Source organism: Calonectris borealis, chromosome 1, assembly GCF_964195595.1.
Source record: "Calonectris borealis chromosome 1, bCalBor7.hap1.2, whole genome shotgun sequence".
In the NCBI taxonomy this organism is placed as follows: Eukaryota; Metazoa; Chordata; class Aves; order Procellariiformes; family Procellariidae; genus Calonectris; species Calonectris borealis.
The window spans coordinates 147,411,596-147,533,043 of record NC_134312.1 but is presented as its reverse complement, the minus strand read 5'-3'; the positions used below and the strand labels follow the sequence as shown (position 1 = coordinate 147,533,043).

The following is a 121,448-nucleotide window of genomic DNA, read 5'->3' as shown; positions in this document are numbered from 1 at the left end:
GTATAGCACCTCTATACTTTACTACCTGTGTATAAAATTCTCATGCTCATCGGCCTGAGTCTCCTGCACCAGTTTGGGACTCCTGCTCATGAAGTCTCCTAGGCTCTTCATCTTCACCTGTTTAACGAGACTGACAAGAGAAATCATTGCTGCTGATGGACCAAAATCACTCTGAATATATTGTAAGACCTCCCCGTGAGTTAAAGAAGCTGACAACAAACCCCATTAGCTAATTTCTTTGAAACTAAATGCCCCACTTCTAAAACAAACATTTCACTTTCTGTACATATGTATGTGCGAAGTACTACCTCAGCACTGCGCTCCCTAGGTTTATTTATGTATATATTTGTGATTTTGTTTCTCTTGTCACATTAACAGTCTTTTTGGAAAAATGTAGGGAGACTTTAGGAAACCAAGGATTTCCTAACACCTGCATTTGCAGTTTCGAAATCGTGTCTTCTCTAAGGAGATAGGGAGGAAACTCCCTCGGTAATGACAATGGCATTTTTTAATGAATAAAGAGACGGGGCATTGGAACATGTGGAAATCCAAGACACTGTAGCGGTTTTCAGACAGGTCGTCTTTCATCGTCAAAAATAGGAGGAGGAAAAACAAGTTTTATATTATTTATCAAAGCCTTTGGTTAAAGCCAGTCAGCCTGCATCGCTGCTGAAATCAGCCTGCATGGCTGCTGACGGCCTGATGCAGCCGCTGGACGGACACGCTCCAGCCCATCACAGTAGCTGTCAGTGGCCCCGACTCAAACTGGTTTCTGCCAGCTATCCCAGGGTTTTCTCCTTTATGCAGATCACAAAAGGCAGTGTGGGCATGCCCACTGAAATCAGAAGTGGCAAACAGCTCTCTGTTAAACAGATCCACAACAGAAATAGTAACTTAATTACAGGATGTGCAACCTTGGGCTCAATTGCCCGAAGGTTGGTTGTGCAAACAACTTTCACGTTGCTTCCCCGTGAGCAAGCATGAACGGTCCTTAATCTCAAGTGATATTTTTTGGTATTCAAATCATACTCTAGGACCTGCAGTAGAAATAGGTACATTTTTCAGATACAATAAAAACCATCTTAACTCCCTCTCTCTCCAAAACACCCTTTCTGTAATAAATAACTGATTAGCATAAAGTGTAATTTTAAGATTTGCTATTACCTTTTGAAGCAATCTTGAAAAAAAAAACAGTTTCTGTATTAAAGGAATATAATATATAAAAAAAGACCAAATTTGTATTCTCTAATTATTGCCACTCCATGGTGGCACAGTGTTTTCAGGAAATGTCTTTGAAGGTACGGTCTCTCTCCTTACAATTCTCTCCCTGTTTAAAATGATTAAAACCGTGTTGAATCATGACTGAATTCCTGGACCGTGACCTGTGCAGCTGTACGGGGAAGAGTACAAATCTCTTGGACTATCTCCTGTTTTCATAGACGGGTGCTCAGGAATAACGGAGACGAAAGGCGGAGGTGTCGTGGCAAGATCCGCGCAACCTCAAGGAGGACAAGGCCCGTGTCCCCCTGCCTGCGGGGGGGACATGTCGAGGAGAGGAGGTGAGGGGGGGGACCAGCTCTTCACGGAGCGCAGCCCTACTCCTCCTGCGGCATTTGGGATTTGAATTTGGGAGCACGCTGAGGCGGGAAGCACGGGGCAGACATCAGCCTGCACTTGCCATTGACTGCGACGTGGTCCAGGCGTTGCTGCATTGGGGTTTCCGCTGGCTCAACTCGCTTTCGGTTTTTAGCCGGACTGGGTGTGAATGACTGCTGTGGGCGGTGGCAGCCGGCTTCGTGGATCCCTGTGAGCCCGTGGGCAACCTTCACCCAAGCTCCAAGGGAATGGGGCTGCGGCCCCGCAGGCTGCTCAGGCCTACGTGAAACAAACTCAGGATCTCAACCAATTCTGCCACAGTTATGGAGGAATTTAAGTATCACGAAATATGCTTCAGAGAACCAGTAACATCATGTTCTTCTTCTCACGCAACGCATAATTACACTGGAACTGATTGCCACAGGAGGCTGTAGACACCAAAGGTTTAGATGACTTCAAAAAGCAGCTAGACAAATCAGCGGAACACAAAATCTGTCAGGTGCCACTCAACACGAAAGACAGGGCCTTGGCCTGGGAGATCGTGAAAGGCTTTGGGAGGCAGTGTGACTGGTGGACTTGTCATCTTCATATTCTCCTACCACTGCCAATGGCCCTGGCCTTTGTGCAAGAGAAGACACTTGGCTACCTGGACCTCTGATCTGATGGCTAGGGGAATTGTTATTTTCTCACGGCGTCAGTCTGTACCCAGATTTCTTCATTCTAAGTCATGCAAGTAGGTCTTGCTATAGCTGTCTTGCCAACAGGTAGGCAGAAAATAGTTTTAGAGCCCGTGTATTCTTCTTTGGTCAAATGGCTCATTTGTGGCAATGGAAAGATGCAAATACAAATATATTTTTCTTCCCTGTATAAACAGTGATTTATGTTTCATACTCGATGCCACCAGAAAAGCCTTTCAGGTCTGATCAGCTTTCCAAAGGACGTCATTGTACTTTTCCAGCTGAGAAGCAATATGACTGACTCAGGCTGATCCATTTTGCTCAGGCAGCTGCAATGTATATTGTTGGTGTATCACATCCAACAGGGAAATAAAATGTAAAAATTCACCCTTTGTTCGTGACTCATGCACATAAACTAACGTAGCTTGAATTACAGTCAAAGAACAACAACAAAATGAACTTGAAAAATAGAAGTTTCCTCTCCCAGAAGTGCTGCATGAGACATCTTTGGCTTTCCATTTAACGAGCAGGGTGACGGTCTGCAAGCAGTTGCCCTTCCCAGCGGGTGAAGGACCACACACAATGCGAATGAAATTGCATATCAGGCATCTTTCAGTGCAAAACCTCTAGATTTGATGACTTACACAGTTTACTAGTTGGATTATCCTAATTAGCTACTTCCTAATGTTTAGTAATTTTAAGTAAAAAATTACAACTAAATTATTTTTAATGTACAGCAAAGCGTAATAAATTTTTAAGGCCAAAATATCCCTCTGGCCTTTACTTTGATATGGTGTTTTGCACTGTGTTGCCTTTGACAGTAAAAATGTTTACTAAATCTGTTGCATTTTTTTTCAAGGTGAATATAAAATCCTGTTGCCAGTGAAAATATCCAGCAGCAGCGTAGCAAGCAGCTTGCTGTAATTTTGCAACGCCATTAATTCCCTCTTAGTCTCGAGGAGCATAATAAACTTGCCAAAATGTTTGCTTTGTATACACGATGAGCACTCTGCTGTGGGTAACACAGGTTTAATTACAGGATTTTGTGTTTGCGGTTAGAAGATAACTTTTGTACTGTTACAGAGTCCAAAAAAAAAAGCCATTTGTGAACACTGGGCAGTGCTGCATGTCTCATAAAATGCCAGGGGGGAAATGTAACCCTGTGTGATCGAGCACAGAGTGGCTGCGTGGGATTAGCTCTTGCAGGAGAAGGCATTTCAGTTCCAAGTCTCAGGCTCACATACTCCCAATGTTCGCCAAGGTGCTCAAAAAGTGACAGGAACCGTTGAGTTTTTATAGCATGGGATCTTTTATTGTCTGACTTCACAAAATAAATGCCATGTGAAGATTTTTATGGATTATTATTCCCAAATAATTCCCTGCATCATGTTACACGTTGAAGCTGAAGACTGATGGGACACGTATTCATAGTCCATTCAGATCTTCTTCCTTTGCAGTATCTTGCAGCACCTTTGCTGCAGATTCTAATTCTCTATGTACACTGGCTGTATTCCCAGAAGAAAACCTCTCTAGCTCACCTAAGGCAGCTTAAATGGAGGTCATTCAGGAAAATGTTGAACTATCTCCCTCTCCGGGATCCCAAATCGCTCTCTTAAGAACTATTAGGAATGCAGCTAAGAATGTGTAAGATAATACTGAAGCAAAGTGATAGAGGACAATTTTCCTTCCTTCCATCTCACACAGCTTCACATTGAGTACTTTCACTGTTGATTTTTTTTTCTTTGTTTATTTACTTATTTGCATATGAAATGGTATATGTTGCAGGTTCGTAATTCCACGGAAGCCTATTCAAGGATGCTGAGTCAGGTACTGTGGTATCTTAACTCACTCTAGCAAGTAGTCGCCATTTTTTCCCAAATATGGTTTGATTTCTGGAGTTTAGAATTGACGTGTAATTTATCACCCTGCCTTTGAAAGCCAGCTCCGCCTGAGAAACACTTTAATAAAAAAAGGAAAGAGAAAGAAATCTCCGTTCACTGCCTACTGGAAAATGGCACTTTGCACCAATGGGTCCTGCAACGATGACCAGCGCATGGCTTCCACGCTGTCACTTGTCACCCATGCCGGCAGCTCCAGGATGACAAGGCAACCTGTGCTGCTCTTGGGCCAGGCGGCATGGGTGGCACGGAAAAGCATGGCCCCATCAGAGGTGGAAAGGAGGCCGAGGAATCCGGCAAGACCCTCCTATTGCCAACCACCACCCCTGCTGCCCTCCCCAACCAGCAGTTGGTATCAGACCGCGCTGAGGTGAAGCAACAGTATTTACTTGTCTCTGGGCTCTAACTCCAGTCACAGGACTAGTTGTGCGAGTGACAGCCCAAGGTGCTGTAAAGATTTCAACACCATATCAGAAACTGGAAGTCTCTGAACTGGAGGGTCAAGTTTGCCCCACATCATGCTCTGGTGATCGTGTGTCCCAAGGAAATCCTATTCCCACGTTATTTTTATTCCTTCCCTCCCCAAAAGTAACGAGACTATCAGTAAACCCCTCCAAACCATTGCCTACATCAAAGAACCAAGGAGAACTGTCTGGAAAGAGCAGAGGAAAACACCCGGAGTTATGACAAGAGGAGAATTCAGTTAATAACCCTTCAGGAAAATAAAAGCCACCTTTCTCAGCAGAAATAACAGACTCCTTAATAAGCTGCTGGCTCATTCTCGCTGCACTCAGCACAGGAGATAATTTTGATGGGCAGGTTGCCTGCAGACAAGGCAGCAGAATAAGGCCCTGAGCCTGTCCAGGCAAAACAGACATCACCTTCCCCATCTGGCCACTCCTTTAAACAAGGGCTGACTGCTTTTAACTCCTTTGTCTCTTCCTGCAGCACTCGCCTCAAGTATGCAAAAGGGATTGCTTTTTGCTTAATGAAGCCTTTTGTTTGGTTCATGCCTTTATTTTGAACCCCCCAAAAAAAGACTCTCAAATAAAAGGAGCCGTGGCGCGAGTCACTGCCCGCACCCCGGCCTGGTGGCATTGCAAAGCTCGCCCGTTCGCTCTTTCAAATCCCCGGGCTACCTGACGGTTCAACGGTGCGGTAAATCCCGCTCCAGCGCTCACAGGACCCGCTCGGAAACACAAGGGCCAACCGAGGCAAGGCCCCGCCGGCACGCGGCAAACCGTACACCACGTGACGCCCCATGAACCCCGGCTGGCAGGCGTCAATGCCGGACCCCACGTTATCAGGCCTCCCACGGCCAGCTGGCAGGGAAGTACAAGGCGAACATAAATTCTCATGTAGTAACAGGTGAGCAACGTGCACGTGAGCGCGCGTTCCTCGCGGACTAGATGTGCTGCACGTGCTTTTGCGCGGCAGGGTAATTTGGCGGGCACAGTCTGCGTGCTGCGGTGTTACAATCTCGGAAGGAAGAAAAGCAATGCGAAGAAAAGAAGTTGGAGCGAGAGATAACAGAGGCAACCTTTCCTGCTCAGCAGGGAGTTCTTACTGCCCGGTTTCTTTCCTGCTTCCTCCTCCTCCTCCTCCTCTCTGATTTTTGGTTTGTTTTCCTGGTGCGCGGAAGCAGCCCACAGCGGCTGCCTGTCACTGAAGGGCGGCTGCATTTCTTCAACATCAGAGCCAGCTACGGAGCTCGGTCCGCCAGCGGAGAGCAGGGCACGAGCAGCCTGGGGCAGCGGGTTGCGGGGCACTTTTGATGGTGGATCGCGCTGTCAGCTGCTCTCCAGAGAGACACTGAGCTTCTGAATTGCCTCTTCACGCCACAATTTCCCCCATTAATGTGAGGATATAATTTATCTTACCTCGTGACCGTGGACAGGAGATCGGGGGAGGCAGATTTTACTGTGACCTACTTCCCTAAAGCAGGAGGGGAAGGAGGGTTTTGCTTTGGCTTAGGAAAAGAGCAGCATTCCCTGTCAGAGCCTGTTTATGCAGGCTTACATTTCATGCGGAGAAAGCAGAGGGTGGTTATTTGAACAGGTAGACTTGTGCTAGTTTTCCCATTTGTTTTACCCCACTGCACAAACAGCTCCTCAAATCTGCCTACCAAAGTAAGCCGTACCCTCACCAGCTCCTGTTTGACATGACCGCCGGCACAGCGCTGCAAAATAGCAATGCTCAGACTGAGTCTCAGAAGTTATGCCAAGGATATGGGAGGAGAAGAGGTGGTTTCCTTGGCTGCTTTTATGTAATTGATGGACGAAAAAGGAGCCTCTTAACTATATGCGTGTCTCAGAAATTGGCTCGAGTAATTTGGAATCCTTGTTAGCAAGTAACAGATGAGTTTCGGAGAGGGCAGAAGGACACAAGCTTAATTTCTTGAGTAACGTTATTGAAATACAACTGAAGTATAAAGTTGAATTTAAAAGGGAGAATAAAAATCTCCATCTTGCCTAAATAACATAACCTTTGAATTTTACGCTTCCCTTATGTAAGACAATAGGTTCAAATTATTAAAATATTTGATTTTAGGGGCAAATGCTTGTTCTCAGGACATAAGACATTCTTTCTCCTAATTTAGTGGGCTATTACTCCTTTAACAAGAAATAATTTCTGGTCCTGAATTCTGCCTTCCCTTCAAACATCTTAGTACAATTTGGAGCTTTTACACTCGGGCACAGAAACTATTTTGATCAAACTGGAGTCCGATATGTGACAGCCAGTGTCCGTCTCTTCCTCTGCAGCCTGTGAGTTTTACTTGCTCAAAAGAACCTCCAGGTCTTGCCTGGTGCTGGGGACATCCCCAACACATTTAGCAACTTCAGTCCAGATGCTGACCATTCATTTTAGGGGAGTTTTTCTATTTACACACGAAAATAACTGAGGTCGGAGCTAGCCCCTCTTTCCTACCAGCAAGCGATGGTGCAGAAACGCTGCAGGAGGAACCCCTTTCCTATGTCGTCAAGGCAGATGTTTTTATTACGTGGCTCTGGCTACTTTTCTAGATCCTGTTTTACCTTTTTTCAGCCTTGTTAGGAATTGTGTAGAGGAACCCCTCCTGCTCCCAGGTCCCACACAAGGGGTTCAAACGCGGGCCTGTCACCCGGTGCGTGGGTCTCGCCACCTTCCAACGGGCAGCGTGACGGAGCAGGAGCCTGCAGACGCCTTCCCCAGGCTGTGGCACCATGCGCGGACCTCCAGCTGACCCCAAATTTTACCTTTCACAGACACAGGGCTCACTTCAGCTGATTCAATATAATTGAACCAGTGTTCTCAAAATGATATATATTGATTAATGAGTGAATTAAGCCATTGAATTCCGGCTCCCTGACCCCTCCAAGGTACAGCTGCTGAACTGTTATGCTTTTAATCATATTTTGCTGGGTTGCACGTAGGATTTCACGCTGGTGTTTGCCATGGTTGGGGACCTACTTCGGAGTAGCGTATTTTGATTACTGTAGTGAGATGTAGTTACTTGCTTGTTTCTGACTAATACATTTTATGAATCTTCCCTGCTGTTAATAAACATAGTGGTGTTTAATTATTGAGATATTTCATAAAAATGTTTTTGAGAGGAAGACAAATTTTATGTTATGACTAAATAATTAAACATTATGCAAATGTTCACCACACCAGCATTCTGGTTATGCAAAACAGTACTTGGATGATGGTCTTGTTTGCACACTGAGTTGGTATTGTTGGGCTGTAATTAGCAGCAAATATGGTATTGTGATTTAAAAATATAAACAGGTTCTGATGAAACAGGACAAGCACGAGGGTAAGGCTAAGGGCTGCAGCCATGGGGAGGTAAAGGAGAAGGTGGGACGTTTTCCCCTAAGAACCACCTACCACCCCGGCTGTGCTCCCTGGGGAGCAAGACCAGCCCTGGGCTCACCCTCTTGCAGCTGGCAACCTCACCTAAATTCAGAGGGAAGAAGTAGGGCTGTGGCCTGTGACGCAGCCTGCAGTGTGGGAGAGTCGGGGAGGAAAGCCATTGCTTTCCACACAAACCCACTTCACCTATGCCCAACATGATGCGCTCCACCCAACGTGATGCTCTCCACCTTGTCCTTGCATTTTCCCCTTTGGGGGTCAGAGACAAAACCCAGCCCTTGACCATGTTAGGGTTTAGTTATCCATAAACACACTCGTCTTGAGATGTGTTGTCCTGAGGCCTGACTTTGAACACATTAGTACAGATGTGGCATAACTCTGTAACCCAGGGTTAAGGTGTATCACCTTAAAACCCAAAAAGGACTCTGTATGCGTCAGCCGTGTAATTTGTTACAGCTCTGTTCCTCTCAGGATAGGAATAACAGTAATAGTATGCATGCATACAATATGCTAGTGATACAGCTAGTGTAGTTATCAAACTCGTCATCACTGACATGTTACAAACTTCAGAAAGAGTTTATTAATTGCTCAGTGTGCTCTGGCTGCCAGCGGTACTTACGGTTTGATTGGTGTCTGCTCCTGACCCCTCTCCCATTCACTCTCATTACCTGCGCGTTTGGTGGGCGGAATTAGCATTTGCCCACGCCGTTGCACATCACGTGGGATCACACTGGGAGCTGTCATTCTGAAAAGTACTTTTTGGGAATAAAATACAGTATCAACATATTGCTCTTAAACTGCCGATTTCCCTTTGTGTGCCAGGAGAGTAATCTGCATGCAGCTGAGAGGAGGCTGAACACCTAGTTTGCAGGTGGAGATGGGAATCTAAAGCTACTTTTGAATCTGTGAAGAAAGGAACACACCGCTTCACTTAAAAATGTATGTCCTCGGTGTCCTTCCTGGGGGATGGGGCTGTGTGATAGTCCCAAAACTCTTATTACTGTCATTTTTGTTGCCTGTTGGAGCTGTAGCAGTGCCTAGCTTGTTGCTACTTACGTGTTATTCCAGATATACAGGTAGGGCTCCTGTCTGACTAATGTTCATTTCTCTTTTTCCTAAAACCTTGGTCTAAAAAGTCCTAAGACACGGGAAATTGCACTCATTATTTCTAAATGCCATGAAGTATGCTCCTGTCCTATCTATGTTTTCTTTGCCATCTACCATCCTCCCACTGCTGCTTGGATAACTATAGGTTTGCTTTGTGGGGAGGAGACAGGATTCTAAGTTGGCAGAAAGATAACGCTCAAATGAAAGAAACATCACTAAAGCCTTTAAGGCCAGTCAGAATGACTTAATACAGCCTGGATCCCTGCTGCGATAGGGCAAAGCATGAGATCTTTTCATTACAACAGAGCAACAGCTCTGCTAGTTTAAATGGAGAGTAGCTTTGATAATTATTTTCAGTGCTGCAGAGTTCACACGCTCACAGGGATTGTCTTGACACTTGCCGTATCTCAGAGGGATACAAGTTAAGGTTAATGATACATACTATAGGTAATTAGAGCAAGGGGGTCCTTCTCTCTCCCCCTCCACCCCAAATCAGCTGCTGACAGAATCACTTTGGCACATACCATAGGTTCAAATGACAGCTGTCATCCTCCACAGAGTGGATTTGTGCCTGCTTGTCCATGCCCTGATATGGTGTGGAATGACATGCACAGTGAATACTCTTCTCGGGGTGAAGTTTAGAAAGGGCAGGTTGATGGGGGGACCAAAACTCCCTTACCAATGATTAGGGATGCACCTAGGATTTGAACTTTTCACCCATATCTGACGTGATGTGGCTGGACATGATTAGAAGGACACAAGTTGCAAGGTCATACTTTGTGAAGGCACTCATGAATCTGTCTCTTCTTCCCTTCATCCCAATGTGAGTTGGTTTAACAATTTCTGGTTGTTCTTCACAGTTTTAATACAGTATTATGAAGGCAAAGCAGTTGGGGAAGACAGGAGAGTGGCACAGGATCACATCAGGAGGTTGGCGTAGGGAAGGTACAAGAGCGAGGGCTATGCCTCTTTGCCCGTTGAGGCGATGCCGACTCGAGTGTTGGTAGGCCACAGGGGATGACTGCAGTTAATGCCAATTCTCACCCAACCATTGTCTCGAGCATCAGGTTCCACACATACAGTTTTGACTGGGAATTAGGTTGCCAAGAATGAATGCCAAGGGCCATACAGCTACTGTTATTCATGGAGAGGCAGCCCGCTCCACCCTTGTAAACAACCCCATCTACTAACTTGTTGCTACCAACCCCCCTGTTCACCTTTTGCTGGTAGAAGGCGTTTTCATCCCCTGCCCCATGCTGTGTCTAATGGCAGAAAACATGCGCCAAGTTCATCCTTCACCTAGTGCTCCCCCTCTATGAAGAAAGAGGTCAGGTTTCCCCTGCTCCTCCATCTGCAAAGCTCTTGCCGTAGCATGGCTCTCTGTAGGCTATTGATCACCATCAGAAACTGAGCATAAAGTGAAGGGACGTGGCAGCAATCGCTTTATTCCAGTTTGGCCTGCACAAGGTGTCCAGATCTGCCTTTCAGTGGAGGAAAGAGATACCCACTGACCAGACGGTGACGGGGCAAGAGCAGGAGGGAGCTACTTGCCCCAGAGTTGGGTTTTAGCCAACGGTCTGGTGCCTGGTTTTGACTCGTAACGTCTGGTTCTAACAAAGTGGATTGAACCATGTCCTGCACAACCCTGCCTTCCTGTGGGAAAGGAGGATTGGTGACGAAGAGCTGGGCTGGGTTAGACAAGAAGAGAAGTGAGACAAAGAAAATAACACAGACTAACATGCGGCCAGCCCACCGTTTGGCAGGGAAGCCTGTGCCAGAATTCTGGAGTATAAAGTTTTAGTCTGTGTTTCTTGGCAGTCAGAAATTTAGATTTGCATTGTTTTTGCAGATTTTGGCTCAGGTTTTACAAATCTCCATGTCTTTGGAGAATATGCTGGAATCTTAACTGTGCATTACTCAAGTGGGTATTAGGGCATTTGTAGTGGGTGGAGCTAGAAAATCTCTATAGTTTGTAACAATTCTGCACAAAATAAATTAAGAGTTATACAGGAGTTACAGACTCTCTTGAAGCTTCATCTAGCAATGAGACAATAAGACAACTGAGAGACCTTTCCTTCTAAAATATCTTATTTTTTGCTATGTAAGTTGACTTGGATTTCTTTCCCCCGACCTATATTTATTTTTGTTAGGAAAGAGTACCTTCAGAAATCTGTTCTTGCTGGGGGCCTGATTCAGACTTCCCTTTAACTGCAGCTTCCCTGTTGTCGGTAGATCAACCACCAGGTTACCCCAAGGCAAGTGAAAGGAGACCTCTTCTCAGTGTGTTTTGCTTCCAATGAAGATGTCTAATGCACAAAGGCTAGTTCTCAAAATTTCCCTGAAAAATTTTCCATCTTTTAAAATTAGGAGACAGAGTACCATGAAGCAGGCATGTGGAAAATGAGCTGGCAATCAAAATCCTTAATTCTTAACAAGATTTCCTCTCACTTAGACTATCTTTTCAATAGTAAATGTATCTGACTGTTCTTAACCCAGGCATTGGACCTCAGCTATCACCAGCAATATTGGCACAATATGAATTTCATGGTTTCCAGGTTTATGTTTATGTAATAGTAGGAATGTATTTAAAAGCCTCTGCCTTCAGAAGGAGATGAATAAATGTAAATGTTCATCACCTCTGAGCATATGGCAGAGGCATTTGCAGCTCAGACAGAACCTCCACAGCGAGTGAAATGATGGTGATGTGGGGGTGAGGGTAGAGAAACATGAGTTTGGAGATCGAGCTCTGTTCCTACCTCCCTGAGAGACTTCTTGGACAGATTAATTGCTCTCTCCCACCTCAGTTGTTATCTTATTAAAGTGGACCAACAATTTACCTACCAGAAAGGATGGCACCAGCACACCTGGCTTCTGAGTAAGACACAGCTCTGTGCAGAGAAGCAGCATCACAACATATAACAGAAGATTATTTCATAATGTAGTCACAGAAAAGGCAGAATAAAGTTTACCTAAATGTGGCATGTTTTGGCTACTAAGCATTTGTATCTACAATCATATTTTAATGTAATTTTCTACATCTCTTTATTTTTTGAGTATTAGCACTACAATAGGTGCTACACAGCCACACATTAATACATGAATTGTACATCTAGCAACTTCGTGTATAAAGTAAGTTTACAGTACTACGAAACAAAACTGTCTTTTGCAAACTAGCTCAGCCACTGAAGCATTCATTCCTTTCGGTTTGTGCCTATAAAGCCGTAATGAGATCTGAATTTGTACGAGCATCAAACCTGTCTGAGAGATGCAAAAAACTTCAGTGTTGTTATGCACACACCATTTCACCTAGTCATAGGGAGGGGATGGGAGAGCTCCCCTCCCCTCCCCTGCCTTGCCTTGTCTTCCCTTCCCCGTTAGCCTGGTCCCCTACTGCCCTGCCATGGTGCCAGGTGAGGGCCTCAAGTCTTCCCTGTGCTTCACCAATACTTGAAGCCTGGCTCCTCAACACATCAGGTTTAAGAAGGTGGTTGAAGGGGAGTTTGCTTTTCCTTTCACCGGCCGTGTGCTGCAGGGATGGCAAGTGACTTCACGTAGGAGACAGCCTGGGGCACAGACAGTTTGCAGGGGCAGCAGGCAACCGTTGCCAATCCTTCCCTGATACACACCGGGTGTATTTGTGCCCCTCTTTATTTTTAATGTTGATGCAGAGTGCAGCAAAGGCCCAGCAGAAATACAGCTTGACTGGGCGAGGTGCTCAGCTAGCATACAGCAAAAAGGCTTCAGTCATGAAAGGCTTAGGGTTGAAAAAGGCAAAACTGGGGTCAAATGGAGGTAGAAGCACTGAGAGTCCCAGGGTGTTTGCTCTGTTAAAAAAGGTTAGTGGCAGGCTGGGAATAAATCCTGTCACTTGAGAGAGGATTCAACTCTCAGTCAGGAGACAGACAATTTTCAGACTGCCATTTTTCAGCCGAGCAACCGTTAAGACTTTTGCTGCCACTGCCAAGCACCTCTACCTTTCCTGCATATTTCCTAGAGCCTGGGAAAGCCAGAACACGAGCACAGTGAAACGCAAGGACAACACCACTGTCGTGCTTCTGAATGAGTCAGGAAAAGTGCCTGGATAAAACGAGCTCCAAATCTGATGAATGGCAACAACCGCGCAGCCCTATAGAAGTCAGCTGCCCAGGTGTGCCAGAAACAGTCACTGCAGCATACATGAAATTACGGCAGGCCTGGAGCGTGTTTTGCTACTTTGTCTTTACTCTGACATTTAGGGAATACCTTAGCAAAAATTTCCCAGCATGAAATCTCCTCTCTGTTGAAATATGATTATGCATTTCTCTCTTGTGGTTTTTTTCCTTCTGGTATAGAATAGCAAGCTCCTTGGTCTTTTTTTTAGCAACCAAAGCTGGAACACTAAGGATTTAAACTTCCCATATTTTTAAAACAATTTCTCCCCCCAAGTCTCCCCTATTATGGTTGTTACAGCATTTGTACCTTAACAAAGTGTTTCGAAGTGCTTAATCTTCTCCAGCTTCAAACCGATACTCCAGCTGAACAGCAGTGGCTGCAGCATGAAAGAATAACTCGGCAGGAAGAAAGAATTCGGAAATTTGCCGGCATTAAATCTTGTTCAGGCCTAAAAGGGAGCTGCCACCCTCACCAGAAGTAAGCAACATTTTAGTGTGACAGCCAAACAGCCCCAACTCCTTTCGCTGGCAGCTGCAGCGTTTTCCTTCACCGTGCACTTTTTCCATGCATCAAGCAGCGGAATATGCCAAGAGGCATTTGATTATTGCTGTAGTAGGTCAGATGAGGGCAATGCTGAATTCTTTTTTTCTGTCTTGAAGTTTGCCTTTCTTCTCAGGAAACTAACTTTAGGGGAAGATGTCAGATGAACTGAGAAACAACCACCTTATACTTACTCTATTGTTTGGGGAAGTTAATAGTTAATTGGATACTGCCAAGGTCCAGTCGGTAAACCTTCCTAATGCAAACGTTCAATCAGTGAAAGATCAAAAAGTAGGAATGCTCAGACGGTCCTTATAAAATAACTGTCATTAAACTCATCTTGTAACAGAGTCTTTTCTTCAGCAGGCTAAGCTCTCCTGACAAAAAGACTTCTATGTGAAAATGTCTCCACCAGGTTTTTTTTCCGAAATGCAAAAATTCATGTCCCTAAGCAACACTAATCTGTTACAGGCAAACAATAGTGGCTCTAATGTTTGTAGCTTTTTGGGATCTCTACAGAAAATTTTGCCACAGATGCACGTGTGTGTGTGTGTGTGCATGCAGATATACATGCACCGATTTTTGTTTGAAAGTTATTTTAGTGAATTTGTTTTTCAATAAAAAATCCACTTCGTTTTATTTCCTTATAAAAGGGAGGATTGAAGCACACATTTACGTAATAAATTCTCACCACTCAATGAATAAAATCACAGAACAGCCTGGGTGTCAAGACCTTGCAAACTTCTCCTGAGCTTCGTTTCACACTCTGCCTGAGTTGCCACCAGCCCTTCTTTGCAAGATTTGAGAAAGCTGGCAAAATCACTGAGGGCTACTGTGCAGGTAGTTGAATATGCAAAAATACTGTAATGTGTTTTACTGTTGGTAAGCTTTGGAGACTAAACGTCACTCTTCAGACAGAATAACTAGGAAGATTTTTGCATGGTTTATAAAGTTCCGTTGGGGAACTATCTCACTACATCCAGCATAAGAGTCTTAACTGAGAGTAAAAATGTCTGCTACAGACCTTGTCTAAATCAGGTGGAAAATGAGAAAAAAAGGGGAAGCAATCAAGTCAGTCAAAGGGATTGAACACTGCTAACCAGTTAGCACTACACAGTAAAAGCACGGCTCTTGCAAAGTAGATAGGATCATATCCTAACCTGAAGGTGCTATTTGATTTTAATGGGACCTTGCAGACCCAAAAATATGCATGCAATTCCTGGAACATATGAAACAAACCACTGAAGATAGGGGATTACTTACGGAACAGAAACACCACAAGCCTAATAATGAACCCATAGAGTAAAGCTGCCACTGGCTGCACAACACAGCAACGACCCTCTGGAGGAAAGCAAGTTCATTTTCACACCTCCAAAGCTGTACCTATTTAATAGCCTTTTGGGCAGCACACATGCCATTGCAACGTGAACACCCTCCCCAGAGCCACACTTGTGAACAGTACAAAGGACAGAGGGTTCATTTAACCGGTGTGAAGCAACAAGCTGCTCTTTAATTCAAACAGTTCTTGATACAAGTTCTGGGAGATGATTAGCACAGTATGAACCCAATGGTAAAATTCATGACTATGACTCCTTGTCACTGGTGAAGGAGCACATCACACAGGGCACCAATGCATGTGGTTTGCTTGGCGCTGACAGGCAATGCAGGAAATCTGCTGCTGAGCTCAACTTCCTCTCAGGAGTATAGATGCACCCTCACACAGGAGGCCAGGGGCTTGACCCTGAAGCAACCAGGGAGAGCCAGGTTCAGGATGGACTTCCTGCAGCTGAGCACGGGACAACGAGTAACCAAGTGCTGGGGCAGCTAAGCCTTTTTTAGAACTCTTCCAGAACAATAGACGCCCAAAAGCACAGCCTAAAAAGGGGACACAGTGCGGAAAGAGGAGGGCTGAGAAAAACACACCACCCGCTTCCCGACGCAGCTACTGGGGGAGGCCTCGCGAGACTGAGGTTTTTATAGCCGCGGCCGAAGAGAGCGACAGGCCGCCCAGCCAATGAGCGGCGCTCTCCGACGCGGCGCCCATTGGCTGCCGGCGAGGACGGCGCCTGGCAGGTGGGTGGGGTTTCCGCGCCGGTGGGCGGGGTGGAGCTCCGTGCGGTTCCATGGCGCTCGGGGCGGGGGGCGGTTGCGCGAGCCGGGCGCGTCGCTGACGAGCGAAGGGCGGGGGGCGGGCGAGGGGAGCGAGAGCCCCGGCGTGAGCCGACACAGTCGCTCGCCGCCGCCGCCGCGCCCGCCGCCCGCGCCCCGCGGCTCCCCCTGCCGGAGCGCTGCGCACAGGTGAGGATGGCAGCAGCGGTCAGCGGGTCCCGCTCCCCCTGCGCGCCCCGGGCCCCTGCTGCCGCCTTCGGACCCGGCTTGGAGCCTGCAGGCGGGTGGCGGCAGCTACAGCCGACTCGGCTTTTTGGGGGGCTAGGGCCGGACGTCCCTCCTCTCCGCACCCTCTGGAGCGGGTGTGCAGCGGAGACGCTTCCCCTGCCAGCGCTCACGGGTCTCTGCGGTGTCGCCGGAGGGAGGGCAGGCGGGGGAGGCTGGGGGCCGTCCTGCTCCCCTATCTGCATGCATGCATCCTTCTGCGCTCACATGCACCTGCGTGGTGGTGGTGTAGGGAGTGCTTGCGGCTCCTTCGCAGGACTTGCTGCCACCCCCTCCCTTCGCCCTGTGCTTGGGGGTGCCCGCGGGGTGTGTGGAGGGCGGTGCTGGGGTCTGGGACAGAGCAGCGCTGCTCCTTCTCCGGCTGGAGCGCCCGGCGGAGCGCTGCTGCTGCCGCTGCCCCTTCTATCTCTTTCCACCCTTCCTCCTTCTCCTCCCTGCGTGCCGGGAGCCCGAGGAGGTTCGGCAGAGTTTGCAGCTTCCTGTCCCTCTTCCTTCCCCCTACAACCTTGCCTGGGTGCACCGAGCGCCGCGCAGCTCCGCGGACCGGCGCTCTCGCTCCCCTCCGTCGCTGTCAGCTCTCGCCCTCTGCTGCCCGGCAGAGCTGGCGGCCACCGGTGCCTATCTCCCCGCTTGGTTTTTCGCTTCCCCGACTAAATAGCCACGACCGGCGCAGAGACACCGGGGAGGGTCCCAGCTAACTCGGGACGGTTTCCACGGAGGCAGCGGATCCCCCTCGCCCCGGGCTTGAGGGGACTCGGCTGCGAAATGGCAGGGCGCCGGCGAGCCTGAGGTAACGGCCGTTAACGGCGGCGGGTGGCGGCGCGCGGTTGGGCGCCGCGGGGTTTGCTGAAGCGTTTCAGTGGACATCAGGTGGAAAAGCCCCTGTCTAGCAGATCTCCTCCACCCTTTCCTTCCTGTTTTCTTTTAATCGTGGACCGTTCTCTCCTGCCTTAAAGAAGAACCTTTTAAATGCAGCACTGCTGCCGCGGTGGCTGCTTTTGCACCTCCCGGCAGGGTGGGATCTGGGCTCATCTTCTCAGAAGTCTGGCACTCTTCAGGCTTTCATCCTGCACCATCTAACCCTTCAGCAACTATGTAAAGAGCCTTTGCAGGGGCACTGAAGTGTATTAGTTTTCATGGTTTGCAGTTGGAAGTAAGCTTTATGCGTATTTTGAGAGTGTCTGGATATATACAGAAACTTCTTGGTTTATTTAAGACGTGATTCAGGCACCTGAGGCGTGCCAGGTACCCATGGCCTTCAGCATCTGGCAGGGTCATTCCTGTGTGTCTGCAGTGGGAAAGGTTCAGATCATAACGGTGCTGGGAAATTTCATAGGCTTCATCTATCTAGTTATACCCTGTCATAACATCGGCTCAAACTGGATTACCCCTCAGTTAAATTTGTTCAGTTTGTGTTGTAAATTATTGAACAAACCTAAAGTGACCACCTGGGGGTTAAATAATTTATATGCATCTACACATAGGTTTCTGCTGGCTTAACTATATGCATTTTTAAAAGCTGCCTTGATGTATGCAGTTTGATATAGGGAAATGCTTGAATAATTATCTAAGTACTGCTGAGCTGTAGCTGAGCTGCTGGTGCCTGTGCTAAGAAGAGTGGGTACAAGACCAGAAGAGAAGAATAAAAGCAGAACCAGCCAACTTAAGCCCATGATAATTATTAATTTGACACAATTTTGTGCATACTTACTGCTAATTGAATCCTGTTGCTCCTGGGGTTTTTTGTTTGTGTTTTTTTTTGTTTTCTGAATTCTTTCAGGCTGTATTTTTTGTGGATTCAGATAGCACAGTGAGAAGCCCTGATCACAACATCTTGATTTTATTGCAGCAAATGTAAAAATTATGCCTACGTTTTCTGGCAAGGCAGGCAGTTCACTTTCCTTGCGTTATCAGATGGTATTTTTACTTTCCTGGCTGCCCTCTCTTGTTTGCATGTTGGACCAGCTGTCTGTTGCCCCCACTGGGATAATCCGTCTAGCTTGCCGCCTGGTCCCTCATGCACACCTGAGCTGCTCCAGAGAGATCTGACTGCTGCTAAAATAATGGTAAAGGTAGATTACAGTTTAGGCATCCTTGCTTCAGAGCCACTTTAGCCCTGTTAAACTGTTAATTCATGTAGACAGGCCTTACAAAACCTTGGGGTTTTGAATCTTTGCCTCTCCTTGCTATTAAAGTTCACCCAGACTTTTATCTTCTCACCTAATTACTATTGCTTACCCTTCTGGCTTTTATTATGTCCATCTCCTAGTCAAAGTGCTGGTGCTGATGATATTTCCTGACACGCCATGCCCTCCGTGTTAGCTTTCTATAGGTGTCTCAGTTGTCTTTATCTTTCATTGTGTTGAATTCAGGTTTCTTGTATCGAAAAGCCTTTCACATTTCTTTCTATTCCTGTTCATTATTTTGTTTCTTACTGAATTTTACTATCCACTTTGCTTCCTGCATACTTGCATTTGTTCCCTTCCCCATAGGGAACATGTGATTTCTGAGTTAATGTTTAAAGCCACAAACCTATCTGTGCATAAAGTTCCTCAAAACAAAGCACGTTACTAGCTTTATGTGTGAGGTAATCACAGTCCGAAGGTAAACACTTTCTGTAACCTGGATGTTGTGACCAAGATTTGAACGCAAGAGCATGTAGTTCTGCAACTTCGTTGTTCTCTTCCGTTCATTTGTTAACCGTGCCTGTTGGTTATGTCTTGTTTTGCAAGCTCTTCGGTAAAGGTAGTGTGTGCTGCGATACAAGCTTGGGAAGAGTAGTTCAGATTTGACTGGTATCTTTTGGTACTGTAATAACTAAAAGTATTTTTTCCCTGTTGTCCTAAATGCACCCAGGCAAGAGAGTGACAGAGATTGGTTCCAAGGAAATTTCAAAGCAAGTTATTTGTTGCTGGGTAGCATACTTGTATCAGATGTATTTTATAGTGGGGAAAAACTGTCAGTGCCTTAAAAAAATGTCAAATGTTAATGTTTGAGCTTCTGTAAAGGATGATTTAGCGTTTTAAAAACAAATCTGACTCCCTCCCCATCTTTTAAAGTTGGTTAATTTATTTCCCCATTCTCTTTGTCTTGCTCAGTCAGGACAGCGTGGTTAGATGCTGACTGTGTTTGGCCAGTTGAGGATTTCTAATCCCAGGATATGGAACCTTCATCTGGGATAAAACTGAACTGTAGGTAATTTCTGTGTTTTGTCCTTGTGTGGCAGAGATGGAGGAGAGATGTGGTCATATCATGGCATTTTGTGGGGCTTTTGGCTTGTTGCCAGTTGGTATAGATTGAGCAGTCTCTGCCATGTGTGACTGTAGTCTGTGCTTTAGCTGCAGCTGAGCTAGGAAAAAAAATGGTTGTGGATGGATCAAATACTCTTGCACTGAGCAGAGAAAGATGTAGGTTTGTAAATGCTGTTTAAAGCTCTGGTCTCTCAATTCGCTGGGGTCGGTTCTGCTGCTGCAGTTACATTAGGCTTTACTTATTTCAGGGGGGTTTTGTCAAAGTGAGGACTTAGGAGTGGGACCTTGAGTTGCTGGTTTCCTGAAAACAACTCTCATATCAGTTCATCACCTGCCATGTGATCTTGCCTTGAGTTTATGATAAAATTGTAATGTTGGTATGTTTGTCCTTTAAGGATGAAATTCATGTGAAATACAGCTCCTCCAGATAGGAGCAGTCTTAACAGAAAACAGACAAATTAATCTAACAAGTTCTATTCCCCGAGCTGAGGCTGAGGTGGTGCGAGGGGGATGCATGTAAGCCACAGTAAAGAGTGTATAGTAGTATTTCTCTACTGTATTTTGGTACATGGGGGACTCTTGTAAATATTTTTGGCATAATCTCTTAAAATTTTGTTTCTTTTAAACAGGACTAGAAGAGTAAAGAGAAGTTTAATTTATGAGAACTATAAGAAAGCTTACAACAATTTGGAATGGATTGATTTATGATACCTCTGATATGTGAGAGCTACATTTTGTGTTGCTGTTGGCCAGCTGCCGCTGGTGGACTTCAGCTGACTTCATTGCAGCAAGCCCAACAGATAGGTCCTCATCGCTAACAGAACATAAACAAGTGTGATGCTGAAATGAGATGAGGCTCCGAAATGGAACTGTGGCCACCGTGTTAGTTTTCATCACTACTTTCCTCAGTTTGTCCTGGTACACTGCATGGCAAAATGGGAAAGGTGAGTAAAAGGCGCCAAAACCAAATTGACCTTCATGTGGCTGTATGGCAGAGGAATGAATAGTACAGGCATGTGCACTGCTGCTGTATGTTAGCAATCTGTAAATTGCTTGTTGACTAACTCTGCTCCAGAAGGTATTGCCTTGGTGAGGAATAAACACCTGCTAGTAGATTCAGGAAAATTAACTTAGAGTGATCCTGATTTAAAAAGGAAAAAAAAAATGTACTCGAAGAAAAACAAATGCTGCTCTTGCAGGAGGGGGTTGGTCCAGGCTGAATAGTTGTGTTTTGTTGTTTTTTTTTTCCCCCCTCTTCTATAGTTGTTGGGAAAACATATGATCTCTGGTTGGGCTTTTTTTTGTGTGGTTTTTTTTTGTTTTTTTGTTTTTTTTTTCCCCCATGTAACATATGGCCAATGGACCTGGCTGGAGAGTGTTATTTTTGGTGCTGCTTTTTGTCTTCCCTGATGATTCAGTGATGGCAGTGGCAAACTGCCAGTCAACATTGTTGAAAGACTTTTTCTTGCTGTCTTTGAATGAAATGTAAAATACGTCTTGTCAGAGTATGATATGTGAAATAAAGTAGTATGAGCAAATTGACCAGGTAATGGGAAACGCATCTATTATAATAACATGAGCAATCTCATGAAATAATCAAGTAACTATTGTGTGTAATAGACTTTTACCTTTTTATATATGTTTGTTGATCTTATTGCACTCCATGTGAACCTTGGAAAATTCAGTTTTTCTGAGGGTCAGGACTGTTTACTGCAGGTAAGATGTTTCGGTTTTGTCCTTCAGTAAAGCAAATAAACTCGTTCAGCAATGGTTTCTGGAAGAAGAAAGGTTTTGATTTGGTGTTTTTTTTTTTCTCTTTACAAACATCTGATGTCTTGAAACATAGTAGACTATGTCCTTCAAAGATCAAGTAATTTTAAAACACATTCTGTCTTAAGTGAGATTGCTACATGGTTTGTTCTGACTGTTTTTCTGAGAATATTACCTTCAGTTGTGCCTCAGGTCCAATAAGAGGAAGCTGGGGTTTTCCAGGAATACTGTCTGTTGTAGCACAGCCAACTTGTAATCCTTATTTAAGTATAAAAGAAGCAGATGAGTTCTGTGGCATATTGAATTTTTTTTTTTCCCCCCCGTTGAGCACTTGCTCGAGAAGCAGATGCTTTGTGGTGTGATCTCTGCTGTAGCAGTTGGTCGGTAGGCTAGCCTTCTGAATGTAAGCAGCAAGAAAAATGTCAGGTTCTTGAGGTTGTGGTAACATGTAGATCTTTTAATTGGACAACAAAAGTGTAGAAGTGCCAAAGACTGACAAGAAAAGGATATTTGAATATTGTAAGTAGTATTTTCTTCATTTTGGCTAATACCACATCCTCTAGTTTGATTTTGTGTTACTGATTGATTTCTCTTTTCTTCTTCTCACAAGAATTTTGCTTTCACTTCAGCAAAGATACATATCTATGAAATTCTTTCTCATGCTTTTTTTCTTTCTTACTTGATATATGATTTACAAGTCTTGTTCTCTTTTGTCAAAGCATAACAAAAAGAAAAGTCTCCTTTAAAAGAAATTAACAAAAATCTGCTATTTGGAGAGTACTAGTATATATAGCACTTGGTGATAATTTAAGCTTTTGTTGGTCAGACTGCTCTATTTTTTTTATACTTTTTTTTTCCCATTTGAATGCTTAGAATCAATACTTTCTTAATGTTGATATGAAAATTCTGCATTTATCTTCTTCCAGATCTTGCTGTTGAGCATTAAGGTGGTAATTTGTTAAATAAAAATCGGTGTAACAAGACATCAGTAATGTGTTAATTAATCATAAATCACAGTTATGAAACTACAGTTTAGGTAATTTGCTTTTAAGGTGTTGCTTCAAGAGAAATTTATACATATGATTTTTTTTTAATTTTATTTTACTTTTTAACTTATGTTTAGCATTTTGTTAATTTGCACAAGTTGTCTAAAACCAAAACAGATTTGAGTTCATTTAGTACCACGTTTTCAATCAGAGACATTTCTGCACCAGTGGAAAAGGTTCAAAAACTGATGATATGTATTTATTAAGATTTTTTTTTAAGTTTGATATAATTTTATGTTTATTTAGTAAGCATTGCGGGATGGTATCTTAATTCGTTGGTAACATTTTCATTACAAGTGATTGAGTGGCTCAATTAGAAGCAAATACCGTGTTCGTTGTTCCCATTCACTGAAGGGCTATGGGGTGTTACGTACTCTGATCGTCATCTTTTGTTATTTATTACATTTGTATGGCATGCACTAGATTCCTGTAGGTATTTGTCAGTTTTTGGACAGCAAAGTAAATCTACACTTGGGAAGAAAATACTATTTACATTTTTTAAAAGAAAAAGCAAAACCCCAAATTGCTAGCTTCTCAGTGATAAGTAAAACAAATTTTGCTTTTTAAAAGCGGAAGCATAGTGCCTTGTTTCTAACAACCCTAATCCAGTCTTCAAGTGATTAATTTTAATTGAGGAACTAAGATCTTGGATAATTGATACTTAAAATGCAGAACCATTTTAGAATAGCAATAAGACTGAGATGATGTAATATTTTTGTAGATCATGTCTTCCTCTAGTGAATATATCTAGTCCCAGTCTATGCAGGATAGGATTTAGACACTTAAAAGTGATACACTTTGGTACTAAAGTGCAAGAATTTGTCTCTGCAGAACAGTGCTTTACAAACTTTAAGGATATGCTGAAAAGTTGTCAGGAGTTGAAGGAAATACTCTGTCTGAAGTGCCATCACTGGAAACAGCATGGCTTTAGCTTACCCAGTGGTCTGATGATGTAAATAACCGTTCATGGGGCAGATATTGCTATTTGGATCAAATGGCCAATTATATGGTTTTGCTTTTAAAGTTAACTATGTTTGAAGAAGGTTGACTGAAATACCTCTGGTATTATCTTCAAAATTAAGCCAAGATCTTTGTCATTTTCTGGACCCCATGCAATGTCTAGAAGTCCTGGAGTTGTAAGGAAGTAGTACAAGCCCTGAATACACCTGGGAAAGACCTCTCCTGTGGGAGTCCTGAACAAGAGTTGTAACACTGCTTTCTAGGAGTTAAAAATGTACTATGGTTTGCCCAAATGAAGTAGATGTTGGAAATCAAATCTTACGAAAATGCAGATTACTTTGGTGCACAGAAGGAGCACTTTTAAAGGATCTGCAGTCACTTCACATTCACGGTTAGTCAGCTCAGTGTAAGATGAATTCCTTGAATTCCTCCTAAGATTGAGCTCTTATGCAAGTGATAACTTTATGCTTAACACCATCTCTTTTGACTGAATCATACTTTTTGGTACTAATGACCTGCTCAGGGTCACAGGTCTTTACCACCTCGTTTGTGAGCTACAGAAATGCAGTGGGTTTTTTTTATGCTAAAGGCACTGCTCTTAAGAAGATATAACCAGTACAAAACAGTGCTGCGTACCTATTACGCCAGTCACAAAAATTACATCAAAGCTGTTGTGTGCTATGTAGAGAGCGTAGTCTTGATGCTTTGATCTTTAATGTGACTAGTGGTTTGCTCTTCCAGGAAGAGCATTATGCTCCATAATGCTCAAGAACCTCCTCTTCTTGCGTCAGCAAACTTCCTGATCCCTGTCACCAGCATGGAAATTGGTAAGGAAGGTAAATAACTTTACTGAATTAGGGCAGGTGTGGTAGGATAAACTCCTCAGCAAAGCATTCATCAACCTCATCACTTTGATTCCCATGTTAAAGTCCTACTATGATCCTGCTGCCTTTGATTAAAAATAAAAAAGAGCAATTTTTTGTTTAAAGTATGCGTGCTTTGTTCTTGGTGATAGAAAGTAGTTGGCCGTGTCTTGCATCACATTTAGAAGGCATTTGGCTACATGGAGTGGTGAGGACCTGTATGGAATATGTGTCGTGAAAATCTGATGCAACTTAATCCTTCAGGAGTGTCTAAACTATGTAGTTTTCAGAGCAATCTGAAACTAGTACTGTATGTCATCTTTTTCCCATGTAAAACATATTCTTCTTTAACGATGAAGAATTAATTGGAAAAGCTTCTATTTTTCCATTCATCCAAGGGTGTTGTCGTAACTGTAGGATCTCATTCACTGTACGAGGATGGCTTATTTTGGTACACTGATTTAAATTCACATGGGAAGACCTCCAAGTGGACTTTTACTTCTGAAATATTTAGCTTCCTAGTTTGCTGAATATTCACTCATACTTAAGTAATCATGGTTGGAGCTACTGTTTTGTTTTAAGCATGATGTTTTCTCTCATTTGGAGAGAAAATGGCCTGGGCTGTATAATAAAACTGTAGTCGTCTTTCTCCTTTGGCTGTTTTCATAAAATTAGAATTACCGTACTGTTTTTCAATCACAATAATCATAAGTGCTGAAAAATATTTAAACTTAACAACAAGCATAAGAAAACCTAACTGAGACTAAAAAAAAAGGCCTCAGCCAATGGTGGAAAATTTTGGAGTAAGAACCAGGAATGTTAATTCCCGGGGGGAGAAGAGTTCTACAGAACCATGGAGGAAATGGGGCAAGGAGGACAGGATATATATGTGTATGTATTTTTTTTTTTTCCCTTGCCAGTGTTTATGCAAATATTCTCTTTAAAAATAGATCAGAAATCTGAGAGATACATGTTAGTATTTTGCAATCATAACCCACCTTAGTTGATGCTTTGATCCTAAGAGAAGCTGTTATTCGTGTAAATGCTGATTAACGTCTTCTGGCTGCACGTTCTGATTTTCAGAATTATGTGCTGATTTCACACTGATGTGGATTAAGACTGATCAAGCAAAAAAGTTAAATGGACTATGAGCTGGGAAGAGTGGAGGCAGAGGAAGGGATGGGACGGGATGCTAAAGTAGAAAGTGCATATAACCATTTATGCCAGTCAGCTTGTTTAGAGGAAAAGAGAGGTCTTTTTTTCTTTTCTGTTAAATAGAAGGGAAGCGTTGGTTTCCTTTGGAAATTCTGTTGCAGATCTTCCAGGAGCTGAAATTAAAGGAAATAGGAGTTTCCTTTTTCTTTTTAACACCAGCACATGAACATTACTCCAGTCTTTATCTAAAATACACTTCAAGCTTGGTTTCCAAAACTGACAAATTGGCGTATAGCTTATTGATACTAAAAATAGGAGTTGAATTTCATTAAGGAATGAATTCCTGATCAGGAATGTAGGTTTGAAATGGTTACCGAGAGGCCGGTGCAGGTAGTGAAGATGCTGTCCGAAATGAATCAAGCAGAAGAGGTATATATCCCAGCAGTTCAGGTGGGCAATGTTTAGGTCTGCAGTATCTTTGTGTTTGTCTTGTGCCTGATGCAGCAGAACTTCTGACACCCGTGATTTTGGTGAGCTGCAGTGGAAAGAATCACAACCAAAGGGGCTTCTGCAGCCCTTCCCTGTCCCCTTGCTTTTTTGTAACTTGCTAGCTAGGTTAGTTCGACAGTTTATGGGATTCTAAAACTTGGTTGCTACCAGAGCTGTTTAATGTAACCAGACTCAGCCAACATCTTGAGGTACTGCTCTTGATTGTGGCCCAGCCCTCAGAGTTGGGGAAAGGCAATGTTTTTGCTGTGTGTGGCTTCTCTTAATACTTCTTCAGCCTGTGTCTTCTATGCTTGCATGATTCCTCCAAAACGCTGGTTGCTGCTCCCATGCAGAGGCTATCATAAGAGTAATTTAGCCAACCCAGGAAAGAAAGTTGCATCTGACCCAGCTGCTCATACCCTAACAGCTCTACTGTGGGAGATGTATCTATGAATGTATCTACTAAGAAACCTTTGCAATGGATTGTAAGTCAGCATGTATTTATCTTCTTGCTAATAACTGTCTCCCTAGAGTAGCTACAATAGATACATGGTCCCATTTTTAACAGTGAGCAAGAGGGGCTTTGCAATGGTCTGTCCTGATTTTGGTGGTGGTGGTGAATCTGGGTGATGAGAGAGAGAGATTTCCTACTAAATTTCAAACAGCACCATGCTGGGAGGAGCAGGGAAGGTAGGCAGAGAGCTTGAAGTTTAAAATAACTTATGCAAATTAGAGACTTAGTCAGGAAGGGGGGTGAATGGAGGGTTGAAGGTAGGTGAAGGTGTCCCAGACAAAACATGGGGTGCAGTAAAGCAGAAGAAAATCAAATGTGTACATAAAGAATGGGGAAGAAATTTGATGTTAGGACTCTAGTTAGGAATGGCAGTTTACTGTAAATCGCACGCTAAGTGTGAGTCATCACGTTATTGCAGAAAACAAAAAGAAATTGAACAGAAAAGGGGTGTTAAGGAAGTAAAGAAGTATGAAGTCTACTACTCCAGCACGACACAGGAAGTCTTCTTTCTGCTCTGCTTGGCACTGTGTCCACTGTGGGATGGTGCACTGCAAAGAAAATAAATTCATTAGGTGGGGTTCAAAGGAGCAGCGAGTGATCAAAGATCTAGAAAATCTACACTGTAACGGAAGGGTCAGTGTACTGACATTGCTTAACTTAAGGGAAAGGTATGAGAAGAGAGATGGGAAGAGAATTTTCAAATATTTTAAAAGTTCTTGCAAAAAAAAAAAAAAGGGACATAATCTATTGTTTGTGGCCATGGTGAATAACAGGATATAAGGAACTGAAATTGTAAGGGAGAGCAAGGTTAGGTAGTGGAAAAAGTTTTTGTAATGGCAAGTACAGTTACATACTGGAGTAGATGGGAGGGGTGAAGAATTTCCATGTAGGCATTTTCAAGCACAAGTTAAACCAATGATGACAGGTAAAAGGCACCAATACCATGTTTGGTACTAATAGAGATTTGGGCTAGCACAAAAAGAGCGATTTACACTGGTTTTTAAAGTCAATATGACACTCCCAAAATAAATCTCAGGCAGGGAAGACCTACAGCTGGTAGGAATGATCTGACTTTGAACTAGCTAACTTGCTGAAATTAGTTTTGAGCAGGGGATTGGACTAGATGACCCCTAGAAGTCCCTTCTAACCTAAGTTATGCTAGGTATTCTTGACCTTTGCCAAGCTTCTCTCTTCTTGTGCCAAGAATGACATGCCAGTGCATTTCATTACTAAATAATATTGATGTTTGCATGAGATATATGAGAGTTGCCCTTCGTTATCATAAAATTTGATCCCTTAAAACACATAAAATGTTTGCTCGTATTTTAGCAGATTCACTTAACCTTTTTTTGTTAATGTCCACAGCCCTTTCTATAGCTAGGAACCATGAAAATATTGTGTTAGAAAAATCTCAGAAAGTGACTTGTTTTTTTTTTTTTTTTTCCCCTTTTTTTCCCTCACCCCCACGGTTTAGAGTAGTATCTTATTTAGTAACCTTATTCCTGCTATGTAATCATGACTTTATTTGCTGCCTGGATAACAAAAAAGCTTTTTCCATTATTGATACAATCTTCAGGATTAGTGTCCTGTAAGTTGTTTCTTTTTAGGATGAGAAACTGGTGTTTTGTTTATAATGCACTATGTTTTGTTTTCCTAAACATGGCAGAAAGTGAATAAAAAGTTGTTTCCTTGCTCACAGTGCAAGGCTTTATTCCAGCTAGTCTCTGCCTAAAAAGCAATTACTGTAGACAGTCTTTTAGAGCTGTGCTTCCAGCTGCTTTTCTGGTTGTCTCCTTGGCTCTCATGCAGCTTTCTGTCTATTCCTGCGGATGCTTTCCACAGATGTGCCACCCATCTATCTAACAGTAAACAACAGAAACCCTATTTTTGCTTGCGGCAGTATATAATTTTACTATCTTATGCTCAAAAATAATTTAAAAGTTTCCTATGCTTATCAAGCATCAATGTTGCTATTGTAGCCTTTATATAGGTCATGGTCTTACATATCAATGCCATGAACACGTAAGTTTCTTCAGACAGTTCAGAGATGGGCTGAACTAAATCTTTTTTCCATTACAAATTACTCTTAAAGTAATTATGCAAATAAACAGCCCTTAGTTGCACAGCCCCTAGAGACAAACTGTAGAGGTACTGTTGGAGAGAGATTTGAATAAAACAAATGTAATGGGATCATATTTGACTTACAAGGTGGTTGTTCATTTGCAACAATGTGGGAACATGGTGAAGCTTTGATCCCGAGTTGTTTGCAAGGAGGACAAGTTAGAAAGAATACATTCTCGGAAACAGAGCTTGTTCAACACAGTTGTCAAGGCGCAAAGAAACAAGGAGCATCAGCAACCTCAACCCACTAGCGCGTGTGGAAACAATAATCAAACTTCCGCAATGCTTGAATTTTGTGCCCAAGCTAATAAGCATTTTTAAAAGTTTCAGCTCTTAGAATAGCGTTGTTAATTGTGAGGTGGTAGCACTCTTCTGACCAATTATCTTTTGATAGATGAATTTTCTTCTAATGTATTAAAATGTTAAACGTTTGGCTGTGGATCTACCATTACTAATCTCATTTTAATTGAGTAAGCTAGTTTTTCTTGCTGTAGTTCCTGGCTTGTATGTGTATGTTTCGTTGGTTTCTGAGGGGAGGGAAAGGAATGGTTTAAAGTAGGAGTGTCTTGATTTACATGTACAGAAACTCACAGAGTTACTGACAATTCTGTGATAGAAGCAAATCACGTTGAAGTTTTCAGAAGCTTTCAAGTTGTCAGAACTGAATGGTTGCTTTTTCTTTCTGTGTCATGGTCCTACTTGCGTGTGTGCTTTGTTTCCTTGCTTACAGACATCGGTCTGTAGCTGAGTTAATCCATCTGAGAATATACAGCATCCTAACTCTCAAAACCTGAGCCCTGAATGTTCAACAGTGTGTGAGCATATAATATGATGATTCTTGGAGAAGGTTCGGGATACATACACCTGGGTTTTCCTGGACGTGACTTCTTTTTCTTAATGGAAATCTTGCCTGGGCAGAAATCCTTCAGAGGCAGAGCCTGTTAGCCCCGAATGGGTGGATGCTGCTGCGCAGGCATCATGTTGCTGACCAGGTTACTGCATGACCAGAAATCCCAATTGTGTACACAGAGATTGTTTAAGTGTGCACAGTAAGTGACACCTTTGGGAAGTTTTATGCAAGTGCATATTTGTGGTAAGTAGTTGCGGAACAATTGCACAAAAGTCCACATGCTTTTGGCGTGTCTGAGAGGGATCAACCACTCAGTTACTGCCTGATTGGTTGGCATATGTGCTGCGAGTCACATTCTGGAGGATGTATAGAGGTGCATGTGTTGTAGAGTTTGTTTGCGTGGAAGTGTCAGGGTTAAATATTTTTGCTTTGCACGAATGTATCTGTTGTTCAGGGAGGCTCTAGATAGAAATAGAGGAGACCTTTCTGAAACTCTCATGTGTAGACACGTGATAGTAGAATAACTGTTTTCTCTTCTGATATAAATGGGATACACACATGCATAGGTAGAGATGACCTTTTTAGGTCAGGGCTCATTTTCCCTTGTTCCCTTGTTCCACACTGCTTTATTGAGAAGGCGGTTGTATATAAATGTGCAATTTTATAGTATATGGAGACACTGAAAAAGAGACTAATGCTTGGCCCTGTATTTGTAATACGTTGCTTTAAAGCTAACTGTATTTAACTTAGTTTGATAAAGTTTTTAACTTGGAATGAGCTGAACGGAAGACTTTTCTTTCTCTTGTGTTTTGGGTATCCAGAGATGAGTTGCACCGGTTTTGTGGTATTTTAGCTATGCGTAGATTGCAGTGATCAAAGATTTGAATTGGGTGAGGTTGAGAGTTTGTTCTCATGCAGGAAAAAAAATCATGCTAGGACATTCACAGTGTGTTCGTATATTCATTACCAATGGCTTTAAGTTGGTCTCTGGTGCAGTCATACCGATAAACTAATGACTCAGATAACGAAAGTAGGATGGCTGTGGTTAACTTTTTTCAAAAGTTAAAATGTCACTCAGCTTCTTTTGCCTTAAGACATGCTGCTGTATCCTTTTTTTCCCTCTGTCACTCCTTGGTAATAGTTTTTTAGTCTGTCCTCCTCGCTTGGCCCTCCTTGCAGGGAAGGGCTGGAGCTCAGCCGCAGTGTTGGGCTTTGCTAGCTGGGCAGCCACTGCTCACGTTCCTGCTGACCTTGCAATGGGTGCAGAGCTCTGTCTGCTGCAGCACTGTTGTCTTTTACTAGTGGTTAAAGGCAGATGCTGTTAATGCATGGAAGAAGTATGTGTATGGGAAGACATATACGGCGGACAACATGAGGAGTTGTGTGCCAAGGGCCGAGTGCTGGTCCTGCTGGTTGGGGTTATAGTGGTGGAGGAATGGAGGGTCCTGGGGTGTGGATGGGAGTCTTGGGGAAGAACTGGGGCCACTGGGATAGTCCCTGTAAGTGGGAAGGGATGGAAACAGCTGCAGGAAAACGAATCTGTGAAACTTGTGTGGATGCAGTATCTATGTTCGGGTTTGGATGTTCCCTCCCTGCCCCACAGTCTTGGCTCTCACTAAGCACACAAAATTACTAGAGTGCCAGGTGAGAGAGCTGTTTATTTAAAACTCAAGCAGACATTTACACATAAATTTTACATATTTGGTTTTGATTGTTCATGACACTGCTGGTTTAATCCTACTTCAAAGTGTAGGACAAACTGCTTGTGATTGTGTTCACGGGTGTATTTTTGTACTTGGTCCTTTTTTGAATTAGTGGAGAATAGCCTTCTGGGTCTGGCAAGATTCGATGATTAAGCTGTTTGCTTTTATCTCTATTTGATCTTGAGGTGCCTCTTACTACTGTTTGTATATGTTTACTGTTGTCGTTAAATGTGCCATAGAAGAAAAAGGCATTTGTGGCTACTTTGCTATGTTGTTTATTGAGATGTTATAGACGCATTTTTCAAATGGAAATTAAATGTAGGAGGCTGATTGTTAAGCTAAAGGGGGTGTTGCCATTTATGGTATTTAAGTGAAACTGAAGAGTTGGTGGCTGATGCAGTTGACTCTACCCTTCATTCTCAAAAAAAGCTTTATAGCAGATTGATTTATATACTGTAATAATGGCATAAAAGTAACGGGACACTTAGTAGGAACTTCTATCCTATGGCTGTATTGATTTGCATCTTTCAAAATTAAAACTGGAATTTTAGATACAATTTTTGTAATGCAAAAAGTTTTTTGAACAAATCTTTAACAAACCCCAAAGTCTTTCTTGTAAGGGAAAATCAAATTATACTTTATTTCAATTCATCTTAATAAAGATGTGGTTTATAGCCACATGATGCTTCTTGGATCTCTTCTTCTGTGGGAATAATTCCTACACTGTGCTAGTTCTTCCACAAACTCTTTGCATCCTTGTTATGGAAGAGATCAATATGAAAGTTAAAATTCTACTCAGAAACCTTAACCCATTTGAAATACAAATGGAACCACATTTCCCTGTGGCGTTGTAGCATCACAGACTAACATTCAATAATATTGAAGAGTAGTGTAATGGGAAAATAATTAAAAATATGTAATTAAAAGTGATTTAGGGAAGTTAAACCAAAATATTAATTTTCTGCGCTGAGTATTTTGGAGACTCTGTACTTCTCACCAAAAAAAATCAAAAAATTTCAGCTTCTTATACCATGTGATGTATTCAAGGGCCTTAGTCAAATCTAACTAGAAGCCAAGTAGTGCCTTCTCTAACCATGTGAAAACATGTTTGTTGCTGCTTCTAGACCATTCTTTTCCTGTTTACGGCTTCATTTGCCCTGATTGAAATTCTGATCTGTTCAAGTATATTATTTGTCCTAGCATTTACATATGACATAAACAAACATGTTCATTCATCCCGTCCCCCCCTTGATTTTTTTAATCTTTTATCATTTTCTTTTTATTCATATGAAAGTTGTCTGTGAAACGATGACAAAACAAATATGATATATAGAGACCACGTTAGAGTTGAGATTAAATTAGTTTCAGGTGTCCAGCTAGGGTTGAATTTTGAATTGGTGTAATGCCATAATTACAGACTTGAGATACACCAGTGCTCACAATTGCATATTGATTAGCATGATGATCATCTCTAAACCATACCTGATTTTGTGTTTGGTTTTTTTTTTCAAATGCAGACCTATCTGTGTGTATTATAATGCTCCTCCTAACTAGAATTTAAGTCTGTCATCAATATTCTCTGAATTATGGTTATTATTTAAGACTTTGGGGTGCTTCCAGAATGAAAAGTACTAACTTGCACCTTATTCTCAATTTTTAACCAAGAATTTTTTATTTTATCCTTGAAATCAGGAGGTCCCTCAACACTAAGCACTATGGGAGGCACTGGCTGGCTTTGGTTCCAGCTGTATAGTTAACATAGCGTTATGTTAGCAACACAGTTTACTGGTGTAACAAGAGCTAGAGAAGGGAAAAAAGTAAGTTGATTTCAGATCAGTTAGGTTTTTGAATTTTCTTATGTGTAGCGCATCATGAATACAAGGAATAATGTGTGTAACCTTTGACTAAAACTTTATCTCTTTAATCTTAAAATATAGCTATAACTGTAGCTGTTAAAGCAGGAAGTTGATGTGGGGGCATCAGATATGTAAAAGATTTTTAAAAAGTGTAGAATACAGGTTCCATTGACTGGCTATTTGCAAGATGTGAGTGACAGTATTAGAGGAAGCTTGAATGATTACCAAATTGATTTGGAAAACTGGTTTATTGTTTGGATAATAAACATTTTCAACAAAAATGTTTTTATTGTGGGCTTTGGTGGAAACTTCTTTTCTCTTTCAAATTCCTTTTCCAGTTTTAACTTACCAAGTCAATAACAAGGAGAGTCAGAGACCCTACTTTCATGAATTCTGTTACAGCAGAGAACACTATTTTAGTAAATTGAATTAGAAATTCAGTAGCTTATAAAAAGGTGGTATGCAGAGAAATATTTTTCATTAACAAAAAAAAAATTAAAAAAAAAAACCCTCCAGGAATTTGAGAACACTAGATAGCATGAATATTTTTGTTTGATATGTTAATATAGGTATATATGCCTGTTTGTAGAAAGTAGCTGAAAATACTGTCTGATTGAGGTCTGAGGAAAAACATGAGATCTCACAGATAACTTGTAGTCAAACTGACTGTAAGGGGTTGAATTATCTAAAGGGTAATTACATTGGTTTACACTATCAGCAAATCTGTAAGTATTTCAGGTGAAAGTGTTGTCTCTTGTTCTTTTTTAGCAGATGTGAAAGAATTGTGTTTTACCAGGGTTAGATTTTGGTATTATTTTTAATGCTGAAATTACGATACCACACATGCTGATCATTACGTTATAAAGCCACACTCTGCTAGGATCAGCATAAGCGGTTACAGCTTCTTTCATATGTCTTGTTAGAAATGAGCATAATTAGCTATTATGTAGTTTTAAGAAGATATTCTTGTTTATTGGTAGCAATAAAGTGTATATATATACACACACATTAAATGATGGAAACAAATGTAATAAATGCATGCAAAATGTATGCTTAATGCAAGCATTTCTGCAGAAATGTAGAATAGATTGTTTTATTTTAATATGGTAAAAAAAATGCAACAGGAATGCTTTCTTTCAGCTAATGTGCTTTAATCCTTCAGTGTTGCCAAGAATGCAGGCTAGATATCGACCTATCCTGTATCTTAAAAGCAAAGTGTGTTTCAGTGCTATGATTGTAACGCTTGCCTAAACTGGAGCTTCATGCTTGCTTGAGCAGTAGATGTTCTGCATAAGATTTTAGTCAGAGTTGTAGCATGGCTTTTTAATTGGCAGTTAGTTTGAAAAAATAATCATGACATAATGATCTTTGTAAAAGCTGTCACTGGAAATTGTGTTCCTGTTTTTGAGGTAATACTGTGATGTTATTGTTGACCATTTCCTAGGTTTTTTTACACTATTGTACACTTTGTCTTGTGCAAGGCAAGTAAGAAATATCAAAGCAGAGGGTTTTGAAGGTTGTTTGAAGGTAATTTTTTCTGACACTAAAGAGTTAATGTCCAAATTACATGAATTCAATGGATTGCATACTGAGCTGAGCTCTTCTTTTATTAATTTCTTAAACTGAACTCTTTGTGCTATGTATGTCTACAACAGAAGTTGCAATAATTTTCCTTGTACAGCTCTGCATTTTGGGAATAGAATCTATGAAGCTTTTATTTATTCCTTAGTGTTTCTATTCAGGGCTAGAGATGTGTTAAATGCTGATTGCTTATTGTGGAACTGATTTAGCATATGATTTCAGTGACCTTTTTGTATCACTTTCCCTTTAAAGAAGAAATGCCAACGGAGTTCACAGTGCTTCTTAGCACTGGGAATAAAATAAAAACCAAATAGCTGGAACCTAAAAAGCCCTGAGGATTATATTAATCCATAGAATCCCGGGCAGTGTTGTTTACTAGGCAAAGAAGTGTGAATGTGGTTACGTTAACAGTCAGACCAGGACAAAGAAATCGCAAATGTGGGATTTCTTTATTTTTTTTCCGTCACTGTAGCTTGCTGTTCTTTGGTTTAAAAGAAGACCTACAGCTCAAGTGCTGCCAATAACTCTTCTCAAACAAATCATGTGTTTAATTATCCTTATTGTCTGAAGCCAGTGAACAAACAGAACACCATATGCTTCTGTTGACTTGACCTCCTTAGTCGTGGGTGTCTGGATATTCTGATATATTATTCTTTTTATTTCTTGTGTCCAAAGGAACATTCAGACCCTCTGTCAGCCCTCATCAGTGGAGATTTGAGAGTGGTGTCATAGTGGGTTTTATAAGCACATAGGAAATTTTCTAAATTGTGACATTTCTGTATTGAATGATTTGTATATAGAGGCAAAGGTGAGCAATTGCATCTGAAGACATTTAAAACTGTTCCTGGCTATTCTATCCAGCTATTAAAATACCCCCTAAGTAAATCATTAACCAGTTGTCACAATTCTAGTTTGGCTTCTTTGGCTTTCTGATTGCTTAGGATTGTTTTTCCTCTAGGAAAATGTTTTATTCTGTAGCTTTTTAGGAAAAAAACAACAATAACAACAAAACCAAACAAAAAACCCTCCCCCCCCAAAAAAAAAACCATCCCCCCCCCAAAATACCTGAAAAACAAAACCCCAAAACAACGAAAACCAATCCTGCCTGATGTACTACTTCATGCTTCCATTTTGATTGGTAAGCTGCAGCATTTTTAGTTTATTTATATTAAAGACATAAAAAATGGGAACGGAAAGCAGGTTCTCAGAGTCTGATCTGTTTTGTACTCCCATTTTTCTGCTTTGTTTGTATATGTGGAATCTCTGAGAAAGCAGGGTTTTTTACTTTTTCAAAAGAATGTTTACAAGTAAATTGATTCTGAAATTTACATTTCAAAATAGGAAGGTTTTACCAGTTGATATTACAAAGGATCATATTCGGATTGCTTTAAAAATTTTAGTGAAAACAACTTCAGCTCCTGCTGCAAAGGAATGTTTAAACAAAAGTATCTGGACTGACATGAGATTGGATCAGGCCCTGAAAGTTTCAAAGCAAATACTTCAGGCTTGTCCTAGTGCATTAGAATTGGAGAGAACAAAAAACATTATTTGTTTATACAGATCCTTGGAGTGCAAAATGTGAACAAGTTGCAATGAAAAATTAAATAATTATAAATCTTGGCTTATTTTTTAAAAATAAAGTTTGGAAAACCTGCAGAACCTTCACTCAAAAATAAGCTGTTCTTCACAGTGAAAGCTACTTGAATAAGCATTTTTTAAAATGCTTCTAGTCCTAATGAGTACATTTCTATGTGGAAAACAAGGGCAATAAACAGTAATTCTACCAGATTGTTTTGGTAGATTGGAATACCAGATTGCTGAAGTGACCTGTCAATTTGAGTAACAAGATTAGGGATAGAAGAATGACTTGCCCACTTGTTTTCCTAAATCTTGATACAAGACCTTTTTTGTTTGTTGCATGAAGCAGAAAATGTTTTGTCATGATTTGTAGGATATATTTTTCGTATGTAAATCATCTACCTTACTTTACTGTCTTTAATTCCACAGAGTAATATTATACTTATAAAACAATCACATATTCTCTAATCCCTTCAAAATAATAAAATAGCTTTATGAATAGGCATAGCTACAAACTCTGTAACTAAAAAGAGCCACATGATCAAGTGTTCAAAGAGGACTGATAAAATTTGACCTTGAGCAGTTTTCTTCAGAGCTTTTATTTATAGCATGTCTGTTAGCATTTACAGTATACTGCTTTGTTCTGTATTTGCATGGTTGATTACTTTTTCTGCTTCAGATTTTATAACTCATCATAACTTGCTTATAAAAGATTTTAATTTCACTTAAGAGCAAGGAAGCTAATTAGCTTATAAGGAGTAGTCATCCATGGTAATATATTGTAACATTTCAAGGACACCATATATCAGCTTTTAGGCAGTTTTGAGACAAAATCGGAATCTGATTTGTAAGCACACTTGAGATTTAATTTTTGGGGGCAAATTTTGTCAAGACCTTCTTTACTCTTCACTGTTTGACATTGCTGGTTATAAATATGATTTGTGCCTATGTACAGGTTTTGACACTTGATAATTACTTCAGCTTGTTACAATGTTTTGCTGTTTTTGTAAGGCCTAAATGTCACAGGTGGATTCTGGAACATCTTTAATATCTCTCTTGTGAGGACAGAGCTTTTTGGCCATGCCTGTGTGATTGGTTTGACAATGCCTCTGCTTGCCTATCCTCAGTCGGACATTTGAGAATGCAGTGCTTGATTTGTGCCTCATGAGTATCTTATGAGCTCTGGAGTCACTTCCAAAGGGCGATGGTGTCGTGGTTTAACCCCAGCCAGCAAAAATAAACCCCACGCAGCCGCTCGATCACACCCCCCCCGGTGGGATGGGGGAGAGAATCGGAGGGCACAAGTAGGAAAGCTCCCGGGTTGAGATAAAAACAGTTTAATAATTGAAATAAAACTAAGTAGAACAGTAATAATAACAATGAGAACAACAACAACAGAATACACAAAGCAGACGATGCACAACGCAACCGCTCAGCAACCGCTTACCGACCGCGTGTCACGAACGGGGCGCGAGCCCCCCCCCCACCTGGTTTTTATACTGAGCATGATGTCACGTGGTATAGAATACCCCATTGGCCAGCTGTGTCCACCACCCCGGCTGTGCTTCCCCCCTCCCGGTGCAAGCATCACCCAGCAACAGCCAAAGCATCAATGGGCCATCAACGCTCCTTTCACACTGAACCCAAAACACAGCACACCCCCCAAGCTACTGGGAAGAAAGTTAACCCTGTCCCAGCTGGAACCAGGACAATATCCACCCCTTATTCTATACCATCTACATCATGCCCAGGTCTCACATTTTCCCATACATTCCAATTAGTCACCGCTACTCTTCCCTGCCTTTTGATATATGCACACACACAGATATCATTCCCTTAGTCCATGGGCCATCCCTCTAAAATGTCCGTTGAGTTCATTTAGTCCATGACTTCGGGTTCCACCTGTCATAACAGTCTTGCAGGGCAGGAGAGATGGTGTGTGGTGTTGGGCTCTTGCATGTGGAGGCCAGTTCTGGGCACTCGTCCGGTTCTATCATTGTTGCACCTTGCTCAGTTTCATCGGAGTTCATCCTACATTATTCTGGGTGATTCTTACTGTAATACTGTTAATATGGCGTATGGTAACCATAGAAGTGATGACATACAGTACTATGTAATAACTAACATCATACAATCCAGTTCATTGGCTATTTTCACCCAAAATTAAATCCCCTTGAGGTACACACCGGACTTCCCCATCCTTTCTCATCACCCACCAAGTGCACCCAGGTCCCTGAGCGAAAGCAATCCCATGGATGGGTTTTCCCTTGCCAGAGGCAGGAGCAACCTAGACCGTCTTCCCCAGCATATTTCTTATGTGCACAACAGGGACTTTATCCCCCTCTACAGCACGTAAGGGTTTGGATTGGGCAGGGCCAGCTCGAGTGACAGATCCCCTAGTGTTGACTAACCAGGTGGCCTTTGCTAAATGTGTGTCCCAATGCTTGAATGTCCCACCACCCATTGCCCTCAGTGTTGTCTTTAACAGCCCGTTGTATCGTTCAATTTTTCCAGAGGCTGGTGCATGGTAGGGGATGTGATAGACCCATTCAATGCCATGCTCTTTGGCCTAGGTGTCTATGAGGGTGTTTCGGAAGTGAGTCCCGTTGTCTGACTCAATTCTTTCTGGGGTGCCATGTCGCCATAGGACTTGTTTTTCAAGGCCCAGGATGGTGTTCCGGGTGGTGGCATGGGACACAGGATATGTTTCCAGCCATCCTGTGGTTACTTCTACCATGGTGAGCACATAGCGCTTGCTCTGTCGGGTGTGTGGGAGCGTGATATAATCAATCTGCCAGGCCTCCCCATATTTATACTTCAACCATCGTCCTCCATACCAAAGAGGCCTTACTCGCTTGGCTTGTTTGATTGCAGCGCATGTTTCACATTCGTGGATAACTTGTGCAATAGTGTCCATGGTCAAGTCCACCCCTTGATCATGAGCCCATCTATATGTTGCATCTCTCCCTTGGTGGCCTGAAGTGTCATGGGCCCACCGAGCTATAAATAATTCACCCTTATGTTGCCAGTCCAGATCTACCTGAGCTACTTCAATCTTGGCAGCCTGATCCACCTGCTGGTTGTTTTGGTGCTCTTCACTGGCCCGACTCCTGGGTACGTGAGCATCTACGTGACGTACTTTTACAGTCAAGTTCTCTACCCGGGCAGCAATATCTTGCCACAACGCGGCAGTCCAGATGGGTTTACCTCTGCGCTTCCACTGCTGCAACCACCCCCACAGGGCATTTGCCACCATCCATGAGTCAGTATAGAGATAAAGTACTGGCCATTTTTCTCGTTCGGCAATGTCCAAGGCCAGCTGGATGGCTTTCACCTCTGCAAACTGGCTCGATTCACCTTCTCCTTCAGCAGTTTCTGCAACTTGGCGTATAGGACTCCATACCGCAGCCTTCCATCTCCGATGTTTTCCCACAAGGCGACAGGACCCATCAGTGAACAGGGCATATTGCTTCTCGTTTTCTGGCAGTTTCTGTTATATGGTGGGGCCTCTTCAGCACGTGTCACCTCCTCCTCTGTGGATATTCCAAAATCTTTGCCTTCTGACCAGTTCGTGATCACCTCCAAGATTCCTGGGCGACTGGGGTTTCCTATTCGGGCCCGTTGTGTGATCAGTGCGACCCACTTATTCCATGTAGCATCAGTTGCATGATGTGTAGAGGGGACGCTCCCTTTGAACATCCAGCCCAGCACCGGCAGTCGGGGTGCCAGGAGGAGCTGTGCTTCAGTACCAACCACTTCCGAAGCAGCTTGAACCCCTTCATATGCTGCCAATATCTCCTTCTCAGTTGGAGTGTAGCGGGCCTCGGATCCTCTGTATCCCCAACTCCAGAACCCTAAGGGTTGACCTCAAGTCTCCCCTGGTGCTTTCTGCCAGAGGCTCCAGGTAGGGCCATTCTCCCCGGCTGCGGTGTAGAGCACATTCTTCACATCTTGTCCTGCCCGGACTGGCCCAAGGGCTACTGCCTGAACTATCTCCTGTTTAATTTGTTCAAAGGCTTGTCGTTGCTCAGGGCCCCATTTGAAGTCGTTCTTCTTCCTGGTCATGTGATAGAGAGGGCTTATGATCTGACTGTAATTTGGAATATGCATTCTCCAAAAACCCACAACGCCTAAGAAAGCTTGTGTTTCCCTTTTGCTAGTTGGTGGAGACATGGCTGTTATTTTGTTGATCACATCCGTTGGGATCTGATGACGTCCATCTTGCCATTTTATTCCTAAAAACTGGATCTCCTGTGCAGGTCCCTTGACCTTACTTTGTTTTATTGCAAAGCTGGCCTTCAGAAGGATTTGGACTATTCTCTCCCCTTTCTCGAAAACTTCCTCTGCTGTGTTGCCCCACACGATGATGTCATCAATGTATTGCAGGTGTTCCGGAGCCTCACCCTGTTCCAGTGCGGTGTGGATCAGTCCATGGCAAATGGTAGGGCTGTGTTTCCACCCCTGGGGCAGTCGGTTCCAGGTGTACTGGACACCCCTCCAAGTGAAAGCAAACTGTGGCCTGCACTCTGCCGCCAAAGGGATGGAGAAGAAGGCATTAGCGATATCAATGGTGGCGTACCACTTGGCTGCCTTTGACTCCAGTTCGTATTGAAGTTCCAGCATGTCCGGCACGGCAGCACTCAGTGGCGGCGTGACTTCGCCTGTTAGTCTCCACTCTCCAGTAGACTTTCGCACTGGCCATATGGGACTGTTGAAGGGTGAGCGAGTCTTACTGATCACTCCTTGGCTCTCCAGTTGACGAATCAGCTCATGGATGGGGATCAGGGAATCTCGGTTGGTGCGGTATTGCCGCTGGTGCACTGTTGTGGTAGCAATTGGTACCTGTTGTTCTTGGACCTTCAACAACCCCACAACAGAAGGATCCTCCGAGAGACCGGACAAGGTGGACAGCTGTTTAATTTCCTCCGTCTCCAGGGCAGCTATACCAAAAGCCCACCGATACCCTTTTGGGTCCTTAAAATACTCTCTCCTGAGGTAGTCTATGCCAAGGATGCACGGAGCCTCTGGGCCAGTCACAATGGGGTGCTTCTGCCACTCATTCCCGGTTAGACTCACTTCGGCCTCCAACACAGTTAACTCTTGGGATCCCCCTGTCACTCCAGAAATACAGATGGGTTCCGCCCCTTTATAGCCTGATGGCATCAGGGTACACTGCGCACCGGTGTCTACGAGAGCCTTATATTCTTGTGGATCTGATGTGCCAGGCCATCGAATCCACACAGTCCAGTAAACCCGGTTGTCCCTTTCCTCCACCTGGCTGGAGGCAGGGCCCCTCTAGTCCTGGTCATCATATTCGCTATCCACTTCTTGTAAGTATGAGTCAGAAGTCCCTTTGTTAAGGTCGGAAGTGGAATCAGCCCTTCTACTCTGTCTGGGGAACTCACTGGAGACTGGAGCAGCAGTTTTCCTGGAAGAACCCCCTTTTGTGGTTGTTTTTCCTTGCAATTCATGTACCCGTGCCTGTAGGACTGAGGTAGGTTTTCCATCCCACTTCCTCATGTTCTCTCTGTGGTCACGCAGGTAAAACCACAGGGTGCCCCGGGGTGTGTACCCACGATGTCTCCTCTCTTGAGCAGAGGGACGCTTGCTCCTAATGGCTGAGACACTGGCCCGTGCAGGTGGGGAGCAGGACATATCCTCTTTGAGTTGCTGGACCTCCTGAGACAGTTTCTCCACAGCAGATTCACAGGCCCGTAGGGAGGAAGAGAGACTTTCTTCATATTGCCGGAGTTGGCCAGCCAGTTCATCCACTGTTTGTTCCTCTCCATCTCTCCAGGTCATTATTGCCAATGAGTTTGCATGTGACGCTGGTGCGCTCCGTACAAACTTCCGCCACGTGGGTCGGGTGCATTTGACTTAATCTGGGTCTTTGGATAACTGCTCGTTGTTCAGGTCATCATAAATCACCTCCAGCACAGCTAATTCCCTCAGGTACTGGATACCTCTCTCCATGGTGGTCCACTTGCCTGGGTGGCATATAACATCTTCCTTGAAGGGATACCTTTCCTTCACACCTGACAGGAGTCGCCTCCAGAGGTTGATTGTACAACACAGTGAGAGCGGCATTTTGTATCACGGTATTGGGTAATTGTATTTACAATTACATTTTGCAAAACCCACACAAAATCGGAAATCTAGCCTTTGTCAAAAAAAGTGTCAGTTTTAAGATGAAGCTGAAAATTACTTAGATGCTAGTGTAGTAAAAATTTGTTTTGATTTACTAGAGGAATTCAGTCTTTCTTTTTTTTTGACTGATTGGAAATAATTTAGTCTGCCACATATTAGCGTAGCAGGATTGTAACTTAAAAGGATAGCTGTTTGTGAGGGACAAAGATCAGGTGATACTACAAATGTGATAGCTTAGCTATTATGGATCAAGCATGGTCTAAAAAATACATGTTGCATACATCTCCGTGGGAGTGAAGTGCAGGTCAGTGCAGGTATTGTCATGACTTACTGGGTACTGATGTACTTGATACCACAATTTTATGGATCACATAAAGCATCTGAACTGATTTTAGGGGAAGTGCAGAACTGATTTTTTTCACCTTATGTAGCTGAAACAAAGAAACATTCCTGTAAAAGCTATGCCAGATTGAATTGGCTGACATGTTGACAAATCCCTAATTCATTGAAGAGTAACCTGCTCTTGCTACATCCACTGACTCTATATAAAACTCAGTGTGGAAGCTCTCTGTCCATTAAGACCTCTATTTTGTATCAATTTACAATCCTGTAAATTGATCAACTTTCTTGATGCAAGTGTAACGAATTAATACACGAAGCTTGTTACTGTCTCTGACCTGTGGCATGATGGTAACTATGTGGGGTTTTTATAATGGGAGTAAATGAGTTGTGGAATAACTAATCACAAAAGTATCTGAATTAGCACTTACTACAGTGTATTCTCACAGATTCAAACATTCATTTAATGGTATTTTAATAACTCTTCAACAGAATATACACAAAAATGTGAGACATTGTGCTACAAGTTAAAGGTTCCAAAGCAAAGTTGCTTCAACTGAAGCTTTTTTTTTTTTTGAGAAGCTGCAGGCTGTGTTGGTTTTGAGTGAGAGTCTCATGAGAGGGAACCCTGGGCTTGGAAGAAGAAAACTGAAAGGGTTGTCACTAGGGTGGGCCCGAAACTTAACTGTTACATTGGTGAATTTAGTACTGTTGCCAAGTGAGATGCTATTCATTTGAATAATGATTTGAATATCCCCCTCTTGGATAGAGGAGAGGTTCTGCCACATCAGGTATCTCTTCCTGCTCTTACCCGTTTTACTAACTGAATATTGGCGTGCAATGCTTTGTTGCCAACCAAAGCCTTTTGTCTGTGTGTCAGATGGCAATCAATTCTTCCTGTTCCTATTTAATGAACAAAGGGGGTGAGAGGTTTCAAGAGTTCAGTTGCGTAAGCGCGGGAAATATAAATCAGGCCTACAATGTGGTAAAGCTAAGCCCTCTGTACTTGTCTTGCTGTCTTTTATGAGTGCCAAGTCTGTGGCTGGTTACCTTTTTCTCTGTGGCAGATTGATCACTTTGGGTATTTAGTTGATTTGCAGTTTGAAGGAAGACTCAACTGCCTGCTGTTGATATATAGGAGGTCATAAAGCTTTTTCTGATCCTGTTGTCTGATACATCTGCCTTTGGAGACAACCAGCCATACCACTATAGAGCTCTTGAGTAAATTATAGCTTGCTTTTTTTTTGGTTTTTTTTTTTTTGTAAAATATGGTCACCTTGGTTAACGGTTGGACTTGATGGTCTTAAAGGTCTTTTCCACCCTAAATGATTCTATAATTCTAGTTCAGTATGTTCTATTTCCAGTTGTGGAAGTGACCTGTGATTTAACATATTTGTGAACCTGCTTGATTGATGAGATAAACAACAGCTTGCAAAGGTTTCATACTGCTTTTTAAGTTATAGATGGTGCTTCTTTTAGCAGACAGTAAAAGGCTTTCCTTGAGGGAGAATGGCAATACTAAGTGAGAATCACTGAAACATTCTTGGGGTTTATGAGGGTCTTCATGCAATCCCGTTTTCCTCTACCTGGCCCCCCCACTCCCCCACCCCCCAAAAATAAAGACAGGGGGGCATATTACACAGCAGCCATAGATCTTTTTTTTTCTTGGAGAGAGTGGCAGGGTTTTTACTGGCGTCACAGGCTATCATAGTATAGCTGTTGCAGGCTACATGGAGTCAGAAACTTTGCAGAGATTGCCAGAAATGCAAACTTCCCTTTTTAGATAGTTTCTGGCCCTTTTTCCTTTGTCCACTATCTAGCCCATTTCTTGAGAGGCTCATCTCTAGAGGGTCACAAACATCTCTTGATTCTGTAGTGCCTGTATCTCCTTTCCCTGGTGCAATGTTAACAAAGATGGATGTGTAATCTAAATTACACATTTCATCTAAATAAGTGTTCCTCTGTGTTCCTCTTCTGCTACTGCCTAAGATATGTAAATAAAATCTCCTGAATTCTCATATATCAATATATGTACAGCTTTGGTCAAGCCTGTCGTGTACTTATATGCTCTCAACAGTATTAAATTGCACTTGCAACCTCATTGGTGGATCTAAGTAGTTCTTCAGACTTATAAATAGTGAATTGAGTATTTTCTGGTGGTTGTTGCTGTAATACTAGTACCTTGACCAGGAATCCTGTTCAACTGTACTTTCTGTGTTTTAAGATTAATGGCAACACACACACATATACGGGTTTCAAAAGTGCATTGTGATTGAAAGTGATGTGCCTAGGTTCTTTGATACTGACCCATCTCTGTTTCCTTTGTGGGTGGTTTATGGTGAAACTTCAAATAGTCAGAGGCAGCAGAATTTTGCTGATTCTATAGATATCTGTACTCCACTCAATTTAAAAGTGCACCCAAAGTAGTTTCCTCACATAGTTTTCATATTAGAATAGAATAGACTATTTCACTTGGAAGGGACCTACAACGATCATCTAGTCCAACTGACGACTTCAGCGCTGACCAAAAGTTAAAGCATGTTATGAAGGGCATTGTCCAAATGCCTCTTAAATGCTGACAGGCTTGGGGCATTAAAAAAAATCATTTTGCTAAAAAAGTAACATGAACAAAAAATAAGATCTGTTGATGATTTTTAATGGCACTGAAACTGAATAGCCATAGAATTGCTTTGGTTGTGTTTCCAGGGTATTTTTGCCATATTCTTGTTCGGTATGTGTTATTATGATACAACAAGCATTCTGCCAGTGCAGGTAACTTACCTACAATTCAGACTTCTTTTGCTATTTTAGTTGAGCTGAGATAATCTGCAAAATGCTTGTGTAAATTCAAACTACAGCATATTTTCTTATTCCTTTACTTTGATGCGCTTTTTTATCCCAAGGGAAAGCTCTTTGCTTTTAAAAATCATGAGTTGAAGTACATAAACAGATTAGTCTAGTAGTACAAAACCCAAAGCTAAGAAACTAGATGTATGCTAAGATGTTCAGAAGGTCCATGTTGAGCTTAGGAAATTGGCACCTGGTTTAAAACTTTGCTTATGAGCTGTCTAAATTTGGAGCAAAAATCAAATGATGTAATCAGGACTGACAGTGGCTAAGAGGAGAATGGACTGAGTTTGTAACTTAGGCTAATGGTGTCTTTTTGGAATGACTTTTTTTTTTAACAGTTGTTTGGTAGGAGAACCATAAATAACCCAGAGAAGGAAGAGTAGGCTGAGAGCTGAGATTCCATCTCTGGTCAAAAACTTGCAAACCTTCACAGTTTGATTTGAATTTTTAATTTTCAGACTAGTGCATCAACTTTCAAGTGAGCTTGTCTAAATTCTAGGTTCTGCATATTTAGAAGAATGTCTTGCAACAAGGGAAAAAAAAGTTGAGAAAACAAACTACTGAGTGAGTTGACATAGTGTTAACTTTCCAAGGAGTGCACAGCATCAAGCCAGCTAAAATATTTAGATTTTAGCTTCTGGAGTTTTGCTGAAACTACTAGAGTTTAAGAGAAAATGATGAAGAATTAATGCTTTCAGTTCTCAAGTAATTTCTTAACAAGATATTTTAATTTGAAGTATGAGGGCTAGTTATTTTTATTTCATCTTTTGGCTTCCAGAACAAAGTATGGAAAAGCATCACTTTCTCATTTCAATGTAAAATAGTATGTTATTCTTAAATAAAAATATGACTGTATGCTGAAACTATTGGAGACCAAATGTGTTTGATATTGGCTACAGCTGCTGTTACAGGGATGTTTTATCTGCCAGAGAACAGATATGTTTGGGGTTCTTCCATCAGCTGTATAAGGCCAATAACTTACTGTCTGAATTCCTTCCTCTGTTTTCTTAAATTACTCTAGGTTTCAGCATAAGAAGAAAAATAATTTGTAGTATTGTGGAAACAAACTTTTTTTCATGATGTGACCACTGATCTCTGTGACTATTTCCTTTATGGTTTTAGGCTTAGTATTTTTCTTCTTACTGTAACAGCAATGAAAACAAGTGGTTTGATACTTTTTGACAAGAAATCAATTCAGTTTCTTTAGGTTTTAGAGAAACCTTTGAACAATAAAACACTAAATGGTCAAATGTGTTTTGAAAATATTGGCTGCACTGTTGACGTTTTTATATGTACAATGCTTACTAGTCAGCTTGTCATAGAATAGAATATCTCAGTTGAAAGGGACCTATAACAATCATCTAAGTCCAACTGCCTGACAACTTCAGGGCTGACCAAAAGTTAAAGCATGTTGTTAAGGGCATTGTCCAAATGCCTTTTAAACACTGACAGGCTTGGGGCATCGACCACTTCTCTAGGAAGCCTGTTCCAGTGTTTGACCACCCTCTCGGTAAGGAAATGCTTCCTAATGCCAGGTCTAAACCTCCCCTGATGCAGCTTTGAACTATTCCCACACGTCCTATCACTGGATCCCAGGCAGAAGAGATCAGCACCTCCCTCTCCACGTCCCCTCCTCAGGAAGCTGTAGAGAGTAATGAGGTCGCCCCTCGGCCTCCTTCTCTCTAAACTAAACAAGCCCTGAGTCCTTAGCTGCTCCTCACAGGACATGCCTTCCAGCCCTTTCACCAGCTTTGTTGCCCTCCTCTGGACGCATTTGAGGACCTTATCATCCTTTTTAAATTGTGGGACTCAGAACTGCACACAGTACTCAAAGGAAGGCCGCACTAACACTGAATACAGCGGGATAATCACCTCTCTTCACCGGCTGGTTATGCTGTTTGGTGCACTCCAGGATGCGGTTTGCCCTCTGGGCTGCCAGGGCACACTGCTGACTCCTCTTGAGCCTGTCGACCAGCACCCCCAGATCTCTTTCTGCAGGGCTGCTCTCCAGTCACTCCTCTCCCAATTTATACTTGTGTCTGGCGTTACTCTGTCCAGGTGCAAAATCCAGCATTTTGACTTAGAATCATAGAATCATTAAGGTTGGAAAAGACCTCTAAGATCATCGAGTCCAACCATCAGCTCAACACCACCATGCCCACTAAACCATGTCCCTAAGCGCCTCATCTACACGTCTTTTAAATACTTCCAGGGATGGTGACTCAACCACTTCCCTGGGCAACTTGTTCCAAGGCCTGACCACTCTTTCAGTAAAGAAATTTCTCCTAATGTCCAATCTAAACCTCCCTTGGTGCAACTTGAGGCCATTTCCTCTCGTCCTCTCACTTGTTACTTGGGAGAAGAGACCAACACCCACCTCAGTACAACCTCCTTTCAGGTAGTTGTAGAGCGCGATGAGGTCTCCCCTCAGCCTCCTCTTCTCCAGACTAAACAGTCCCAGTTCCCTCAGCCGCTCCTCATAAGACTTGTGCTCCAGGCCCTTCACCAGCTTCATTGCCCTTCTCTGGACACGCCCCAGCACCTCAGTGTCTTTCTTATAGTGAGGAGACTTGTTAAATTTCATCCCATCAATCATAGCCCAATGCTCCAGTCTATCTAGATCCCTCTGCAAAGCCTCTTGTCCCTTGAGAGAGTCAACAGCATCTCCCAGTTTGGTATCATCAGCAACCTTGCTAATGATGCATTCAACTCCTGCATCCAGATCATTGATAAAAATATTGATCAGAACTGGCCCTGGAATTGAACCTTGAGAAACGCCACTCATGACCGGTCGCCAGCCAGATGTAGCCCCATTCACTACAACCCTTTGGGCTTTGCCCTTCAGCCAAATCTTCACCGAGCGTGCCATGAACCTGCTCATCTCATAGTTGGACAACTTGTCCAGAAGGATGCTATGAGGGGCAGTATCAAAAGCTTTACTAAAATAAAAAAAAAAAAGTCATCCACTGCCTTACCTTCATCCACTAGGTGGGTGACCTTATCATAGAAGGTCAAATTAGTTAAACAGGACTTTCCCTTTGTGAACCCGTGTTGACTGTGCCTGATGATTGCATTGTTCTTTAAATGCCTTTCAATAGTACCCAGTATAATCTTCTTGTAATTTTTCCAGCAACTGACGTTAGATTAACAGGTCTGTAGTTTCCTGGGTCTTCCTTCATGCCCTTTTTGTAACTTGGAATAACATTGGCCAGCTTCCAGTCAGTAGGGACCTCCCCGGACTCCCAAGACCTTTGGTAGATGATTAAGAGGGGTCCTGCTATAATATTTGCTAGCTCCTTCAGTACTCTAGGATGAATCCCATCAGGCCCCATGAACTTGTGAACAGTCAGCTCATAAAGCTGTTCCCTTACAATTTCAGTGTCCACAAATGGAGAGTCACTGTTCCCACGCTTGTGGTCCTCCAACTCAGAGGATTGGGCAGCCCAAGGTCTATCAGTATTATTAAAGACTGAGGCAAAAAAAGCATTGAATGCCTCCACTTCATCTTCATCCCTATTAGTCAGGTGACCATAATCAACAAGTATCAGTCTAGTGTTTTCTTTAGACCTCCTTTTGCTATTAATATACTTAACAAAGTCCTTGTTTTTGTCTGATACAGCACTGGCCAGTTTCAACTCTAATTGAGCATTGGCCTTTCATCATACATACGCATTTCAGAAAGACTGCCTTGAATTTCTGGAGAAGCTTCTACAGTCACTTGCAAATTTTGATTCCTTCCTCCTTGTGAGGAAAGAAGTGAAATTTAAAATATAAATGGGACTTTTGTGTAATATACTAATATGTTCTACTCAAAAAGTCCTAATTTTTTGATGAAAAGATTTAGCTTTCAAATGATTTCATATTTTGGAGAAGAGGGAAAAAAAGTAAATACCAAGCTTAAATTTAATCTTGTAGGCTCATTCCCAAGTACTCAGGAGTCAAGAACTCTGAAAATCAAATTAAAGTATTTATAAACTGATGCTTTAAGGGACACTTACTTTTCTAAAGTCTGGGACAGGTGGTGACCACTATTGGTGGTACTGTAAGAGCCTAAGAAGTATTTTCTCCTTTGCAAGTGCCTTTCAGTATGAGATGAAATTTGATGTTGCTGCTGTTGTGATTTGTTTGTTTTTAAGTAATAAGTATCTGATCAATGCTTTGAAGTACTGCAAGTATGCCAAAGATATAACTGTTAGAAATTTAAATTTAATTTGTTTTGTTTCAAAGTACAGGCAGTCATATTATAGAACAAGTACCAAAAGGCCAAATGACATGTTAATCTCCAAATGTATGAAAAGTGCTAGCTCTGCTAGTGTTAGAGATGTAAATGTTTTAAATTACTTAAGTTCTTGCAAAGAATGATTTTTACTTCATTGTGTAAATAACTAGAAAAATACTTATAAGGTAGCGGACTTAAAATATGATTATATTTGTAATGTCAGCATTTTCTGGTTTTACTTGGCTGAATAATATTGTGACCTAACAAAAAAAAATCAGTGATACAGTTTTGAAGGATGGGTTTCAGGAGTTCTTTTAGAGCAGCCTCCTTAGCCCAGATATGTCTGGTTGAGGCAACTGTAAGAAGTTGACTACTCTGAACCGATCAACTGGCATTTCTTAAAAGAATTCATGCTTGTGAGGTCTCAAGTACCATAAATGCAATACCAGTACTGTTCACTGGGAGCCTCAGAACTGAACTACTCTGTAATACTTCTACTGGGAACAATTTTCATAGAATCATGGAACACCAGGTTGGAAGAGACCTCAGGGATCATATGGGCCAACCTTTCTTGGCAAAAGCATGGTCTAGACAAGATGGCCCTCACCCTGTCCAGCCAAATCTTAAAAACCCAATGTTGCGGAATCTACCACTTCCCTGAGGAGATTATTCCAGTGGCTGATTGTTCTCATTGTGAAAAATTGTCCAATTGGAATCTCCCCAGGAGTAACTTGTACCCATTACTCCTCGTCTTTTCCATGTGATTCCTTGTAAAAAGGGTGTCTCCATCTTCTTTGTAGCCACCGTTTAAATACTGGAACATGGTGATAAGGTCTCCCCTAAGCTTTCTTTTCTCAAGGCTGAACAAACCCAGTTCTCTCTCGGCCTTTCCTCATATGGCAGGCTTCCCAGTCCTTTGATCATCTTTGTGGCCCTTCTCTGGACCCTCCCCAGCTTGTCCACATCTCTTTTGTATAGCGGGGACCAAAACTGAACACAGTATTCCAGGTGTGGCTTGACAAGTGCTGAGTAGAGTGGGATAATGACTTCTTTATCTCTGCTGGTGATGCCTTTGTTGATGCAACCCAGCATCCTGTTGGCTTTCTTTGCTGCAGCAGCACGCCATTCACTCATACTGAGCTTGTTGTCCACCAGGACCCCCATGTCCCTTTCCACAGAGCTGCTCCCCAGCCAGGTAGATCCCAGCCTGTGCTGCACTCCTGGATGATGTTTTCCCAGGTGCAAGACCTTACATTTGTCGTTGTTGAACTTCATAAAGTTCTTGTTAGCCCACTCTTCCAGCCTATCCAGGTATTCCTGCAGGGTGGCTCTCCCTTCCAGTTTGGTATCATCAGCAAACTTCATCAGGGTACACTTGTTCCCATCATCCAGATCACTTATGAAGATATTGAATGGCGTTGGGCCCAATATTGGTCCCTGGGGGACCCCAGTTGTGACAAGTTGCCAGTTTGAAAAGGAGCTATTTACCACCACCCTCTGGGTGCAGCCTGTCAGCCAGTTCCCCACCCACCACACAGACCACTTGTCGAGACCATAACGCATCAGTTTCTCTAGGAGGAGGCTGTGGGAAACCATATCGAAAGCCTTGGAGAAATCCAGGTAGACAATGCCCACTGCTTACCCCACGTTAACCGAGCAGGTTACTTTGTTGTAGAAGGCGATCAGGTTTGTCAAGCACGATTTGCCCTTGGTGAATCCGTGCTGGGTTTTCTCAATCACGTGCTTCATTTGACTTGTGATAGCCCCCAGGAGGATTCTTTCCATAACTTTCCCCAGGGACTGAAGTAAGACTGATGGGTCTGTAATTTCCTGGCTCCTTCTTTAAGCCCTTTTTCTAGATGGGGGTGATTCTATGATTCTGTGATTCTATTTTACAGTGCCACAGTTGGGATCCTATGTTCTTTGCTCAAAAACTGCTATGATAAGTTATGAAAATAGAAGTTTACTTCTACATATATAATTTTAAATGTCTTTAAAAATAAATTAACTAAGTATCTTTTTTATTTTTGACATATTATATTAATTGTAAATTAAAGGTATTATATAACAGCCACCTCCTCTGAAAGTATCATCTCCTCAGTAAGGGATTTTTGTTGGTAGTTCTTAATACGAAACTACAGTTTTCATTTCTTCACGTGATAAAACTGCCTTTTCAGTTGACCCCTAAGTTTCTTGTGGTTTCACGACAGAATTTTAATTTGCTGTGGAATTACAAGGGCCCTATAATGCCAGTTTATGTACTACTTACCTAAATTAAGGAGGTAGAAAAATCTTAATCTCTGTTTAAACTAAGCTTAGTAGTAAGATATTTCTGATTTAGCATTATGGAGTTTGCTAGGTGGAGGTGGCAGGGGAAGTACTGTGGTTCTCCACTGTTTGACATATTCCTAGGTAAATTGTTCCCTCTAGGCCTCTGCTGTTCCTTAGAGCACCAGAATCATCGGAGCACTGTGTGTGATGTGCTGATATCTTTTAGTAAGTGTAGGAAGAGAAATGGACTCTGCAATAATTTATCCAAGTCAAGAGAGGAAGACCTGAATTCATCCTACTTGAGGTGCTGGAGTCTGAACCACAGGTTCCAGAGGGTTCTCGCCATTTTCCCAAGAGAAACACAGACTCTGCCACAAACGAGTTTAGCCTTTTCAAAGTAGGAAGAACAGAAGTACCAAAGTTTGTCTGCTGTCTTGTACCATGTAGAAAGACAAGACGGGAGACCTGATGCTACAGGCTGCTTCTAAGGCTATCCACTGCTATAGAAGCCCTCAGTAAAACCTTGCATGTCCTTTGGTTTCTCACCTGTTCTTCCCTGTTTAGACAGAAATTAACAGGGATCTGTATAACCTGCCATCATCCATTCATTTTGGGGAGGGGGTATAATTCGCATATTTGTGTGGCGTCTACACTAATACAATTCTATATTCATTTAGCTGTTAAAATATTTTGTAACCTTACTGTAACTGGTAGACATGGTTCCAAGCAGTCTTTAATTTCTTCGCGTTATCATTGGCAAGTAAGAATGTCCTTCATGCCAGAAACTCCAGAAGATTTTCCAGGCCTTCTCAGTACTGCTGACTAAAGCACCAAGTCCTGTTTCAAATAGCAGTCTGGATTCAGTTGTCAGTGTGTAGTGTGCCTAGCACTGTATCATGGGCCAGCATCTGTGTTCTGGGTTTGTTGGCACAAAAGCAATAACCATTTGGTTTTAATGAAAAAAGGAAAGTAAGGCTGGCAAGGGAAATGTTTTTAAGAGGTAGTGAACTATGGTTTTCATTTTTCTGTCTTCAAAACAGAGGGCATTTTAGCTAATTATGTTTTCTAAACATAATCAGAACAGCACATCCCAACTACAAAAAGGAAAATAAATGTAAATTGAAAGAAGTTGGAGGAAATGCAGCATTATTAACAAGGGAAAGTTGACTGTAGTTCCTTTTTTACTCCATGTGATACTGTAATGTAGCAACAGGAAGAGATTCAAATTGCTTTCAAAGCTTCTACTTCCCTACCATTGCAATACTAAAAGGCTAGGAATGGATAGGTAAATAATAAAAAAGATATGTCTATAGATGACAGCCGTGTGGTTGGAATATTGATTACATGGTCCAGTCCGTATCTGTAGATTAGCTGAATGAGACTGATGGCGGTGAGCAGGAGATTCGAGGAAATGACCAATAGGAAGAAGGAAAGATGCACAAACCAGAGATACTTTGCTGTGTGGCAAGGGCATAGGCAACATATCAGCAAATGAGTTTTGGTGTTTCCCTCTCCCTTTTGGTCTCCTTTCAAAGAATACTTGTATGTATCTACATTAGCAGGATTTTGGTCAAAATTTTGTTCTTGTAGGCACTGACAGTATCATTAAGTTAAAACTTGGGTTTGAAAATTGGTGTGTCTGAAATACCGTCGAATTCCACTCATTCTTACAAAGTATTCATAGGAGGCTTTCAAAAGGCATAACCTGTGCTTTTGTAAGGCACCACTCCTGTTCTGCTTCTTAAAAGAAAGGGTTTGTGGGCATCTGTTCCAAGAAAAGATTCAGAATTGCCTTGTGGTGCTGAGTAATGCGGACTCAAAGGTTGCCCCTGTCTGTGGCTACAGTGAGGGGCATACCCCCCTCAATGCCTGCTTTGCATCACTGTCTGGTGCAGCTCACTTTTCCCTCTATACATTGTGTAAATGCTAAGGTGCCTAACTCAGGTGGGATAGTGCTGGGCTGTGCCCTTGGTTGAATTTTAGGTGCTGCATAGCTGAGCAGTCCCTGACCCTTGTTGGGTCTCTCTGTAGGTGTTTGTTTCCAAAAATAACCAAGATCATCTTTTTTTCTCTCTAGAAAAGTTGATTGCATATCAACGGGAGTTTCATGCTTTGAAGGAACGTCTTCGTATAGCTGAGCATCGCACTCTGCAACGCTCTTCTGAGCTGAACGCTATCTTGGAGCAGTTCAGGCGTGCAGTAGCAGAAACAAATGGGAGTAAGAATGCAATGAATAATTTTTCAGGTACATACTGTGATTGAGCTATTTTTTATAACTCTGCACTACTAATATCTCTTGTTATTACTGTAGAATAAGAAATTAATACCAAGAAAGCCGAATGAAAGTGTTCAGCGGAGCAAATAAAAAATCTGTAATACCTTATATCTGGTAGGGATTTTTTTGTTTTTTGTTTTTTTCCAATTTCTATTCTTAATGATCTACCCAGTCTTCATTCTTATGACTTTAGGGACTGAATACTTATTCCACGCCTAGCTGGTTACTTATTTAACATACTGAATATATTTTGACATTATGTAAATTATTGTCATAGATCTTGGGGGGAAAGGTGAGCAAACACGTTTAAGAAATGGATGAACTTGAAGCAATTAAAACATGTTTAAAAGTCAGCTGGAAGATCAGGCTATCTAAGGTATTGGTGACGATTTGTAAAATGTACAGATAATGTCCGTTTTAATAACTAGTGATTAAATGCTGAACTGGTAAAGTCTTCCATAAGTTTTTACCCATTTCGGAGGCCGATGCTCAAGTTTACTGAGAGCTGTGTTTGGCAATATTAGAGAATGCCTTCACACTACTCACCAGTTTTGAAGTTAACTTTTAAAATCACACTATTATTGCTTTAGTTACTCTTGACTATTCTAGATGGAAAATGAATAACAAATAAATCATAAAATCATAGAATCATAGAATCATTAAGGTTGGAAAAGACCTCTAAGATCATCGAGTCCAACCGTCAACCCAACACACCATGCCCACTAAACCATGTCCCTAAGCGCCTCATCTACACGTCTTTTAAATACTTCCAGGGATGGTGACTCAACCACTTCCCTGGGCAACCTGTTCCAAGGCCTGACCACTCTTTCAGTAAAGAAATTTCTCCTAATGTCCAGTCTAAACCTCCCTTGGTGCAACTTGAGGCCATTTCCTCTCGTCCTCTCACTTGTTACTTGGGAGAAGAGACCAACACCCACCTCGCTACAACCTCCTTTCAGGTAGTTGTAGAGCGCGATGAGGTCTCCCCTCAGCCTCCTCTTCTCCAGACTAAACAGTCCCAGTTCCCTCAGCCGCTCCTCATAAGACTTGTGCTCCAGGCCCTTCACCAGCTTTGTTGCCCTTCTCTGGACACGCTCCAGCACCTCAATGTCCTTCTTGTAGTGAGGGCCCAGAACTGAACACAGTATTCGAGGTGCGGCCTCACCAGTGCTGAGTACAGGGGCACGATCACCTCCCTACTCCTGCTGGCCACACTATTTCTGATACAGGCCAGGATGCCATTGGCCTTCTTGGCCACCTGGGCACACTGCCGGCTCATGTTCAGCCGGCTGTCAACCAGCACCCCCAGGTCCTTTTCCTCTGGGCAGCTTTCCAGCCACTCTTCCCCAAGCCTGTAGCGTTGCCTGGGGTTGTTGTGACCCAAGTGCAGGACCCGGCACTTGGCCTTGTTGAATCTCATACAGTTGGCCTCGGCCCATCGATCCAGCCTGTCCAGGTCCCTCTGCAGAGCCTTCCTACCCTCCAGCAGATCAACACTCCCGCCCAGCTTGGTGTCGTCTGCAAACTTACTGAGGGAGCACTCGATCCCCTCATCCAGATCGTTGATAAAGATATTGAACAGGACCAGCCCCAGTACTGAGCCCAGTACTGGTGACCGGCCACCAACTGGATTTAACTCCATTCACCACAACTCCCTGGGCTCGGCCGTCCAGCCAGTTTTTTACCCAGCGAAGAGTGCACCTGTCTGAGCCGTGAGCCGCCAGCTTCTCTAGGAGAATGCCGTGGGAGACAGTGTCAAAGGCTTTACTGAAGTCCAGGTAGAACCACATCCACAGCCTTTCCCTCATCCACTAGGTGGGTCACCCGGTCATAGAAGGAGATCAGGTTGGTCAAGCAGGACGTGCCTTCCATGAACCCGTGCTGGCTGGGCCTGATCCCCTGGTTGTCCCAGACATGGCTCGTGAGCACCCTCAAAACGAACCGCTCCACGATCTTCCCTGGCACCGAGGTCAGGCTGACCGGCCTGTAGTTCCCCGGATCCTCCTTCCGGCCCTTCTTGTAGGTGGGCGTCACATTGTCGAGCCTCCAGTCGTCTGGGACCTCCCCAGTTAACCAGGACTGCTGGTAAATGATGGAGAGTGGCTTGGCAAACTCCTCCGCCAGCTCCCTCATACCCTTGGGTGGATCCCATCTGGCCCCATAGACTTGTGAGCGTCCAGGTGGCGTAGCAGGTCGTTAACTGCTTCCTCTTGGATTATGGGGGGTTCATCCTGCTCTCCGCCCCTGTCTTCCAGCTCAGGGGGCTGAGTACCCTGAGGATAACTGCTCTGACTATTAAAGACTGAGGCAAAGAAGGCGTTGAGTACCTCAGCCTTATCCTTGTCCTTGGTGGCAACGTTCCCCCCCGGCATCCAATAAAGGATGGAGATTCCTCTTGGCTCTCTTTTTGTCATTAATATACTTGTAAAAGCATTTTTTGTTGTCTCTCACAACAGTGGCCAGGTTGAGTTCTAGCTGGGCTTTTGCCTTTCTAATTTCTAATTTCTACTCTGCACGACCTAACAAGATCCCTGTACTTTTAGGCAAGAGGTCTGATTTGGTAGGTTGCAGAAATTTCACTGTATTGGCCTAATAAGGAATATAAACCCAAAGATTTTTGCAAATCAAGAAACTGGATGAAGCTTTTTGAATCTCTTATCTACTTGTATTTGTGCTATGAGTTACTATCTTCTCTAGAATTTTTTTTTGGGGGGGAGGGTTATAACTATAAGCCCTCAGTGCTGATATTAAGGATGAATTGCTCTGGCTGACACTAATGGCCTATTCAATTCTTAGTTCCCTGGATCTGCAGGAATGGTATGGATAAAGGTTACATTTAATGTAGTCTGTGACTCTTGCCTTCCTCTTCTGTGTGTGTTTTTGCTGTTAAAGTGAACAACAATAGAGGAAGTCATGTAAGTTTGATACTGGATTTATGATTAAGTTATTACCACATTTATTTCTAAAAATGAGTTAGCTTGCTTATAGACAATATAGTCATAGGGAGTTATTCTCTTCTGATGCAGCTGAAGTTACTGATTCACATTTTAAATTTTCTACCATGTCTGGATCTCACTTGGGACATCCTCTTTTTTTCATGTGGAGCCATGATGGGAAGTCAGCTGAAGTCTGAATTCCTGAGGTTTTGTGCTCAGAACTTAGTATTAGATAGATTTTATTAAGTTTAATGTACTTAACTGTACATAATACTATTTAGTATTTGCTCTGTTTGAAGCTGAAAGAATTCCAGATTGTTTTATGTAAATCATTATTCATTCATACAAAGAGTTGTCATATTTTGAGAGAATTTTTAGTCCAGCTTTTGCAGTAGAAGCTAAAGGAGATGTTAGCAGGAAAAGTAAAATGTACCTGAATTGGAATCTATCAAAATTAGCATCTCTACTTACAGCATCTATTTACAAAGCATTTTTCAAGATTACAAGTGGTTAGGAATTTCGTTTCACCCAAAAATAAATATTAAAAACAAAACTCACAGCAAAACTGTTCCAGCTTTATAGAAGCTACACTCAGAATCTGAGAGGAATGACATTTATGGCATTACTTTTCTCACTTCTGCACAATTCAATTTTTTCTCAGAAACCATGAGTACAGTTTTTTACTTAACTTGATATTGTAAAGCCCCTAAGTTTTCAAAGGTCCATATGCTATCATATTTGTCATTTCAAATAAGAGTTGTTTTCACACTTGATGTAAGAAAATCAACATGCACAGCAGGGGAATTTAAAAACTGTTATTTGCAACTTTGAGAGCCACCTGGACATCCTGAGAGGCAGTTATTCTAGAAAGAGCAAGAATTATTTTAAGCACTCTAATGGACTAAATTAAATTCATGTTAGCATTCATTTTATTGCAGAAATACTCAAAATCTTACTTGTATATTTAATGCTATTTGAAAAGTTTATTTTTAGTAGCATCACTACATGGTGATGAGCTCTGTAAGTGTAAATAAAAAATAATCTAGGTAAATAAGCCTCCCATTTTGATTCATTGGGGTGAGGGCGGGGAACCAACCTAAATAGATGGAGCATTCTGTACTTTTGTGATTACACACTAAGTCTTGTGTGATCAGGTAAGTATTAACTGTATCTATAGCAAAGTTACCGAGTGGAAAATAATCTTGGCCATAGTTTATTTAAAAAAATAGACCAAGAAAAGACTTCCTTTGTACACAAGATATAACGCCTCAGTAAAATGCATTATTTGTTCTGTTCTTCAGTTAGGACCAGGCTTGGAATTTTGTATTATTTACCACTGCGTAAAACTTCATATTGTTTGATTTCTACATTACTGATTTCATGTATATTTGCAGATGAGACACTGAAATTGTTAAAAGAGCTAACAAGTAGAAAATCTCTTCAAGTGCCAAATATCTATTACCATTTGCCTCATTTGTTGAAAAATGAAGGAAGCCTTCAACCTTCTGTGCAGGTTGGCCTTGGAAGGACAGGAGGTATGCTGATATGATGTTTATTTTATGTTTTGTATCTGGACGACTTTCTAGGTTTAGTAATATAATTTACTGCATTACTTGGTAATCAAGGACATCTCATTTAACTTGTGTGATATTGATATCTCTTAGAATTCGCACTGAATCCAAGATGAAAGGAGTTTGGCTTCAGCTTTGCTCTTTTCTGCATAATCTCAATCACATCCCATCCCATGTTAAGGTACACACTAAAAAGCATTTAGTTTGGATGAATTTTTTGTAACTAAGTAAAAGCGAACAAAGCTCAAGGTTACGAACAACAGATTCTGAACTGCTAATGGACATATCCGTTTGGCTTTTCAGATTTGTGGGGCAACCATGCATGGATATAATTATTTTAGATTTGATATTTCTTCTTTTTTGAACAATATATTTCAATGTATAACTTAAGAGTTGGGAGAACTAGGATAATCAGATATAATTGCATTAATAAAACGTGGATATTCATTGGAGGGGAAAAAAAAAATCATTGTTGTGCTGCAATACTGTTGATCCCCTTTTTTTTTCTATCCTCACAAATTCTGAGCTTTGGTCATTAGGATAGCTCTGTGGAATCCTACTTTTGAGCTCTAGAAAATAAATAGCATAAAGCCCAACCAAGCTGATATATCTCAGAGCATATGTGTGTGTGTGTCTCTAAGCTTGAAGGCCTCACCAATGAATCCTTGTTTCTCTGTGTGGCATCTGACTTGAATGGCTCGTGCTATTGTCCACTAGGCCCTTCTTTTTTAACTTTCTCCCCCTCCTTGCTTTTGAAAGAAGCATTAGTTACTCAGGGCCTGTATTTTTTTCCTTACTTCACTAAGTTTGATTGCTCATTCTTTTAACAGAAGGCATGCCTGTGTGACAAATGTGCGGACTCAAGCCATAGGGTTATTTTTCTGACTATAAATACTGTTTATATCAATGTTGTTATTCAGGAAAGAAAAGACTCATATTCCTTTATTGTTTCAAGTGAAGCCTGTATTATATCCCACTGGGAATATACGACAGAAGTTTGAAATTACAAAATAGAAATTGGAATCAGGTTTATTTAATTACAAAGTGGGAAGAAATTCTGAGTTAAAATTATTTTCCTGTCTTCCCCTTTCCTGGTCATTGTGCTTTTTGAGTGTTTGTTTTTTAAATTCAGAGCTTGTTAATGTGTAGCTGCTAGGCAAAGCAGGCTCTATAAGGAAGGATAAACAACATTTTTTGATAGTTGTTTGATTTTATGTATTTATGATGTGGTAAATCATTCCACACAGATGGCTTGGAACGCTGGTGCTGACTTCATGAAGTCTGCTTTATCCTTTTACTGTGTTCCTGCTGCTATCTGCTGTGTTTCTAGTAGGTAGCCAGCCCTGGGTATGGGGTGGGGTGCAGAAGAAAGACTATGGGAAAGATAAGGAATGTGGGAGTCAATGGCCAGCTGAAAGATGGTATTAATAAAGTTGTAGCTGGGGCCAGATTGCTTTGCATTTGAGGTGCTTTTAACAGGGATAAGAGATTTCAGTGAGGAATTTCTGGGCAATTCTGATGACCTGGACTTGTTTTTCTAGAAGACCCCAAATCAGGTGCAAGGAAAATAATAGTGTTTTTTTCAGCAGTGTCATTTTAAAAGACGACTTCTGAGAAGTTAAATATTGGTTATGCCAGTTTGAAAATAAAACTTAAGTTAGGGAGTTTAATAACTCTGTAAGTCTTGGTGCACCTCATCTGGTTAATACCATGGTTGTTGATTATTACCTATGCAATAGCCTGGCATGTCTAGGATTCCTTTTTTTTGTTTGCTGTGTTTGCTCTGAGTGTTGGTGGCGATTATGTTAATCATGCTCCTGCTTATGGGTGGTGTATTTTTAAACTATTTTTAATTAATGTTATCTCCATCTTTTAACTCTTTGCATTTCTTAAGCAATGCTTTATTTCGAGATAAGATTTTTTTTTCTATCTTGTGTATGAAATCACTGAAAGTACATTTCTGGTTTGTTTGATTTCAGTTTCCATTGTAATGGGAATACCTACAGTGAAAAGAAAAGTCAAGTCTTACCTTACAGAAACTCTCCACTCCCTTATTGATAAGCTGTCCCCTGAAGAAAAAATGGATTGTGTTATGGTTGTCTTTATAGGAGAGGTAATCACTTAAATATTTCTATGCAATTTCTAACCTGCCTTTAATTGCAAGTACCACTCCTTTCAGGAATTGATGGGGATCTACTTTTTCTTCAAGATGTAAATGGATGACTGTCTTCTCCTTCCATGAAAAGGAGACAGTGTCAGTCTTGTGTTTCTGAGAGAAATGATCCTGGAGAGCCCAGCTTTTTCTATTTATCAAGGGAATAGTGGACATGGATTCAGTGGACTGGTTATTTTGCAAATCTTCTGATGCTTATACCTAGTGACAGAGATTGCTAATTACCTTATTCCTTCCACATCAAAATAATGGCTAAGGTACTCTGGTGTTGTAGGGAGTTTTCTTCCCATTCTCTTCGTGCTACTGCTTAGTCCTTCCTCAAATGAGTGCTGCAGTTTGAGATGTTAGGCATAGATTGTTACTGATTTTATTTTCTGGACAGTGTGGATATTTTAAGTCCAGACCTTTTTCATAGATTAATTCAAACAGTGTTCAGTTGGACAGTTTGGTCAGTTTGGCTCCGATTTAGTGGAAGTCAAATTTAGGAAAATGATAGAATGCTTTCAGAAATAATTCTGTTGGCTGCTGGGAATTGCATATACTTATTTTGGGCTGTATGTTTTTCTTAAAAGTCTGACTCGGAGAATGGGAAATTTATGTATATGTTTATCTTCATCCATCTAACCATATAGTGCTCTACTGAAACAGTGTTTTATGAGTTCCACAGATGAAAATTTGAATCCTCTAGTTATAAATGTGAAAACAGTTTTAATCCTGTGAGCCAGTGTCCATTCAGGGATGAATCAGTGGAAAATCAGATAGGCATTTTAATACTTCTGGTTCTATTATCAGCACATTTTAAAGCTTTCCTTGAAAAGTTTCTAAACTTTTTACCTGTACCTGAGAACTGATTCTTACGGTTTTCTAGTATAAATTGCTCTGTTTTCTTTTTCTTGACAGTCAGTCAAAAACTATCTGTCAGGATAGATACTGCTTTTCTGCAGAAATGCTCTTAAAACATCCGTTGGTTGAGAATATCAAGAGAAGAGAATTCATTCTGAATTACTGGAACACTGGATTTTTCTTCACTGTATTAGTTGGAGTAATTTTATTGCCTTTTAGTGTGGCTTCTTTTCAAGGTTTAAAATTGAAGGTTCTTTTTTTTTTTGCTTAAGAAGCTCTGAGCTATGAAGACTGTGTCTTATCATTGGATTCTCTGTCTTCTGCAAAACTTGGAATAGGACTGAAGAGAATCCACACTCTGTCTCCAACTGCACAAGTTTCTCTTGTTGCCTTATACAAGCCATATTACTATACCTGAGTTTTCCATAGCTAAATAACTTTCTTCCTTTGAGGTGGCGTGAAATTCTCTTTCATCTTGGGAATGATTCTATAAAAGTGACCATGAAGGAACTGAACATTTTAACATGGGAGCTATTGCTTCTGTGCCCAAGGAGAGTTGTGTGATTTGCTCCAGGGTGGGATACTGTTACCCTCTGTATCTTATCTCTGTATCTATCTTTTTGAGAGCAACACTATACTCACGTGTCTGCTATGGGCACTACAAGCCGTGAATGTCTGGGAAAATTTGAAGAATCTAAGTTTAAATTCTGGTCCTCTTATAACCATTCTTTATATTTGCTTATATGTCTTTTTCTTTACTCCATCCAATTTTATGTCTTCCCTGCTTTACTGTTTCTTTGACCATGTTTTATATTTTCTTAAGTTCAATATCTTATAGTTTGTTTTGTAATTGCTACAGGGAACTCTCTCAATGAATAATATGGTACAGTAAATACTTCATCCTGAGCTATGCTGTGTTTTTTCTGAGTTACGCTGTATATTTCAGCTTCCTTCTGCGAAATGAAAAGTGTAGGTTTATTAAGCATTTTCTCTGGCTGTTTGAAGGAAGGCCTGCTCTCCTGGTGGACTTCTGTTTCTCCTTAAACAAAAGGAAGGGCTTTACCTTTTAAAATAGCTTTGTCTGTGGGGTTTCCTAGCCTAAAATGTGTTAGACTATTGCTATCATTAATGCTATCATCATAGCGTTAATGAAGGCTTATTTAAAAATATATTAGAACTTTGACCAACTATGCTTGTATTAAAAATGATGGCAAAAGTTTCTGAAAAAAGGTATGGCCTCTGCTCAACACCTATGCAGTTTAAGTACAGCAAGAAATGGTCATAGTGTGAGTTTAGGTAATTTTGCTAATAAGCTTAAAATTACTATCTATGCTTTATCTATAGCTTGAACTAACAAAAAAAAAAGTGCAAGACTTTACAAAAATGTTTTTATGAGAGAATTATATGAAAAATGGTATTTTAAAAGGTTTTTAGTATTTTCTTGCTGACTTTATTTGAGAAATCAAATTGACAGTGTTTAAGAAGCATTGCTGGGAGCCATAGTCATGGACTGTAATTTCTTTGTGCTAAGCACCCTAAAAAACTCTTTTAATCCTGCTATTTTTTTTTAGCAGTTCAATCTCACTCCTTTCTTGTAAATTTGGCTTTTTTGCTAGAAAACAAGTTGAAAAGTAAGGCTAATAGCCTTCTGCAAACAGCATGAACATGTGTAAACAGATAAGCTAGTAAATATAGATGCATTATGGTTGCTAAATAAAGAGATTTGCATATTCATTTACTGTATGAGTATTTCTCAGTAATGTAATTATACACAGTAAATTTCCATGCTGGAAGTTCAAGGAATTCTAAAATATCTCAGCTGATGTGAAATCTAATCACCAATTTAAATAATTACTAGAATTGCTTGACAGTAAACTGTGCAATTGTCCCAGTAACTGACATATGTCTGTGTTCTCCAATTTGTTAAAATAACTTTATTGCAGAATAATTTGCACGTATTCATTAGGATGACTAATAAATAGGCATGATTCATTATACCTCTATACTTAAGAATCTTTTTATTCCTCTTCACTATGTAGCTAGTTCATAGACTCATCAGATGACTTGAAACAAGCGATTCAAATCTCATAAACCTACTCTGTATGAGAACTTGCTTTCAGAATAAACAATAGGCTCTAGGTTTAAGAAACTATGAACTCCAGATTAAAATGCTTGCCTAGTATTTTTGTTTAATATAGTGTGTAATTAACATGGGAAACATGGTTTTGAAGTATTTTACATCATCATAGTAGAACAACAAACGTGTATATATATATGTGTGTGTGTGTGTATATATATACGCATACTACTGAATATGAGAGAAATCAAAATACTTTTCTGGTATCTAAACAATTTTTCTTTTTCCTGTGGGGAGATCTCATTTACCATGAAGAAAATGCATCTTATACTTGTCCTAAATATATCACAAATTATTGTCAGTCCACTTCATTAATCAGTGACTGCACTTAGCAGAGTCTTTTGTACAAACAGTAATCAGTGTATATTGGAAAGACTATAAGCCCTTGATTTGACCAAAAATATCAGAAAGACAAATCATTTCAGTAAGAATCAGAAGACACTACACGTATGCAAAAGCATTCTGCTAATTCTGTACACTACTGATTGCATCTGACTAGGCAATAACTGACAGCCATTTGTTCTTGGAACACTAGTCCATATGTTACACTTTATTGTGTATTGCTTATTCAAGTCTTGCTCTGTTGTTTCACGTGTATACAATTCAGTTAGGCTAGAAAAACTTGCACGTCTTGAATATCTTTTACTGTTACCATGTCATCTCTTTATGTAAACAGTGGCTGCTAAATTACAAGATGTTGATCTTCAATAGTGTTTTCTCTGTCCTCCTTTTGCGGAGAATCTTTTTTCCTTTATTATTTCTTTGGAAGAGTTTCTGTACTGGTTGGGTCAGCGTGACACAAGCACCCAGTAAGGCACCATCCTGTGCGCTGGTATGAACAGAGCCTCAGCAAATTAAGCACAGAGTGTACATACTGGGTCAAACCTTGCTGAACCTGCTTTGGATGTATTAATATTGGAGTGCAATATGGAAAACTTCTCCAGCAAAATAAACACGCCTGTATTTTCACCTCTTCTTGCTCTGGAATTACAGATCTCTTTGATCAGCAGGTCTCTTGATAGAAAACAAAGGAGTATTTTGCCTCCCTTGCTCTCAACTCAGATGTATTAGTATCATCGCGGCTGCAGAGGTATTCCATTCTTTCCGCTAATTGTTGAAACCCTGAGAGCTGCCCCTTCCTGGAGCTGCCCTGGAGAGTGTATTCCTAGTCCTGAGAAGATCTGCCTGCACATCTCAAGTTGGAGAAAGACCAATAGATCTCAGCATATACATACATATGTAAATTTTTTTTTTTTTTAAATCAAAGCTAGACAAGGCTGTTGTGCCAAATTATACATTATCTTCACCAGGTGATTTTAAAGTCCTACACTTTTTAGGATGAGAGGAAATGGCCTCAAGTTGTGCCAAGGGAGGTTTAGGCTGGACATTAGGAGAAATTTCTTTACTGAAAGAGTGGTCAGGCCTTGGAACAGGCTGCCCAGGGAAGTGGTTGAGTCACCATCCCTGGAAGTATTTAAAAGACGTGTAGATGAGGCACTTAGGGACACGGTGTAGTGGGTATGGTGGTGTTGGGTTGATGGTTGGACTCGATGATCTTAGAGGTCTTTTCCAACCTTAATGATTCTATGATTCTATGATTCTACACAGGTGGTAGCCTTTGTTTTGGATATCTCATTCAAAACTGATCAGGATGAATACAGCTTCTAGATATACTGCCACCTCTTATATCTGGAAGGGTAGCTTGGCCTGTCAGTGACCATTTGAGATATTTAAGCAATTCCAGCTTCTTTGGCACCTAAGCTTTGGTACCCAAAGAGTATTGGCTGCTGATACTGGGCACCATCATAGGATTTTATGCTCCTCTTTTCATGGCAGTGACTAGCAAAGTTTTATGTGGGATTAAACCAATGATAAAAATCTTTTTTAGATCTCAGAAAAGATCCTTGACAGGATTTGAAAACTTCTGTATACCTGAGGCAAATTTAGATAAAATTCAGGATTGTGCTCTTTTCTCCAGCCCTAGACTTGAATGACTGAAATGCTTCTCTATCTACAAGATACGTTCTGAGATGTGCCTGGGCCACAGTAACTATCTGATGCTTCTCGTAAGGGAACATCACTGTTAATAGACAGAGTTGTGTCTGATCTCTTCGGTAACATCTAGTGTATTTGTGAGATGGAAAGTGACAGTAATAATCTTATTTCAGAAACATTGTAGCAGGTGACTTCACACCTGGATGACTGACTGAATTGACACTTTGAGTTTTGGACAACACTATGAAATTTTGCTGCTGTGGTCCGCCTTGGTCTAAAGGTAATGAAGACAAATTCCTTCTGTCCTCCAAATAAAGAACACATACCATAGAAGGGTGCTTTTGACTGTACACAGCAACTACCTATCTTCTTCTGGAAAACAATCCATCTAGACCTTTTCAGCGATTTACAGGCTCACCCAAGGGCAAGAAAAAGTTTCCCCAGGTTGCCAGGCCACATATTCTGCTTTCTTTCAGACTCTACAAACCAGACTTCATCTGTAATGTGCAGAAAACTAGCAGAAGGCTGTATGACCCTAACATAAATTGCATCTGAATATCCTCTTTTGAATTGTCCCTTGTTTGTGGGCTTTTTTTTTCTCTTTTGTTCTGTCTGGCCTTCTTAAAAGCTAAACCTGTTCTCTGATGTGGTGCTGTGTTTCACAGCACTATCCATATGGACATATGCCCTCACGATTGAGGAGCTGACATGCAGGGCGCAAGGGTAGGGAGAAACAAGAGTGGAGTGATACAAGGATATATTTGTGTTCCTGCTATTGCTGCCAAAGGCTTTTCATTGTGAAACCCTGTCCTGAACTGAATTGAGTTAATCAGAGAAACGACTGGAGAGAGAAAGATATTTCTTACCTGTGTGGTAGAGTGGGGACTTTCAGTAAGGGAGGGATTAAGTCATTAGCTCATGTAGGACACAGAGGCTACCTTTTGCTTATGTAATATTAGAGGGCTATGTTATGACAGTATTCTTCATTCCTGTTTTTTGCTTTGCATCTTCTTCTCATGTTTTCTGTATTTAACCTCAACTTGCTGCTTCAGATCTGAAAACAGATGCTGTATTCTTGAAAATCATTTTTTTTCAGCTGCATTTGTTGAACTCTAGCAGACATTATTACCTTTTTCCACAGGCTTTATTTATATCTGTACACTATTGCAGGTCCAATGCCATTTTAGTGGCAGCTTTTTCCTATGAGAATTTTCATGCCTTATATATAAGTTATTATATTCATATGTATTTTCACCATTTCAAGGCAAATATATGTTTGCTTTGCATTTTCTGGAGGTTGTTCAATTTTGTATTGTTTGTTATTATTTAAAATACATTGTAAAATTATTCCACCCCTATTCTACAGGGATGATGAAAGATCAAATAAAATTGTAGGAATTAATAAGCAATGAAATGACCATACTTTGCAGATTAGCATGGTTGTTTCCCAGGGATTTTTTTCTTTTTTTTTTGAAGATGTTCTTGAATAAGTTAAGACTTACTTATAGTAGATTTCATTTAAGAATTAAGATCTGGATAATCTAACAGCCTAGATAAACAACATTGTTTAGAATGTACTGTACAGTTAATGTCTGAATTTTCCCCGTCTTTCCCTGTAGCTTCTGTTCTTGAATTTGTAGTATTTTGATATTCTGCATTTTAATTTCCTTTCCTGGTGAAAAAAAAAATCTTCGGAATTTTAGTGCCATCTTTGCTTCTATTTGCACTTCTCTTCCTAAAACTGACTCTTTTTGACAACTGAAATAGAAATTTAATCCAAATAGAGGTTTGGTCTGTTAAGGCAAGATCTGAGATTCAGAGAATCACTGAGATTGGAAGGGACCTCTAGAAGATCATCTAGTCCAACACCATTACTCAAAGCAGAGTCAACTGCTGAAAACTTGTACATTTTACAGAGCATTTCAATATGCATCTTGAAAATTATGGCTTTAAAAAAAAGCTAAAGTTGCAAGTCAAACTTCCAGAACAAGAAAATGCTACAATTACCTTACTTGTGCACTGTATCATGGCATTCCATCATGTTTTACGTGCTTTTTTGTGGGTTTGGGTTGCTTGTTTGTTTGGTTTTTTATCCCATTTGAAGAACCTAATGTGAAAATGAAGTTTTTCACTAGCCAGGTGCCAATGTTGACGCATACAGTTTAATTCTTCATGGCAACTGCCATTCTGTAGCACTTTATATTGCCAAAGTCCAGTGTTTAGCACTTCTGATCACGTTGGGTGGTCAAGTCATGAGAATTGCAGTGAGAGTTGAGCTTAGTGGCAAACTCTGGAAAACTTAATTTGTAATGTATCCAGTATCACTAGATAAGTTGTTGCAGGAGGGGTGAGACAGGAAATAAAAGCGGGGACAGGAATCCCATGCTTTACAATGGAATATAGATGTCTGAACTGCAAGGTTATTTTTGATTCTTCTAGCAGTACCATGTCTTGTTGGTACTGCTAGAGTACAACACCATGTCTTGTATGGTCTGATGCAGAGTGTTTGTGTGCTTGCTCTGCCTGTGTGTCAGCTGGCTCCAGCCCTGTTTAGACTCACTGTTTTACTCATTTAGATTTTACATATGTGGATTAGAACCGATTCTCAGTTTGACATGGTGATACAGGTGCAATCTAAGTGCCGCTAAATGAAATTAGTGGCAAAAATAAGAGGCAAAATGTAAAACAAAGACAATGTTTTTCACTTGGTACTTAGCTAAATTGTGGATGTTATTGCTACTGGATATTGTGAAATACAAGTGAGTAAATGGGTTCTGAAATGAATCAGGCAAATTCACAAAGACCAGATCCAGGAGGAGCTATTGAATATAATAGTATGGATACCAGTCAGGCCTAGGAATTATAAACCGTTGATTACTGAGAACTGGGAGATATATGAAGGGAAGGAAGGTTCATTCTGTACATACCCTGTTTATTGCACTCGACACGGCAGTGGTGCGGCCCCCACCTCGAGTGCTGTGTGCAGTTTTGGGCACCTCAATATAAGAAGGACATCAGACTATTAGAGTGTGTCCAGAGGAGGGTGACCAAGATGGTGAAATGCCTTGAGGGCAAAACTTAAGAGCAGCAGCTGAGGTCACTTGGCTTATTCAGCTTGGAGAAGAGAAAGCTGAGGGGTGACCTCATCGCCATCTACACATTCCTCAAGGTGGTCAGCGGAGGGGGAGGTGCTGATCTCCTCTCTCTGGTGACCAGTGATAGGACATGAGGAACTGGAATGAAGCTGCATCCGGGGAAGTTCAGGTTGGACATTAGGAAAAGGTTCTTCACTGAGAGATTGGTCAGTCACTGGAATAGGCTCCCCAGGGAAGTGGTCACGGCACCAAGCCTGTCAGAATTCAAGGAGCATCTGGACGATGCTCTTTGTTATATGGTTTAGTCTTAGGCAGTGCTGCAAGGAGCAGGGAGTTGGACTCGATGATCCTTATGGGTCCCTTCCAACTTGAGATATTCTATGATTCTATAATTGCATCTTTTTTTTCTATGCATCTGCTACTGGCTAAGAGAAACAGTCCACCTTCTGTCATTCTTGAAGGTATGAAGTAGGTAGGATTTAACAGCACGAAAGGGTTGATTCTTAAAACTAGAAATCTTGGTTTTGTCTGGCAGTTGGCTAGCTATTTCTAACCTCTTGTTTTGTCCGCTAGCTAATATATTCTACTACTTTGCTATGCACACACTCACTCATAAAAATCAATAAAAAAGATTGGAAAGTTCATTGCTGCTCTGGTTCTTTGTGTGTTTGTTATGAATAACAATGTTTGTTCAGACAAACCTTAGAATAATTGCAAATTTAAAATGCAGCCTTACCTAAACTAGAAAAGGTGCTTTAGAAAATTGTAGGGCACCCTCTTATAAAAACTGAGGAAATTTAAAAACTTATTTCACCGTCAGGCTGAAATTTTAGTTTGTTGTTCCACAATGGACTCTCAGTTTTCTTTTAGAGAGATTCATCAAAGCACTCTATAGGTGTCTCTCATCAAAATTGCTGGTGCAAGGATTTAAGCCTTAGATGTTGCCTTGTTCACAGGCTTATGAAACTCCATAGATAAAATAGCTCCATAGCTAAAATTTTCTTTTACATGCTGAAAGTTTAGATAGACTCAAGGGGATACTGGCAAGGTACCCTGAAGAGAGGTTTACTCTCTTCAAATACACAAAATCACATCTGTCTCAGGAAGTAACCTGAATTGAAGGTAGTCGGAGTGTGGATGGTAGCAGGAGGGAGTATTGTGCATGTTTGTCCTGTTCTTATTCTTTGCTATGTATCTGTTCATGGCTGCCACTGCTGGAAGCAAGATGCCGAGCTGGATCCATCTTTGGTCTGATCTGGTATGAATGAAAAAAAGAGGATGTCTCGCTCCAAGTGTTCTTGCTTTCTCTCAGAGACCAGTAATGTCATATGACTAGGAAGAAAGAACAGGCAGAAAGATTTGAACTGCTGATATTGAAATAACCACCCCTACTTATGCCTTTCATTAGTTCCCAGAGATTCACCTAACAGGACAAACCTGTTTGTAAGACTCCATGTGATTCATTGATAAAATGCATCTTTGTGGCTGGCACTGTTAACTCTTTGGTTGTGGCCTATCACAATTTTGCATTTAATCGCTTTAAAAGTATTAGTTCTTAAAATGTCCGTTTTTCCTTCTTTTTCTTGGGTCCCAAACTCCTAGGGATTATTTAATCTTCAACCTTGAGAGTTTTACTAAGGAAAAATTCTGGTTTTGTTATTGCCTTCTGATTTGGTAGACAAAAAACATTCATAGCTGTAGTCTTACAGGTTGTGCTACTTTGGTTGGGATCACCAGTGACATTTCCTTTCAATAGTTGCAAGCAGCGCTGATACCATGAAACAGAATTTAAGTTCATTGTAGCTGCTCCAAAGTCAACCTGCTATCTCTCAGATGATCTTCACTGGAAGCCTGGTGAACAGTTACACTTTGTCTTTCATGGATGACTTCCTTTTGATTAATCTGGATTTGTCTTGTCCTGTTTAAGGTTCTCGGAGAAGACAAGGGTATTACTGCTTCATGTTATATACAGTTCATAATTATTTTCAGGTGTCTCATGTCCTGCAGGTTCATAAAGAGGACCTTAGGTCTTATTTTGTCAAGGCAGTAAATGCTTTCTTCCTCAAAAATTGGAAATAGATTTTGTTTAACAATAGATTTTTTTTTTCTGGCACTTTGGAGTTATTCACTGAATTTATTGATACTGCATGGAAGATCCTTAAGTTAGAGCAATTATCTGGCTATTCCAGATTTCCTTCCATTGCTACCCTGCAAAGTCTTCTGTATACTTAACTCTTCCCTTGGGTATAGTTACGGCTTGATCAGATTTATTGCATATTCTCATATTTATTTCATGAGGTTGTGTGAAATAACTTAAAGTGCCACTTTCCTGGGACATGTCCACAGCTGAAGGGTGTTGGCAAAGATCCCACTTAGTGTTAGGCTGGGTAACAAGAGGAGTTGGTTGCCTCTGGAAGTTCTGATGTGGAAAGACGGCAGTCAACCTGCTACCCTGAGGGGAAGAGTTTGGTGTTGAAATCCTGCTTCTGAATCTCAGATGCTGCTGGTAGCTATAAATACAACTGCTTATTTAAAAGTAATAGCAGGATATCAAGTTTTTAATGCATTTGCTCATGTAAAAAATGACATCAACTCTTTTAATCTCAATGTTCTTTTTCATTCTAAAAGTGGCACCTCCTTTGGCACTATGCTGATGCAGTGATTGTTGATTCAGAAGGAAGGTTACGTACTAAACGAGCAGCGGTATTTGCTGTATCTCATATTCAGTGCAGCTAGACCAGACCATCTTGACTTTGTGTGACAGCAGCACAGATTACAATATGAGGTTGGAAGTCTACAGGCTACATCTTTTTAACGTGAAGCTGTTGTGATTGCAGCTCTGACTAGGAAACTGCCAACCTTTTGCATGAAGGACACAAGCAATAAGAGGAAGTAGGGAAAAAACCCTCTTATTCCAGACTGTTTTTTTTTTCCCCCTGATTGTGGTGTGTTCTGTATAAGCCTGTAAAGTTTTAAAAGCACTAGCAAGGCTTTGTGGTGTATCTGCAAAATAGGTCAAAACTATGTTCACTCTAAGGAGACTTGCACTAAGGCACAGGCTTGTGAGCAAATACGTGTTTTGAATTGAGATGAAGTTCGGCATTTATTTTAATCTCTGGAATACTGTATAGAAACTAGCTGTGTTTCTGCTCTGTGTGTGTATGTATATATATTTTTTATATATATAAATCTTGCATTTTTCTATGCAATTACAGTATGGACTGTTTAACAAGTATTTGAGTTATTAATGCTAGACTGGGTAATTGAAGTTTGGCATGCCAACTGGAAATTCAGATTGTTTGTCTTTTTCCTATGCCGACTAAACAACAATTTCTGTATTTTTAATGTTTAAAAGATTTAAAAAAAAAGAAAAAAAGAAATGTTTCAGTTAAAGATGTAGATACTAAAATTATTTTTAGGTAGTCACTAGGTCACTGATTTGCAACTGTTATACACAGCAGAAAAAGTTATGTCTTAAACTCCATTCCAGTAATAAACTGTGCATGAACAATCCATATGTGTATTTAAAGACTTAGTGATATATCGAGGTCCATATGGACCTGTGAGTCTGCTTGTGTGGAGCTCACTGCAGGATGAGTTTTAAATTGTGAACACCTTATCTGCTTATTAGAATTTCTGTCCAGCACTAGGCATAACACTTATGAAGAAAATATGTATGAAAAAATGATGACAAATGCTTTCTACTCAGATGTTCTTGTAGTATTTAGAACCTGCTTTTGGAAGAAACCCACTGTTGTCCTTTTTGGAAAAGTGTGCGTCACTGGCATTATGTTGGATTTTATAAAAATAAATCTTTAAAAATAGGAATGGCGATTTTTAAGATCAAAGGGTAAGCACTTTTATCAAACAAGATTAGTGGTTCTACAGAAATGCTTGGGAGGGATTTATTCTCTGTGTGTATAATCCTTTAATGATAATCTGCATTCAAATTAATCAGAAAAAGTACAAACTGTTCCTTTGTTTCCACCATTTCAAAGGCAGCTATTTCTGCAGAATCCTCATGAGCCACCAGAATCTGCGTTGATTTATAGACTGTAAATTTTCTTTTGACATACTAAATAGTATGTCAAATTATTAGATTAGTAAGTATAGCAAAGATTAGGATTTTCAGTCACATTTATGAATTCACAAGCTCTCTTTTCCTGGAATGCATGTGTACGACCAAGGACCAAGGAATAATCGGCTAGTTCTGGCAAGTTAGGTGATCAAGACTTTTCCAGATTGTTACGATTTACAACAATTCCTTACAACAAGGAATTTTTAGAATCTGTGCATCTTTAAGAACTGCGTGATTGATAGGATTGATACTCCCTCAAGTTTAATCTCTGATGCAAAAAAGTAACCCTAGTCAGGAAAACAGCATGTTCATTGATGTCTGTGGTTGGGGCATCCACGCTTTAAATGCAAAGTTTAGGAGATGTATTTTTGAAAGTAGAGTGTGTGTTCAATGCCCTGTTTTCCAGAAAGCTTTCCTTGGTAATATTTTCATATATATTATTATTATTATATAACAATAATATGAAGTTCTTCCTACAAAAACACTCAGTGATCATTTTGTCATTAAGAGCATGAGAGGTTGCAAGAAAATACCAACAGTTGGATTAGAACGGTCTGTTAAAAGCAGATATGAGGCAAATATTATTCCCCCCTGTTACAAAAAAATTGTTCCTTCTCCCACTAGACAGAAGACATAGTTACATGTGTGATGTGTACTTATATTACTCAAATATCTTACACGCTGAAATTGATTTTCACGTACAGCTACCTCCAATGTTTATTTTACTGGGTTCTTTTAAAGTTTTAAGTATTCTATTAGTTTTTTGTGTTTGTTTTTTTCCAGACTGATCTTGATTATGTTAACAGTGTTGTTGCAAGCCTGGAAAAAGAGTAAGTTATAGTTTTAATGGGGGACTTCTTAGCTTATTGGTGGGTTTGCTTTTTGTTTGTTCCTAAATCAGGTTGTGATAAGCAATAAAAAGTATTCTGGAAATATGAGATCATGCATTTTTGTTTCTTGGGGGTTTGGACTTTTGAACAACAAAGTAATAGATGACAAATTAAGGGGCAGTGATTCAGTCAGTTAAATTGTAAAACAATAAATGGGATTAAATTATTTGCTGCAACATAAACAGATGGGATTGATTTAACTTGAATGGAAATTCGTGACATCTGTGTTAGGGCATCTGTGTTGAATTCCATATGTTCAAAGAGGACTATAGGAAAAAAAAATCACTAGGTTCTGAAAAAAAGAAAGGCAAAAGAAGTGTTTAGAATCTAGTTAGAATTCTGATTCTTGGGCAAGAGGCTATACTGCTCTGAAGAAGATGCTAAGGACAACAATATTTTTTTATATACTACTTTTATTTTACATGCCTTGTTTGAATAAGTCATTTTTGTAACCGGACATAATAACTGTACCAACAGAACTCAGAATCTCTCATGTGACTTTAGGATGTTTCTATTGACAGGTTTTCTACAGAGATCAATTCTGGCTTGGTGGAAGTAATAGCCCCTCCTGCAACTTACTATCCCGACTTGACAAACTTGAAAGAGACGTTTGGAGACTCAAAAGAGAGAGTGAGGTTAGTTTATTCCGCCAGATCTTTTCCCATCTCCTCCCACACCCACACTTTCGTTGTTTATGAAATGGCAAGTGGGATGTGAATTCTTGAAATGTTTTCTTACTGTAATTCTTGAAAGTGTGGGGATGCTAAAAGTGCTCTGTGAATCCATCTCATTCCTATCTGCATGCTGTTTTGTGCATGATCAGAGCCTAATGCTATACTTGGTTGAATTCATTTAGTGTTAAATTTTGGGAGGAGAACTGAGACTTGATACACTTTTTTTGCTGTATGTAGACTTTTTTGTTTACTGTTTTTCTTCCTGAAATACAGTGTAAAACCCAGTAATTCCTGCTGAATTACCATTTTAAAATGCACATGTGTTTCTAGTGAAATGTCAGGTAGTTTTCACAAAATCAGATTCAAGTTAAACTGGTTTTATGTCTGTATTGAAGCATAAAGCAAAGAAAGCTTTGTTCCTTTTTTTCACACAGAGGATTTCCTGAGGGAACAATGCCAAAAGCAGCTGTCCTAACATTTCACTAATATGCATCATTCTTCATAGTGAGATTTACTTTGCATTGCCAGTGTGCATTGAAATAACTTTTTTTCATAATCCTTAAGCTTTTAATTTAATTTCAGATGGAGAACAAAACAAAACTTGGATTATTGTTTTCTTATGATGTATGCCCAGAAAAAAGGGGTTTATTACATTCAGGTAAATTTCTCTTCTTTGTTTTGAGACAAGTTTTCAAACAAGTCTCCAGAAATTATGCTGTTGGACACATCAGAAGGACCTACACAGAACAGAGATAACTTGATTCCGTAGTTGAAGGAGGGCGTATGGAGATATGGTATATGAGGAAGTAATTTGTGGAGGACACTGTCTCTGAAGTAGAAAGTAATTTGTCCTATGCGACTTATATTATCTTAAGATGCTTAGTGAAAAAAGTGAAGGAATGCAGACAGCTTAACTGCTGTTTTTTCCTTGTCCCCCAAACGAGTTACCATTGAGTCACCTAGGCAAAAAACACCAGCATAGTTTTGAGTGGAAATCAAGCTAAAATCCATTTTTACTTTCTTTTGAAGGCATGTGCAGCATCACTTTAATATGACTGTTGCATATAGATATGTTTTCAATGTGTTGCTAGACTTGTTTTTTTTTCTTTTTTAAAGAGGTTTTCAAGAACAGAGTTAAACAATTCTTCTTAAATTTAATTTAGCTCAGAATTGTTCCTATTGTTTCTTGCTGCTTTGAAGTAAAAGCCTTACCTACAGTTATTGCAGATTTAGTGAGTAACTGTGCTTATGATCTTTATTTAGATTTTGGGACTGTGTCTTTTGGGTATAAAGCCCCACTCATCTCATCTAGTTTTTACAAAGCTATGTTGACTGCTCTCAGAGAGCTGTTGGAGACTCAGCTCTCCTGGAAGCTGCACAGCCAATAATATGAGACAGTCTTTTTGAAACCAGGCAGTTGTACAAATATTAGTGCCAGCTCAAGGGGGTGAGCATGGAGAGCACTGGGAGAAAGGACAGGAGAAGCAGGATCCTTAAAGTAGTCTGCACTTACTATGAATTAAAGGGATTGTAGCACCACAGCTTGGCAGTTCTGCTGCCCGGACTAGATGATGAGTTTGGACTATGCACCTGTTCTTCTGTTGGACAGATAAAGCCAGGTGAAATGAATCCCACCTCTGCAGACATGTCTCTTAGCTTCTTGTCTCAGAGGAGAAATTCTTTCAGTGCCGTTAGGTGTGTGAGTAAACAGAGTCACGTTTGCATACAAATGATACGGATATTCTAGTTGTTGTACTGATGATGTCACTTAGTCTAACATTATTTCATGGATGATTTTTCTCTGAAGAGAGAAGCTAGAAAAGCAATATTCTGAAGTAATAAATTGAAATACATTTGTGGATTCTTACTACAGAAAGATTCTGTACATATAAGTTCTCTACAAGTTCTCTACAAATAAACTGTGATCCCTTCAATAGTTTTTCTTGGCTATTGCATCTAGGTTTTATAGCAGCTCTTGCATTAGAAATATATGGCTATGTCTTAGCAATATATTATAAATCAGTATTTCCTAGCTGTACTTTTTTCTGTTGCTTTGCTGGTGCTTTTTTTTATTTATGTTGATATCACTGCTACCTTCCTGTAGCTTGAAGATGACATCGTTGTCAAGCAGAATTATTTCAGCACAATAAAAAATTTTGCGCTTCAGCTTGCTTCTGAAGATTGGATGATTCTAGAATTTTCTCAGCTGGGCTTCATTGGTAAGCAAATGTTCACGTTAGTAGTTTGAAAGAACACATTCATCCTCAGACTCTGTGAATTAATAGTGATCTGACTTCAAAGCTATCTTCTTTGTACTGGAAAGAGACCAAGAAGTAGAAATTCATTGGCTTTTTTAGGAACTCTGGTTTAACTCGTGTTGTCTGGGTTTGGTTTTTTTTTTCCAGTTGTTTCATATACTTTTGTATGAGGCAAACCCAAACTGTTGGAAAAGAGGGCATTTTTATAACCAAAAGTTAATTAATTTGTAAAAATACTGTCAGTCGAACTGCAAGGAATTACCTATTTTGAATTTAGCTGCCGTTAAAACAAAAGTGTCATTGAAACACAACTGACTGAAGTCAAAGAAAAAAGCATGAAAACTAACTCCACCTAAAACAAATTAATTGGTGTTTGTGCCAAAATTTCCAAGAATCAGCAGGCGTCAGTTTGTCTTGGTTGCAAAACCTGTTCTATCTCCACCTTTCTGCTCCATCAAGGAGGAGTTATGACAGTCTGCTCCTTCTTAGGTGTAGTTAGAGTCTATCTGTCACTTGCAATGAACAACAGTGAGGGAAGCTAATGCAGCATCTCGGGCTGTTGTGGATTGACTACCAGGTGCTGTTGAAATTACTTCATGGTTCTTTGCTCTTACACTGATATGCTTTTATTGAGAGGTACTAGACTTAACAGAAAAGCAATGAAAGAGAAGTTTTGAAGGGATTTTACAAATCAAAAGATTATTTCATTACTGCAGTGATGTGTCGCGATCTCTTTAAAAGCGTGAGGAAAAATTAAAAGCTAAGTCAAACTGTGGAGATTCCTGTATGTAGTCAATACAAACGACTACAATGCAAAGGCTGTAAGTTGAGCTCAGAACAGGAAGAAAATCCTACATGTAACAGATAAAGTGCAGTCCTGAGTTCTGTCATTCTCTAGGAAATTCTTGTTGCTGTCTTCTTTTTACTTTGGATCTACTTTCCAGAGAACGGCTTCATTTTTAGCTTAGTGACTGGTAACGGTGGCACTGAGAACTGCGAATGTTGGCACTGTGAATGGCAAGTACTATCCTGTTTCCAGCTCAGCATCAGGTGTGCTGCTGAGGCAATCATTCCTTGATTTACAGGGTCTCAGAGATTCACCGAGTAGAAAGGAAAACAGTAGTTATGTCCTAAACATGCTATGTTAGGGTACAAAACGGTACTTCGTACATTTGCCTGTCAGTCTAAGCTACAGAAACAAAGGTGAGGAGGAGCAGAAATGTGCAGAGGGAAGTCTCCTTATCTATCTGGCCGCCATATAACCCAGCTGTTTGGTTGCGTTGGGCTACCAACAGAGATGCACTGTTGCTGAAATAGTTATGGGACTGGTTTTGTGGCCTCAGAGGTGGAAGGGAGAAACAGGAAATGGAGCTGCCTATCATGGAGAAATAAGCATTTAAATAATTTGCTGGAGTTTTTGCCTTAAATAGACTTGTCTCTTCTGTTGGGAGCCCTTTGCAACTCCGTATGATTCTGTGGCTGCAGAGACTGGTTGAATACTAGCATCTGATTAGGCTTTGTTTCTACTTTTGAACAGTTAAACTTAAATTGTGAGCTGAGTTGGGGTTAGAGTTTTAGCGCCAGTCCTAATTGCACTTTAAATGTAAATTCTGTATGAAGTTCCTGGGCTATAGAAGTAATTTACATTCATTCTACATTTGCTTAATTTAGTAGTAGAGCATACTTGCTTACAAATTGCAGTTTTGTAAGACTGACATGTCAAAATGGGTGTAAAACCAACTTACAGGTTAGGACCTACACTGTCTACCCCATGCAGATGTATTTCAGATCACTTATAATTTGTGTATCTGTGTATTTCACACCCCTTTCTGTTCTCAGTGCTGCTATACAGGCACAGTGTCTGAGACGGAAGGGATAGGTAGATAGTTCTTAATACTGAGATTTGGCTTAATCACCTGCACAACCGTTTAAAAATATTTTAAAATTGTTTTTCTGTACTGTCTATATACTTCTTTTCAGTGTAGGCTCTGAAAATACTTGTAGTTAAATTTAGTTGTTAGCTCCTGCTGCTTGCATCCCCGTTCTTTGTTCTTTGTATCATATTTGCTTGCCTCCTTTTAATTAGATGATATCAGTAGAATTTCAGATGCATTTAGCTATGGCTGCACATCTTAATGTTGCTTTTCTACCTACAAAATTAAATTAGATTTTTTTCCCTCCCAATTTAGCTACTTACCCTGCTTTTAAGTTTTGAGAGAAAAATTAGTATTCATGAAAGTGACTAAAACTTCTGGCTTTGAGACACATTGGTGTGCTATAACCATATATTGCATAGAAATTTTATGCAAGTAATGTAGATTTGCCTCATCTCTGCTGTCCCTTTATGGATCTTGATGCAGACTGATACTACGGTAATTTGGTAATGCAGATAGCTGTGGAGAAGAGCAAAAGTAGTTGTTTGTAACTGGGGATGAGTTTTATGTGTAGATGTCTAAGGGAGAAAGTAGAGCACTGAATTGCCTAGATGCTACTGATTTAGAAATAATCTCTAAAAAGGAGAGGTGGGCTGATTCGCTGTAAGCTATTGGAAACCTTGATCAGCTTGCAAGTTCGCTAGGTTTGTCACAGTGTATTCAAGTACTATATGAGGAAGTGGCAACTGCAGCTATTTAGGCTGACAGCAGGATTATAGAATCCTGTCACCTCTGCCACAGAGCAGAAGTTGCTTCCTTTGTTTTTTTAATACCGAAAGCATAGTCTTGAGTGCTGTCAAGTATCTAATAAATAATGGGTGAGACATACGCTGTTTCCCTAAGAAGCTCTGTGGAAGGAGATGCGTCTTTTGCTCTTCTGGATTCTGGTTTGTACTGTGGTCCCTGACACAACGTAGGAAAGTCCTACTAGCCTTTTATGAGAAATACTGATTTGTCTTCCTGTGAGTTGAAATGTTTTCCAGAGGATCTGCGATACTCTGTGCTGCAGTTATAATGCCAGCTGTCATGAACTTTTAATGGAGCGGTCTGAAATCAGGCTTTTGGTTGTCTTATACAGTTACCCTGAATCTTACTGTGCCCTTACTGTTTTAAGGCCTGTAGTTCTGATTATTTTAAGTTGTTCTGACTACAGTTTTGCTCAAGCTGTCCACATAGTTGAAGTTTAGGGAAGAGTAGATCAAGTCAAATATTTGAGATTTAAATAACTTCAAAGAGGTTCTGGTTTAATGCCAGTAATTTGCATATCATTAACAGAGAAAGCATTGAAAGACTTCAATTATAGTTAGAATATGTGCTTGCAGGTATAAAATTATTGTTGGTGTAGACTGAATACATTTAATGATGCTTATGTGGAAGAATGAAAATGAATGATTTAGATATTTGCAGTTCAGAGAACTGTAGAAAACAAGGTTTTAAATTTTGTGTGTGTCTTGTACTTGCAACAAAATACTGAGGGCCAGAATAGTTCACTAAGGATAGCATTTAAATGGACTGAAAATCAGATAGAAGTCTTAGCAGGGCACAATAAATAGCAGAAAATGTTCCACAATGTTTTTTTTTCAGTCCTGGCTCTCACTTCTATCAATATAGATAAGTAATATAGAGAAAGTCTTCCACATTTTGTAAATCTCTAGGGATTTATGGAGCAAGATTTTACCTTTGAGTCTCAATTCTTTTAGATTTTGAGGTTTCTTTCCAAGGGTAGGTTGTATGCACCCAGAATCTGAAACCTCTGAAGTTTTGTCAGCAGAGTCTCCTTGATTTATGTCTGTTCTCATGCACTGTACCAAGTGCATGCACATGGTGCAAGATGAGCCATTGCTTCAATTCTTTCACATTGTGTCTTTGGTTTGAGGCAGTATGTGTTGAGTGCAGTTTTTGCTTAGGTCTTTTTGGCTTTATGATTTTTGACTGCATATTGGGGAAGGCCAGTGGGCAATCTGTAGGCTGGATTTGGATGGCATCTCAATGGCTCCATGGCTCACAGCACTTTCCTCACCTGCAGCTGCATGGGAGGCCACAGGACTGCAGGACCTTGGCAAATGCTGCTTCTTGTTCTTGGGCTGTGGCTATGCCCTAGCAAAGTCAGGCTGCTGCTGTTACGCTTGCTCAGGAGACTGTAGGCAAGGGCTTGGCTGGCTTGGATTCAGAGAGGCTGGGGTGTTGGATCTGTGGCGGAGTTGTACTGGTCTGCTTTCCATCACAAGGAGTAGCTGTGGACAGTCAGGGGTCCAGAGCTTTGAAGACCTGTTTTACTGGGGGCTTCACTGCAGAGGCCTGTTCTGGAGCTGGTGTAGGAAGAGAGGAGGAGGGGGAGAAAAGAGGGTCATTGATCCATGGCAGTACTGCTCTGCTGTGCTGGTGGTGTCCTGAGGCAGAAATGACGGATGAGGGATGCTATGTTACACTGAAGGGCAAGGAGCTGGGGCAAAGCTGTGCCAAGCTGGGTGTAGAAGGTGGTGACAGCATTTCAGCCAGTGTGTGGATGTCTGTCCTTGATTACTGAAGGGAGACGAGGGCTTGTCTCAGGAGTAGGGTGTTGCCTGTTCATCTTCGCTCCAGTGATCGTTACGAATGAAAGTGAGAAGGCTTTGCCTGCACTGTCGAACCCTTCTGCGGTGCTGGGCAGTGTAATGTAGAGAGGCCGGTTGGGTCTGAAGATGCTAGTGCAGGTACAGCCAGCTGATGCTTACCTAGCATATTCTGACTAGTTGCAATTGGATGTATCAGGGGTTTTTTTGTTTGTGTTTGTTTGTTTGTTTGTTTGTTTTCCTGGTGTATCCTGCGACATCACCGTGTTAACTAGATTATTCCCTGAGTCGGGCGTGGTTGACTGCATGGTTGACAGTAGTATGCCAATCTAGACAAGTTTGCTATATGAAAGTAAATAATTTGTTTGTTGGTGTCCTGTTTCTATTTTAGGTAAAATTAGCATAACTTAAATTACAGAAAAGAGTAAATTCCTACTCTTACCTTCAGTCTTGTTCTCTGCTTATTTAATTGTAGGTAAGGAACCTGTACCTTAACGTTCAGGTTTTAAGTGACGTGGTCTGTGAGTGTCTTTTCACCATAGATGACAAGTGAAGACTGTAATCCTTGTGCTCTTTGAGAGATGAGCTAGTCAAAGGAAAAAGTGTACATTTGGTTCTGTTGCTCTGTCCTTGGGTAGAAGAAGAAAAGGATTCCAGAGCCGCATGACTGTATATATCTCCTGGAAGAGGATAAACTGTCTTTTCAGCCAGTCTGCTTCCATTGAGATTGGAGCGATAATGCAGGGATGTTTTTGTCTTCTGAGTTGCATGGTATTGTGCATCTCTCTGACACCACGTGGAAAGGTCCACTTCCTATGGAAGCAGGTGTGTCTGACAGAGTACCTCAGCAGGTGTCATCTAGATATGATGGTTTCAGTCCCATAAATATCCCAGAAACATCTGATTAGTCCCATTTTTCAGTAGGTGTTTGATTAGGGTTTCTCATATTTTTTTCTCCTGCCCTATGCTATTGAAAGCAGTAGGCAGAGATGAATCACCAGAAAAATTGGGAGCCCATTTAGTTGGAAGTGTGACAAGCTGAAAGAGCTGTTATTCTGCATGAATATTTTACACAACATTGTACAAGTCATATGATTGTTTCCTACCCATTTTTAAATACTTACTTCCACAAATAATGTTAAACAATATGACAACAATATAGTGTGTAAATAGTAACAATACACTAATAAAAAATCATAACATCTTTCTTATGTTTTTAAAGAAGAAAGCTTTGCAGTTGTCCCCAATTTAGTAGGAGTTGTCCCCTCTTTAGTGGGAGCTTCAAATTTTAGTTACAGAGTATTTTCAAGTGGAGATGCCTATTTGAGGACCTCATTGCTAAATCAAAGTTGTCCCTTACAAAAACCTTTAATTTGGCTGTTTATAAAGCAAAAACATTGACATCATTTGTAAGTGCTTGTTGCAATGTCAGGTCAGTTTATGTCTTGCCACATTTACTTCTCCACCCCAGTGTGTGAATGGTCTGCTTTATGAATATAGTATCATTCCAACAGATGAAATAATTGGGACTTTTGTCAGATGCTTCTTCCATATTTATTGCACTGCATCATGATGTAGCCTTGCTCAGATCCCTCCAAACTCATCTCAGAATTCAAAAATAAGTATTATTTCATTGGCTATGTTCTTATCCAATTTCATACAAGTCATAAGGGAATGAGATCGCATCAGACCTGATTTCTGGAAAGGACGAGGCCCTTCAGGTGATCTCCTAAGTACGTATACTCTTTTTGAGAAAATAAAGGATCATGCAATTCGAGATCCTGGCATTCTCAAAGCAAATCTCTACGTGTAAGAGTCTGATACTTGGCAGTGTCAGAGCACATATAACAGGGCCCCTGCAACTTTGATGCTTTCCCTTAAAAATATCCTAGTTGCTAATGTATGTAACCTAACAACATGGCATTCTATATCTACTCTGAGATACTGTATAATGTGCGAGGCTCAGTCACCTGTTTCAGTAGAGAAATTTTCCATCCCTGTTATAACAGGGATTTGAATTCCCAGCTCCTTGTTTTTTTTTTTTTTTTATGCTGCCTTGCAATAATCTTCTATGATTTAATAGAATTAAATCTATGAATTACAGACTTCAGTGAGCCTCAAAAGAAAGAGAAGTAACTGAATGTCTGGCACTGAGTGATAGTCCACATGTACATTCACAGTGGAAATGTATGTTCCTAATCACCTAAGACTAGATAACTTTTTACCTTTTGTGTAGTACTGATTCAGGGTGATATTTCAGGTATATCCTTTTTTCTGTTTATATAAATGCAAACATCCTCCTTAATGGCTAAATAAGGTAGACTGCTTGCACCATTTCTTCATTTCCACTCAGACACCTGCTCAAGTAGAGTGCTACACTGCTGATAGTTTTTAAGCTTCATACAAAACATTGTTCCCTATTTGTTTATCATCCAGACTAGCCTATACAGCTCCTTAGTGGCCTTTCCAAAGAATTTTGTCCTCTTGTAGATGAGAACCAAATCTCATTTTCTGATGAGTGTGGGAAGTGTTTTTGCCACCTCAGAGAGGAACATGTTCTTAATGTCTACTCCAGCTGTTCTTCCTAAATGCAGAAGGAGAAGATATTAGGGCCTCTACCACTTGTGCAACTTGTTATTTAAAAAGCCTATGAAGGCTTCATAGATTACAAGTGGAAAAAAACCATTTCACATGCCTAAGTGCTGTGTGTTAGTGTGTTGTACAGAACTCCCAAGTGAGGACAGACAGAAGACTTGCATTGGAGAAGAGCTTCTGTTGGACCCCGATCCATTAATGCACATGTGCCCCAAGAGCCCATGCCTAAGTCAGCACTGCCTGCATCTCAGCACCATCTGCAGAACTGAATCACTTCAGCCAGTGTCCTCCTAAGAGATTCTTCGTCATGTAATGTCTTTCTCTCTTGCCTCCTCCATTGTAGCCTAGCAAAGTAGAGGCAGACTTAATCTGCAAACCTGATGATGTTTTCTGAATCTGCCCTCAAATCTGGAACTGCCTTCGGGAGTTTAGTTGGCACTCAGTCCCTGGTACAAGCACTTGCTGTCAGTCTGTCTTCAGCCTTGGACTGCCCCGCTCCCAGTTATGTGTTGCTCCTGGTAGCAGTGTCTTCATACAAGGCACCTTCCTTAAGTGCTGCATTTGGTTTAACAGAACAGCCCAGTGTACAGGCCGCCTTTCTCTTCAGACACCTGTACTAGCAGTGAAGTGTATTCCACAACCACGTAAAAAGTTGCTCTTGTTGATAGTAAATAGACTTTCGTCATCAACAGTAAGTTTCCTCCTTTTGCCAAGGCCTCCTTTAAGCCTCACAGTTTGCAGGGTTCCCAAGAATCCTGTAGCACAGTGCCACCCAGAAGTCCATCTGTACTTGACCATGCAGTATGCTGTCTTGGAAGCCCCACAGTCATGGCAGTACTTGGCAAAGAAGTTCTGCAGTTTTTGTTTGTGGAAGGAACTTAGACTTTCTACTAGGCAGCTGACTGCTTTGAGTGTGGCTAGTTGGAAATGCCCTCAGTATAAGTTTGCTGATGGCCTGTGCATTTCAGAAAAAACTCTGGTAGCTGCTATTTGATGTCTCTCTTTTTTTAAGTTGCGTTGTTTCTGGTTATGTTCTAGTAGCTTCCTTCTTTCCCTTTGATTTTCTACAGAGGAGGATCTGGAGTTAGTGGTAGGTGTTCCATCTCTGCTTTTTGTACCTGCAAAAGCTGAAATTGTGTGACTGAGCAGATAACACTTGTGACCACTCCTTGTCTCAGGTGCTTGAAGCTTACACGTGGCATGGAGAATTATAGACATGAATCCGTAACTCTTCTTTCTCTCTTTTTGTAGACTGACAATTTCTGTTCTTAAGGAGACTGTGTTGTAGTACACATTGAATATTTTACTAGCACCAAGATGTACTACAACGAGTTCTTGTTTGAATACTTGTTTTATTTAGTTTTGCATAGCTGAAAGGTGTGGAGCTTTTAATAACATTGAGATTTCAAGTTGTTCATTGCTAACATTTCTTGTCTTGGCACAAACTTATCATCTATTGTCTCACTGATTTCAAAAGACAATGTTATCTTTAATCTAAAATAACTCAAGTTATTCTTAATGTCATCACAGGTAAAATGTTCCAGTCTCCAGATATCACTCTTATTGTAGAGTTCATATTTATGTTTTATAAGGAGAAACCTATTGATTGGCTCCTGGACCATATCCTCTGGGTGAAAGTGTGTAACCCTGAGAAAGATGCTGTAAGTTTGTTTTTATTATTCACCATCATGAAAACATTTTAGAAGCTTTATGAGTTGGTTTTGGTGAGCTGGAGACTAGCATACTTAATGTGTATTATGGTTACTGCATATCCTGGAAAGAGTCTTTCTTCCTACCAAGATTTTCATCTCAAAAAGAACTTTAGAGAGACAGTTCTCAGAGGCATTATAACTGTTATTGTTTAATATTTTGGAGATGGATGCAGTAGGATGAAAAGCAGAAGTCTAGTTATTTTCTGTGTGTAACAGTCCTAAGATAAACTCATTCACGTAACCCACACTGGGGCTCTGCAGAATGTCACTGCTTGGATAGCAGTCATAGAGAAGGTTCCGAATGGTGAATAAACTTTGGATTTTGGTCCTTCATTTCTCAAGTAGCACCCTTGCTGAAAGACTGAATAAACAGGTTCTGTGCAAGAACCTTGAACAGTATTATATTTGCACAGCAGTCTTGGTAGATTTCTGGAATGAAAACAAGAACAACTGGATAAATAGGTCTGGGTTCTTATTGAGTCTTTTTGGTTCATGTAACATCACATACTTGCAGTAAAAACTCAGCAACTTTGTGCTGGTTTTACTAATGTGATTTTTTTTTTTTTTTTTTACCCCTCACCCCCCCACCCCCTACCTCCCATTTCAGAAACATTGTGATCGACAGAAATCTAACCTACGGATACGCTTCAGGCCTTCTCTTTTCCAGCATGTTGGCCTCCACTCCTCTCTAGCAGGGAAGATCCAGAAACTCACAGTTAGTAGCTAAAATTTTCCTTCCTTTGCAGAGCAGGCTGATTAAATAAAAAACTTTGTAGCCTTTGAGAAAACGGGCATTTTCTTGTTGTCTGGCATTTTCAAGCATATTGTATATTACTCCAGTTGGAATGAAATCTGATTTAAACTGGTTACTATCAAGTATAAGAAGTGCTAATCTCAGCTCATTTTTGTGGGTTTTTGCTAGGGGGTATTTTTTCTAATTTTTTTACTTTAATGGCATGTTCATCTTATTAATCAGTACAAGATCTGAGCAAAAATGATGCATTCGTTTTCCATTTGATGCAAGTGTTTAAGTGTAACCACTTGGGAAAAGAACATAATAAAACAGGTTATCTGACCAGCATGATGTTTGTCTTTCTTTCAATTAGGATAAAGACTTCCTGAAACCATTACTGCATAAAATCCACGTGAATCCACCTGCAGAGGTTTCGACATCTTTAAAAGTCTACCAAGGGCATACGCTAGAAAAAACCTACGTAGGGGAAGATTTTTTCTGGGCTGTCACACCAGTTGCTGGGGATTATATTCTATTTAAATTTGACAAGCCAGTCAATGTAGAAAGGTTAGTAATTATTTGCCTTTGGTCTCATATCTAAAGCTGCTTGTTCACCAGGAATGCTTGAAGATAGAATTTGGGGCTGTCATTATAAACTAAAGTGAAAGTAGGGTCTTCGGAGTTCAGCTGAAACTATGATCATTAGTGTCTTCCCTCTAATTCTTTTACTACTGTAAATTTTGTCTTGCTCTTTTTTATTATTATTTTTATGTAATCCAGAGCCTTTTTGATAAATGCAATTCAAAACCTGTGCTTCTCTGGCAGTTCACAAGAGAATTTAAAAGAAGCCAATTTGATTCTATTTGTATTTGGTTGGTTTACTTCTAATTACAGAGCAATTGTACAGCATGGTGTGTGGTACAGTATGTTGTGCCCTGCAGCCTCGGTCCCTTGATTGTCCAGATCAGAAATCTTGCTAGAGCATATCACGATGTCTCCAGACCTGAAAGCTGGGAACTCTGAAGGGTAATGTTTTTTAGATATAGCTTTAGGGCTTGAAAAAAGTCACCGTGCTAAGACTCCAAGTTGACCTATTTAAAAAAATTAAAATCTAACAAAAAAAAAAAAAAGGTGGGGGGGTGCCCTTGAAATACAAATATCCATGATTTGTTAGAGGACTAAAGGTGACTTCTTTTTAGCTACTAGTCAGATTAAATAAGGAAAATAGCGTTTGCGCTTTAGACTGTAGTCATCCTTTAGTTTTATTGAGACTCATTTGCTGCTTTGCTTTTTACTGTCTTGCCGACATAGTAGTCCAAGACTTATAAATTGTTTATTTAGTGGCTGTTTAAGTGTTGCTATGTTAGTGGATTCCTTTTCTCCTTTCTTCACATTCCTTTATGTGTGTGAGGCCAGTACCTATAGTCCGGTAGAGCAAAGTTTCTTTGGATCAATTTGAGTGGATGCTTTTCTTGTGAAGCAGCCTTTTGCGGTCCTGAACTGAATCCAATTGGTCAACTTCTGTGCCTTGGTACATAATCAAAGGCTAAGTCTTCACCTTGGCTTAGCGCAACAGTGAGGATCAGTAGTTTTCCTTGTTACTATGTTGCTCCAAACTAGTCTGACCTATGAAACTCAACTTTGTCATTTGAGATGTCTAATTACTCTCTCAGTTGATTGCTATGCTTTAAAAGACTTTCCTGGTTAGCTTTCCAAGATGTATGTGTTGAGGAATGTGACTACCATACCTCCTTGGATTAAAGGCAGAATCTTTTTTATCCTGTGCCAATAGTTTAAAAAATACATATTTTTCAACATAAATGTATGAATTAATTGATTTCTTTTTGATCAAATTTTCCTTTTCAAAGTTATGAAGTAAATGTTGTCCAATTTGTGTGTTTTTTTTTTTTTTAAAAAAGATTTATGTGCATCTGTGTAATGAATAGGGTAATTGTAAGCCACAAACGTTGATCTTGGGGTGGTTTAGGAAGAGTCAAACGCACAATGGCAATTTTGGAAAGCATTGCTAGCAAGTGTCATAGATCAGCACTCTTATTTAAAGAATGACATGCACAGGTCTGAAGAAAATGTTTTTTGATACGTGTTACCTTAATGGTGAGGGAATTGGGGGAACGAGTAACTACTGATTATCTGTGCAAAAGGTGGGAAGATAGTGTTGATTATTGTGCCCTGGAAAATGGTAGTGAGGCCTAAGGTAGTTACGTCTACCTGCTGTGCTAAGAACAGTCCCAGCAGTAGAGGATGATACGACTTTTTTTTTGCATGTTGTTATTTCTATTTATTGAAGAAATGCATTTTAGTTTGCATTTTCTATTGCTTCCTCAAAGGAAGTCCGCCAATTAGAATGATGCTACCTGTTCAGACTTAAGTTTAACATTGTTTGAGCTATCATTGTAAGCCATTTCAAAGTTTATTATGATTTTAGCTTCTATTGCCACAGTGTCCTCAAAAACGCAGTATTTTGCCTTTCTGAAGTCAGTGACTGATTAGGGCTACAGATTATGTTAACTTCAAATTGTTGGGGACTTATTTTTGTTTGTCTGCTTAACTTCAGCAGCAGCAGATTTTGGTAGGTAAAGGTCAAGTGGAGCAATGATGTTTCCTGATATTTCAAGGATGCTTGCTGAGGCAGTCAAAAACAAAACTGTGACTTGCAGGTTGAAACACAGAAAAGGGAAAATGGACCGAGCATTAGGATCTCTTACCTGGTGGGGAGATATATCTGATTGTGGAAATTAAGAGTAGAAAATAGGCTTTTGAAAGCCATCTTGTGTTTGTGAAGGGATGCAAAAGGTTTTTCCTTTTTTTCTTTTTTTTTTTTTTTAAAGTAATAGAAAGGGTCTTTGAATTTACAGAAAATTTTGTCTGCCAAGTCAGTTTGAGGTGTAGCTGCTTAGTAACTCCCATAATAAATTCTTGATAAACAACTTTTTAATGGAAATATTGACCACAACTCTGACTGAATGAATGGCAGGTCTGTTACACTGTGACAGAGCACTAACTTGTTCCTATAGTTTATTTTTCCATGTCAAACGTTTTGCTGAACTGAATTTAAATTTTCTGCTGAGTATAGCAGTTCAGTAGTTAACTTTCATTAAGTCTTTAAATATTTTATTTTTGAGATCTGGGAATATTGTCACGGATAACACTGGCAAAGATCTCTTAATAGTTAGTGAGAACTGAGCTCACTTTGCTGAGCAGAAAGTAACATCTGTGGCTATTTTGTGCAAGACCTGGTTGGCAGATCCCTGCTGAATATTGAACAGTCAAATAGAAGGTGCTTGTTCTAAACCACACCTGGAGAACAGGGATGTGTAAATTGAAATTGTCTAATGTTCATTTTAGTAACAGCTCTTGTACTGAACCTTTTTAGTTTTTTCCAAGCAAAAGATCTCCAGCCACAACACTGAAGTCCCTTAATAGTAAGCTAGGATCTCATTCTTATTTTTGCAATAAGAAGTTATGTACCTCTCTTTCAGTAGCATATCCTTGAGAATGAAAGTAGATCCACTGACTTTCCTCTTAAAAACAAATTGCACAGCAGTATTGAAGGTGTGGTTTGGTTTTGGTTTGTTGGGGTTTTTTTTAAATAAATGGATGGACTGTTTCCTAAATGCTCAAAACAGCCTACATTGTAAAGATAAGAAATACTGCATTTCTGTTCCCTTACGTAGTTATGTAATTATTGAAATCCACTTTGCTATTTGGGTATGTACACTGTTGTTCCAAGCACACATTTAATTATTAAAACTAACAGTTATATTTAAGAGTTTCTTTATGAAGCATACATTATTACTACCTTAATGCTAGTACTGAATGTAAATTCATTTTCCTCACTATAAGTAGCAGATTCAAGATACTTCTTTTCTTTACTAGTTACTCTTTTTCTTCAGAAATGTCAGTGAGGAATGTAGCAACTCATTGTGAAGAGCTTTTGACTTTAGACGTTGCTTTGTTTGAGGGTTTTTTGTATGTAGGAAGCTCTGAAATATTGGTGGATGAGTAGTGAATCTTGAACAGAGGTAATAAACTTTGAATGTGATCCTGGTTTAAAAAAAAACACAAACCCAAAACACATCCCAGAAAGACGTTCCATTGCAGCACTTAAGTGACGCTGGTGTCTATCATCATCGCAACCATCTCTTTTTTGACTGCCTAAATTTGAGTCCTCCCTATAGATGTGATTGACACAAATCAGATACTGTGTTCAAAGAACATGTGCACTAATTACATCGAGGAAGCCCTTGGAAGGGCATAATCTATGGCTGTTTTAATTAGATTATGTTTACACTTGTCAGCTTTTCTGCAATAGGAATTTAGAATGGATATTTATAAAAAGGGCCGGGTTTGTGTCAGTATGAATTGCTTTCAAATGCTGATCTTTATTAAAAAAAGAAGAAAAGCTGCAGGAAAAGACAAGGATGTATTTTATACTGTGGAAAGGAAAAAAACCCACCGAAAACTAAACCCCACTCCAACCTCACCAGTGTATATATAAAAAAATTTGCTTTATATTTTTAAAATATGAGGCTCATCCTTTCTTGTATGTAACTGCTTGGTAGTGTTACTTCGAGTATTTTCAAAAGGATTCGCAAAGTTTGGGTTTTTTTGGGGGGCGGGGGAGGGGAGGAGGATTTGGTTTTTGTTTGGTATTTTTTTTCTTCCCCCCCTAGCATTGCTTTTAAATCTGTTGTTGCCCCATAGTTGTGTTCTTCTTTTAGCAAGTTATTAGGTAGTCATCCTAATGTGACATTGATTATTAATAAAGTGATTTTATGAGGTAGAACTTGCTGACTGGAATTTCAGCTTTAAACTGAAATCTTAATACTTTGACAAACCAGCTTGTAGATTACATTTACTACTTTGTGTTCTGATGTTGGCATAGACACTGGATGTGCAGTAGTTGAGACTAATAATCTAATTTTCCATATTGTTGACCCTGGAATCCCAGGGAACATGTGATGTTAACCCCAAATATGTTTCCTGTGGCATCTTCTCACAACATAGAATTCTCACTCATGCAAGAAATATATATTTGACTATTTAAGCTAGAAAATCAATGTATTGAGTGTGAAGAGTATCTTGTTGGGTTCCTGGTAACTAAACAAATACATTACTTTTGTCTGCTTTGAAATTATTGTGACAGTGCTGAAAAATACCTGCCTAAAAAGTGACAGTTGCTTACCTGTTACTACTGCCACTTCATTGTAAAGGAAAATAAACGTAGTTTTTAAAACAGGTTCTCTAGCAGTGAAAACTTAAAAGGAATTTAATTTTTTTTAAGTACAACAAAGTTACCAAAAAAAATGTCATAGCAGTTAGTCATGTATGTATCTAAAATGTAGTGAATTGCATCCTGTGGGATGCAAGTCCTCCTGTGAGTAGAGAGGTACAAGATCAAATGCATTACAAAGGAAAAAAAGACTAACAGCTTTCCAAAACTGGCAGGGAAGTGGAACTTTCTCATAATTTGCTTTTGCAGTAACAACCAGTTAAAACCTAGGGAACTGCAAAATTATTTGGGTTTTAGATTAGTACAGCAGTAACTTGACTGATGTATAAGCTGTTCTTTGTTCATAATCACTGTTCAGTGTAGAAACTCTCCTTCAGCGCAATGCAATACATTCAACCTTTCTTGGGCAATTTTGCTGAAGAACGTACGTGCACACACACACAATATATGATTTAGAAATAATCTTTGTTCTGATTCTAAAGATATAATATAGGTTATTAAAGTTTAACATCCTCTTCATTTTATTAAGCTTTAATGGTGGTGTCAGTTTATAGGAAATATTTGAAAGTCTCTTTATTATTTTAAATGTTTTGGTGTTTGTCAGTATATTTCAGGTGGGATAATATTTTTTGTGTATATAAAAAAGAGAATTTTAAGACTTTGGTTTCTGTGTTTACATAAGCTTCTGTACTAATGAGTAGAACATCCTCAAATGGGTGCTCTGACAGCAGGGATTTGGCAGGCAGGCTCCCAGCTACTGATGCTGTTTACTCCAGGCATGGAACTCTGCCCATAACAATGAGGCAAGAACTTCATACTAAAAGGGGAAAAAAACCCAAAATATGGATCAGAGACAGAAGAAAAGAGCTGCCTGAGCCAAGGACATGCTGCTTCCTCCTTAATGGCACTAATATTCAAGATTTGTGTATTTGGCAGTGTTTCTGGGTTTACAGTTCTTAGTCAGAAATCGTAATGCTGTTGCCTAAACATTAGATGTCTAATGCCACTTGAGATACCCTAAAATACTTCACCTGATTTCCAGAAGGGCTTGAGTCTCTGAGATGCCATAATTGCATCTTGCCAGCCTGTGACGAGGTCTCATACCCAAGTGCATCTCAAATGGTGGCAAATGCCTATGTTTAAGAAAACTCAATGGAGTTGTTATCTGTGCTTCTGGACAATTAAGCTGGGGGGGGGGGGGGAATGTTTAGGTGCACACACACACACACATATTAAAACAAAACAAAACAAACCCCAAAGCCTTTCTGTGTTTCACTGCATTAAAAATTCGGCAGAAGTAACCTTGCAAAAGAACATAAGAGCCTTTTAACTCATATTGATGTGGTGGAAAAATGGGTAAATTCCTTAAAGAGAAGAGCAGAGATTTCAGGACAGAGAACAGTCACTCCCTTAAAAACCAACCAACCAACCAACAACAACAAAAAACCCAAATAAACAAAAAAACCCCAACCCAAGACAAAACACCTCCAAAACAAAAAATCAAAAATAGTTAAAATTAATTTAACGCCAAACTCTTTTCTATTACAGTTGAAGTGTGTATACTGCAGAGAGCACAGTGCAGGTTTAGAAAGCTGATCTCACAGTCCTCACTGGGAAACAGAAGGCAAGAGTAGACCTGGGAGTGAGATTTTCTTACCCAGCTAAATGCCTTCTACACATATTGCGCAGTTGAAGAAAGTTAGGAAATGGAATCAAAAGATTTAGATTGACTTTTAAAGTGGTGTGAGAAAACAAATTTCTTAGGAGTGTGTTGGATAAAAAAGGCTCAGACCACTCCCCAGAATTCCCCCATCACCTCTTCAAGTCAGGCTACTTTGTGGTCCTTTGACAAACGTGAGAAAGTTCTCTGCTTTTGGTGTGCTGGTTCGGCACTTCTGTAAAAATGGGGAATTCATCCCTTGCAGCTCTCGAACATGCAGCCCAGTTTATATATGGACAGTTAGACTGGCTGGTTTTGGCAGAGGAAATGAAATCTTACCAGGCATTTTGCATAGAAGTTAACGGGTCAAATGTTCCTCTTTTTTTGGTGTGGGGTTGTTTGTTGTTGTTGTTGTTGATTTTTTTTGGTTTTGGTTTTTTTTCCCAAGTCAGAAACAATAACAAGATAGAAAAGCACCCATTAGATTGCTCATCTATTATGAGTACTTGGTGGGTATATATCTAGACTTGAGGAATTAAGGGGTTTTTTAAGCGTAAGTTATTTTTGCAAAAGAGTGGGCATAAAGGATAGGAGAAGAAAACTGAGCTTGAGAGAGGGAAAAGAAATTATTCATCTTCCATTTGTATTTTGCACGAGGAAATAATGCATGGTGAATACCAGTTTCCAGTGACAGTAAAAGAACATTTCCTAATGAGGATTCTGGGAAAATGACAGAGAGGAGGTAGATTAGATTTCTTTTACCACATTTGCATCCAGTGATCAAAAATACTGGATAGAATTGGTGAATAATGACTCTTGCGTGGATGACGGCATCTGTAGAGAGCCAAAAATTTGCTGACTGAATGTTGCTTTTATAGAAATTCATGTTGTGCAGAATTAAAAACTGTTATGCTGCATGTTGCTATGGATAATTTGCTCAAATCTGGAAGCAAACATTTCCTCTCTGCCTTGCTGCCTCTTTTCCTTTTCTGAAAACGGGATATACTAAAATATATCAGATTGCTAAAAAGAGATGTAAGGAGAATACGTAGAGAAAAGGATTTGATTCCTGATGCTTACAGAGTACAAAGGCCTGTGTTCATAAATAGATTTTTAGAATATTTGTGTTTAGCATCAAGTGAGATAAATCTTTGGTTTCCTTCAAAACAAAACCCAAATATATTGACAGTGGATGTGAATTGTGCTTTTAAAAGAATTTTATATATATTATTAAGTATATTATTTCCTTTTATAAAGCTGCCATAATTTACTGATAGTTATTGTGTGTTCTGTTCTAATTTTTAATTGCTCAACAAAATAGGAAATGCATAGAATCACACTTTTGTATATAAAAAAATTCATTGGCACTTCTATTTATTTAAATAAAATATAAAAGACAGTAAGACAGATTTTTTTTAATGCCTAAAAGAATACAAATTAGGTAATAGAATAACAGTTTTCTGGGCCTAAATATGCTTTGATGTGAGAGATTCATTCGCTTCGTAAGCAAACAGGAGGAGGGTAGAGAGGTGTGTGTAGTTGGGATTTTTTTTTTTTTTTGAAAGTACACGTGATGGTTTAGTGCTGCAAGATGGAAAAGTTTAGCCCTTCAAAGATGACTGTTAAAGCTAACAGCGCAGATTAGTAATATTGATATTAATTTATATACGTCTTTTGTACAAAAGATGAGAATCTTTCCAGGTGCTCACTACTGGGATAGTTCTGAATCTGAGTGTAGGCTCCTAAACTACTGTAACAGTTACTGCATTGGCAAGCTAATGATAGCTTTTGTCAGTGTATTAATGATAATCGTGCTTCTGCCCTCCTCTTCCTTTGTGTGTTAGGATGTGTATGAATATTTGTTTCAACTTACTGGGTTTTGTGGGTTTTTTTCCCTCTAGTTGGCTTGATTTTAAAGGTGATACCTAGCTCCACAGGAAGAAGTCAAACCCTCAATTTGAGTAATTACACAAGTCACTGAACGTGACAACTGAAGTTGTCTTTGCAACTTTGACTTTGCTCCATTTTATTATTTGTTTGTTTGTTTTTTAAACCTTCAGTGCTCTTTAAATTTTATTACGTAATTTTTTTTTTGGCCATATGAGATGTTGATGTCTAGCATCCTCTATTCCTCTCATACTACATTGAGATGATGACCAGAATGTATGCAAGTTAGTTCATACATGTAGTAATTTCTGGCATGGGAGAGGTTGTCTGGTTTTGAATACCTACAGTAGCTAGTTATGACCTTTAACCTCTGCATCTTTAAAAAGTTACTGCCTCTAAGGTTCAGTTACATTAATATTTCATTTACCAGTTGTAAGTTAGAGTTACTTTTCTCTGATGACTTCCGTAAAGAATGTCCAAATGTGACCATGTTTGTATTTTGTAATAAAGCTGTGAAGTAATATTCCATTAGGTAATAGTAGTATTTTTTTTTAACTTTAGGTGAATTTGTAGTTGTTTGGGATTACTATATTTAGAGGTCTATCGCTTTCAGAATTTTAATTTTGAAAGAGTGGTTCAGAAGCTATTATGTGTTAGCAGCAGGTAGACAAGAATACCTTAGTGATTCCATCCTAAGAAAAATGTCAGTTATCTAGGTGGTGGGGGGGGAAAGTATGTTTTTACTGTTTACATGGACTGTCACCTGTAAGTCTCAGGACAGATGTCAGAATAACATAGCCAAAATCACAGCTATTTCCGTGTCTTTCAGTCCCTGTATCCAGAAAAATCTTTCATAGTCTGAAAACCTTGAAAACTTGTGATTTATCAATATGTCAGGGAGGCAGGTTTTACAAAAGAACAACTAATGACACTTCTTTTAGGACCTGTAGAATATCTGTTTATTTGTAAATTGAATTTTATTTCCTATCAGTTTTTTAATTTGTAAATTTTATTTCTAAGCAAAAGATTGATCATAGATGTGAACTGTGTATGTATATTCATACTTCTATTTTTAATCTGTGTAACTTTTTCTGTCTAAGTAGGTGTTATCTGTCAAGTGTTCAAGCAAGGCTCAGATATAAAAATAAACCTTTAAACATAATTTTAAGTAAGATGTAACACGTGCATATGTTATATATGTGTGTGCATATGGGTAGACAGATAGTTATAGAAAATGTACTAAAAAAGCAGGTCTGATTACATGGAAATCTGGAAATGAGATTTTATTAATTCCTTCCGTAAATTGTTTTGGCAGCGTGCCAATTTTTGAGTGCGTTGCCCTAGTGGAGTGATAACTGCTGGGGGAGGAAACCACACTTCAGTTTCAAAAGTTGAGAGCACAGTAGGAGAAATAGTTGGCTGTGGTTGTACGGGTGCAGGGTTGTTTTTTTAAAAAAACAAACCCCAAATAAATAAATACCTTCCTGCCCCCCTCCCCCCAAAAAACCCCAAACCCCCACAAACAAACAAAAAACTAGCCCACCACCACCACTTCCCCCCCCAACACACCTCTCCCCCCACACCTCCCAAAAAACCACCCAAACATCCCAAACCTATTATCGTTCATTGAGAGCACAGTGATCACAGATCACGAGGAGTTTCTTTGTGGCTTTTTAGGTGTGTCTTCTCAGAAATAAGATTTGTGAACTAGAAAGCACTGACGAGAAGCACTGTGTCTGTGGTTTGGTTGGAGCATTTGATGGCAGTACCTTAGATGTGTTTGATCGCTTGCATTTAAAAATAAGTCTCCTTAGAATTTTCAGCGTTTTCAAGAAAAAAATTCCCAGTAACGATTAGGATATCTGACAGACTAAAGAATGGCAAGTTAGATATGCTAGGTCAGAAGACAGCAGAATATATTTTTAGTCTTCTGGTCAGCTTTGTGGAGAGTTTTGTTTTGCTTATTATTGAAACGTACAATAAAGGCATCTTCCTAGAAAGGGTAATTAAGTCTTTGGGGTTTTTTGAATGTCACTAATGTTTAGAAAAATTCCAAGATTTTTCTTGGAAGAACTGTGGATGTTTTAGGTAGGTTGTGTATTTCAGAATTAACTAACCTTTACATAAAACTACAGTGGGGAAATTATTTTTCTGGAAGCACATACAATGCTGAAGCTTACTGAATCAAATTTTGTTTTGCAGTTCAATCTGTGCAGTTCTGCTGAAACTATTTCTGCAGTTGAAATCAATGTAGCTTTCTTACATCAGAGTGTGTGGTTTTACTCCTTTTGTGAGCCTTTGTAAAAGAAGTGTTACGTATATATATGTGTGTGTGTGTTTTTAAATTAGTTCTATCATTTTGGGATCACAAACATTTCTAAGTCAGGGTCAGAGGTTCTGTTTTCTTCTACTTCTTGTCTTGTAGTTACGGAGTATGGATTAATAGCAAGTACTTACCTGGCTTCAGACATACTGGATAAAGACAAACTGGAATTTACATCTCCAATTATGTCTTAATAAATTGCAAATAGAGCTAATGTTTGTAATTTTAATCAAGTGATAATTTCTGAACTAATTTTGTCCCTGGCTGGTGATGTATTTAATGTCGAAGATGGTGCTTAATTTCTCTAAGTTCCAATTGAAGAAAGGTTTGAAATGTGTTGATAGATTTTTACATATTCATTTAAACGTATTAAAAGTAAAATAGGCTTGTTAAAAGTGGCATCTGAGTAGGTGTAATATCTAGGTAGTTTTTGACAGTAATCTGAATAAACTCTGTGGTCTACTAGAAAAAAAAGGTAAGAAATGAACAATTTTTCAAGCATTGATACCACCTAGTGGTAAAAAATATTGTTACTTGTTTACATAATATGTATTCAAAAGAATATGAAGTTTGTGTTATATAAGGAAAGGGGATTTAAACTATGTCTTTTGTAACATTATCTACACATGTGTAGTCCTGCAAAATCGTTTGAGAGTGGGCAGCTAGAATTCGAACACTTGCACTTCACTGCTTGATATGTGTAGGGATGGTTTTATTACAGTTTTAAACATATTTACTCTGTCCCATTTAAAAAAAAAAAAAAGAGAAATTTCATTAAATGCACAACTGAATGAGGGTAACGGGGACTTTGTACAGGTGTAAAAAAAAAAGGTCCTTTTCTGTGTGTGTATACACGTCAAAAGCATATGCTTTTGTTTTTAAAAAAAAAAATCTGTCTTTGGAATAGAAGTTTGAATTCGGGTAACATTAAGGGTGTGGAATAGGGGTTGGGAATTCCTGGCACAGTCGTTAATGAGACTTTGCAATGAACCAGAGTGGAGAGCTGGTCTTGGGGAAAACTGGCCTGGCAAAACGTTGACTTGGGTAAGTTCCCAGAACTGGTTCAGAGGGAATCTGCAGAGTTCATCCTGTGGGCACAAGGAGGGGGTGGCGCGTGGTGCGTGGTGGGGAGCGATGGGGAGAGGCTGAGGGAAGGTAGGGCTCCTGCTTCTGGAGGTGATACCAGTACATGCCAGGCAATAATGACTACAGTGTTGGTCACTTTGTATAATGCAATCTGTCAAGATCGGATTATGGAAAGGACCTTTCTAAGCAAAATACCGCCCAACTACTCTTCAAAAAATGCAAAGTTTTTGCCCTTTCAATTACGGTAGTATGTGAACCCATCTTTCATTTCTTATCGCCAGCTGATGTAGGTCCAGTATAAAAGTTACATTTATTATTGTAACATTCATAATGTGACTATTTAACATGTAAGATGGTAACTTAGCTAATTCTGACTGATGTATGTAGACTGTTTTATTTTTCGCTTTTCATTTATAGGTACTTGTTTCACAGTGGCAATCCAGAGCACCCAGGAGACATACTTCTAAACACAACTGTGGAAGTTTTGCCTTTTCAGGTATGAATTTATTGATTTGTGCCTTCTCCATTATAGATAAAAGCAAAACCTCCTAATGTTATTGACATTTTTAACAGGGTGAGGGAGACATGAATGCTTCTTTTTTTAACTATAGGATCTTGGTCTCTGATGCTCTCATACTTTTTTTACTTGGATCTGTTAACAGAAAACTGTTGTAACTATTCAGATGTTCATTCAGAGTGCAGTCTGCTACAAGTACTGTTGGTAATTTGGAGGTGAACAAGCTCATTTTCTTCCAATTTACTGCTACGACTTAAAACAAAAAAATAACCAGTCTTCCCTCTCCTGTGTATTTTGGAAAGTGGGAAAGCGAAGTCAATCTGCTTTTTGACTTAGTAAAAAAGTCTTGGTTCAGGAATTGATACTCCTTACTAGATATGGAAATATCTGGACTCTTAAACCGAATGTGTTCCTTTCTCCTGATTACCGATTTTTTTTTTCCCCCCCCATAAATCAGTCTGAGTTTTATCTCAGGAGGGCACTACACTCTCTAAAGTATATTCTTGCTTGAAGCCAGATGGTATGGGTTCTTTGGGTTCTTTTTCTTCAACTACATATTATAGCTAACCATTTATATCACAAAACTCTGTCAGAGGATTAAGATACTACTTCAGACAAGTTTGTTTAATTTAGTATTAAAATAGCAAGGTATTTCTACCTTCTCCCATAACCTGGTGTAGGTATCTTGAAATCTGTGCCTAAATTACCATATCTCTCACTGAATCTCTTTTTTTTTTCCTTTTTTTTCCCTTTTTTTTAAAAAAAAAAAAAAGTAGATTAGATGATCATGGAGGAGTTCAATTCTCCATTCTTGCAGTCTGCTCCTCCTGGGAGCGAGCAAAAATTGGAATTTCTGGCCACCCTCACCCCTAAAAAGAAGTTTGTCAGTTTGATTCTAATTATACAACAAGATATGTGGGGTATTATATCATATTATAAGATTTATGGGTTTTGTTTCTCAAGACCTTTGGAAATATATTCAACCACAAAAGCAGCAGCAGCCCTCACTTCATCTGGGCCCGAGATACCACAAGAACGCACAAGAGAATGAGAAAAAATGTGCATCAAGCATCTCTTTTTTTGGCTATACTTGGCTGTGAAATGTCGCTCAAACTGGAGCATCCCATAAGCAAGTAATGCTACCGAGTTTCCATTGCTATTGACATAATTTGTGGAAAGGTAAACAGGAAATTCTGCATCTGGCCTGTTCCTAAGCCATTGGTGTCAGCAGAAAATGTCACCAATATGAGGACAGCAGCTGCAGAATGATAGGTATTGTCCTGAGGGAACGATTTCTCCACCATGGACTTCAGTAGAGCTGGAAGCCCGTTCAGGTACTTTGACCCTGATCCTCCCTAAGCAGAATTCAGAAAAACAAAAAACAACCCTTAGAAACCAGAGTGCCCCCAGACCGGATTTGTCTGGGACTCAAGCAACACACTCAAAAAACCCAACAAACTAAACAAAAAAACCCACCAACTAAACAAAAAAAACCCAACCCAAACCAACTAACCAACCAAAACCCCTCCAAAACAAAAAAAACCCCACCATTTTTCAGCAGCCTCCCTTAAAAGTAGGAATTTAAAAAAAAAAAAAAAAAAGCTGATTGATTTAATCTCCTGTTTTGTCAAGCATTTTTAATTGATTCCTAGGAAATTCTTACAGTGGGTCTTTCAGTATTGGATCATGTGATTCTGGTTGTAATTTTCCAGCAGTTTTTGAAGCTCTGGTCTAGAATCTCATTTTTCTGTGCTTATTAAACTCGTTGATACCCATCCCTTTTTAGAAAGGCAGTGATAATTGCAGTGCTTCCCTTCCTGGTCTGATGGCTTTTCATCTCGCCCAAATTCTTACATCAAAAAGTAAGCTGGAAGTTTCATTTGTCCTGAGAGAAATCTCTGGTTCAACCATAGGAAAAGGCGACAAGATCCTACCTTTGCTTTTCTTCTACTGTGTATGCCAGTATCTGCTATGTATTCTGTTCATGTTGGCAGTTAACATGCAAGTTACGTGGGGCACTTAAAGTACTTCTTTTTTCTACTTTGAAGCCAAATACCATTCAGTTCTGGAACACTGCTGCTTTTTCTTCTTTTGTATTGGCTTGTCTAAGGCTATAAATAACTATTCTAGGCTGGTTCATAATTATTTAGAAAAGATGAATGCTGAATATATAACAAGAGTGCGCACACATTTGTCTTCCCCTGGCAAAGTCACATGTCAACATAAATGATCTCATTTGTGCTTTGTGGTTCTAGAATGAAGAACTGGTATTAAGCAAAGAAACCAAAGACAAACGCTTAGAGGATGGTTACTTCAGGATAGGTATGTTACAGTAGAGAGAAATGCATATTGTTACCATTGCAACAGTTAAGGCATTTTCGTTAAAAGCAAAACAAACCTAAAACTGAGTTTTGATCATTCATTTTTGGGTGTGTGACCTTGTAGGCTTTACTTCATACTGTTTCCAATATTTCTTTTCTGAGACTGGTGTACTAAACAAAGATCTAGTGTGACTCTCGGTTGTAGTGCAGCTACATCCAACTTCTCTGCCAGGATCTATCACCTAGATTATTGTAGAGGCATTTCCAGGTTGTATAAGATCACCTCTTCTGTCCTGTGGCTGCATGAGTGCCTCTGTGTGAGCTGTTGTGCTTGGCCTGGATTTGAACCCACCCTACAGACAATCAGCTGTCTCGTCATGGGATGAGATTGGCATTTCCATAGCCAAGCGGCTGTTGGGGAAGGTGCCAGGATACCTGTTGTCAAGGAAGAGAAATTTTACTCATGGATCGTGTTTAGCTTGCTGGCCATAGGTTGGGCACCCCCGTTATAACAAAAGTAAGTTTTTCCATCTTAATGAATTGCAGTTGCTGTGTAGTGTAAAGTCTAACTGGGCTTTTAAATTGCATTCTTTTTCATTCTAATATAATTGAAGATCCTTTTAATAGGAATACATTAAGCACGAATTATCTCCCTTGTCCTTAATCCTCCTTGAAAACAGATAAGCCAGGGGCTTGATGTTTAGTTCCATGATATTAAATGAAAATCTGTGCCAAAATCTTCCCAGAGTTTGAGGTGTTCATACCCTGAGACAGTTCCAAGGTTTTTATTCCTACATGTAATCCGGACATCAGTCAATCCTGCAGCCACCAGCAATAGCTTTCACCTGTGAATTGTGATACTACAGGTACATTTTTCTGGACACAGATTTTGTACTTTAGTTTGTTTAACAGAGTTAATTGAGGATATACTTTTGCTGCTTTTGCAGGGAAGTTTGAAAACGGTGTAGCTGAAGGAACAGTTGACCCCAGCCTAAACCCTATTTCATCGTTCCGGCTTTCAGTGATACAAAATTCAGCAGTTTGGGCAATTCTGAATGAGGTAAGGGGTGGTATAACCTTTTAAAAATACAACTGGCAAATGTGAGATTTCTTCATTCTGTCAGTCTGTTGAAGCTCAAAATTTTGGCTAATGCTGAAAACGTCTTATTGCTGAGAAATGTAATACCCTAAAACATGACTTCTTTTTTGCTGATTCTCTATTTCAGATTCACATTAAAAAGATTACAAACTGATCATGGAAATCTGCTTTAGAGGAAAAAGAAAGAATCCTTGAAAACTTTTCCTTTAAAATCTGACATCCTTAGCAAGTCACGAATTGAAAATACTGAGCATGCACCTTATTCCAAATTTCTTTCCTCTTCACTTGAACTCTACCTCTTGTGAAATCTACTGTAGATGAGAAGATTGTATTTACCCCTTCTTATCTGATCCATCCAGAAACTGATGCTCCACACTGATAACGTTCGCCTGAGGCCTAAGTTGTCCTCCACTTCAATGTGACTTTACCATCTTATGGTTACAGAACCCTGCTACGCTTAACCTGTACTATTTTGATAGTATAGTAATATAGAGAAGTTGTACATATTGTTACATTCCTTGAAGAAGAAAAAAAAATATAATTATTGTTAAATATGTTTTATGAAGGGGGTACTTTCGGAGTTCCATTTATTTTCTATAACAAGAACCCTCTTTTATAGACTGTCAGGGATATATATTAAAAATGTTAGGGATATTTAATTTATTAAAATAATTTGAAAAGTACATATTTTTATGCAGTAAAATTTTAAATTGATATAGTTTTTTTTATGAATTCTCTAGTTTAAGTTATCTTTCTACATTTTTCTTTGGAGATGCAAACATAAATTAATACCATATTTCAAATATACTGCCATGTTTAAAAAAAACTAGATTAAGTTTCTAAATTACGTAGTTTTGTACACAGAATCTGAATGATGTTCAGAGGCATTAACAGAGTTCTGAAGAGCATTATTCTTTGGGGCGATGAAATTCCACTATGTACAGTTTGTAGCCACATAAAAAGCATGCTAAAAATGTCTTGTTTCATATTATGTACTAAATCTGCAGTGATTTTAGACTGAATCCATTGCATTTTAGAAGAATTTTTTCAATTCCAAACAGTTCTTTCTAAAAATCTTTGTAGGCATTTCCTAGCCTGGACAAACTCATTTTCGGTACTGAAAAAAAATCATTCTCCAGCTTTGCTTTGGAGTGACAGAGGTTACCTTTTATCGAAAGAATTAATAGTAATTAGATACAGTTGATCTACAGAGGTCTCCTTTTAAAAAGTTCTGTTATTGCAGTGTTTATTTTAGATATATTACAGTGAGTAGTTATGGTTTATTTTTATTTTCTTCCATTGTTCAAGAACAGTTTGACTCCTTTATTGATCAGTGTAGTAACTCACACTAACTTTTAATAGGAACTGAATTTGGCCTCAAGTTAGTACCCTGCCTTTTCGTTTCAAGGGAAACAACAGTGATCTTTAATGAATCAGAAACTCGGTCAGGAACAGAAAGTGGTGCGGATAAATCCAGAGCGGGGTTGTTGCAGTACTAATGCTGCTGCTGCTCTTAAGAGTCCTTCTGCTTAGGTGCTTATGTGTAAGGACACAGGCATGGGAAGATTTAAGTTACCCAGTCAGAAATGGTCAAGAAGAAGAGGCAGAAATTCCTCTCTTTAATAGGAACGAAGTGCCTGATTGACACTGGAGGGAGGCATCTACCCTGGCTTGGGGATTCTCAGCTGTGCTGTGAACCGGCCTCCTGGAACTGACATCTTAAAAGCTGGCCCAGTTTTCTCTATGGAAAAAAACCTCTGTTATCCTCAACGTCTTTGTGGTCAGGCACAGATGTGCAAAACCTGTTGTGGGATCCCTGATCCAGAGTGAGGATCTTGAATTTGTATCTCCAGCATGAAAGTTCTACTAATAGATTTGGCCTCTTTTTCATGACATATTTATAAGGAGCAGGAGCCTAAGCCTGACTCTTCAGCACCGCATGCTGAAAGCCATCGCCACTGGGATATAGAATGAACCTGTCTTTTCTTCTGCCTTGTTGGAAAATTGTGTCGTAGGTTTGACAGTTCAGCAATATTCAAGTTTAAGAACTTAACTACTTCTCAGACCATAGTCGTTTTGTTTTAGCTGTGTTGTTTGAGGACACAGGGAAGACAAGATTTGTACGCCGAGATAAGACCTTCTGTTTAGACTGACTGGTGTAAGTTGAAGAAAAGTAGAAAGCTACCAGGCAGGCCTTTTTTACTTTTTTTTCTGATTGCATCAGATGGTGTAAATAAAATGTTACTTGGAAAGCTCGTCTTGCCCATTGAGACTGTGGGCATAAGCTCAGTGCTGGCCTCATAAAACAGTTTATTCTTGGATTTAGAAACATGGGTGAATAGGCTCAGAATTTTGTGTGAATCTAGCCTATGGTGGTGCCACAGCCCAGTTCGTTACATGTGTAATGCCATGCCATCAAATTATTGCCATGCAATGGCTTTTATCACACGTTAGCTAGCAAAGGTCTAAGAAACTATTTAGGTTTTCTTCTTAGCTGTGCCTGTGAATGGATGATACAAGTAACTTAAACTATAGCTATTTATTAAAATTTAGATTGCAGAAATATGTTAGATATTGCAGTTTCTTAATACAAGTAGTTTTGCTGACAGTGACTTTCATCGTTTTCCATGAGTTCAAAAGTTTACTGGTGCCACTTACTAAGAAAGCTGTGTGCTTATTCTCAAAACATCACTGTTCCTGATGTTTCACAGTAGTTAAGATGGATCATTGCTAATGTATCTAAATATATAGAACCCTTACCACATTGATTGCAAGACTCTGGTGTTACCAGTGTATTTAGTTTTCAAAAATGTTGAGATGAAATTTATCAAAGACAACAAATTAACTAGTGCTTGGTAAAATATGTGGGGTATTTTTCTGAAGATTGTTGCATTTTTATTACATTATACTAGGAGGAGTTGGAAATACTCTGGGCTGCTTTAACACTTTAAATGTTCCTGAGCTTATATGCTCTCTAAATAAATGTGCCACATTAATACATACTATTCAGGTAAATAATATGTAGATTATTTGTAGATTCAGGTAAATTCAGACCTGGTGTAATCAGACAGTACTGCAAATTTGCCGAGATATAGAAAAAGCAGTGAAAATATCTTCTATCTAATTATCCCCGCAGACAGCTATTTTGGGCTTTCTACCTTTCAAACTCCAATCCCCAAGACAGGCTAAAGTGGTGCAAGCCTCCTTCCTGGAATTACAGTGAAATAAGACTTCTTCAGCTGTGTGGCTCAACAGTCATTAGCTCAGGCACTGTTTATGACTGGGTATACTCCAGGGCTTGTGTCTTTCACATGTCTGTGAGTTACAGTATTACCACAAGAGTTCCTCTCGGCATCTTAAACCTATTACCTGATTTTTGGGAGTTTTTTCTTACATGTATTTAATTTCAAGTTATTTTTGTTGTGGCCTTAAAAATCCCCTCTAGGCCACTGAATCTTATAGTAATCAAATAATGGAAAAGTGTTTCAAAATAAACTGCATTATCCTATGATCCTATTAGCTCCTTCTGATGCTGTGAAAGCGTCATAAAATAGAAATTCCGTGAAACCAAAGGCATTACCAGAAACCTTCATTATCTGGGCAAATTATTCTTAACTTCTTATACTGGATGCCAAACAGACCAGCTGATGTGAGCACTGGCTTTTCTGAGCTGATCAGGCTTGCTCTGGACCAAGGAAACATAAGACTGTCAGTATAATCTTGCGTTGTTCGTTCAGTGGGCAGTCCCACTGAAAACTTTGTAAATAATGTGAACAGGATGTGGTCCCAAATTAGCACTTTTTATTTTTTTAATTAAAGAGTGTTTCTAAAGCACGGTATAAGGCTTTGCGCTTTTGCAGGTCATCTCAACCATTTATTTGCATTGATAGAAAATATTCATATAGATACATTTGTTTTTTCTTAACTGAAAGATGACTTAGAAAAATTCAGATAAACATGTGATCCATGGACCAATAAAAGACCAGACTCTTCTGTTGCATCGCTGCTTGCCTCACTTGTTTCAAAAGCAGGTTTTAAAAACCTTGAGTCAGTTTAGAGCAAAGCAATTTATACTTTGCCCATGTGACACACAATTTGTTGAGTGGGCTGGAGTGCGATTAGTCTTTGGCAAAATTGAACAACTGTAACGTTCTTCCTTCATTTTTTTCAAGTATATTATAATTTCATTAATCTCTGTTTTTTGTTGGAAATATTTGCTCCCGATGAAGTATTGTAGTAATTTGTAGATTGCTTCCAACTGGGAAAATACTATTTTAGTCTTGGGGGGAAAAAAAATAATTAAATCTCTTCAACTCTTGCTCCCCTGAAATAAATTAACCCTAGGTTCTGTATTTGTTCTTACTAGGAAGGATGTATTCTGAAAAAGCTAAAGCAAGTAACTGTAGTAGAAAGGGAAAAAAACCCCTATCTTTTAAAATCATCTTTACAATCACCAGCATAATGCTGAAAGGCGATTAAACAACTGGTGTTTTCAGGCGAGCATTGATTGCTGACAGAAAAAGCGCACCCCACACAAAGCTGATGTATTAGTCTTTGAGAGTGTCACTTTTCTGACCTTGGGGGTCTCTTAAGGGTTTTGCTGATATCTGCTGCAAACAGCTAGAAAGTAAAGTAACTTAATTTTGAGAACGATGAAGCCTTCTTTCAAGGGGACAACCTTCGATATCTCTAAAGGGAAGGTACACAGGCCCAAAGTCCTTCACCGATTTCAATGGTATCGTACCATAGGGCACTAAATATGAAGTACTTTTACTGTTGAACCAAAGTGGGTGATCCCTGGTGCTAGGATTCCTATTGGGGAGAAGTTGTACAGTTAGGCTGCAGCTACCTGCAGGATGGGAGCTGGTGGTGTTAGCCAGAGTGGGAGCAGGTCCTGACTGGAATCCTTCGCCTTCTGTGGATCAGCGGTTCAGTGCTTTCCTTGTTAAAAGGGGAACGTTGCTCGGTGTCTGCTGAGAGGGGAACACGATTCTCTTCAAGCCTTAACACTGGCTGAAACTCACAGTACTGTAAGATGCACTGCCAGCATATTTGGTATTTTAAGATAAATATCGTTTTTCCTTAGAGATCAAATTCTAGTATTGAAATATTGAGTCTTACTGTAACCAGTTTACTCTTGCGTTGTGCTCATGTTTCATACTGAACGCTCTGCTTTGGAGAGTTGTCATCTTCCTTTTCCAGAAGGTATTGTTTGTGACGGTCAGTTTATACTCCTGCCTTGTGGACATTGTAGGCATTGCCACGAGCCCACCCTTCCGTGTTCATTGGCCTGCCACTCATAATAGTGGATGTAATAATACCCACTGGACTTCTAGAGATGGGGTTTAAAAAACTTGCTGCTATATTTGAAAACCTGGTATGGGTCATGTTAATTGTGCCTTTCATCACTGTTTCGTCTGTGTGCCAGAGTCGTCCATGTATATTTGAAGTAGTCATTAAAATAAATCTGTTCTCAAGTTCTTTCATGAAAGGAGGGGACAGTTCTGTATCTAGAGACAGTTGTTGCTTTACCATCGCAACACCATTAAGATCCCTACTTTCACACAGTCCCAAGGCAAGGTGTTCCAATATTATTCTTAAATAAAACTGCTTTTTGGTGTCACTTAAAACCCTCATAATGTAGAGCTTATGCCAGTACATGCAAAGTATCTGCAGTAAGAGTTATGCTAAATAGACTTGGTGCAGTTAAATTTAAGCTACGGAGACGTACAAGTAACTTGTTTTTAGGAATGTACTGCAAAAGTATTTGAACAGAATTGCTAATATGTTTACTGTTGTAAATATTTTAATTAAAAAAAGGACACTTCAAACTTTTTTTACAATTATCTACAATAAAGAGAAATTTACAACCATTTACAAAATGTTCTTATTTTCTTTACTGTCAAGACAGCTAAGATAACAAAATAAACATTACATACATGAAGTCCTGGTTTTATTTCACTCTGTATTTATAAAAGGAACAAAGCATCTTGGTGAAGTTCCATCCACACGCTAATGAGATCAAATAGAGCAGGATGAGAAGTGCAAACGGATACAAAAGAATAGCTGTGTTCTTCAAAAAGGGCAATGCTGAAACAGAGGCAACGATATAAGTATAAAGTAGTGCTCTTTCAAAAAAGGTGCTTCATGGAGAATGATAGCAAGGAAAAACTGTTTTACCTTTTTCCTAAAACTGTGAAACTGTTTTACCTAAAACTATAGCCTTAAACTCACTACAGAATTTTTATCCAACGCAAAACATTTTGAAGTGGATTTACAGAAGAATAAGAAAAAGAAGTTGTGATCCTACAGGTCTAATACAAGAAGGGAAGTTGGTATGGTGAAGAATATAAATTCTTTGGTTAAGATGTCCACCCAGCTGGAAACATGGATTGGTAAAGTTCTATCAAACTTCTTTTACCACCAACAAAGAATTACTTTGACACCCAGCTAAGCCTCTGTTTTAAAATTAACAGACTAAGACCAAATTAATAGACTAAAATCATGCTCTCGTTTTTAGTCAAACAAATAGAAAAGAAGTTGCCATGACTTACCACTGTATCCTAGGAATGTCACATAGATGTAATAGCCGATTGCAATCAGCCATAATGTATTCCCCACAAAATGCCCAATGACAGAATCAGATATGATGACATCTGAAAGAGACAACTGCTCTCAGCTGTTTTGATAGAGCATGATTTTGAAGCAGAGCACATAAAATATTCTACTTACAGTTGATGAAAAACAGCTGTATAAAATGCAAAATGACTAGAAGTGGGTAGAAAGCATTCAGATGAACATCAAAGGCATATCCCCATTCCACATCATAGTCTCTGTGCTGCTGCTTCACCAAGTACTTATTAGAAATGAACCTACATGAACAGATATTTGAGAATGTTGTTAATGTGAATCTCTAAAGCTGACTGACAAAACGTTGGTTTGAGGTAGTGAGCCATATGTGATCCTAACTCTGTACCCCGACAAAACTTCTGCTATCTGGGAAAAAAAAAATGCAAGAATTATGCAGACCAGACTATCGTTTTTGTTAAAACTATAATTATATTCCTTGCATTCAACGGGCAGCTGAAATACACCGCAGGTAATACAGCACCGGAACTTTTTTTTTAAAATAGATTGGTGCTACAATTTATGAAGGCAGTTACCAGTTTTCAGGCAGCGTGCCACCCTTGTACACACACAGAGATGACTTCAGAAAAGTGTCATAGGCTATTGCTTCACATGTGCATTGCCTCACACAGAGGTGGTTTATTTCATCTCTACAGAAATGGCACACTTCAAGGACGGGAGGAGGGCAGGCTAGCACTCTGAAGATGAGCCCATTCTTCTTACTGAAAAGAAGCACTAACAGAACATGCACTGCCTGGTGTTACAGGCTACAGACTTTGTTTTCTTTAGCTGAAGTTCTGCTGACACCAGAAAACGTATCCCATTTAGAAGAGGAACAAGAAGTCAATACATGCTCAGAAATAAGAAGTTAAGAGACCAGAGCTTTCACGGTAGCTTTCTCTGACATACTCTTCGTGCTAAGGGCAGGGTCAGAAAGGCAGAGCCTGGGTGCAAAGTGAAGCGAGGCAAGAAGGGGTTTAGACTCATTAGGAACAGGGGAAGCTTTTGAAAGAAAGGTGAGCCTGCACTGGAAGAAGGGACTTGAACCAAACTGGAGCCAGGTGACTGGTGTTTAGGCCTGTAGGAAGCTGACTAAAGGACAGAGGAAAACCAGCAGATTCTGAAAGTCTTTCTGGTTCAGGAGACTGCATCCCAAGTCACAAACTGCTGGAGGACTGGGGGGGAAGCACTACAATATGCTCTTTCCCAAGCATTTTATGGGTTGCTGTCCCAGACAGCAGGAGAGTAGGTCAGATGGATCTTTCATCTATCAGCTACAGTTCTTCGATGTACCTCATCCAGAATTTTGCAGTTACAAGCGGGAGTTCCCGAGGTCACTGTTTGAAAGGAATCTACCCCTTTTCCAATCGGCATCAATTTAAGATGTCAGCTCCTCTACTAAGAACTCTTTCAAGTGCCTGTGCTTCCTTGTAAGTTTTCATTTTCCACCACTACCATGAAAAAGTTCTTGGTACAATAAAAATTCTTTCTTTGGTGCCCTCCTGTTGCCACAGTGCAGAAACAGAGAGTTCCTGCTGGTGCATGGTTCCCTTGCTGGTACAGGACACATCTGTAATGTGCTGAGGCCTGGGTTAGAAACTGACTCACTACTGCCTCTCCCTTTCTGTAAGTCTCTGGCCATTACAGGATAAAACTGGCAGCGACTACCACCAAAGTAACAAAGCCAACATGCGTGAAACAGAACAAACATTGCTTGTAGTGGAAATAGCTAAAATCTTCAGCAAAAATCATGGGCCAATTGTATATTGCCCTACTTAAACATAATCATCCTCAGGCTTACTTTAGGTAAGCTGTTCAACCAAAATAAGAATTGTTTTTGATCACCAAGTTTTTGATTTGGAATTATTGCTGAAGACCAATCAGCCCAAGAAGAAAGAAAACAAACTGGAATGTTCATCATAATACAGACTTTCTGAACATTCATCTTCTGCAGGAAATAGTAAAGAAAAGGATGTGTTCTTTTTTTAAAGCATTTTGAAACAGTTACCACAACAGCACAAAACCTATGGTCAATACATACTTTGTATGTACCAAGTGTCTTGCAAACAGCAGAGGACTATCGGTGTCACAACAGCAATACTGAGCTCAGTTTCAGACATCACTACTTACCACATTAGAGTTGCGATCAGGAGGCCAACACCTACACAGTCTATGAAGACAACCCAAAGTAGCAACTTTATTGTTTCAAAAAAACCCATGTCCAGCACAAATCCAAATCCTACAGTAGACACTGAAAGAAGAAAAAGTTTATTAAAGTTAGCTATGGAAAAGAAAGCATGAGATCTTAAACTGATTTTTTGTTGAGTATGCTGTTATGAAATCTCCAGTTTCCTTATTATTTTTCTCCCTGAGTTTTTTCAGTCCAACTGCTCATTTCTTCCATCAAATACTAGGTATAATGCAATTTATTCATAATATAATCCCTTTCACAGATTGGAAAACACTCATCTGTACTCAGGCTTAATGATCTAACAGCAAATTGTATTGCTCTCCCCTCAACTATTTTTTAAAAATTCACACAATGCTAGAACAGAATATTCTTTGGTTTATAAAGCTCCTTGTTAACCAAAACTGTGCATGTGGTGATACATTTATTTCAGAGTTAACAGTTTTAATATTACTAACAGCAATGCACTATGTAACAGAAGACTGCTAGGATAATACTTACTGCATTTGCAACTGAGTCTAAAAATCACATGAGATGCTTTGTTTTAGCTTAATTCCGCAAAATACAGAATTTCACAAACAGTGTTTTACATGTAATGTTCAGATAAACCAAATGTTCAGTATTTTTTAACTAAAGCATTACTGTGTGGCATGGGGTTTTATTACTGTCTGTAAAGTTACAGGCAGCTACGTAGTTTGAAACACAATAGAAAATAAGTTGCAATAGAGAGATTAATTCAAGACTACATAGTATTAGTTATGCCGCCTCTGTTTTCTAAGTCCCACTTTAACTTCCAAAAGGTTAGGCATTTTCTTCTATTCTACTTTGATCAAAAGATAATCCATATGGATTGGTCCTTTTTTGGTGTGTGGGGGTGTGTGTGTGTATGTTATTAGAAGGGCCGCAAATGTTCATCCCTAAACATTCCTTCCCTCTCTTTTATGCTGTCTCTTCCCCTGTACTCACCGCAGAGCCAGATACTGAGAAGTACTAAGAAAGCGGGATCATCTCTGGCCCACTGGTCCTTTGTCTGTTTTCTGTAGTGAAAGTTCCTATAAACCCTCTGTGGTGAAGTAAATAGGTAAAGCATCTGCCAAAGAGCAAACTCAAAGTCCATCTGTCGGAAGTGAAAGAGCCTCCGCAGGTACTTGTAGCGTTTTGCTCCCGCTGTATGCCTCGCAGCATCTCTGGGGCTCAGCGCACCATTGCCCTGGCTCCGAGAATTAACTGAAGTGGTTGGCAGCATTTTGCTAAAGAAGGAATTGCAAAAGATGCATTTGCTTTTGCACGTAACAAGGAATAAAAATAAAATCACGCGATGCACGCCATATCTGTAATACTGAAGCTACAAAAACTATGCACAAGTATAAACTATAACATTTACAGGCGAGTCTGATATAGCCCGGCAGTCACTTTGCTGACTGCTAGGGAGGCAGCAAGTGGGAAACTAGGAGCAGGCAACTCTGCTTCCAGTACTGCCTGTCAGGTAGCCCCGCGCCTGCGGCCCCCGCCTCCCCAGCCCCGCGGGGCTGCGCCGAAGCAGGCTCTCTCCCGGCACGACGCCTTCTTGCAATCGCAAAAGGCGATTCAAGCCGTTAACGGCCAACGGGCTCCGCGGGAGGCGAAAGGCCGGAGCGCGCAGCCAGGGGCAGGGGAGGGCTCACCGGCCTCCCCGCTCGCTGTTCGGCCCACGCCAGCCCGGCACCGCCCGAAGTGATCCCCACAGCCGCCCACCGCCCCACAAACAGCCGCCGCCTTCTCAGCGGGATCCTCACCTCAGCGCCGGCGCGGGAAGCGCCAAACCTCCTCCCTCCCTCCCTCCCTCCCTCCCTCCCTCCTCCCCACGAACGGCCGGGCTCGCGCCCCAGCGCGCGGTGAGGGGGCAAGGCCTCACCCGCTGCCCCGGCCCGCGGCGCGACCCCCGCCCGCCTGCCCGCCGCCTTCCGGCAACGTCCGCGGCGCAGGCGCTCCGGTTTCCTTCCCGGAGCCGCCCCGCCCCTTCCTCTCCCCGCCGGAAGCGGCGGCAGTGCTCGGGGCGCCAAGATGGCGGCAGCCGTCGGTAGGGGTGTCCGCGTAGGCTGCAGCGAGGCGTAGAGCCAGCCTCGCCGCCATGCCCAAGTACTACGAGGATAAGGAGGAGGACGGGCGGGCCTGCGGGGGGGTGAGGGAGGACCTGCGGCAGTGCCTGCTGGAGAGCCCCTGCGTCCTGCAGGTGAGCGGCGCCGCCCGCCCGTGGGGGAGAGAGCTCCGTAGCCCTCGGCCCCGCGTTGCTGCTGCTGCTACTGCTGTACTCGGCGCCCCCCCGCCACCCGTTAAACCCGTTAAGCGGCGGCCTCCCACTGGCGTGAACGAGCCCCTGGGAGAGAGAACCTGTTATTTCATCCCTTTCAAGCCTATTAATTAGTGTTTCAAACAGGTTAAGAAATTAATAGCTTCAGAAGAAAGTGCGAGTCGCCGTACCATAGCAAAATCCCAAGTAAACCTTGCCTGAAGTATTTTGATGTCTCTTTGACAAGCTCCACAAATCCATTAAGTCTTTAATCCTTTATTTTTCATCTAACAGGAAAACAAAAGCCCTAAACAATGTTTGAGGGAAGGACACTGTAGGAATTTGCAAATGACATTTTTTGCATGCAAAAGATCAATGGTAAGTTTTTGTAGCATATTTTCTTCTGCTAGCGGCCTGGTTGCTTTCTGTCCTTTTCCCTGCTTTCTGAAGAAAACCAATCGATCACTTTAATTCAGTAAAACTGGTCTCATTAAGCAGAACAGGTCTTGCCTTTGAATTCCATTTGAAATATGGATATTGTACACTATTCTCATGAAGAAAAAGCTGTAGAGTGTGAGCAAGGGAAAAAGCGTATTTAAATTGAATTAGGCTTACCATGTGACATGTAAATGAGGTAGGTATTTTTACTTTTTTTTTTTTAGTAAAGCTTTGTTTTAAACGATATTAGTAGATCAGGTAGTTGTAAAATAAGATATTGACAAGCTAATTTTTGTCTAGGAACAAAGAGCATTTAAGTGAAAAGAATGTCCCACTCAAAGAGCTTTCCACTGTTGAAGCAGGCTCTTGCGTTCATTAATTTCCTTGGAGACTTGAATTCATGATAAAGAACAGTTTTGGATTTTTTTATAGTGAGCTATCAAATATGGTAGTGAGAAGGCAGTTGTAAAAATGTAATTAGATAAGGTTTCCCCAATTTTGATAGGAGTTCCAGAAACATCTTACTTGTGTTTTCATAACACCTAAAAAATAGTTAAGGTGTGGCAAAGATGTTATTAAAACTTTCTAAGCATGAGTAGTGCAGGGCTCATTTTTATTTTTAGCTGATGTGATACATAATGAAGAATATACAGCTGAAACTGTACTTAAAATTTTTCTTCCATTCTGTATTTTTGCTTAAGTCATAGCAGCTTTTTGTACCTCTCCTATACAAACTGTATTAATCCATAAAGTGACAAATAATTATTTCTGTGGACAGGAAAAAATGTTGTGTATTTAATGCTTGAAATACCTATTTGATGCTGCAGTAGCAATATATGTATCTCCAGATGATGGGCCTGTATTTCTGTCTGTAGATTGTTAAGGGAGCCTGATGAAACTAAGCTTCATGCGGGAAGAGGCCTGGCTCTTATGTGATTCTATTTAACTGCCCCAGATTCTAAGGCTGAAGAATGGCGTTTTTCTTGTCCTGTTAACTCTGTAAATTTCAATAATTGTGCTCTGCCAAATTTCTTGGTATAATAGTGAGGCTTAAAGAGTATGTAAAAACAAGTTAGACACTAAATGCAGATATAATTTACAATATGCTAAAATCATTAGGGATTTTTCCTAGGTGCTATTTTCTTTGTAAGGAAATATAATCTCTTATCAGAGGAGTAAACTTTAGTACACTTTAGATATTGAAGTAGGAACAAGCTTTAAAGTGGAAGTGCTTGGTTATTGGACAAGCTGTGCTATCTTGCAGTTTAGCTCTTTACAAATTTTGCTGCAGTTCTGAATCCTGAAAGAGGGCTAGTTAAGGGAGATAAAAGATACGTCCTCAATCTAATATCTGAATATGGCTGAATTGCAATCTGTAACTGCCATCTTCAGCACCGACTATCTAAATTCTCCCAAGATCAAAGTATGTTTTTCTGCTGCACTGGGAAGGAACTTGCAATTTAGTTTCAGTAAGCGCTGCGCCATAGCTGTTATTTTAGCTTTACGACCATTTCTTGCCTTCCATTAAATGCTTTTTTGTAACTGCCAAGAAGAAACTTGCAGATTTTACAAGTTGAATATTATTTCAATTTTTACTTTTTTTTTTCCAGACACTTCTTGTATTTATGTTATCCCTGTCCTCACTGACATTTGCAGTGACTCCCACTTCAACCCCATCTGAATTTTCCTCCTTCAGCTTGTCAGTTAAGTTTGGAAAAACAGATCTAAGTAGATTTACAGTACCTTGTTTTCATGTGTTCCTTGCTGTCCCACTATGCTGTTCTGTCATTTGTGTTCTTGCGCTGTTTATTTCAGAATGCACAGGGTGCTTATCACATAATTTTAATTTTGTGTGAGATGTAAGATAATACAATGTCTGTTTCCATGGAAGAACCCTATGACTTATTGGCTACATCACTAATTTTCTTTACAGTGACTTCTGCTTTATTCTGTGCTTTTTTCCTGATGTTACAAAGTGCCAAGATAGCACAAGCACTCTGAAGTATTTCTTCTGCAAAATGTATGGTTTTAATATATTCACTTCAATTTTCAGTTGGATACCAGAGCAAGATTCAGAGGAAGGAAGGGATACTGACGTCCTCGTGAAGAGACCCAGCCATGGGAAACCAGGGTTCATCAGCACTTTAAGCAAAATGGAGACTAAAGTAAGAAGATTGTATCTGCTGCATCCTTTCGTGCAGTATTTTCGTGGAAGGTATCTACTCCTGGGTATTCCCATAGATTGACGTGGATGTGCATTTAAGTGTTAAAAAGAAAGCAAGCATGAAACTGCAAGTTCTGGTCAAAATGGGTAGTTGTCACGCACTTGCAATAAAATACGTAAAATCCAGAATAAGCTGCGGAAGTTAACATGTTTTGAAGTGAAGTTGTCTTTTGTGGTTTTACTAATTCTGATCATGTTTTACTATTACAAATAATACAAGATATGGAACTGGGAGTTAACTCGACTGGTATCCCAGAGGGTACCTCAGGACAGAGCTGTTTCCAGAGATGACGAGTTGACCAAGGTTGTGAAATGTATGTGCAAGCTGCTTCCTCCCCAATAGGTTGGTTACCCAATAAACCTGCACTAATAGGTAGGAGTGGCAATGTTTTTGCAGTCCCACATATACAAGGATGGCATCTTTTTCCTCTTGCTACAAATTCCTTTTAATGTGATGATTGATGTACATGTTTATTAGGACAGTCTAGTCTTGTTGGACAACTAGATTAAAATTTGCTTACTCTAAATTACAGGATGTCTGATTTATCTTTCAGTAATCTGTCTTCTCCTTGTATTGACACAAGTACAAGAGAACTAAAGCATTATTCTAGTCAATGACTTGAAAGCTGTATGCCAGGGTGTAGCTAATTATATATCTTTGGATGGGTGAGGAAGGTGTTCCTCAAGCCAACAGTTAAGGAGACCATGGCTGCCATTACTGCGTTCTGGAAGTATTTACAACAATATTTAAGTTCCTCTGAGATGACCCTGAATGACCTTTCTGCATTATTTTCCAAAAAAGTGTATAGATACTGATCCAAACATATGTACAAACCAGGGATGATGATCTGGACTTTATTGCGTTTATAGGAAGTCATGTTCCACAAATTTACTTTGTTCTTTGTGAGCATTTTTCTTTTTACTTTGTTACTTCTCTCTGAATTCTTTGGTTCACATTTATGGGTGTAAAATGTTCAAATTGCCATTCATATTCATTTAAATTGTAACTAGTTTCTGCTATGTACTTCTTAAAATTTGCTCTTCCTTTAGAAATTTTTTAGAATTTTGTGCTTAGTCAAATTTTATGTAGTTTCATAAGTTATAAAACAGCTGCAGTGAAAAAGCAAAGAAATTAATAGAGGAAAATACTGTTTTGCTTTCCTTTGATCGAGAATGACTGTGGCAGATCTGTTTGCAGTGTGACTGTTGTTCGAGACATAGATAACATCTATCAGTTAGTCTCTCTTGCCCCACCCTGGTAAGGAGGCGGGGTTCATGGGGATAACAAGCATTAAATAGAGCTTAAACTGTGACTGTGGTCAATACTTACTGGTTCTATTTAAGAACTTGTTTCTGAAGAATATTTTTCCTTCCTTCAGTGCCTCTGCCTTTTGAAGCCTTTAAGAAATAAATGGTAGTGTAACTCTTACATATGGAAACTGAAATAACTTCAGACAAGCTGATTAGGAACAAGATTAGCAAATAGTGAGAGGGGAGAGAGTCATAGTAACTTCTTGGCTGAACCTTATAGGCAATTTACATTTAGTGGCTGATTTACATTTAGTCTGAACAGATGCATGCAACACTTATTGTTTGTAAAATTGATAACTTCAGTGAATGAGTGCATGTTGATTATTTAATTCTGTCTGTCTTAAGCAACTGCTCTGTGATCAGTCAAAGTATGTTTATATTCCTTGTATGTATAGGATTTTGCAATCATAAATCAACACTGATTTCACATTTTCATGTTCTGTTGATCATGTGATAGCTGGTTCATTTGTTGAAGTGCTGTAAACATCCTTTGATTTCCACAGCCTAGTTACCATATTGTCTCTTTATGTATGCTAAAATGATAAATTGCTGTGATGCCTATAAGAATATTCTTAACTTAGCACTCTAATTTCAAAGTATTACTCACAAGTCTTCTCCATGGGGAAAAAGAAAATCAGAAAAAAGGAGTAAAAATAAATTTAAAGCTACTTGGCAAGTAATTAAATGTCAGTTAGAGAGAAGAGTAGGAATGGTATGTTTTTGGTAGTCAAGGACTCTTCCATGGTCTGCCCTGCCAAAGGGGACTATAGGCGTGATGCTTCAGGTGATCTGTCCCTTTCTCAGCCATAATCACTGAGCCTCACCTAATGGTGCAGCAGAAACTCTTTTTGGAAAGGAGCAAACAGATAACAAATCATAGACAGATAACTAGTTAAAGTTATTTTTAGTAACTGGCTTGATCCACTGGAGATCAAGTGTTAAATGCAGTGTTTGCTATTGGTCATTTAAGGATTTAATAATTAATTTAACAGAATACTTGTATTATTTGATCCAATAGAATCTCTTAGTGTCAAAACTTCTTAATGGTTCACTAGGCTATATAGGACAGTATAAAAATACATATAATATGTATCTAAATACTGACTTGCTCAAGAGACTATCATTGTTCATTTCTGATATCGTGTAACATAATATTTTGTCTAAAAATGACTAATTATATAATTGCCTTGGGACTTTGAGCACTGTCCTGCTTGACAGCTCTTAATGTTTCTTGTGTGAAAAATAATTTGTTTCATTAATGGAAAGCCCTAAGTACTATAAATTTGTGTATATGATTCCAGCTTTTTTCCTAATACACAAAATGTTTTTGTTTGAATATATTGATATTTTTAAGTCTCATGCCTTGTACTACACCACTGGCTTTTATTAAAAAAATACACATTTCTAATCTATGGTAGATTTAGCAAGATTGAACATGTAATGTATTTGAATCTGTGAAATTGGACTGCTGAGGACAAAAGGTTGAAATGGTGCCAAAAGGCTCTTACTGGTTTTAGAATCACAAATACATGCAGTGCTAATAATTTGTATTGAATAAGTACAGGACGCAGTTTGCAAAAACCTTTCACTGCTGCTCTAATTTCTCCCATTTGTTTTACATGGTGGCAGAGTCAAAGGGTGCTGAATGCTGTCGAGGTTCACATCGCAGACTGTGGCTCCGTCAGTGTTAGGACCTGTCTGTGTTGCTACATCTAGTTTTGTCAATTAACATGTTCTCTCCATGGTCCAATCCTGCAAACGTGTTTGTATTTACATAGCTGTGAACACATATTGCAGAACTACTCACATGCTTATTATGATAAAAAATAGGCCATAGTCATTTACTTCGGTTTGAAAATTCTTTAGGTCATTAACTCTGTTCTTTTAAGTTAGTATGAAATGATAAGCATATTGTTTAAGCAGAATCTGTTTAATGAAGGCTCATGTGTACCTATTTTGAAAAGTGAGAGAAAGGGGTTGGCATTTAGCAAGTATGCATGCATTTAAGTTATGCCTCCTAAAAGGAAAGACAAAGCATCTTTAAAAAAAATAGCTTCTGAAAGCTTTTCTGCTTCCAGAATGTGTGCATTTGTATTACAAAGAGCTTCATTATTCACTGGTTGGCATAAGAAATTGGTTGTGTATTCTCTCTTCAATTTTAATTTTCTGGGGAGTAGCAGGTTGGATGATACGCTTTTTTTTCAAGGCAAACTTTTAAAATAATACTATTATTTCAGTGGAAGCCTGGAGCAAATTAGACTAACACCTTCTGCTCATAAGAAGAGCACTAAGTGAAATCGTCTTCTAAAAATGCAGCCACAGAATGTAGTGGTTAGGAGTATCTGTTGTTTAAGCCTGTGGTTGGAAAACTTAGAAATACAGATCTCTAGGCAGCTTTGTTGACATGACAAATTTCACAAGTACTCATGCTGCCTTAGCACTTGATATGTGGTCATTTAGAATATGTGTATTTATTCTAAATATGTATCTCATTGTTTAAAGCTGAAGAGCATGACAGTTTAATTTCCATCATAAACTCTAGTTGGCAGAATAGTAACCTTAAGATCCTTTCTCCTTTTTTTTCTTCCAAATGTGCATGCTGAATTGTTTGTCTCTGGCATGGTTTTGCTGCAGGTATCTTCAGAAAATTATTAACCAGTTATTTCTGTAAGTCGTACACTCCATGATGACTTGATTGACTCGCTGTAGGAAGAAAATTCTGTAAACATAGAGAGCAGCTTCTTGAAGTGGACTATGCTTTATATTCAGAATTTACAGTAGGTTGATTAATAATGTCCTTAAACATTGAAAGGAGAAGAAGCAACAAGATTAGCATTTTAATGGCTGCTTAATGATGTCAGTAGCAGGTGATCTATTTCATATAATAATGTATTTTAGTAGATAAGCATTGAAATTATTTTTTTTTATATCAAGCTGAGGTTTGTTTGTTCTGATGAAAGCTTTCATGTGCCACGTTCTTTCTTTGCATGTAGGTACTAATGGGCTGCAGTGAAATGGAAAGGAATAATTTCTTAAAGATTTTTAGTAACGGAGGAAATGATACAAGCGAATCTCTGTGACTTAGAACAAGATATCCAAAACTATTTTTGCAATATTGCTACTATTACTTTAAAAGGAGCCAGGGAAAAAATAGTGAATATAGAAATTGGTTTGTAATTCATAAGTTCCAATGATAAACTGTGCTACTGTAAAATTGTATTGTGTTGTCCCTCATTATCATGAAGGATGTCCCTCATTATCATGAATTTTTCTGTCAACTTATGGCAGGAATTTTTAAGGCTTTTTTGGTGGGGGAAGTTTTGAAGTCTTTCTGGTACATAGATCACAGAGGTCTAATATTTGTTAGATATTGCTTATCTCTGGCTTTTGATTCTGTATCAGCCATACCTCTCTAATGGCTATAGCAGGATGGTGTCTGGAAATCTGGGTGAGAACAAATCTGTTATAGGTTATTGGGTCGCTAGCACGCTGAAAAGATGAGGATAGATAGAAACTGATTATCAGTTGTCTAAAATTTTGCATTGCTCAATATAAAGATGGAGACTACATGAAGCCTTTTATCAGCTGAGACTGGACATCCAGTGGAGTGTCCCTTTCTTCCTGCTTTATATTAGCAGTTAAGAGAGTTTAACACCCTTCATCTAGTCTGACCTCTTGTGAAGGTTAAGTTTTTGTGCTAGAGAAAGGCATTGACTCTTGAAAAAGGCATAAAATGTAATCTATGTCTTCATTTGATAGTATATTTCGATAGCTAGTAATCTTTCTTTTAAAAGTGCATGTCTGTCATGTGATTAGAATTTGACTTCAGCTTCTACTTCCAGGAAAAGGGGAGGGATGGCTCTGCAGAAGAGGTCAGTAGTATCTTGTATTTTCTTGCTGGGAATGCATTTAAAACTAAAAAAACACTCAGTATTTTTTGATGAAATGCATGGGTTGACATCCTAAAATCTTGTGTTACGCTTGTCTTCCTTAGTCTCCTCACAAATTTGTAAT

The 121,448-nt window shown here is 40.0% G+C and overlaps 3 protein-coding genes across 12 annotated transcripts; 2 read left to right on the top strand and 1 right to left on the bottom strand.

Annotated features, from left to right (window-relative positions):
- Positions 1 to 15,950: 15,950 nt before the first annotated feature.
- MGAT4A (alpha-1,3-mannosyl-glycoprotein 4-beta-N-acetylglucosaminyltransferase A) lies at positions 15,951 to 103,021 on the top strand. Of its 7 annotated transcripts, none has more exons than XM_075135082.1 (17): positions 15,951 to 16,120; positions 19,315 to 19,407; positions 20,097 to 20,411; positions 53,857 to 54,024; positions 58,385 to 58,525; positions 60,541 to 60,674; positions 73,666 to 73,712; positions 74,294 to 74,407; positions 75,029 to 75,104; positions 76,551 to 76,665; positions 85,316 to 85,446; positions 86,105 to 86,212; positions 86,604 to 86,797; positions 98,858 to 98,936; positions 101,213 to 101,279; positions 102,226 to 102,338; positions 102,505 to 103,021. In XM_075135082.1, the coding sequence occupies exons 3-17, from the start codon at positions 20,318 to 20,320 to the stop codon at positions 102,529 to 102,531; spliced, it is 1,608 nt and encodes a 535-aa protein (XP_074991183.1). In that variant the 5' UTR covers positions 15,951 to 16,120; positions 19,315 to 19,407; positions 20,097 to 20,317; the 3' UTR covers positions 102,532 to 103,021. The 7 variants fall into 7 exon arrangements, with proteins under 7 accessions (XP_074991183.1, XP_074991217.1, XP_074991210.1 ...); XM_075135116.1 differs by having other exon boundaries at positions 19,315 to 19,411; XM_075135091.1 differs by lacking the exon at positions 15,951 to 16,120 and adding an exon at positions 16,157 to 17,006.
- Positions 103,022 to 103,809: 788 nt separating this feature from the next.
- Positions 103,810 to 113,304, bottom strand: UNC50 (unc-50 inner nuclear membrane RNA binding protein). 4 transcript variants are annotated; one of them, XM_075135141.1, is made up of 7 exons: positions 113,087 to 113,304; positions 112,159 to 112,442; positions 111,135 to 111,255; positions 109,110 to 109,249; positions 108,932 to 109,033; positions 108,317 to 108,467; positions 104,030 to 104,118 (listed from the first exon to the last, which is right to left on the bottom strand). In XM_075135141.1, exons 1-6 carry the CDS (start codon positions 113,302 to 113,304, stop codon positions 108,331 to 108,333), a joined length of 1,002 nt encoding a protein of 333 aa, XP_074991242.1. In that variant the 3' UTR covers positions 104,030 to 104,118; positions 108,317 to 108,330. The 4 variants fall into 4 exon arrangements, with proteins under 4 accessions (XP_074991257.1, XP_074991242.1, XP_074991265.1 ...); XM_075135164.1 differs by lacking the exon at positions 113,087 to 113,304 and adding an exon at positions 112,968 to 113,009; XM_075135156.1 differs by lacking the exon at positions 108,317 to 108,467 and having other exon boundaries at positions 103,810 to 104,118.
- Positions 113,186 to 118,770, top strand: COA5 (cytochrome c oxidase assembly factor 5). The gene is made up of 3 exons (XM_075135177.1): positions 113,186 to 113,404; positions 113,756 to 113,839; positions 115,953 to 118,770. The coding sequence occupies exons 1-3, from the start codon at positions 113,303 to 113,305 to the stop codon at positions 115,992 to 115,994; spliced, it is 228 nt and encodes a 75-aa protein (XP_074991278.1). The 5' UTR covers positions 113,186 to 113,302; the 3' UTR covers positions 115,995 to 118,770.
- The last annotated feature ends 2,678 nt before the right edge of the window (positions 118,771 to 121,448 follow it).

Bases quoted from the DNA above. Each gene is read 5' to 3' on its own strand.
- MGAT4A (XM_075135109.1), top strand. From the start codon at position 20,318: ATGAGGCTCCGAAATGGAACTGTGGCCACCGTGTTAGTTTTCATCACT. The intron at 54,025-58,384 runs GTACATACTGTG...GTATATTTGCAG, and splicing joins TGCAATGAATAATTTTTCAG to ATGAGACACTGAAATTGTTA. The intron at 74,408-75,028 runs GTTAGTTTATTC...ATTTAATTTCAG, and splicing joins GACTCAAAAGAGAGAGTGAG to ATGGAGAACAAAACAAAACT.
- COA5 (XM_075135177.1), top strand. From the start codon at position 113,303: ATGCCCAAGTACTACGAGGATAAGGAGGAGGACGGGCGGGCCTGCGGG. The intron at 113,405-113,755 runs GTGAGCGGCGCC...TTCATCTAACAG, and splicing joins AGAGCCCCTGCGTCCTGCAG to GAAAACAAAAGCCCTAAACA. The intron at 113,840-115,952 runs GTAAGTTTTTGT...TTCAATTTTCAG, and splicing joins TTGCATGCAAAAGATCAATG to TTGGATACCAGAGCAAGATT.
- UNC50 (XM_075135141.1), bottom strand. From the start codon at position 113,304: ATGGCGGCGAGGCTGGCTCTACGCCTCGCTGCAGCCTACGCGGACACC. The intron at 112,443-113,086 runs GTGAGGCCTTGC...TTCCTTCTTTAG, and splicing joins GCCGCGGGCCGGGGCAGCGG to CAAAATGCTGCCAACCACTT. The intron at 109,034-109,109 runs GTAAGTAGAATA...TGTCTCTTTCAG, and splicing joins ACAGCTGTTTTTCATCAACT to ATGTCATCATATCTGATTCT.